Source organism: Quercus lobata, chromosome 6 (genome assembly GCF_001633185.2).
Source record: "Quercus lobata isolate SW786 chromosome 6, ValleyOak3.0 Primary Assembly, whole genome shotgun sequence".
Lineage (NCBI taxonomy): Eukaryota > Viridiplantae > Streptophyta > Magnoliopsida > Fagales > Fagaceae > Quercus > Quercus lobata.
This window is the reverse complement of record NC_044909.1, coordinates 26,289,439-26,433,617: the sequence shown is the minus strand read 5'-3', so window position 1 is coordinate 26,433,617 and position 144,179 is coordinate 26,289,439. Positions and strand designations below refer to the sequence as shown.

General features: G+C 37.1%; 3 protein-coding genes across 6 annotated transcripts; 1 reads left to right on the top strand and 2 right to left on the bottom strand.

The window, feature by feature from the left end:
* Positions 1-14,652: 14,652 nt before the first annotated feature.
* Positions 14,653-21,509, bottom strand: LOC115995034 (O-fucosyltransferase 1). 2 transcript variants are annotated; one of them, XM_031119443.1, is made up of 10 exons: positions 21,313-21,509; positions 21,028-21,214; positions 20,866-20,944; positions 20,680-20,756; positions 20,341-20,429; positions 18,664-18,787; positions 18,265-18,548; positions 17,238-17,367; positions 16,307-17,019; positions 14,653-14,969 (listed from the first exon to the last, which is right to left on the bottom strand). In XM_031119443.1, the coding sequence occupies exons 1-9, from the start codon at positions 21,318-21,320 to the stop codon at positions 16,399-16,401; spliced, it is 1,599 nt and encodes a 532-aa protein (XP_030975303.1). In that variant the 5' UTR covers positions 21,321-21,509; the 3' UTR covers positions 14,653-14,969; positions 16,307-16,398. The 2 variants fall into 2 exon arrangements, with proteins under 2 accessions (XP_030975303.1, XP_030975302.1); XM_031119442.1 differs by lacking the exon at positions 21,313-21,509 and having other exon boundaries at positions 21,028-21,225.
* Positions 21,510-44,098: 22,589 nt separating this feature from the next.
* Positions 44,099-90,258, top strand: LOC115994786 (actin-related protein 2/3 complex subunit 4). Of its 2 annotated transcripts, XM_031119048.1 has the most exons (8): positions 44,102-44,486; positions 44,597-44,662; positions 56,424-56,476; positions 67,058-67,085; positions 76,119-76,193; positions 84,448-84,552; positions 87,218-87,307; positions 89,804-90,258. In XM_031119048.1, exons 1-8 carry the CDS (start codon positions 44,484-44,486, stop codon positions 89,891-89,893), a joined length of 510 nt encoding a protein of 169 aa, XP_030974908.1. In that variant the 5' UTR covers positions 44,102-44,483; the 3' UTR covers positions 89,894-90,258. The 2 variants fall into 2 exon arrangements, with proteins under 2 accessions (XP_030974909.1, XP_030974908.1); XM_031119049.1 differs by lacking the exon at positions 87,218-87,307 and having other exon boundaries at positions 44,099-44,486.
* Positions 90,259-94,081: 3,823 nt separating this feature from the next.
* On the bottom strand, positions 94,082-105,695 carry LOC115950768 (probable magnesium transporter NIPA2). 2 transcript variants are annotated; one of them, XM_031068008.1, is made up of 9 exons: positions 105,348-105,695; positions 104,942-105,141; positions 104,680-104,736; positions 99,799-99,889; positions 99,490-99,650; positions 98,850-98,977; positions 98,625-98,762; positions 95,776-95,868; positions 94,082-94,449 (listed from the first exon to the last, which is right to left on the bottom strand). In XM_031068008.1, exons 2-9 carry the CDS (start codon positions 105,066-105,068, stop codon positions 94,282-94,284), a joined length of 963 nt encoding a protein of 320 aa, XP_030923868.1. In that variant the 5' UTR covers positions 105,069-105,141; positions 105,348-105,695; the 3' UTR covers positions 94,082-94,281. The 2 variants fall into 2 exon arrangements, with proteins under 2 accessions (XP_030923868.1, XP_030923867.1); XM_031068007.1 differs by having other exon boundaries at positions 94,088-94,449; positions 95,776-95,883.
* Positions 105,696-144,179: the final 38,484 nt, after the last annotated feature.

Genomic DNA, 144,179 nt, shown 5'->3' with positions numbered 1-144,179 from the left:
GAGGCGACCCCGAGTTCTCGGCCAAGGAAGAGGCATTACTAGCAATGATCCCTATAGTAGACACAGACAAACAAACAAACATAAACATATAGCTAGTTTCTTTTCTTTTTCCTTTTCCTTTTCCTTTTTAGCATATCTTCTGCACTTACATTTTATTTGAGACATTGGGTTGTATTTAAGAACATCTTTACATTTCTACTTTTAATTTAGGATATGTACTTATTCACAACTCATGGGATGTGCATGCATTTTATATTTATCTTGCTTTTTTTCTTTGCTTTGAATGAAATTTTGAGTTTGAATTCTGTCTTGAGCAATCCCTTAAGCCATAGGAATCATGAGAGAAGCTTTGGTGTGGAAATCACATTCCAAATAGGAAAGGGAATCTAAAACCCCAGTGAACATGAGTATGCCTACAAGTGTATGTGTGTGTGGGCTTTGACAATGTGTATGCATCTAGGACCATGCACATGCATGCCGCCAAGCAAAAAACTCTAGCTAACTTTTTCCATTATAAAACAGCCATGAGAGGTTTCCAAACCTTCATAAAACATGTTTTAAGCTTAGGAACCAGTTTACGAGATTCCCAAGGGTAGAATTCACTTATTTGGAGGTCTCTATATGGATTAACAAGCTTAATCTCAATTTCAAGGATGCTCTCATCCCTCTTGGTCTCTCTTGTATTTCTTTCTTTCAACAAATCAAAGCGGATGAGCCTCTTCTGTGTGCAGCTACTGAGTTTTGGATTCCTACTTGGCATGTTTTCCAATTCAATGGTGTGAAATTATGCCCCACTCTTAAGTAATTTGGTGCAATCTTGGGTGAGCACAACTTTAGTGCTATCATTCTTCCTACTCTCGAGGAAGATCTTTCTGACCAAACTAATCAACTTTTGAGGATTCCTCTAGCTATGACAAAGAGATGGTGTAAGTCTAATAAGATGAATGTCTTCATGGTTTTCAAGTATTTCTCTAAGAAAGAGGTTCCATTGGCTAGAATGAAATGTTCCCATCATCTCAAAGTTTTTTTTCCTTTTCATTCTTGCAAGGTTCTTCTTGGTGCATGAAACACCTCATGTGGATCCTGAAATTCTTTATGTAGTTAAACATCTAGGGAGTGGGAGCCCACTAGCCATTATCTTGGTTGAAACCCTTAATGGTTTGGATGTTGTTCATAGGGAGGAAGCAACACTCTTTGTGGGAAGTCCTCTTCTTCTTTAGGTATAATCCCTAATTCTTTCCTAGGTTTCCTTAACCTAGAGGGATTCCTCTAATTTTTGCATGGATCACCTTTAGGTTTTCGACCCATCGAGGCTCTTTATATCGTCTTTGAATATTTCTCACTTTTTGATCTTTTTCTTTTATCTCTCCTTTTTCCATTCACACTCATGCTCTCTTTTTCTCTCCCTGAGATATGGTTGTATGAGAAGCTCAAATTGACTCATCCTCCCCTTATTCATCTAATCGGTATCAACCAAAGCATTATCGTGATCGCAAGATTAAAGACAAAGAGATGGATCTTGTCAAGCTTAGTGAACTATTGAAGCATCTTACTTCTGTGGACATCCAATGGGCGATAGAATGGTGACGCATCGAGGCCATGACTAGCTTTGGTTTCAAGGAAAACTGTGTACTTTTGGTTGGGCTTTGCCCTTGTTCTTCCTGTCTCTCTCTCTTTCTTTTGTGATACTATGTGATGTTTTAGTGGCTTAAATGCGACAAACTTTAGCTACAAAATTTGTTGTAGCTGTTGGAAAAATACATGTTTGTATTGCATACAAGACATACGCAGTGGAAAAATTAATGGATCTATTTCATTCGCAATTGATAACATGTACTATGCAAATTTCAAAATTCAAGAACAAATGAGCGTACCTTGGTGCAGTGAAATTCAAAACCAAAAATTAGAAGTTTTAATCTTCACTCCAATTCCACTTTATGCCCAAGAAGTGTGGTCTCTCAATCAGTTTCCAAAGAGAGAATAAGAGAGTGGCTTACACTCACATACACACCATTTCATTCCTTATAAAAAACTCTTATGAAATTCTGTATGTTTCTCTCCTTATATTTGACTGATTATCTAATTGGACTAGGCTTTTGGGCCATTCCAATTGGGCTTTAGTATGTGGCTTGGAGTGGGACTAAAAGGGAACAAATAAGACTCTAGCTCCAATGGGCCTTGGACTTTTCTGTTAACTCTTGACAAGTCCAAAGTTACCATTAATTATATTTATATAGTGATATTAAATATAATTGCACTTTAGGCCTTATTAATAAATTATATCCTAAGACTTTATTATACATGCAACCCCTTCATAAAATATTCGTAGTAATACAAAATTATGAATGTAGATTACCACTTTGAAGATTACTATATCTTAATCCTTGAGTACCCGATTTAATCTTTTAAGTTATTCATCATATATTTAGGCCATGGAAACCCTAGGGCATGGAAAATAAAGGAAAATAAAGGCCATGGAAACCCTAGGGCGTATGCACATGCATGCTCAAGATTTGAGTGCATATGCTTCATGCATGCATACACATACACGGGCATGCGTATGCATGCTAGTGTTCCAAAAACTATGAAAGACAAGTTTTTTTGCATTAAAGTTTGGTTTTGGAATGAATCCCACATCGTTTGAGAGACGTTCTAAACCCTCATTTTTTTTTTTACTATAAAAAACCATACATGGTACCTTTTCAACACACACAGAAAATCATAAAGAAAAACACAAGATTCACCAGAAATAGTGAATCTAAGAGGGAGTTTTTCACAAAACATTCTCAAGTCAATATTTTTCTGATTGAGGTCTTTTTTAGCCTTGATCTTTGAGTTTCGAGTTTAATAATCACTTTTTTGTTTGATTGCGAATAGATTGACTGAAGTAATGGTCAAAATCAAGCTAAGGAGCTTTGTGTTTTGCATGCAAAGTTCAGTAACCTAACTGAATAAGAACATAACACATGCATATAGGGAAATGATCCAAACTCTTTAATATAGGCCTAAACCATGGGATCTAGATCTACACCCTACCAATAAGGGCCAAAACACAAGAAAGAAAGACATCAAGGAGCAAAAGGGCTATAGAAGCACATGGCATAGCAACCAACATATAGATCTAAGCACATAAGTATGGCACGGAGCACATAAACACATAAATCTAAGCATAGGCAGGATATGGGGCCTAAAGAGACATAGATCTAAACATAAACATGGCATAGAAAGCAAAAGCTATGTAGATCTAAGCGTAAACATGTAGATCTAAGCGTAAACATGTAGATCTAAGCATAAACATGGCAAGGAGCCTAAAAGCATGTGGATCTAAGCACAAATATTAAATTTAGATATATCCTAGCCCAAGAAGGCTAGGCCAACAACATTAAAGTGATAAATCATGGCAAAAAGAAAGAAAACATGCTAGAAAAACCATAGAACATTCTAGAAAGTAAGATAAAGCTAAAAACATGCAAGATAAAGCATGAACATTCTAGGAAAAGAAATGGGAGTGGACTGTAGCTAAAAAGCTACATCCACACCCCTAAGCCTCAAGTCCAAGGTATAGAACCAAGGAGAGAGATTAAGAGTGAGAACATTACCTTGTGATTGTGGAGAAAAGATAAGAATCAAATATGTTTGGATATGTTTGAGAGAGAAATTAAAGAGAAGAAAGAGAGAATCTGCCTAGAAAACTGCCCAAAATCTTCTTCTTCTTTTTATTATTATTATTTTTTTTGGCAAAATAAGGGGCTTGGAAGCAATTATAGTGGAATTATGACCCTTCAACTTCCATCGGCCCTTGAGTGGCCACTGGCCACCACCAGCGGCCACACAAGGGCCATCGACCACCCCTGATGACATCAGCAATTTTAGCTTTTTCTGGTTCAGTTTTGGACGCATATTTGAAGGTCTTCCTCGACTTGAATTGACCTGATCTTGGTGTCCCTGGAAAGCTCTGGATGTCTAGTTTCCATAAAAATAAAGAAATTGGAAATACAATGGTTGGATCAAAAGTTATGGCCTTAGGAAGCATGCTGACGCGCTTTGCATAGTTTTATAGATATCTCAACCATTTTAACTCCGATTTTGACCCATGAATAGTCATTGGAAGGGAATTGATAATCTTCACAATGGTTGGTCCTAACCTATTTTGACGATCAGATCAAAATTAGGGTTTCTGGTGCCCTTAGGAGTCAACGTCGGGTCAAACTTGGTCAAATTTGACAAAAATCTCTAAGTGACTCGAGTTTGATGTAAAATCATGAAAAATGTTGTTTCGGGTGGACTTTGACCTTGTTTGACTTTTGGTCAACCCGAGGTTGACTAGGGACATTTTGGTCAATTTGACTAAAAAATGCACTTTGAGTACTCCGATTCTCGAACAGGTTGTGCCACATCAATCTAGATGTTTCCATGGCCCCATGGAGAAAAGATAATATTTTTGAAATTTTCAGGGTCTGGCACACAAATCGTGGGCAGACAAAATACGGTATCTACACACACATATACACATCCTAAACTAACATGTGGAAGGGAAGAAGGAGCATACCTGAGCCTTCCGAGCTTGAGCTAAAGGATGCGTCTTGAAGTCATGTTGTAGATGAGTGTTGTCAATGCCCTCATCAATCTCTCCAATGTAGGTCTCTCATCCAGCCTAACATGATGAAAACCTCAGTCTACGAGTATTGTGCCTAGAAGTGCCAGGGCTTAGCCCATTTGCATCGTCAGACTATAAGTATACGTCTACATCGAACATGAGCTCATCCTCAAGCTCGTCACCCTTTGGGCCTCCTCCCTCCTTGGTATGGGGAAATAGTGAAGAACCCCTGCCAGAAACAATGTGGTACTAAGATGAAGAACTAGTTGTCTCCATTGAACATTGGCTCCTAATGTGATGTGCTACGTGCATAACCCCAGAGGGCATAATATCATTACCTCCTCAATCCAAATGTCGTTGGAGAAATCGAGCCACTTGCTTACTAGCCGAAATAGTATCCTCGTCATTACTGGATGAGTCTTTGTGGACACAAGGGGTCTTTTTGGAGCCCCCACCTAGTTTTTGCAATGATCTAGGAATCATATATATAGCGTCCTTTTCGAGGAAGGACCTTTGATCTTACTACCAAAGTATGAGTTCGAAAATTAGGTACATTCTTGGGAAGGTGGTAAGCACCTAAGATCACCCAAATCTAAGGTTGGCCTCCCATCGTTATGTCTTATGTCCTAACCTTATAAAAAAGCAAATTCAACACTTGTATTCTAACTCACACACACGTTAGCATGCATCTAACATACAACATGACATCATTCATCCCCAAAACACATATTTATCCATAAAGCAATAGAGAGCTAAACACATATAAGAAACCTTAGCATGTGAAACCCTATCATACATTTCAAGGCAAGGCAGCAACCCCAAACATGACAGCGAAGCAATGACCATCAATATGGCAACAAGCAAGCCATATGATGAATAAAAAATGAGGCATCAACTTTGTACACATATATCAAGAGATGATTAAACAAACAACATGCATGTACATATGAATGAATGACCTGCCTTACTTACCTTGCAACATCTCTGCACCTATGGCATGGTGCATGTACATGTGAATGAATGATCATGGTATTTAATCAAGACATAAATATAAAACCCTAATCTAAACATATTAAAGATGAACAAGCATACAGGACAAAGACTCAAGTATGTATAAATATAAGAAAATGGTTTAAACATAGACAAAACATGTGAAGCAAACAAACCAAACAACATAAGAAATTTGAATTAAGGTGTCTATGCTAGTACTTGCGTATGCAGCTAGAGGCCTGTGTACTCAAGATTTAACCTACGTACGCATGCTTATGGCATGTGTGCGTGGGACTTGTTCAAAATGCTAAACCAGAAATACGAAACAGAAAAACAAAGCATAAAAGAAAACCCTAATTCTAACAATCTAACATGCTCAGAACATGCAAAAAAGACATAAACCTACTTTAAACAAACAAGTTATAACACAAACAAAGCAAGAAAAACAGATTAAACAGTAAAAGAAAAAAGAAAGGTTGAAGCTTGATACCTCAAAAAGGAATTCCCAAGTTTTGATTTTAACCGTTCCCCTGAGTCAAATCTATCACAAGTCATTAAATAAACGATTAGCAATGTTAAACTAAAAAGATTGGGGCCAGAAAAGGTCCCAATCAAATAAAATTGACTTGAGGATGTTTTGTAAAAAACTTCCTTTTTGATTAACTATTTTCTAGTAAATTTTAGGTTTTTCCCATGGGATTTCTGTGTGTTTTGAAAATGTACCATATAAGGCTTTTTATAGTGGAAAAAATAGGGTTTGGAACGACTCCTAGACGATGCAGGATTCATTCCAAACCTCAGCCATTATTGTAGAAAACTTTCATTTTTCATGCTTCTGAAACCCTAGTTGCGTACACAGGCTGCTACCCACGTACATGGGTCGAGGGCTACTTTGGTCTTTTATTTCCAAAAATAGAATTTTACTTAGCTAATAGATTATATTTTCTATTTTAACACTTCTCAAATCAATTTGATATCTGATTGGGCTCTAAACTAGCCTTAGGTTTTAGAGTTTGAGCATTATTGGGGAATGAGGGCCCGAGTCATAAGGGGTACAAAATGCGGTGTCTATAGATGCCCCTTTTTGATTTATGAGCTTTGCTAATGGAATCAAAAGAATAAGAGACAAAACATTTTGTTTCGACATACAGCTCGGGCCCAACCCACGCACACAACACATATCACACATAAATGGGGTAAGATGCAACTCCAAAGAGTTGCATGGGATTCGTATGTCTAAAGTCCCACCTTTGTTGCTCAGAAAATGAGCAACGACAAGTACACTATCCTAGAACCTGTTTTGCTACTTGCAAGCAAATGGCAAGTGACTCGTTATCCTAGAGTCACTAAAAAAAAAAAAAAAAAATACAAACAAGGGTGCTCTTATGAGCTAACCCAACAAACAACAAAAGGATATAGTCTCTATAGTTTCCATCCGAGGCTCTTGCCTCAAACTTTTCCAAGTGACTTGTTCCTCTTGTCTTCTTCACTTATTTCTCTACCTTTTCTAGTGAGGCTCTTGCCTCGGATTGACCTTGGTCTTTTTCTCCATCACTATCCCTACCATTTTCTACTATGCCTGCATGTTCAACTCCCGGAGGATATGTGCACGAGCAGTTTTGATTGTTGGATCCACTAGAAATGGTGAAAACTCACTAAGGAGTAGATGTGCATAGGGAGGAATCTTCTACGTCTTATAACTTGCTTGGGGATGAGAAACTCACTGAGGAGTAGTAGGAATGGACTCCCTGAGGAGTAGTGCAGATGTGTGATCCCCTAAGGAAGAATCTTCTGCTTCCTTCATGGTTTGTGGAGGACTTTGAGGAAGAATCTTATGCTTCCTCATTGGGGATTTTTTTAAGGTGAATTGGACTCACTTGGGGGGAGGGGCGAGGGGGGAAAAAGGGGCGGGGGGGGGGGAGGAGAAGAAGTTTTCTCTATCCTTCTCTACATCACATGGTTAAGGTTTGGATTCTCAACAATAAGCTCTCACACTCTTGGCCAAGTAGATATTCATTAAGGTGAAGATCAAGGAGGTTTCAAGAGGATCAAGTTGTTGGATTTTTTCAAGAAGTAATTTGAAACCAAAATGTTAGATATAGGGTATCAAGGTAAGTTTTCTTTTGAACCGTAAATTTTAAATTCATAAGAAGCATGTGTTTATACACCATATGGATTATATTTGTACTATTTTTTGGTGTATATCATGTATGAAATGCATGTGTTTTCCCAACACTTAAAGTCCAAAAAACTCCAACTACAACAGTTGACACTCCCTATCTTCATTTGGTTCATTCACCCTCGTGAATGCCCATTCGAAGTGGTCAACCACATTTTTAAATCTAGAAGGAACTAAAAGCTACCCATCTACCTCCTTCACTTTCTCCACTTCCCTTTTGTCCCACATCAGTAGAATATCACCAAAGCACCAACAAACCCTAAATAGAGCCAATCCACATAAAGCCAATGATGGAAGAAAAAATGGTGAAAATGAAAGATGTTTTAGAAAGCTAAGTTACGTAGAGAAAAGAAAGAATGAACTAGCCCTTCAAGAGACACTCTTGGAATAATACCTCATAGGTAGGTTTCTTGGATTCAAATTCAACTAGTTACAATGAGGGCAACCTTGCTTATTTTAGATACATAAGCAAGCTATTGATTGGCCAGAAAGTTAGTAACAAGAACCTACCATGTGATTGGCCAAAGCCTACCAAACATCTCTAACTAATTGCTAAGCTATTGCTTTTATCACTAACAATTTATCAATTAACTAACTTTCTGTTACAAGTGAAAGGATCTACTTATCATACAACATAAGCACTAGTAAACAACTAGCTTTGAAAATGAACTTCATCAAGATTGTCCCTCTTTGGAACACACTTATCCTCAAGTGTGGCTAGTTGTGAGATGATCTGGTGCATGACAAGGCAGCATGAGATACACATTGAAACTGTTGGAGAAATGCATATAATCTGGTAGTTTCATTAATCTGCACTCTCATTAGTTGTTGTATTAAGCTACTACATCATGCTAGAGATTAAGGTATGTAGTTGCTTTGTGTCAAGGCTGCAAGTGCAAGTAGCCATGTAGATGCTCTTGCATCCAACCTTCTTCATTTTGACCATTGGTTTGGGACTAGCTTTCCCCTTCTTTGGTTGCAATGTGTAATGATTTCTTTTCTTGTATAAGTTGGATGTGTTGCTCCTTCCACCCTAAATGGTTTAATATGGACATAGTCTTTCACACCCAAGTAAGAGATGGCACACATCCATGGTTGTCACATCACAAAAAACATAATCTTGAACGTCATTAATTAAGAACACTAAGCACTTTCTAAAATCTCCAACTTCACCTCCTTTCTTGAAGCAAGATAGCTTTTGTGGTTGGGGCTAGTCTTGATTCTTTGATTTAAGATTGTAAAAAACTTCTTGTGGCACCATATCCTCGTAACTACTTATTCTAAGCCACTTGTCATCCTCCATTTCTTTCTTTGGAACTTGTAAGACATTTGTTACTAATGATAAATCCTCTTCTTCCTTTATATAAGCATCTACTTCTTCTTCCACGAATTGATCATATACGGGTTCTTGAATGCATTCCCCTCCTCTATTGTCTTCAATTATCAATACACTATCACACATTTCTTCTTCTTCTTCTTCTTTTTCATATATTGGAAATTCTTCATCTTCCTGGTCTTCACAGCCTTCGATCATCAAAGTTTTACCCTTGCCTTGAGCATTAACTCCCACTTTCTTGCAATTTATGGCCTTGTGTCCAGCTTCTCCACACTTGTAGCACTTTAATGTAAAACTTTGTGCTGCTTTAGGGACTGGTTTGGCTGCACCAGAAGTTGAAGGCAGACATACACTGTCAATCTTGAAAGGCTATGCACTGTTAGTAGTTAGCCTTCCTTGAGTACTGACTTGGGTACTTCTGCTACCACCATAAGCTTGGAACTGCACAAAAGCTTTTCTTGCAAGTTGCTTCTCAAACATCAAGGCTCTACTGTAAGCTTCAGAAATAGACCACAGTTGGTGCAATGATAAGGCATCTTGAATTAATGTTTTAAGACTATTCAAGAACCTTGCAATCATCTGCTCTTCACTCTTATTCAGGTCTACTTGAGCTACCAGTTGATAAAGTGCCTCTATATACTCTTCCACATTACCATGCTACTTCAAATTATGCAGTTGTTTGTACAAGGACTGCATATAATTGAAAGGCAGAAACTAGTTTCTCATTTTCTGCTTCATCTTGCACCAATCTTGGATCTTTCTTTTACCCATCCTAACTCTTTGAACTTGGAGCTACTCCTACTAGGCTGAAGCTTTTCCTCTCAACTTGATAGAGATCAATTTCACCTTCTTAGAATCTGGCACCTCATGGAGATCAAAGATTCTTTCCACTCGGTTAAGCCAATTCATGAATTCTTCATGGTTCAAGCTACCATAGAACTCAAGTAACTCAATCTTAAAGTTTGATTCCCATTTTGGTTCTCCCCTTGGAGGACCAGAAACTTACCTTGAAACACCTCCTCTAAACTGACCAATTGGGTTACTAAAGTTGCTGTGACTACCAATTTCAGTATCTTCAGCAAGTTCATCATCATTTCTAGGATGATAATGTTAGGATATGTGCCCTTTAAATTCTATTGTATGATGCTATGTATAACATTATGTTGTGATTAATAAAGTTGTTTTATTATTATCTAAAATAATGGTAACATGAATATTTGGACATTATCATATAGTCCATGAGATACATAATATGTGATTTAGTCACAGAAGATATAAATCACAAGTTCTTTGTAAACTCATAATTTAAGTTCGTAGTTAATGATGAAATTGGGCATTTCATCTGCAAAGAATATAACATATCAATTAAGATGATTTGTCTTGATCATGGAAGTGAAAACTTCTAGTTGATATGTTTTAAGTGTTAAGACATATTAAATTGGATCGCTGTGAGATTTATTATTCTACTAACGACTGTCAAATGAATAATAAATTTCACGACTTCTATTTAGATCAACTCTTAATCTTGAGAGAATAATAAACCTGATCATGAAGTGTAGGTTGCTTTGATATATCAGGAGTAAAATCTAAATTCACGATCAAAATCTCAGTATGTTGGGCAACCACATTTAGTGTTAAAGGAACATATATTCTCAAGATGGAATTCATAATCTCTTAACGAATATATAAAATATTTCATTGAGATAAGTTTAATGGATTTGGTTATTCAAAGTGTTAAGTCTAACCACTTTAGTAAGGAGTTACTAAAGTATATATTTATGAAAATTTCATAAATATATGATTAATAATTTAAAGGATTAAACCAGATACTTAATGATTAAAATGTAGTAATCTTCAAAGTGGTAGTCAACATTCATGACTTAGTATTACTACGAATATTTTAATGAAGGGGTTGAATGTATAATAAAGTCTTGAAATATAATTTATTAATAAAGCTTAGAATGCAATTATATTTATATAGTAGTATTAAATATAATTAATGGTAATTTTGGATTTGTCAAGAATTAAAAGAAAAGCCCAAAACTCATTGGAGCTAGAGTCTTATTTGTCCCTTTTGGTCCCATTCCAAGCCACATATTAAAGCCCAATTGGAATGGCCCAAAAGGTTAGCCCAGTTAGATAATCAGTTATATATAAGGAGATAAACCTACAAAATTTTGTAATGAATGGAAATAGTGTGTATGTGAGTGCAAGCCACTCTCTTATTCTCCCTTGAACACATACATATAAACTGATTAAGAGACCACGCTTCTTGGGTAAAAGTGGAATTGGAGTGAAGATTAAAAGTGTTCCCAAGTACTTCTAGTCTTTGGTTTTGAATTTCACCACACCAAGGTACACTTTCTTGTTCTTAAACTCTGAAATTTACATAGTACATGTTATCAATTGCGAATGAAGTAAATCTGTTAATTTTTCGCTGCGTATGTTTTGTATGTGATACAAACATGTGTTTTTCCTATAGATAACGCCGATTTCTTCTCACTTCCTTAGTCAAGGTAGCAAGCTGCCCCCTTAGCAGCTCCACAGTTTGCTCCAATGTCACCTAGTCCTTCTTGGTGTGATTGCCGCTGTTGCCTAGGATGAACCTGCATCTCAGGTTCATGTGCTTCAAAAACTTTCTTGTTCCTTCTATTATAAACTATTGGTGTCATCTTCACAAAAGCTCACTAGTAGAGGATAAGAAAAAATAAAATCAAGATAGGATCTTGATAGGTTCTTGATGACAGAAAATGAAGAAACAAATTGCAAACCAAGTTGAATCCTAAGGATCTAGCTCTGATACCAAATTATGATGGAGGAAAAAATGGTGAAAATGAAAGATGTTTTAAAAACTAAGTTGCTTAGAGAAAAGAAAGAATGAACTAGCTCTTCAAGAGACACACTCTTGGAATAATACCTCATAGGTAGATTTCTTGGATTCAAATTCAACTAGTTACAATGAGGGTAACCTTGCTTATTTATAGATACATCAGCAAGCTGCTGACTGGCTAAAAAGTTAGTAACAAGAACCTACCATGTAATTGGCCAAAGCCTAACAAACATCTCTAACTACTAGGCTATTGCTCTTATCACTAACAATCTATCAACTAACTTTTTGATACAAGTGAAAGGATCTACTTATCATACAACATAAGCACTAGTAAACAACTAGCTTTGAAAATAAACTGCATCAGCCAACCCCACAAACTTCTTACCACCCTTCTAGTAATTAATTTCATCTTTGTATCTTGCAAACAAATAATGTTACCCTTCCCAAGTCTTGATCAAATTCCTAATGCGGAGCCTTTTATACCTCTAATTCAACCCCCTCACATTAAGCAATCTTAAGATTCCTCAAGACACTATCAAAGCCCACTACCTACTAACACCTATTTAGCTGATCCTGACTCATAATTAATAGAACTAAACAAATTCTTTAACTCCTAGCTACCCTTCATCCCTACTTTCATCAATTTCTTTTGAGCACTACCTTCTGCTACCCACTGTATTCTCTTAGCTTTTATGACCTTGAGTAAGCCCATAACATCCGTTTCGAATCTCGCATAAGAGGTACTTGAAAATTTTCAAATCCTTTAAACCTTCTCAATCAAGACCAAGCCGAGCTATGACTATTCTCCCCTGCATACTTACCAAAAATCCTTCCCTTACTCCCCCTAAAAACCCCATATCCTCCAAAGGGTTTGAATTGGCTAAAGACTACACAAATATCAAGTCTTTTCTTCTTCCCTAGAACAAATCATGTCCACGGACCTCCCCACTCCCTACGAACTCCCCTTCAACCCAAGGTACTCGGACCAAGTCACATTAATCTTCCTCGACCCATTCTTCCACCCTTTGCACAAGCTCTTTACCTTTCACGATCACTATACTCTCAAGACCTTTTATGTCAAACTTGCTTGTGGCTAACAGGTACTCTAAAGGCCTTGACGAGACACGATAGGTTCGTTGATGGCCAAAGCCTCAACTATTGGCCTAGAGATCTCCATCACAATTACAACTTGCCTACAACCACACAATTCGAGAACCCACTCTCTAGAATTCCACCATGACTTTTTCCATATTATTTTTGATATGTTGCGAGGGTGAGTGCCCTATCTTGTTTCTCATACGAATCGGTGAAAGAGGTATTAAATATTGATACCGGAAAAAGGGGGGCAGAAGAAAAACACGAAATAAAACTCACACGCTAATATAACAAGCTCACCACCAAGGGAAATACCCAAGAATACGGGACTGAATGCACTCACCACTCAATGGACTACCCAAAGAGAGAGAGAGTACAACATGAATAATTTTTGAATAATCACTCATAATCCACTCATTCCAATTACATTAACATCTATATATGGTGTTCAGATTAACCCTCTAAACATGGGAGAACTAAATAGAATTAAATGACTACAAAATTTCCAAGACAGAGAAAATAAGAATGCAATTAAATGATCTAGTATAACCATCTATGGATAAATTATTGATTTGGGCCTCCAAATCCAAACCGTAGGATTTTCCTAATTGGGCTTGTAAGACAAGGGTTGTTGGGTCTGGTGGCTCTTTATTGGACACTCCCGTGTCAAATATATCGAGTTTATGAGGCTCCAACTACATCACGTTTCTCAAGGCAGGTGGTGGTCAACTTGCATCTCACTCACCATGTTTGGTAGTTCTCTGTGACTTTTGGTACAACCCCTAAGATTTTAGCCTTTCATTTTGCATCACCATCCTCCACACTCCACCTTGTTCCTACAAGCACCGCCACTTAAGGCTTTCATTCCCCTTTTTCCGACCACACACTCATATTCTCCCTTTAGTTTTGATTGATCCAACCTTGTTTTTGTGGTAACATTTTGCTTAAGCTATTGTACTCTCCACAACTTGAATACAAAAGTCATGTCAACCACTACTTTGCTGACCTTCCGGATTTATGATATGATAAACCCCTACCGACGACCTATACGGATTTACATCACCGATTGGAATTGCCCTTTGGTGTTAGAACAACATTAGATAAAGAACACAGGATCTCGGTCTCTTAAAGTGAGCGTTCACCTTCCGGATTTATGATATGATAAACCCCTACCGACGACCTATACGGATTTACATCACCGATTGGAATTGCCCTTTGGTGTTAGAACAGCATTAGATAAAGAACACAGGATCTCGGTCTCTTAAAGTGAGCGTTCAGGGTAGTAGTTTAAGACCAAGTCCTAAATGTTTGACATCATCTTATTAGCACTCCCCTTAATCTCTCAATCTCAAAAATGAACGTCAACCCCCTTCTTCCACCGAAAGCTCAAGGAATTTTGATTAAATAAAAAAGAAATTAAATCAACCCATGATGAGAGATGGAACCGAGCTTCACACAATAGACCTCCAATTTTTTCTTTACATGACAGTAGTGAAAGTCCAGCTAGGTGGCTCCCTATGCAAGGGGAGCACTTTGCGTCGCTCGGGTTACTCCATTATCAACATCACGCATCTAATCATAAGTACCCTTTTTAATATAATATATATTAAACTAACTAATAAAGCTTTGACAAAATGTAACCTACGAGCATATTATTGATCAAACCAATCCTAAACATTGTTGGTAAATTATGGTCAGTGATATACAATTCTACACATTTGGGCAAGTCAACCAAATATCATCATTCATCATCAGTTAGTATTATATTTTATTATACAAATTGTAGAAATCTTTTGACAAAATCCAGCTAATGTGTGCTCCGACCAACACACCAGTTATCCGTATGATGTAATACTGTGGTCCAAACCTCAGGAAACATGAACCTCCAAAACCTAACAGATTTGCTAACCACATCCCTTAAGATGAATGCCAGCAAGAATAACTGAAAAACCAACAACTCAAATGATCAGATCAGATCAGATCAAAAGGACACCAGCTGAAATTGTAATCATCAATCGCATAGACTTTTGTTACAAAATGCAAAGGATTAAAATAAGACTGAAGAATAGGAAGAACAATGAAAGAGAAAGAAAAGCATGGTAATCTTACATAGATGCAACTTTTTGAGCATTCATCAAATAAAAAAAAGATACAATTTTTGGTCATTGGAAATTCTCATGAACTACAAACAAAAGAGACACCAACTAAAATCAAGTAGTGGAACTGAAATAATACAACATAGGAAACTTTATAAGAGACCTGAAAGCCAAAGTCTTAGGTTAGGACCAAGTTACATTTGTTAATGTTACATGACTTAAGAACTCTTAATGGATTATTCTTTTGAAACTCCCATCAATAAATTAAATATTCTCTTTGTTCTTAAGATGCATGTCAAATTTTGTGTTGATTGAATTTCATATTTGATCTATAAACTCATATTTTATGTATAATTTCGAAGTTCAAAACTTGAAATTTAACATTTTGCAGGCATAGAAGGTATAAAGAGACAAGATAATCCAACAATGGATTTATAAAATAAGACTACCAATAAAACATTATTTAATAATAGTATAATATTGATAAAAGTAAACTAGGTATAACTTGAAGCTGACCATATATATATTTGGAGGAAGCAGTAAAAAAATGCCAACATAAAATTTATCATCCATAATATGACTCTCTAGGTGTGTAATTTAAAATAACGATATGCATAATTGAAAATATTCAAACAAAGGATTGTCCATATTTATCTTGAGAACCAGAACTAGTGAATGACAATATGACCAGTCATTCCATGGACAATTTTCATTGGACCAAATCTTTTCCTGCAACAGTATCGATATCAAATCATTTTTATTTTCTTTCTCTTCTTTTTTTTTTTCTTTTAACTTTTCTCGCCAGTAAGAATACTGATAAACTGTGCTCACTATTGTTTCTTTTCTCTTATTAACTTTGTACTTTGCTTTATAAACCCTTACCATGAAAGATGAAACTACACTGCATAAGTCTTCTTCCCATAAACAATCCGTACACCACCATTATGATTAATAAAATTTTCCATATTAACTTTGCAAATCTAAAGCATCTGTTCCCCCCACCCCCCAAGTTTATCTTTATCAACTTCCTTTTTCAGTTTTCTCTATCCCATTCTTAGCAAACATATTTATGCCTCGTTATATCAATAGAAAATATAAGGCATATTTACAAATCTGCAAGTTTAGCATTCAAGAATGATGATCCAGCTCTACACAATAGACATTTCTCAGATATGAAGATTACCTGAAAGGCTGATACCGTCGAAAAAAACCCATTCTTTCCAATCTGATTTATCACTGAGGATGTAGAATAACACCAGCTAGAAGTCAAAATTCTTATCTTTCTGCCTCAGATACTGTCAAGTTTAATGGGGTCAATGGTTTCAAGTCATCGGTTGTTTCACTCTTCAACCGGTCACTTAGAATTTGCAGAACATCATCTGGGGGACATTTGTCTGCAGGATTCTGTGGTGAAGTTTGACAGAAACATTCAGGCCAAGAATTTGTATAGAGAGACTCTGGTGGGACCCGCTTGTGGGGTCCACCAAAGTTTGTTTTGAGCATGACACGCCTAACAGCTTCATCAAAACCTGCTTTCCGCCCATTCTCCCAATCAATGAAGATAGGAGCAAGAGCTTTCCTGTCAGGTCTGATTGTAGTCCGGAAGCCATAGTAGAGGCGGTGTCCGAGGAGATTGTTTGCAAAGTTGCTTGGACCATCATATGTTGGCATGAAAATGTCAGACAGGAGACAAACCATGTAATCAACAGCAGACCCTAACAGCCCCCTGGTGTTCTCAACAAGCTCATCTGTATGTTCCACAGAGCTATGGTTCTCAAGGTGAGGAAAAAGCATCCGAAATGGTTTCATGAATCGATCCCCACCAAAAAGTTCCCCTGCTGCCAGGTATATTCGAGTAGAATTGTCAAACCCCATAGCACGTAGAATAAGCCCAACCTGCAGCAAAAAGAGAAATGACAAAATTAACATATGGCCAGTCTATGGCCTATTACCCAAAATCATCAGGAAAATACCACAAGACACCACAATGAAGTCAGTCATTTCATGTAACATATTAATCTTCTAAGCCTGACAAGCTTTAGTCTGGCAGTGTAAGGAAAAAAATATATATTTCCAGCAACAAATTGAAGAGAAGTGACAAGCAAGAAGATCACCTCTTCTGGAGTTAATGGGCATTTTCCAATGGCTCTCCTTTCACCGTAATTGAGTACTTTTGGAGCAAAATTTTCCTTTCGATACTTCTTTAATATCTCTTGCTCTTTAGGGGTAAATATATCCAAGCACCTATTAATCACAATACCCAATGTTTGAGGTTAACAGTATTCTCATTCAAAATTTTGTAAATTCAGAATTCATTTACTACTCAATATAAATTTATTGTTTGTTATACATGCAATAAAAAGGGTGCCATCTAAGCTAGAGCTCATTAGCTATAAATTTAATCCAATCCCCAATCATCAATGGTGAAGCATAGTAAAGGCAAATCTTTAAAGACCAGAGGATGTTATCCAGTAGATCTACAAGAGAGTAATCATGAAATTGTGCGTGAATGGGGGGCTCACCGAGAGCTTTCGACTGAAACTACCTTTCAAGTTTCAACACTTCTAGAAGGCTCATTTATGCAACTTTTTATGTAAGCCCTACTCCCCCATAACTCCAGCATTTTTGTTTCCTCCACATGGCAATACTTAAAGGGTCCAGAAAGTGCCAAAAGTACAGTCTAAACCTCAAATCGCTCCAGTTACAATCTTTAGCAAACAAGTAACTAAGTAGAAGCAGCAGTTAGTCTCTTTGGACTCATGTGATTGCTAAAAATGAAATACAGTGGTGTTAAACTGGGGAAAAGGAATATGTATCAAGATATATTTCTTTATCAAATTCTCATAAATATAGTTAAACCCTACTACAGATAGATAGGATAGTTGATATAGCCCCACAGATAAATGAGCAACACTTGTGCAACTCTTTAAGGTTGAGAAATATAACAAACATATTAGGTCATTTTACCACTTACAGCTTACCATAAACACCTTTTCCTATAACCAAATAAAATATGCAAACACAGCCCTTACAGTAAGCAACAAAATCAATCAATTAGTAAGTATCCAATCCTCAACCCCCTTTCAAATGCACAGGCAAATATAAGTCTAAGCAAACATTATAAATAAATTAAATACATACCCAGCAAATGCCAGCATATCCATCTCGAAACGAAGATGTATAGACATGAAGTGACCTTGTGACCGGAGCTTATCAACTATTGATTGACTTAACTTCATAATATGTGGCTTAAATCTTAGAGCATGATAGTTAACTCTGCACCTCAATCTTTGGTACTCAGGGTTGTCAATTTCTTCTGCCAAACGGTGAGAAAAGGGGGTAAGATAAATAGCACCATGTTTCTTCATCTTCTCTAGAGCATCTGTAGTATACCAACTGATAGGAGCATCTCTAGGGGGACGAATCTAAGTCAAGTCAAAGGGGAATAAATGTGAAAAAGAACAATGTTAACATTTCAAGTACACTGAAGAACTTTAAATATTTCTGCTAATGGTTGTGAAGAAAACGTTAACGTTCAACCTGGAAAGCTTTAATCTTCTTGGTTTTCCCATTTTTGCGAATTTCTGGTATATGTTCAACAATCCGAACATCAAACCTCAATGTACTGATAAAATGTTCAACATCATAGATACCATAGAAACCACTGCATAGAGTGAAAATATATGAGTTATTAAATCAAAATCAGAACGCCAGATTTGATAAAAATAAATAAATAACAATGTATCATGTATTCTCAGGACAGAAGCTTCTTTCTAATTGATGCTCAGTATCATATCAAATAAAACACAACAAATTGCCGAATTTAGACAACAACATTACCCGACTGCTTCATTCAAATTCCAGGGAAAACCAATTGAAAAATACCTTGCCCTCAACTACAAGCATATCACATAAATTTGAAAAAAAAAATGATATTTAAAAGAAATGTCGAACATTATAAATTTCTCATCTGCTTTTTGCAGATGATACTCTGATCATTTGTAGGGTGGAACCTGAACAATTTTGGGACTTGAAGGCTATATTTGTGCGGTTTCAGTTTATTTCTGGATTGAAGATTAATCTAGGGAAATCTGAATTGGTCCCGGTGGGCAATGTACAGTTCTGGCAAGTATTCTGAGATAAGGTTTCTCAATTACCCATGACATACCTGGGCCTTCCTTTGGGTTCCACCTTCAAAGTAACAACTGTGTGGAATGTTGTGTTGGCTGATTGGAAGAGGATGTATCTTTCTTTCTTTTTTTGATACGTAATAAGACTTTTATTGAATGGAATGAACATCGTGTTCACAATGATGAACATTATAGACGTGAAACAAATACAAAAAGCTCAAGAGCTAAAACTAATAGATTGTAAGAAATCAGAAATGGAAGAGGATGTATCTTTCAAAGGGGGGATGTATAACGTTGATTAAGAGCACTTAATCTAGCTTGCCCACCTACTTCTTATCATTGTTACCTCTCCCTGTGGTTGTGAGTGTTGCTAGGCGTATAGAAAAATTGCAGAGGGACTTTTTGTGGGGAAGGATGGGGGATGAATTTAAGTATCGCTTGGTTGGTTGGAGGAATCTTTGTGAACCACTCCAAAGTTGGGGGGGTTAGGTATATGTAATTTGATTAGTTTTAATCAGGCTTTGTTGGGGAAGTGGTTGTGGCAATATACTTCGGGGAGAGATGCTTTGTGGAGAATTGTTATTGACACAAAATATGGTAGTATGTGGGGGGGCTGGTGCTCCAATATAGTAAAGGGGCCTTTGGGGTTTGCCCATGGAAGAGCTTAAGGACGGGTTGGGATGTTTTTCATCGCTTTGTTAACTTTAAGGTGGGATGGTTATTCTATTAAATTTTCGTATGACCCCTTGCCCTTTGCGTGGAGGACCTCCTCTAAAGGAGAACTACCCAGAATTGTATGGTATCACACATAACAAAGATGCTTCAATGGCAAAGCTTCTAGCTTTCTCAGGGGATAGCTACCATTGGAATATCAATTTTATCTGATCGGTTCAAGATTGGGAGTTAGAATTGGTTCACTTCGTATTGACATATTCAGATTTCAGAGGGGCAAAAAACACAAAATTCTCTGAAGTATGGACTCAAAGAATAGGTGAATAGTACAGCAATGATAAGAAGAAATAAATCAGACCAAACAGATTGCATCAATTTGAAGCAATACTAGATACAAGTATTTGAAAATAGATACCTATCATCATGCCAAAAGGAGTTTGCGTCCAACTCAGGTAGCACTAGTGTAGCATTCATGATTCGTGCAGCAAGGACCGCATTACAAATCTAACAACATCCAAAAAAGAGTACACATTAATTTACATGATTAAATAAACACCCCCATATTAATGCTAACTTCATTTAGGATACATAAAATGGAATCTTAAAATTCTAGCTTGGGAGTAGCCTCACTAATCATCTAAAAAGGCATTTAGTTCACTTTTTTTGTTTGACACCAAAAAAAACACAGAGCTATTATATTTGTCCCAATACAAGAAAATTATAAGGATCCAACAGCAGGGAAAAGGATACCAACCGCACTACGTTGCTGGTTCAGACCACCATTACAGCGCACACGTAGATAGCCATTACTCTCACTTGGAGCTGGAGGAGCTGCCACAATGTACAAAAATTCAAAATCTTAAGCCTAAAAAGGTTTAGCACCAAAAAAAAATCACAAAATTGAGGCGGAATATTGTTTGAGAAAATGAAAAGTAAGTACGAGGCCAATCAGATCGTGGAGCAGAAGATGGCCTCCAACCACCAAAATCAGCGCTTCTCCAAAGTTCTTCTACATTAATCTGATTGAAACAGGAATACAAAAAGAGCAAATTCTTAACAAGTCATAATCAACTATTAGAGTAGGAAGAAAACCGATCTAAACCTGGGAGCGATAGGCAGCGGATCGAGAATCGGCTTTGGTGGAGGTGGAGGTGGAGGAAAATGAAAGTAGCAAGGAAACGGTGCAGATCAAGAGAACCACCACCGCGATGGATAACCTCCCCATCATGTTCTTCAATCCTCCTCCTCCTCCTCCTTGCTTCGGGTGCTGCAGCCGATGATGCCCTAGCCTGCCAATCATCATTATGATCATAAAAATCTCACTATTATATATTATTGGAGAGATTGATTGTGAGTGTCGTTGTAGAAGCAGCAGTAGTAGTAGTACCTTCTCATTATTGTTGGATTTTGAAATTGAAATTTGTGTTTTTCAAAGCTTCCTCTCTTCTTGACTGCTACCGCTTATCAGTGACTGGCAGCGACAGGAGCGAGAGAGTACACTAGACAATTTCAGACAGTAACTTGGGTTGTTTGAGGCTGGGTCTGGGTCTGGGTCGCATATCCGAGACTCACTCAACCCAAAAATAAAAAAGCCTCGTTCCTAACGCTTGTATTCCATAAATATTATCCATTTTTTACCGTGTTCCTTCTGATGTAGTAATTTTTAAATTGACTAGATTTTGAAAATTTAAAGTGTGATTAGATACTGTTTATTTTGTTAAAAATTGAAAATTGAAAATATTGTAATAAAATAATTTTTAAATATGTGAATAGTGCCGTGAGATCTATTTTTAATAAAAGTTTTGTTGAAAAAAATGAGATTTATAAGTTCCGTGAACAATGCACGGGACCCACTGAAAAAGTACCATAGCCACAAAACGCGCTTAAAAAAAAAACGCAGATGCAAACACATGATAATCAGTATCCAAACGGTTACTTAATAATAATTTGAATTAGAATTAGAAATTGTACAACCTAAGTCAAACTAAATGGTTCTACACTATCGTAGACACCCTATTTTGCAACTCTTATTTAACCTTACTTGTGTATTGTGCTGTGCATCTCATTATGCTGCACGTCATAGTGAAAAAATATAATTTTTTATCATATGTTTGTAATTTCATTGCATAATATAAATTTAGAAGTCATAACGATCAGAATGACAATTCATGAGCCTTAATCAAACAAACTGGATTGAAATATTTTTAAGAAACAGGTTTTAATAGTAAAGTGCACTAGCATAAATTAGGTTCTGACCATATGTGATTATGATATCTTAATTCTAATTGGTCTATTTCCAATCCAATTTAACTTAAATGATATGTCATAATAATATTGGTTAAGGATATAGTTTATGGTAAGATTGCATGTACCTGATTTAATCTGGAGACAAAGCATTTATTGATTTCTTGCAAAATTGTTTAAAAAAAATTGATGAATTAATTAATTAAACATATTTAGAAATAATTTGTTGAGCTTGTGGACCAAGAACGTCTAAAAAAATGGTTGAAATCCAGAAGGAATCCTATCAAAATTGAAATGAAAACTGAAAAATAGAAAAAGGAAAAGATTTGGGAACAAGTGTCAATTAGCACTTGGACCTAAAACCCATATTCATTTCCTTCTTTGCTCCAGCTTGCTCCCCACTCAATTTGACTTTACCCCTATGTTTTTCACTCAAAAAACCTAATTTTTCTAAATCCCACATTGCCTAGAGACTCATCCCTAACCCCTCAACATCCAGTTTAAATACCCCTTTCCATTAACAGTTCAAAGAACCCCAAATTTCAAAGAAAAATATGAAATTTCTCTATCCCTCTATCTCTATTCTAAAGAGTTGGTAGTAAGAAGATGCACTTGGTGCCTTGGACCTCTTGGTCTCAGTTCACTAGAAAGGATAGCTTAGAACTCTTGGTCTTGAGCTACCAACTTCCTATTCACGAATCCCCCTCTAGAGGAGCTTTATTGCTTAGGGTGTGATGAGCATAAAATATATACAATAAAGTACTCTTATATTTGCATATTTAGCCTCACATTTGAGTTCATTTCTAACTAATTTCGAATTATCTATGTTTTATAGGTAATTGAGAATTTACACACTAATGGGCTTTATTTAAGGCATAAGGATGGACTCTAACTTAAGTGGGTTGAACCCAGCTCAAACTCAAAGACCTACATGATGTGAGAACCCTAATCAATTAAGGAAAGAAGCCAATTGGAGAAAAAGAGTCCAAAAAATGTCAAAATTTGGAATCATTATTTTTATGCGTACATCTTAAAATTTTGGGCATAACTGGCAACGATTCAAGTTGGGCCGGAGAGCTAAAGCAAAAGGCTATAACTTTGTAGTTTACGGCAAGCCCAGATTCTCACTTATACTTATAACAAGGTGATGACTCTGACACTTTTTTCCTTTGCACCCACAGCACCTATGCATCAATGGATGGCCATGTGAATGCATGTTCATGGCATTAAAGAAAGAAATAAAAAGCAACCCTAATCTAGCATGCCAAAGGCAAACAAGTAATTAAATAGAGGAATAGAGACTTAAAAGACATAAAAATGAATTAAACAAAGGCATATTATATAAAAGAAATGAAGAAACAGAAGTAGAATACCTGTATTAGGGTTTCTTGGCACGAGTATGTGTGTGTATACATAGGCCTGTGTACGCAGGCCAGCTATATGCATACGTATACTTTGAGCTGCGTACGCAGACACGCCCTAAAGAACCCTAACCCAGAAAACAAGAATACACAACAGAGCAAAACTTAAAACAACAAATCTAACAACCTAACATGCTTTAAAACATAAAAGCTAAATAAAACTAAACTAAGCAAGCATATTCAAACACAAGCAAAGCAAGAAAACAACTAGAAAACATAATTAAAATAAAGAAATGAAAAGAAAAGCTCAGAACTCGATACCTCAAAACAAAAACTTCTAGGCTTGATTTTGACTGTTCCCTTTAGTCAAATCTATTCACAATCAAATAAGGAAATGATTAGTAATCTTAAAACTCAACGATCAAGGCCAGAAAATGCCCCAAACAGAAAATATTGACTTGAGGATATTTTATGGAAAAAAAAAAAAAAAACCTTCTTTTTTTGATTCATTATTTCTAGTGAATCTTGTATTTTTCCTTAGGATTTTTTTGTTGTGTTTTGAAATATTCCACGTAAGGCTTTATATAGTTGAAAAATGGGAGTTTGGAACGGCTCCCAAATGATGTGGAATTCATTATAAACCTCATTTTTAATGCAAAAAACTTGTCTTTCATAGCTCTCTGGAACCTTAGTTGCTTACGCAGGTCTGTGCTTGCATACGCATGCAACAGAACTACATACGCATATGTGTGCATGAGCACGCAGGCCAAGGGTTTCCTTGGCCTTTATTTGCCAAAAATATATTTATTTGCTCATAAAAAGTTATATTTTCCATTTAAACATCTCTCAAGTCAATTTAGAATCTGATTGGGCCCTAAACTAACATTGGGCCTTAGAATTTCAATATTATTGGGGAACGAAGACCTGAGTTGTAAAGAGTACAAAATGCGGTATTTACACGCATGCCCTAAAAATGTGCTTGCATCTAAGGTTTCAGAATACCTATAAGGAAAGTTTTTAAACATAAATTCGTGTAGAATGAATCCCACATCGTCTAAGAGTTGCCTTACACCCCTCTATGATCATGATAAAAAGCCCTAAAAGGCTCTTTTACAGAGAGACATAGAAATACACCAAATTCACTAGGAAAATAGTGAATCAAAGAGAGAGTTTTTATACTAAAACATCCTCAAGTTAAAGTTTACTTATTTGGGATCTATTTTGGCCTTGGCCTTCAAATTCTAAAGTATACTAACTGTAGGGGCAAAGGCCCTAAATCATATAATGGGCCTTGGGCCCCATAAGGGAAGATTAGTCGTGTCCGAGGAGAGGAAGTGGATGCCAAAAGGGCTCCCAGCCCAGCTCTCTTGGATAGGGAGACATTTAAAGGGCGGTCTGAGGAGAAATGCCTCCTCGGACGTGATGAGTATGGCTCAAACACGCACTTTGTTTATTAGAAGGACCCACCCCAACAGACATTAGTAGCAAGGATGAGTCCCACAGACCCGTAGGAAAGAAGGAAATGTAAGGTGTTCAAGGAGAGGCTGCTGTTGCCGCATTAAATGCGTTGCAGCTACTTTTCTGGTAGCATTAATGTGAAGAGGACCTGTGAACAATACTACCTTGGCTACTACAACTCACAGAAGGCTGAAAGGGGGTGTCCAATGGGATAAGCACTCAAGTAAGGGTCCAGATGATCAACAAATGTAAGGCCACGATGGTTTCAAGAAGACTATATAAGAAAGGAGTCCCCATGAGGAAAAAAAAAGGGAAAAAAGAAAAAAGAAGAACAGAAGAACAGTATAAACAACCGTAATCTTCGAACAAGGACCAGCATACGTTCATTTCATCTCCTCGGACTGAGGATCTATGGATACTAACATGCTTCACCTGTGTTCAATTGTAGTATAGCCCAATATTAACCACTGCCCACTTTGCTAAAACCTAGTTCTATAGCTTACTCTCTACAAATTCATTGCTTCTGAGCTCCTTGGACCAAGACCCCATACCTGTTGGGCTTGGGTCCCAAATTGTGACCCTACAATTGGCACCGTCCGTGGGAAGAACTTATGCCCCAGCAAGTGCAACGGTTAAATATGGAGGGATCAGGTTCAGGTTCGCGCCAACGGGGCCCGCAGACTCCCAACGACAGGATAACTTTCTTAACCTCGAACAGGAAAGAGATCAAGACAAGCGACGAAAGGGTAGTGTACACACCTCCCATACAAGCAAAAGCCGTTCAAAAGGGAAAGGTTATGCATCCTAAAAGCGGGACGATAATAGGGCTCTACAGCAAGAAATCGATGACCTGAAGAGGAAGTTGCGTCGAGCGCAGCAAAGGCGTCCATTCTCCAGCCCAAACATCAGCAATGAAAAGGACAATGAATATAGGCGAAGGTCGAGAACTCCACCAAGTGAAACATTTTCTTATGAGGAGGAGCAACCTCACAAACGCAGCCATAAAAGTCCGTCCTACAAGGGCCTAGTAAACGACGCTATGAGCAAGGCCCTAGATCGAATCTCCCAGTCACCCTTCACACGCAAGATAGAGGGGGCTGAACTTCCTCGGCGGTTCCACCAACCCACCTTCACCATATATAACGGTCGAACGGACCCCGTAGAGCACGTAAGTCAGTTTAACCAGAGGATGGCCATCCATTCCAAAGACGAAACTTTGATGTGCAAAGTATTTCCATCCAATTTGGGACCCATAGCGATGAGATGGTTTGACGGCCTCAAGCCGAACTCCATAAGTTCCTTTAAGCAGCTAACCCAGGTCCTACGTGGCTCCTCGGACCACAGGCTTGGGGGAAATTAATCACCACGCATTTTTATCGAAGTGTTAAACAGAACCCAGGTCCTGCGTGGCTCCTTGAACTACAGGCTTGAGGGAAATTAACCACTACGCATTTTTATCTCAGTGTTAAACAGAACTCAGGTCCTACGTGGCTCTTTGGACCACAGGCTTGGGGGAAATTAATCACTATGCATTTTTATTGAAGTGTTGAATAGAACCCAGGTCCTGCGAGGCTTCTCGGACCACAAGCTTGGGGAAAATTAACCACTACGCATTTTTATCTCAGTGTTAAACAGAACCCAGGTTCTACGTGGCTCCTCGGACCACAGGCCTGAGGGAAATTAATCACTACGCATTTTTATCGAAGTGTTGAACAGAACTCAGGTCCTGCGAGACTCCTCGAACCACAGGCTTGGGGGAAATTAACCACTACGCATTTTTATCGAAGTGTTGAACAGAACTCAGGTCTGCGAGGCTCTTCGAACCACAGGCTTGGAGGAAATTAACCACTACGCATTTTTATCGAAGTGTTGAACAGAACTCAGGTCCTGCGAGGCTTCTCGGACCACAGGCTTGGGGGAAATTAACCACTACGCATTTTTATCGAAGTGTTGAACAGAACCCAAGTCCTGCGTGGCTCCTCAGACCACAGGCTTGGGGGAAATTAATCATCACACGTTTTTATTGAAGTGTTAAACAAAACCCAGGTCATGCATGGCTCCTCGGACCATAGGCTTGGGGGAAATTAGCCACTACGCATTTTTATCTCAGTGTTAAACAGAACCCAGGTCTTGCGTGGCTCCTCGGACCACAGGTTTGGGGGAAATTAATCACCACGCGTTTTTATCCAAGTGTTAAACAGAACCCAGGTCCTGCATGGCCCTTCGGACTACAAGCTTGAGGGAAATTAATCACTCAGAAAGGATGCAAAGTCATGAGGGAAGAGTCTTTTTCTCTTATTCGTACTTAGCCGTATTACTAAAACTGCGAATAATGAATTATCATTGGAAATCTAGCAACATAGTCAAAATTCATTCACAATGAAAGTAAAAGTTAAAGCAGTAAAAATAAAAGTTCAAAGAAGAAGAGATTATATCATTCATTAAGCTCCAAAAGAAGTTATCTTACAAACATTAACAAAAGCCAAGGAAATGGAAAGCAGAACAAAATAACTATAAAAGAAACCCTACACTAAAGTCCTAGGCTTTATCTTAGGCTGGACTTTTTGCAGGGCCATCAGCCTCGAGACGATCATCTCCTACTTTGGGTTAAGGTCCGGCATCCTTGGCCCGCGAGACAACGTCTCTAATTGTGAGGGCGTCCTCAGGTGACTTGTCTTTGGCTAGTGGCTGTGCCTCCTCGTCCACCCTTTTCCCCTCAGGAACGATGGAATTGGGAACGGTGGTTGGGGCAGAAGGGATCTCCTAAGGAGGATCCGAACCAGGAATTTCACAAATATCCTCAGGGAAGAAGATATTCTCAATCCTCCTAAGTTCGAAGTCCGCAGGAACTGTCGCCCGGTCCATGGCTACTCCCCAAGACTCGGTAACGTAGTCCCTACAAACCACAGCCACCTCCTCGGTCAGCCTGGCTTCAGTGTCCTTCACCCCGCGCTCATAAGAGGCTGCCACCGCAGCCTCAGCCGCCTCCCTAGCCAAACGGGCCGCCTCCTTCGCCTGTTGCAGCTGTGCCTTAAGGTCCGAGACCATTTGCTTCTCGGTCGGGAGGTTTATTTCTGTTAAATGAAGCTGCTGGCGCATGTCCTCAACCTACCTCGTTGTGGTCTTAAGGCCCGCCTCAGCGCTGTCCCGGGCCTTAATAGCCTCTTTAATCTTCTCACTTAGGTGGTCTTTTTCCAGCCTAAGGACACCCATAGCTTTCTCTGCGGCGAGGAGGGATTGAACCTCAGCGTTCACCTCCTCCCGGGAATTCTTCACCCACTCTTCGGCCACGAAGATTTATGGGTGACCTACATAGAAGTAATGGAAGAATCATCAAAACGAGAACGACAAGTAGACGAGCATAGAATAAGGAACCTGAACAAGGGAGAATCTTCGTTTTACCATAGCAAGGTCTCTCTTCAATGACATGAAGAGGTCCGGTTGCTTAGTAGTTGGAGCCCGTCCATGTTACGAGGCAAGAGGGCCTCGGCGAGATACGACACATGTCCCTGCTAGGACTCCCAAAAGGTTGCATCCCATGGGATGGATGCGCCGTCTAATTCCAGTCAGGGAGACCAGGTGCGCTGCTCCCTCCTAAGTGCAGCCTCATCTCGGCTGTTAACGGACTTCGTCCTCTTATTTTTTGGCTCTTTACCTTTTTTCTACTGTTTGGCCTTTTGGGGGCCGACCTCGCCCTCCTCCAGTTCTTCGACTGGCCTTTTCCGCCTCAAGTTAGGAATGGGTTGTAGTACGAGGTCAGTGGAAGGAGGAGGAGGAGGAGAAAGGCTGGCAGGAACTTGCTCTTTAAGGGCATCCTTGGAGGATTGCCCTTTGTTCCTGTTGGACATGAGTCCCCTCAGACCAGATCTCAGCTTTAGGTCCATGCCTTCCTCTTCGATTTCTTGGCTCGTGTCAATCCAAGCAACTATCAGTTCAGAGGAGTGAGCCGCCGAGAAGCGGTCAAAATCCGAGCCGAAATCTGAAAGCTCTACGGGCCTTGTTGATACCTCGCCCTCTTCGTTGAAGTGGAAATGATCGATTTCGGCTTCGAGGGACGAGTGCGTAGAGTCAATTCCCTCCCTTAGAACGGCTACCTCCTGGGGAACGCGTTGAGTAGGCGGCTGAACTGGTGGTAAGTCTCTCCGAGCTAAGAAGCCCAGCTTAGAAACGTCAATGCGGGCTAACCGGGGACTCCCAGCCCTTATCGCCTGACCCATATCCACAAAGGCACGAGAAAAGGGCTCTAGTCCAAGATGAGGTGAGCGGCCCGCAACTGCCCGTCCTCGCTCACAAAAATCTTGAACCTTAAGAGGTAGTTAAGAGCTTGGACGTTAACCAGACTGATCCTAGGAGTAGTGTGTACTTTATCTACAAAATATCCAAAGAAAGGGTTATGTCAGTCCGAGAAAGCAAGCAACCAAAACTGAGACCAAAACAAGTGAAAGGAAAACTTAAAACTAAGATCCCTGCCAAGGGACCTATTCTTAGAGTGTCTCACCTAGTGCTCCCGCCCTAACTGGGCAGCGAAGACCGTCGTGCCATGCTCCGGAGACAATCAAATAATCGTCCTTCAACCCTTTGTTGGACTTGGAAAGGCAAGATATCAGCCTCACCTCGTCGGACCTAGATTTCAGGTAATACGACTCGGAAAGGCAATGACACTCGTACAAGTGAACAACATCGTGCCATGAGAGACCGAGGTTCATTTGTTCATTCAGAGCGTCTACGCACCCTAGAATCCAGAACATGTTAGCGGCGCACTGGTGGGGGGCCAACCTATAGCCGCGCAAGTAATCCCTAGTTATCCTACCCATGGGAATCCTCATCCCTCCTTCTATGAAAGCGATTATAAGAATGACGACCTGCCTCGTTTCTCTCTTGGTTAGGATTTGGTCCGAGGAGCAATACTCCAGACCTACTCCTTGCGGGATACGATACTTGGCCCTAATGCCTTCCATGTCGGCCGGAGAATTTACTAGGCTCTTAAACTTACCCATCCTGTTAACCCTAGAGGGCATGAAGAAAGGTTTACCAACGAAAGGAGGCCGAGGAGAACAACAAAGAAGGAGAGTTAGGGAATATGGGGAAAAGAACACTTATGGGAAGCGCGAGTTCTAAATCTCTCAAGCTTTCAAAGGATCCGTCGGGAATCCTTACAGAAATGGCTATGGACTCTTGAGTATTTTGCGAGAGAAAATGCTGAAGTGCTCTAGAACGCTTAAATGTCTTTTCTAAAAAAGGGGAAGTAATCTCCGTCAGAAGCCTTATATAGCAAGAAAAAAATGAACGGGATTACTCCCGCCCAAAGTCAAGAGGAATATCTACCGTTGATTAAGCGCCCCACTGTTGGATGCGAGGGGACATAGAGCCGCCTAGTGCAATTAATGGCGCCTCATGGAGTACGAAACACCAGTAGCAATAATGAGACACGTGAGATGGTACTCCCACACGTGTGAATCAAGGAGTTGTGATGATCTACCCATTAAATATCAAAATTCCACCTTTTTCTCCTCGGGTAAGAGGGAAAAACCGGAATTTTGAGGGGCTATTGTAGGGGCAAAGACCCTAAATCATATAATGGGCCTTGGGCCCTGGGCCCTATACGGGAAGATTAGCCGTATCTGAGGAGAGGAAATGGATGCCAAAAGGGCTCCCAACCCAACTCTCGTGGATAGGGAGACATTTAAAAGGCGGTTCGAGGAGAAATGTCTCCTCGAACGTGATGAGTATGGCTTAAACACGCACTCTGTCTATTAGAAGGACCCACCCCAACAGACATTAGTAGCAGGGATGAGTCCCACAGACCCGTAGGAAAGAAGGAAACGTAAGGTGTCCAAGGAGAGGCCAATGCTGCCATATTAAATGCGTTGCAGCTACTTTTCTGACCACATTAATGTGGAGAGGACCTATGAACAGTGCTGCCTTAGCTACCACAACTCACAAAAAGCTGAAGGGGGTGTTCGATGGGACAAGCATTCAAGTAAGGGTTCAAATGATCAACAAGTGTAAGGCCACGATGGCTTCAAGAAGACTATATAAAAAATGGAGTCCCCATGAGGGGAAAATGGGGGAAAAAAGAAAAAAAGAAGAACAGAGGAATAGTACAAACAACCGTAATCTTCAAACAGGGACCAACATACATTCATTTCATCTCCTCGGACTAAGGATTTATGGATACTAACATGCTTCACTTGTGTTCAATTGTAGTATAACCCAATATTAACCACTATCCACTTCGCTAAGACTTAGTTCTATAGCCCACTCTCTACAAATTCATTACTTCTGGGCTCCTTAGACTAAGACCCCATACCTGTTGGGCTTGGGCTCCAAATTGTGACCCTACACTAACCTTCTTGGTTTTGTCCTTGATTAGATTGACTAAAAAGAACTGTAATACCCAAAAAAAAAGAGAGATTAAAAGGAAGGGTATTTAAGTAAATCTTTTGTGGGGTTAATTTTATAATTTATAATTATAAGGGAGTTTTTAGAAAATAAGGTTGAAACCCTTACTATATATAAGCTTATTAAGTCAACCTATATAGAGAGATATATTTTGAGAAAGGAGACTACCCAAAAGACTGAAGTAGAGAAGGATTAACTACACCTTTGAGGTAAGAGCCTAAGAATCTCTTTCTTGTCAAATCTAAGGTTTATTTAGAATTAGAGTATTTTTTTTTATGTGGGTATTTTGGCCAATAGTGAAACTATTTAATTATTCAAGAGTTTTAATGATGCAAACGAAGAAAAGTTTGGACTTATTTTCGATAAACTAGACGCTGTTACTGCAGATTCTTCTGTGTTTAGTAAATTAATCTTTATTTATGCCTTTTGTTGCGTTGAACGGAGATGGAATTTGTAGATTTTTAGACTTCGTGATACAAGTTTCTACACGACCCTTTATTAAAGGAATAGTACCGAATTAATGGAGTTAAGGTTTGACAAGTTAAAAAAAAAAAAAAAAGTTGTGTATCCGTAAAAGCCCAAGTGCTTTGATTTAGATGATATAGTCATGTATCTAGTTTTGTCCTTATCTCAAAAGTGAACTAAAGGTGGCAGGCGGTAGAAAGTAAAGGAAATATATATTATGAATATGTGGATTTTTGTGTGTTAATAATGAGAAATTATTAGTTTTTTTTAGTAGTTTCTCTTTTGGTCGGGTACCATTATAAGTTCTTCTTAAATTATTTGATTATTGAGTAAATGGTACTTATAAAATTGTTTTAAGTGAAATCTAAGTATTTTTAGAGGAAGTGTTAGGGAAAAGTTCATTTTGGAATAGCTTTTGGAGGCAAGTAACTTTATCCTAATTGGGTTTTATTTTGCTTATATTAATGTATTTTTAACTACTGAAAATTGTTTATAATTGTTAAAAAATTTATTTCTATTGTATTAGTGATTTTAAGTAAAAGATTATTATAAATATATTTAAATACTGAGTATATGATTTTTATATACATGCTTGAATAAGATATATTTTTATTAGAAACTATGATTTCATATATATGATTATGAACAATCTGACTATGAATTGATTCTGATACCCAGCCAATGTGGGTTATTTATTAGTACTCTGATACCCAGCCAATGGGGGTTATTCATTGGTACTCTGATATCCAAACCAATGGGGTTTATTCATTAGTACTCTGATACCCAACCAATGGGGGTTATTCATTGGTACTCTGTTACCCAGCCAATAAGGGTTATTCATTAGTATTTTGATGCCCAATCATGGGGATATAGTGTGACCATAATCATAAGATTGTTAAGAATATGAATTACGGTTGAATATTTGAACTATTTTGAGCCCTTAAAACTACATATGTGATTTTGGAAATATTTGAGTATTTGAACCATTTTGAGTCCTTAAAACTATATATGTGATTTTGGAAATGTTTGAGTATTTGAACTATTTTGAGTCACTTAAACTGCTTATGTGTTTTGGAACCTATTGTTAGTTATAACTTTTGATATATGGAAAACTGACTATTTTCTAAACTATCTATGATATATTTGTAAGATTAAAGTATGTGATCTATGTGTAACTTATTATTTTAAGACTATGAAATTTCTTTAGTTATTTTGAAAACTCATAGTATATTATAAGAGCATCCACACTAGCTCGTGGATACTCATCTAAAATACAAAAAGTGCTCCAATTTACACATTTTATCCCAAAATTCTTCCATATCAGTTTTTGTAAAAATGTCTAAATATACATGATATCTTGTAAAATGAATAGTAACCGTGCATATATACACGGTTACTGTTCACCGTGTAAGCTATTTTTATTTTATTTTATTTTCTCTCTCTTCTATCAAACTACTTCTCTTTCCCAACCACTACAACAACCCAGTGCACCAGAATAACCACCCAACCACCAAACCCAGCGCCACCACCAAACACTGCAATCTAGCACAGAGTATTAACCAAACTTAACTGAAAATTAACCTAAAATCAACTGAAAATTAACTCAAACACATCTACACAGACAAATCAACATAGAGATACACTTGCTCAAAAGTAAAAAAAAAAAAAAAAAAAAAACACAGAGATACACAAACACACCCACACACAAACAAACCCAAACGAACAAACAACAAAGAGAGATCGGTGCTTATCGAAATGATCGGTGCTTGACTGGAACTATCGGAGCTCGTGGGTCTTGCTTGATCAAAGCTCATGGGTATGGGTCTTGCCTGATCAGAGCTAGGGAGATACACTAACTGATCGGTGCTTGTGGATCGGAGCTAGGGAGATCTCGGTCAAATCTGATCTAGTCGAATCTAATCGGTACTTGTGGATCAAAGCTAGGGAGATCGGTGCTTGCCTGATCGGAGCTGTGGATCGGAGCTAGGGAGATCGGTATAGAGATGATTCAAAAAATTGATTCAAAAAGGGAGATCGATATAGAGATGATCGGAGCTAAGGAGCTAGGGAGCTGTGGATTGGTATAGACCGAGAGGGAGAGTTGATTCAAAAATGGGAATACAGATGGGTTATGGGTAGAGAGATGGGTATAGAGAGAGAGAGAGAGAGAGAGAGAGAGCTGTATTAGAAAAAATGGGTTGAGAGAGAGAGCGCGTATAATAAGGGGTTAGTTGAGGAAATAATTAAAAAAATTGAGAAAATTGATTATTTAAATAAAAGAGGTGATAAAATAGATAAACTGATGTGGGTGTTTTGTAAAAGTGGATGTGTAAAATACACGAACTGATGTGGTTGCTCTAACTTTTGAAAATATATACTACATCTTATACTTTACATCTATTACTTGATAGAACTTATTAGGATTTTGGTTACTTATTGAGTTGTCAACTCACCATTTTTCCCCTCCAATTTCAGATTGTGAAGAATAGCAAGTTTTGGGAGTTGTGATATTGTGTTGTGAGCAGAAAAAGAAGTTTAGTGATTTTGGAATTTGATGGTCTTCTAATAGTTTTATATTCATTGGCCAATTGGCATTATGTACATGAGGTTTGGATTTTGTTCCTATTAAATTATTGGAGATCTATTCATAAAGAAATTATTGAGGTATTTTGGATTTATTTGATTTAATTTTTTATGATAAATTTTAGTTGCTAAAAAGGCTTTGCACACTTGTAGGGAGTTTACTTTATAAGCATGTGGCGGTTGTCACGTGCCTATCTTTATAGTTGGGTTCGGGGCATGACAAGAACGGTCAAATCAAATCTCTAAAGAGTTATAGCATTTGAGGTAAAGGTCTAACTTTGTCTCCTTCATTTTTGTTTGCTCATTTGTTCATTTTTGTATTTTGATGGCTTTATTACCTCTGTTGTTATTTTAGGTTTAGTTCTTGTGCATATAAAAAGCATAATTGGTTGCTAGATTTCTTATTTTATTTTGTCTGTTTTGTGCTTCTGGGTTTGTGTTTCTAGGTGTGTATGTGTGCGTATGGTTCATGCATGCATACGCATACACGTGGGATATACACGCATTCCTTATGTATGTGTACACACATTCATACCCAGAAACCCAAATTCAGGTTTCTTCAAGTTCTTTTGCTTTCGTTCATATGTTTAGGTCCTGTTTGGTTCAATTTCACATGTTTTGAGTCCTAGAGTCAATAAAATAACATGCTTCCTTCCTTTATTAGATGAACAATTAGGGTCTCATGCTTTATTGAATAACATGAACATGCATATGAACATGAACATGCATTGATGCATAGGTGCTATGATGCAATAAGGTTTGGGGACGATATGCCATGTTATTTGCTTTAGATGCATATTAGAATGTGTGTGAATCTAGAATAACATATTAGAAGACCTTTTGATGGGATTAGAATTTGGAACATAATGAGTGAAGGCTGACCTACCGGTTGGGTAGGGTTAGGTGCCTAACACCTTTTCATCCCCGTACCCAAACTCTGGATACGTGCTTTGGTAAAGATCAATCATTTCACAAGGGCACCAAATACATGGTTCCTTTACCTAATCTAGGTGGCGACTTCATTTACACCCTCCGCCCAGTCCACAGTAGGTCAAGGCGTACTTCCCACGAGGAAACCACTCACCGCGGGTGCTTGTGCCCATAATAAGGTATTATTTATCGGATCCAATTTAGTTTATGTACTTATTTCATCACACCCACTTGTCTGCTTAAAGTCACTACCTCAATGATAGTAAATCATCCTATCGTATAGTAACACAACAAGTGTAGGTTCTAGTGGTCATATTTAATTAATATCCATAGTTTAGAACAATTTAATAATCTATGGAAAAATTATTTCCTATCTTTGGTTCCTTAACCATGAACGTGCCCATAATAAGGTATTATTTATCGGATCCAATTTAGTTTATGTACTTATTTCATCACACCCACTTGTCTGCTTAAAGTCACTACCTCAATGATAGTAAATCATCCTATCGTATAGTAACACAACAAGTGTAGGTTCTAGTGGTCATATTTAATTAATATCCATAGTTTAGAACAATTTAATAATCTATGGAAAAATTATTTCCTATCTTTGGTTCCTTAACCATGAACATGATTTTTCTAAAGAAATGACATTACATACCACATTTAAGCAATAAAAGATACCCATAATCTATATATATTATAAAATTGAAGTCTTTGACTATTTGTTGACCTTTTGAGAGTGTGCCACCTCAGCTTTGCAGCCTCCATAATTTTGCACTTTATTTTAATTTTAAAAATTATTTAATTTGTTGAATAAAAATAGCAAAGATCACCTATGAAAACCTGACTACATGTTTTGATATTTTATTTCATAAAATCCCCACATTGGAAACCCGAGACCCACATGGCCACATGTATAAAAATTGAATACTTGGCCGCCCTTGCGAATTGGACCTTACTCACAAGCCATAGCTCCCACCATTCGATCTTCCATGTTTATCAATGGTCTTGGTTCTGTTTTTTGAGGTACTCTTGCTTTTCCTCTATCTTTTCTCTAAATTTAAGGTTTTTTTTTTTTTTTTTTTTTTTTTTTTGTCTTTCTTCTACCTTTTCAGTTTGTCTATTGATTTTCACGAGGTTTCAATCTTTCTATAGTTCTGTTTTTTTTTTTTTTTCAAAATAAATATTTTTGCAAATTGGGATTGGAATCTCTTCAAAAGCACGCTCTTTTTATTGCTATTACATTGTCATTTGGGATTCCAACAAACATATGCACCAAGTGTTTGATAAAATGTGGGTAAGTACCATTTCTTGTTGTTAGTCTATGTGGGAAACTTTTTTTCTCTTTTTATTTTATGTTTTTATGTTGTAGTTGAATTGCAATAGTAAATATGAATTTTGATAGTTTATTTATATAAATAATAAAAAAAATTTCCACCTTTTGAAAGGAATGAAAAGAGTGGGCAGTTTTTTATTTCTATTATTATTTTTTTATTTTATGGGTTTTCCAACTCTTTCATATTAGAGTTTATTGCATTGATTTTAGCAATGTTCAAGAATTTTATTAGGGGAGGTTTTTCTATAAGTTTATAACATGATTGATAAAATTCCTCAATGAAGAAGTGGTACTGGTATATATATATATATATATATATATAGATTAAAAGTGATTTTTTCCCTTTCTTTCTGGTGGCAAACAAAATGAGAGAGTAGAAGGAAAGAAAATCTTTTGAATTTCTTTTGTTAGTTTATTTGCATTTGAAGATTTCAAATCCTGTTGATAGTTGTTGATGACAAATTTTTCATACCACATGGTGTCATTTCATTGGCGACCCGCACCACGTCAACATTATCATGGATTTTAGGAAAACCTCTTTTAAAGCCCAAAAGAGCCCATATTTACACAAAAATGCGTTGAAGCCCATGGTTCAAGCTCATGGTACATCATCTCATTTTTGGCTCATGATCCAAGCTCATGAGTCTCATTGGGGGAATTTTGAGAGTTGTGGTTTGGAGGGCTAAGAAGTATGTTCAGTAAAACTCCAGTGGTTCAAAGTTGATAAAGGAAAGTATGTTGCTTGGCGTGTCTTCCCCAATTCCCTGAACTCTGACGGGTCAGTGTGTAATAGGTAACATTTGGATAAGCCTCTCATATCACATAACACTTAAAATGATAAAACTCTCCATACTCTTTACATAAAAATTAATGTTCATCATATAATATAAGTTTAAAAATGTAATTATAGTATTTCATATCAATTATATTATTACCATCTAAATCAATTTCAAGCACATGGCTAAATATATATTAATATCTCATATCTAGCATTAAATGCTCTCCTTACTCTCAAAAATTTGGTTAAAATACAAAAAGATTATAATTACATCTCTAAAACTTCATCAACTATCAACCAACTAGTCTGTTACTTACCAAAATTATATATGGACTAAATATATAATTTTTTCCAAGAGAGGAAACTTAGCTAAAAAATATGAACAGCAGCTCCAGCGAAAGCTGCAAACAGCCCAACGGAAGCTGTTTTGCAGAAACAGTTCCAGCGGAAGCTACAGACAACTCCAGCAGAAGCTGAAACAGCTTCTGCAGAAGCTGAAACAGTTCCAGCACATTTTGTAGTGGCTCCAACTGTGGTACCAGAAAAATCTCATAAAACTTATCTCACAATTTTTAGTCAAATCATGAATTTAATACCAAATACTTTCCTCCAATAAAATGATGTTATTCGGATGACATCATCCAACTGTAACAGCTGTGATTGACAGCTGTTACAGCTATAACTTCAGTCTTAAAGTCTCAAACTTTCTTCTTTTGGTAAAAAAAAAAAACAAAAGACTACTTATTTTGTCAAAATTTTTTCTTAATTTGCTAAGTTTCCCTTCAACTAGTTCTGATTTAGTTACATAGCTTGACTCTATATAAAAAGAACTAAGCTACACACTAACGGGGCTCTCTCTTTGCTCTCTTCCTCTGATCCCTCTCTCACCCTCTTATGCATAAATTTCACTCATTTTGCTGCAAAATACACATTTTCACATTTCCCCATCTCTCTTACAAAGTCCCTCTTCATAGGCAACAACATAACACACATGTTACAACATATCATTATCCATTACCCATCTTTCCTACACTCCATTATTCTGAAACTTCACCATTTTTGCTACCCAAAACACATCTCCATCTCATTCTTTATTTCTCATACAAAATCTTTCTTTTTAGAAAGCAACATAACCAATGTCATAATACAAAAAAAATCCTAGCAGCAGCCTTTACTACATTTAACCTTTATTTATCTATCTCATATTTTTATTTATTTTACAAAACACATTCCTCACAAAATACTCATACATACTTCTCATATATCTCTAAATTTCATGTCTCACAAAGTATACATATACAAGATTCATGTCCAATAAAGTATCTACATATAATTCTCATACATATTACAAACATCATATCTCACAATATATACATATTTCTTACCATCTCCACACATCTTAAAATATATCAAACACTCTTTCAAGAACTTATTACTAAAAGCCTTTTCTTATGAAAGACAAAAACTTATAAAATCAAAAGCCCTTCTTATGGAATGCAATATCACTCATATTTGACTAAAAACTAAAATGGTATTACATGGGGAAAGTCATTTAAGTTTATGATGAAAGTGGATAAACTTAACCAACTTATGCACACGGCTGGACTTACTCTCCCTCCCTCCAGTTGCACCCATTTTTCCACTTCAATCATGAAGTCGCCATGGAATGACTCATAATATCATATTGTACCGCTGGACTCATTCTATCACGCTATTGAAATGTCTAAAGTCCACTGCTGTCCTACAGTTGGAGCCCCAAACTATGAAGATAAATCATTATATTTTACCTTCAAACTTATATTATCAAGTATATTTTGTTTATTATTATTATACCACTTAACTAATGACATTATACTGTTGGAATCTTATTAGCTCATTAACACTATAAGGCTAAGCCACAAACTATGAAACTCACCAACATTAGTTGGAGCCACAAATCACATGAAGAACAAAGTAATGCTACACGGCTGGAGTCAGAAATATAAAAGATAAGTCAATATTTTCTTCATCTTTAAAATTACATTATTGAGTATATGTTAACTCATTATCATTTTACCATTATCTCACCATTTAATAAACATGGTCTCACTAATAATAAACATATATATATATATATTAATAAATTGATATACCATCAATGGACATATACCACCAATGAACATATTATTTGGACATGAACCACCCTTGGACATATATTATTTGGACATGGACCATTACTAGACATACCTTATTATGATGAACATGAATCATGAACCGCAACTAGACATGAACTATTGGACTCATCCCATTGTTGGACATTTGACACCTAATTAATTATTTTCTAATATTGGACATCACTCAATATACATAATAATAACGTATCAACTCACCATTTAATCAAAACTATCATGCTAAACATATTATTTATTTATTTTAACCATTATCATGATTCTAAGACTTTGAGTTTTATCTATTTTGTAGGCTTAAAAATACACCGGTAGCCATTGGTCTACGCGGCCCAATGTCGAGTTCCAGGTTGACCTCCCCAAAACAAATTTGGGCCTAGCAAAGTCACACCTCCTGTAAGGACGCGATTTGTAACGACCAGTAACAGCAACATAAAAAGACCCAAACAATATCATTTGTAGAGCGTGAGTTTGAAAGGTTAGGCCTTAGTCACAAGACGATGATTTTTTTTGTGGTGGGCATACGTAATTAAATCGTGTTCGCCCTAGGAGTCTTTCTACTGGAGGCGGGCTGGGTGGCTCTGGTTTTTGGCTATTTTTCTCAGCCTTTCTTTTGGTGCACTAACTTTTACATTATATAGTCCTTCCTGGTTGATCTTAGCCCTCCACTTGTTGGTCAGGCAGGTGCTTACTTCTGTACCCGTCCCATCAGCTGTCCCCTCTTACTTTCTGTTAGTTGCGATGATCGAAATTACACTGTCCAAGCGTCTTTTCTCATTAACATGATTAGGACGCTGGCGGGTGCATTTAATGCAGAGATGACGTATTTTCCTTGAACCAATTTTGCACCGTACCTCCACGTGAGCCCCATTCCACTCACATCCCCTTTAGGGGGCTGTTTGGGGATAGCCTTCATCGAGACGTTGCCCTTCCCATTGAAGTCATGGAGTGCCGAGGATAGGGTCGTCCTCAGTTGTTCCCCTTTGACACCTCGGCCTTTGATCATTCGTCCTCGGCACACGACCTTTTCGGCACGGGTCCTGAGCCTAGATAGAGCGTGGGCTGGATCATTAGCTCCCCGGCCCCACAATAGCCCCTCAAAATCCTGCTATCCGACTCCTCGGACAGATAGGAGAGTTTTGATGATATCAGATATCTGCCAATGCCTGTTAATCCTTGTCACCTATCGGTTCCTGAGACTTTTCATCTGCCCAAGACACGTTCCTAGAGCCCTTGGAAGGCGAAACATGGCCTCATTAAATACGGGCGATTTTGTGTTTCCCACGTTCTACGGCATGATGAAGATCGAACGGTGGTGATCCCTTGGTCTTTATGGGCGGGAAAATTTATGCAGTTACCCTAGAAAGTATAAAAGATTTTTTGGAACGGATCTGTCTCTTCAGTTTTGCACTTAAGAGTTCTAGCGTGTATATTCTGGGTTCATCTGAACTTTCTCCTAAACTCAAGTCTATCTCCAGCACAAAAAGCCTGTTCGAAGCGTCTTTCTTCTTTTATGTAAGTTTCCTACCTCCATTAACTCGTGTTTTTTCTTTTCTGGGTTTATTTTTCTTTAGTTCCCTTTCTTCTCCCGTCGCGGGTTGGGTTTGTTTAGTAAATCATAAAGATGGCTAAATTGAGACTGAGGAAATTAGTCGATACTGAAGAGGCGATGAATAAGTTCATCGTCGATTACAGGATTCCTCCCAACGTAAGTCTGAGACACTATAAGATGGGGGAGTGGCACTATAAGAGGGAAACGGGCGCGGTAGTAATTCCCATCCTTGCCTTTGTAGAGGGGGGTATGAGAATCCCTATGGGGCCGGTGACGAGGGGTTACCTCAGGCACTTCCGATTAGCCCCCACCCAGTGCGCCGACAACATGTTTAGGATTCTGGGTTACGTGGACGCTTTAAACGAAAAGATGGGGTTAAGACTGACCCACCATGACGTGAACTGCTGCTATAATCTCCAAATTTTGAAGGAGAAATCCTACTACATGAAGATGTGGGACGAAAGGGTTCGATTAATCAAATGCCTCCCTGATTCCAACAAGGGATTAAATAAGGATTTCCTTATCGTCTCCGGCGAATGGTATGATGGCAATCCATGCCCCATAGTAGAAGGAGAACCAGGTGGATTATAGGGAATGGAAAGGTGCTGAACCTTTGAGCCATTTCTAATCTGATGTGGTTCGGTAACTAACCATGCATATGTGTTTTTCTTTTGTAGATCCACACGCCTATCAACGGCATTTTCACTTAGTTAACCAGGTGGACTTGGAGACTGTTCTACAAGCAGCAGTTTTTGTAAATAACGGAGATGGTTAAGTCCGAGCCGCTCACAAAATATTAGGGTACCCTCCCGTCCAAAAGTCATTTGTCGACGCTAGGCACGTGATCAGTGCCATCCGTCCTTGGCTACCAAAAATTACCATGGTCGAGACAGGATTTCTAATCTCCGAAGTACCATCTGTCCCGGAGAGCATCCCACTAGTGGGCCCCTCCTCGTCTCATCAAATAGCGGAGGACGAAGGCAAGTTAGATTAGGCCAAGGAAGGGTTTGGGGTGTTTGACCTAGCCAACCAATCCGAGGATCCTTCTGGTGATAGAGGTGACCCAGCCTTGTCCGAGGCAGAAGTGTCGTCAGTAGGCACATCTTCCCAAGCCGAGATGAGACTCAAGAGAAAGCCCCCGACCACCCTGCTCGAACTCCTCGAGGGTCAAACAGGGAAGGATGCGCAGGGGACGACACAACCCAATGCTCCCTCCCCACCACCTTCGTCCCATGCTATCCAGACTAGGTCATCCTCCTCAAAGTCACAGCCACAATCCCCTCGCCCCAAACTTTCTGCTTCTCCCCCACCAGCTCTGCCTCCTCGGCCGGAGAGCACTGATTCAAAGAGGAAGAGGAGTCCCAAGGGTAAGGAAACCGTGGATGGGGGAAAGTCCCAACCTTCTAAGGAGAGGGAGGAAACCCACGTGCGAAGCAGTTAAAGACGCCAATTGTAAAGACGCGATTTGTAACGACCCGTAACAGCGTTGGATTCGTACATAAAAAGGCCCAAACAATATCATTTGTAGAGCGTGGGTTTGAAAGGCTAGGCCTTATTCACAAGACGGTGGTTTTTTTGTGGTGGGCATACATAATTAAATCGTGTTCGCCCGAAGAATCTTTCTCCTGGAGGCGGGCTGGGTGGCTTTGGTTTTTGGCCATTTTTCCCAGCCTTTCTTTTGGTGCACTAACTTTTACATTATATAGTCTTTCTTGGTTGATCTTAGCCCTCCACTTGTTAGTCAGGCAGGTGCTTACTTCTGTACCCGTCCCATCAGCTGTCCCCTCTTACTTTCTGTTAGTTGCGATGATCGAAGTTACATTGTTCAAGCGTCTTTTCTCATTAACATGATCAGGACGCTGGCGGGTGCATTTAATGCGGAGGGGACGTATTTTCCTTGAACCAATTTTGCACCGTACCTCCACGTGGGCCCTATTCCACTCACATCCCCTTCAGGGGGCTGTTTGGGGATAGCCTTTATCGAGACGTTGCCCTTCCCATTGAAGTCCTGGAGTGCCGAGGATAGGGTCGTCCTCAGCTGTTCCCCCTTGACACCTCGGCCTTTGATCATTCGTCCTCGACACACGACCTCCTCGGCACGGGCCCTGAGCCTGGATAGAGCGTGGGCCGGACCATAAGCTCCCCGGCCCCACACCTCCAAAGGCACATGGTTGCGTAAAAAAAAACTGCCCCCGACAATAGTCACTTTTGCTATGAAATACCAAACATACTTCACCACTAATTTGTTATGAACATATTTGTGGTTTAATGTTTATACTTTATATATTTGGTCAGATTTCAAAACCGAGATATTAGAGCTATTAATGTTCCATTTAGGGCTTGTGCTGCTATACAGAGTATTGCCTTCGGATTTCATGGAGCATAGTTATGTGCCATTTCATTTGCAGGTTCACTTTGGTTTCCTTTATGTCTCTAAAACCAAACACAATAAAAACCCTAGAACCATCCCAAAACCAAATTCAACATTTTTTAAAAAACTTTTTGTTTCCAATTTGTTTATCATGTTTTCTTTATTTCTTTACTTATTTCTTTTTTGGTTTTTAGGAACATAGCTCTCTTCTCATGAAAGTAACAAAGAGTCCTTGCACAGATTTTGATATATATATATATATATATCTCTCTCTTTTTTTTTTTTTTTTTAATTTTCATTTTGGATTTTGTTTTCTTAAGTAATCCAATTTATTATCGGTTATCATTTTCAACTTTATTCCTATCATTTACAATGGTTTTTGGTTTTAACTATCTTATGATTGTACGAATTAGCGGCCAGTAATTATTATGAATTATTATGAATGTGAAAATGTAACTTAATATTGTTTTTGGGGGCCTTGTGGATAAATAAAGAGTAGGAAGTGGAACAAAAAATTAAAATAATTATATAATTAAGTTTTGGGTTTCACGAAAGCCAACGGCAGCAACCCCATTCCCTATTAAAACCGGTTTTCCTCTCTCTCTTCCCTTCTTTTTGCAGCGGAACCTCCATAACCACAGGCTCCAAGTTCCATTTCGGCCTTGGAGGGAGACCCAAGCCTCCGATTGCCCAACAGAGACCCGATTCGGGTCCCTTGAGGTGAAGGTTTTATTAGCTTACAGAATCAACGGTCCGACCTTAGCTCAGTTGGTAGAGCGGAGGGCTGTAGTCGGGTCAGCCCACAGCCAATCCATAGGTTGTTCCTATTTCCATTTCCTCTTCAAGATCACAGCTCAAAACCCATAGCCAAGCCAGAAATAGCTTCTAAACGGTATTAGAAGCATTTTACAAAATGGTAAAAGCCCAAATATTTTTGTTGTTAAAAATTTAACATTCCTTTCCGAAAATTTCAATATTATTCCTCTGTTATCTGAGCTTGAATTAAGCTAATTGTTGATGATGTAGGCGAACACGCTGCGGTTGTACTTGACGTGCATAAGGAATACTCTCGAGGCTGCCATGTGTCTCCAGGTTACAGCTAATAATCTTCTAGCTTTATACAAAAATTTATCGTTTTAAATTCTGAACTTTGGTCTGTCTTGTGTTATCTATGTATTACATAAATTGTGCGGATTTAATTTGATTGATTTTTTTTAGCTTGTGTTGTGCGGGCTGTGTCGAGTCCCACATTGTGTGTTTACTAGGTGGATCTTGGGTTTATAAGTGATTACGAGGAATCTCAATTGCAACTTAACTAGTCCTTTTGGAGAATAAGCGTAGTAGATGTGGTTAGCGTGTTCCTCGGGTTGTTATAGTTGCTTTATTTTATAAGCTTATCGCTAGAAAACATCACTAGAAAACAAACGTTTGTGTTCATTTCCTTCACTTATGTTGAATGCATGATAGAAAAACATTTCTGCCCTCTTTTATTTTTTAAATTATCCTAGTTTGTTCCTTCCATTTGTGCAGACAAGGTTCTTCAAAAAGTTAGGCGTTCTATAAGTTCCACCAACATTAGAAGAAACCTTTGGTGTGATGGTCACTCCACAAGTATATAAGTGTCTGTGGGGTGTGAGTGGCAAAGTCTGGGGTTCAAGTCTTAAATTAGTCTAGTGATATTATTGTTTTGGAGGTGAAGAAGACTTGTTGACTTACATCTTATGGAACCTGCAATACTTATCATGGAGTGAAACAAGATTTTCCTTGTGACTCGTTTGTAAGTTTTGTGTGTCTAGAATTTTGGTGGTGATGGTCAGGTAGCTGGTGGTCGCCAGAGTGGGAAAAATTTACTTGTAACCAGCAAAAGTCAAGGATTTTTGAAAATATGGGAGTTGTGTTTGGAAGTAACATGATTCATGGAGATATTACAATAAATGTTTCAGTTATAAATGGCAGACCCACACGGGTATTTAATTTTAAGTTGACCCCTGCAAATTTGGCTTTAAGAATTTGCAAGCCTGAGGGTGGGAGACGTGTGGTGTCTTGTTTGGATAATAAGGCTCTTAGTTGACCCAATGTTTTAAGTGGTGGACTTGAATTCTTTAAACCAACAGTTGGGCATGCAAAAGCTCAACCTGTGGCTTCAGCTAGCCCAAAAGGCAAGGGCTAATTAGACCAGCCCAACTCAATACTTCTAAGTGTTGAGAATACACTTTCTGCGTATACGAAGGTGTTAGGCGAGTGTTCGAGAGGTAGTGGACTACCAACAAGTGGTGATTCCGAGTCATTGGTGAGCAAGGTAGCGTCGGATCGAGGTAAAAGCTCCTCTACCTTCACCGATGCACTATCTTTCAAGGTGGAGGCAGGTATCCTTGACAGAGCGGCGAAAGTGTTGGAGGTTAGCTATTCTGGGTTCATCGGCGAGGCGGTGGGTTGTATGGGTATGGGGGCTGATATATCGGATCCAATGACTATGGGCTTGGGTCCAGCGGTAGCGAAGGAGATGTCGATTGAGTCTAAGGCTGTTGATTCTCTTCGTCTGAGTCAATGGGTTGATTAGAATCAGTTTTTTCCTCTTTCGAATTTGGTTAATGAGATGATCTTTTGTTCTGGAGAAAGGGATGCTTTCACGGAAGTATCAAGTGAAGGCGGAGATCAACAGTCCAATCCCTAAGCTGATTTTGTGTCGTTGAGGTCCTTGAATGGGGCTGAGTTGCTACAAGATGGTTCAAAGCCTTTGCTACTTCAGCGGAAACACAATGGGGTGGATAAACTCATCTCTGAATCGCAAAATTCTTTTGTTGGTGGAAGACAGATTTTGGATTCAGTGCTTATTGCTAACGAATGCCTTGATAGCAGATTGAAGTTTCGTACTCTAGGAGTGGTTTGTAAGTTAGATATTGAAAAAACTTATGATCATGTGAATTGGGATGCTTTATTCTATTTGTTGGAGAGGATGGGTTTTGGGGTTCAATGGAGGAAATGGATAAAGGCCTGTGTCTCTACTGTTCGTTTTTCAGTTTTGGTTAATGGATCTCCTGCTGGTTTCTTTGGAAGTTCTCGAGGTTTAAGACAAGGTAATTCGTTGTCTTCTCTTCTTTTTCTTTTGATCATGGAGGTTCTTAGTAGGATTCTGAAGAAAACTAAGGAAGATGGTTTTCTTCGGGGTTTTTATGTGGGACTTGTTAATTCTACTGGTATTTGTATTTCACATCTGTTTTTTGCTAATGATACCATTCTATTCTGTGATGCTTCTAGGGAGCAATTGCTTTCAATTAGGTTGACTTTGACTTGTTTTCAATCCTTTACCGGTTTGAAGGTGAATGTGGGGAAAAGTGAGATTGTCCCTATTGGGGAGGTGAGTAACATTCAATCTTTGGCTAGCATTCTTCAATGTAGGGTGGGTAGTTTACCTATGACATATTTGGGTATGCCCCTGGGTACCTCGTATAAGACAGCCTCTATTTGGAACCTTATTTTGGAAAGGATGGAGAAGAAGTTGTCGTGCTGGAAGCGTCTTTATTTATCAAAGGGTGGTAGGCTCACCTTGTTGAAAAGTACCCTCTCAGGTCTTCCAACTTATTATCTCTCTATTTACTGTTCCTAAAGCCGTGGCTATTAGATTCGAACATATTCTGAGGAATTTTTTGTGGGGTTCCTTAGAGGAGTGTTTCAAATACCCCTTAGTGGCTTGGGAGAAGGTGTGTTTCCCACTTGAGCAGCGTGGTTTGGGAATTCGGAAACTTGTGCCTTTTAATCAGGCTTTGTTAGGGAAATGGATTTTGAGATATGGCCATGAACCTACTCATCTTTGGCGGAGGGTTATTGCAATAAAATATGGGGAGGGGAAAGTGGGGTGGAGCACTAGAGTTTGTAGGAGGGCTTATAGGTGTGGGTTATGGCGAAGTATTAGTGAAGGGTGGGAGAGCTTTTCTAAGCATTTCACTTTTGTGATGAGAGATGGTTCTCATATTCTTTTTTGGCATGATAAGTGGATTGGGGATAACTCTTTAAAAACTCTTTATCCTCAGTTATTTTTGTGTTCAGCTAATAAAGAAGCTTCTATTTCTGATGTTTTGAGTCCTCAAGTGACTGGAAATGATAGAGTGTGGAACTTAAGATTTTATAGGGAATTCAACGAATGGGAGTTAGCAGCTTCTTACTCCTTTCTTCACTTGATCCAATCTCGAGTTTCTAGGGGTGGTGGAGGTTACAGTCTTTGTTGGAGCCTTAATGGAAGTGGGAAATTTGACACTCGGTCTTTTTATCATAAGATTCGAAATGTTACTCCTTCTAGTTTCTCTTGGAAGGGCATTTGGAAAGTAAAGGTTCCTAAAAGGGTGGCATTTTTTATGTGGACAGCAACCTATGGCCAGATTCTCACTTTGGATAATCTTATGCTTCGTGGTCGCCCCTTGGCAAATCGTTGTTGTATGTGCTTTTGTATCGAGAAATCTGTGGATCATCTTCTTATTTTTTGTTCGTTAGCTCATTCTATGTGGATGCATATGATTCAGCTATTTGGGATTGATTGGGTCATGCTAGGTTCGGTTGTAGACTTACTTTATTGTTGGCACCATTGGCTTGGGAAATATAATTCCAATATTTGGAATTTAGTACCAGGCTGTTTGATGTGGACTATTTGGACTGAACGTAATCGGCGTTCTTTTGAGGATTTTGAGAAATCAATGGCTCAATTGTTAGATTTGTGCCAGCAAACTCTCTTTGATTGATCTCGGTGTTGGGGTCTTTCAAATTGTTCTACTATTACTAATTTTCTTTTGTCTCTTAGAATAGGATGTTGATTCCTTTATTTCTTTTTGTCACTGTGGTTCTTTGTTCACTACCGTGAACTCTTTGTATCTTTTTTTCTCTTCTAGTAATAATATTTCTTTCTTACCTATAAAAAAAAAACTAAAACCATTCAAACTAGTTCTTGGAATTCATAAATCATAATGTGATCCTACAATGAAGTAAAAGCGACATAGAACATATTGTCCCATCTCAACACCATGGGGGATTATGTGCTCTTTTCTAGAAAGGCACCCTACATTACCAGGAAAAAAAAGGGGACCATGCAGATTATCTCTGGAGCCAAGCCCTATAATAATGTTTTTTTCCCCTTCCTTTTGAAAGTGCAATGAGTCCTAAAGCTGTCAAAAATTCAAAAGTTGAAATCACCTTGAAGGCAGATTCAGTTTTATTGATATGTTGGTAAAGCGTTGGCCGCGCTCTTAAGTGCAAAAGCCTCTTGGAGCTTTGGCACAAAGTGCAAGTATGTGTCTAATTGAAGTGAAGCGCACATTTTGAAAAAAATGTAATAAATTTGAAATTAATTATTAATTAAAAAATGTATCAATAAAGTGATAAATTAATCATATAAAATTGCAAGATAACATATTATATTATTCTCTTGTCCACCAAAATATACACGTATGATATTTGATAGCCATGATCAAAATGAAGACTCAATTTTGGTTGGTGGGGTTGTGAATTTGTGGTTTACTCCTCATGGGTGGGTCCAAAGGCTCCTGCTGATGCAGGAGGCAATGAGAAGATAGATTTATTATATTTTATTTGATTTTAAGTACCAAGGGCAATTTTATAATTTCATAATACTCTGGAATGGGCTATGCCAACTGTCTGTTAGATCTTCTTTTGGGTGTTATTTAAGTTTGGTTATTTAGTTGGGCTTAGTAGTAAAAGCCTAAGGAGTCCAAGTCCAAGTCTTATTAAGGTTTTAAGAAATCCTAGTTCAATAAGAATTAGGTATTAGTCTTTTATTTAAAGAGTTGTAGTACTTTCTATTGAGCTGATTGTTAATGAATGTTTTCAGAATTTAAGAGCTATGCTTTCTTTTATGGTTTGTGTGATGCAACCTTCTCCAAGGTGTGAAGCCAAAGAACCTTAGGTGTGGTGCTTAGGAAGTCTAGGTGTGATTCCTAGAATTTATGTATTTTCTTTAATTTTACCATTCACGGTTACTATTCACATCACTGTTCACAGCAATCTAAATCTTGTTTTCCACCTTTGTTTCATTCCGAAACCCTATTAATCCTTGTCTCCTTTGAAACCCCGATAGTCCCTATTATTTTCTAGCCTATTCCCCACCAAAACCTAACCCTAATTCTTCAAAACCCGAGCTATACCAGATTTGCCCCTAGTGTTCTAAATTAGATTTTGTAATTCCCCCTTGTCCTACGTCACCTGCCTTGGTGAGGTTTCACGTCATTAAAAAAAAAAGATCAAAATGAATACATGAAATACATAATTGAATCACAATATACCCCAAAATGCAAAGGCTAAAAAGCTCTAGACTATTAAGCAATCATTTCTATGCCTTACAAAAGCAATGCATTGCAATCCTAAAAGTATATAACCATCATCCTCACTAAGCACAAGGTCATTATCATTGTCATCACAAGATTTGTAACCCTCATCATCTTCCTCATCTACTTCATTTAAATTAATAGTCTCTCTCATGAAGAGTATGTTGTGAACTAGAACTTTAATTTTTTTGCCCTCCCTAGTGATCTCATTCTTGCTTGATGAGGATGAGTTGTATGTGGAGAAGGGTTCTGAGTGAGTTTTCTACTTCCTAGAATTTGTAAAAAGGTGGACAGGTGTACTTAGGTGCATGATATCATACCATAAAATTGACTTTTGTATAAAAAATCGATGGGGTATATTAACAAGATTAAGATATGAAGGCTAAATTTCACATTTACTTTAATTTTTTTTTCATTTGAGATCATTTGTACCAAAACTCATAGGCACTAGTATCCCAAATTAGCCATAATTGATGGCTGCTGTGATAGTTTGATGTCTTTATTGCTGGTAGTAACAGAACATTTGTTTACACAAGGTATTCTAGGAATGTCTTTTGAGGTTTAACCTTGTTTTTTCACTGATTTTGGCTCTTTATATCCTTGCCTCCGTTAAACAGATAGTGATAGTTTTGCTATAGAGTGGTGTTATATGTGTAAAAACTTTGGAGAGTCTGTGGATCACCTTTTGCTTCACTACAAACTTGTGGAATATGGTTTTCATCTTGTTTGGTGTTCAGTTGGTTATGCCTTTAGGAATATTGGATATGCTAGCTTCTTGGCAAGGTTGGTTTGGGTGCCATTGGAATAGAAGGATTTGGGAAGCAGTTCCTCATTGTTTTGTGTTGCTTATGGTGAGAGTGGAATGCTTGAAGTGATGGAGGAAATTGGTGAAAAGGAAGGTTTTTTTTAAAAAGCTAAGTTGCTTAGAGAAAAGAGAGAATGTACTAGCTCTACAAGAGACACTTTGGAATAATACCCCATAGGTAGAGATTTCTTGGATTCAAATTCAACTAGTTACAATGAGGGCAGCCTTGCTTATTTATAGTTTATATAAGCAAGCTATTGAGTTGGTTACAAGAACCTACCATGTGGCTGCCATGTGATGGCCATAGCTTAACAAAATTCTGGAACCAATTGATAAGCTATTGCACTTATCACTAACAATTTTATCAACTAACTTTCGTTTATAAGTGAATGGAACTACTTATCATACAACATAAGCCTTAGCAAATAGCTAGCTTTAAAAATGAATTGCATCAGGATTGTCTCTCTTTGGGACACACTTGTCCTCAAATGTGGCTAGTTGTAAGCTGATCTGGTGCATGATAGGGCAGCGCTAACAAGTGATGCACATTGAAATTTTTGGAGATGTGCATATGATCTGGTAGTTCCACTGATTTGCATTCTCATTAGTTGCTGTATCAAGCGATGCAGCCAGAGATTAAGGATTGTTGTTGCTTTGTGTCAAGGCTACAAGTGTAAGCAGCCATGTAAATGCTCTTGCATCCAACCTTCTTCATTTTGACCATTGGTTTGGGGCTAGCTTTCCCCTTCTTTGGTTGCAATGTGTAACAATCTCAAGGCTGCAAGTGTAAGCAGCCATGTAGATGTTCTTGCATCCAACCTTCTTCATTTTGACCATTGGTTTGGGGCTAACTTTCCCCTTCTTTGGTTGCAATGTGTAACAATCTCCTTTCTTGTATAAGTTGAATGTGTTGCTCCTTCCACCCGGAATGGTTTGATATGGACATGATCTTTCACACCCAAGTAAGAGATGGCAAGCATCCATGGTTGTCACATCACAAGAACATAATCTTGAAAGTGATTAATTAAGAACACTAAGCACTTTCTTGAATCTCTAATTTCACCTCCTTTCTTGAAGCAAAATAGTTTTTGTGGTTGGGGCTGGTCTTGATTCTTCGATTCAAGATTGTTAAAAACTTCTTGTGACACCATATCCTCGTAACTACTACTTCTAAGCCACTCGTCATTCTCCATTTCTTTATTTGGAACTTGCAAGACATTTGTTAATAATGATAAATCCTCTTCTTTCTTTATATGAGCATCTACTTCTTCCATGTACAAGGATTCTAATGTGGTTGTTGTTTAGGCTTAGAATTGATTAAGGGAAATGAGAGTTGCTTAGAACAAGGAACAAGGTGTGACAAAACCTTCTTAAGAGAAATCCATCTCTTGAAAATAGCACTAAGCTAATCTATGTAATTGCATTCAAAACGAATCACAAAGCAACTACAATCTGGTACTTATACTAGTTGTTTGGCATTGGCAGCCTCTAGATGCTTGACAAGTGTCTAAATCCTATTGGTTAATGCTTAAGCAATCATCTAACTAACTAACTAACTAACTAGTAACAAGAGGATTAGGATGCAACAGGGCATCAGGACTCCTCCCTCTTAAGAGGCAATTGACCTTAAGTGCTCTTGGTTGCCACAAGTTTTGTATAAATTTCTAGCTTCCTAGGATGATGCAATTGCCATTTATAATGAGTTTGCTGCTGTTGGTAGTGCACCAAAGGCTGCTACTTCTACACAGCGAAGTCCCACACAATTGAACCAACCTTCATCTTGACCGTTGGCTTGGGGTTTACTTTCCTCTTCTTTGGTAGCAAGTAGTAGGGCTGTACCGTCTTGTAGATAATATGTGTGCTACACCTTCTACCATGGATAGTTTGCCTATCACGTTGACATGGTCTTCCACTTGCAAGTAAGAGATGACAAACATTCATGGTCTTCTTATCATAAAGAACACAATCTTGAAAGCTATTGATTGATAAGAACCCTGAGCACCTTCTTGAAACTCTAACTGATCATACACGGACAGGTTCTTGATTGCATTCCGTCTCTTTATTGCTTTCAATTGGCAATATGCTATCCCTCACTTCTTCTTCTTCTTCTTCTTCATATTGATCATACATAGATGCATTCATTAGCATATCTTCCTTGGGTGCTTGCAAGGTATTATCAAAGATCACAGTTATACCTTCTTCTTCAATCCCTTCCATCATCAAGGATTTTCCTTTTGAGTGCATGGCTGACTTCCACTAGTTAGGGGCTTCATAGACTTGTCCCCCACAATTGTAACATTTGAAAATTCCATTGCTTGTGCTTTTTTTGCATGTAATGGCTGCATTTGATAAACCGGGTACTACATTAACAGAATAACACTTTGATGCATTTACTTTGTCCTTCTTGGTCTGCCAATAATCATTCTTATTTGGCCAAGATTGTTGCCAAGGACATGCACTTGCTGGTACATGGTTTCTTGAGGCTTCATATGGCAATGACTTCCTATGCAAGTTTGCATGTAGTTAAAAGGTGGGAATTTCTTTTGTAATTGTCTCTACATTTTGAACCATTCTTGTATGTTCCCTTTTTCCATTATCACTCTTTGGACATGCAATTGCTTCCACCAAACAAATGCCCTGCTCTTGAGTTTGTTTGCTACCAATTTCACCTTCTTGTAGTTTGGTACCTCATGGAAATCAAAGATTCTTTCCACTTGGTTAAGCTAGTCCGCAAATTCTTCTCGATTCAAGCTACCATAGAACTCAGGTAAGGTAACTCAACCTTGAAGTTGGATTCCCACTTTTGCTCATGATCCCTTGGTTCCAGAATAGGAATTTTCCTTCCATGTCTTATCCTTGGGTTATAAGCAAAAGGGTCCTCATAGTCAGTGTGTTTTTGAGAAGTGTCTCAATGCCACTTTTCTATGTTTGATCTCCAAGAAGGTCATTGCAATCAATATTACAGACTTTCGTACCATAAGTCTAATGGGTAGTCTTGATAAACTTTTGACTAAGGTGTTGTCACATAGACTTCACGGGGTTTTGGATTAGTTGATATCTTTTGGATAAGTTGATATTTGCTTCATAGAATTCTTTTGTTGGAGGGAGACAAATCCTAGATTAGGTTCTAATTGCCAATGAATGCTTGGATAGTAGATTGAAGAGTGGCATCCCCGATGTTATTGTTAAGCTGGACATTGAGAAGGCTTATGACCATGTGAACTGGAATGCCTTATTTTATCTTATGGAGATGATGGGTTTTGGGGCGAGGTGGAGGAGATGGATAAGGGCTTGTATTTCTACAGTTAGATTCTCAAGTCTTGTGAATGGATCTCCTGTGGGTTTTTTTTGGTAGTTTTTGTTGTATTTGCCAAGGGGATCCCTTGTTTCCATTGTTATTTTTCTTGGTTATGGAGGTGTTAAGCAGTTTGTTGAAGAGAACAGAAGATGGTGGTTTTCTTTATGGTTTTCAGGTAGGGTCTCATAGACATGGAGGTTTGAAAATTTCTCATCCTTTTGCTGATGACACTATTTTGTTTTGTGATGCTTTTAGAGAACAGTTATTGTACATACGGATGGTATTGTTTTCTTCGAAGCTATTACGGGCTTAAGAGTCAATGTTGGTAAGAGTGAGATTTTGCTGGTGGGTGAGCTTGGGAATTTGAATGTCTTGGCTTGTGCTTTATGTTGCAAGGTGGGTAACTTGCCCATGACTTATTGGGGCATGTTGCTTGGGGCCTATTATAAGGATTCATCAATATGGAACCCTATCATAGAAAGATGGAGAGGCAGCTATTTGGTTGGAAACGCCTATATCTGTTGAAATGTGGCAGACTTACTTTATTAAAGAGTACTATCTCTAGTCTTCTCACCTATTTTTTATCCCTGTTTACTATTCCCCAAGTAGTGGCAGCTAGACTAGAAAGGATTCAGAGGAATTTCCTTTGGTTGCTTGGGAGAAGGTTTGTTTGCTGTTGGAGGATGGTGGTTCAGGGATCCAGAGGGTTAGTTTGTTTAACCAAGCTTTACATGGGAAGTGAATATGGAGTTTTGGGAAGGAAAGTAATAGGTTATGGCATCAGGTTATAACAAACAAGTATGGTGAGGCTAGAGGAGGCTGGTGCACTAGAATTGTAAGAGGTGCTCATGGGTGTGGGTTGTGGAAGGGCATTAGATGAGCAGAGAAGTTCTTTGGACAAATAGTGTATAATGTGGGGGAGGGTCATTGTATTAGTTTCTGGCATGATCCTTGGTGCAGGCTTACTCCTTTAAAGGAGCTTTTTCTTGATCTGTTTGCTTGTTCTTTGTCTGAAGAAGCTTGGATTTCTGACCTCATTGTATCTACTTCAGAAGGGGGAAGTAGGAGCTGGAATTTTCAATTCTGTCGAGCTCCTTAGGATTGGGAGCGGGAAAATGTTTGTTCTTTAATTGAATCTCTTTATTCCTTTATGCCAAGGGGTGAGGGGGATGATAATTTAACGTTGAAGTTGACTAAGACGGGGGTGTTTGATGTGCGTTTTTACTATTAGTTGTTGTCTGGTCCTCTCATTGAGGTTTTTCCTTGGGAGTGTATTTGGTGTGCAAAGACCTAAACGAGTGTCTTTCTTTTTTATGGACAATAGTTAGGGATGAGATACTCACCATTGATAATCTAGTTAAGAGAGGTCAATTCTTGGTTAATAGGTGTTGTTTATGTTGTTGTGATGGGGAATCTGTGGATTATCTTTTACTCCACCACATGTTTTTTCATGCATTACGGAGTGCAATTTTTGAGGTATTCAAAATTCAGTGGGTAATGCCGAAGACAGTTAGCTCTCTCCTTTTTGCTTGGAGAAACTAGTTTGGAAAGCACTTGTCAACCATATGGAATATGGTCATGTTTAATGTTGTTTGTTTGGAAGGAATGTAGTACATGCATTTTTGAAGACAATGAGAGACCCTTAGATCTCTTAAAATCTCTTCTCCTCGGTACTTTGTTTCAGTGGGCTCATGTTTGGGGTTTTACGAATTGTATTTCCATTTCTGAATTCTTGTACTCTATTAGATTAAGTTTTTGAACTTGTTGTATCTTTTCTTGATCAGAATGTTCACCATTGTGAACGTGATGTTCAACATTTTTGAATTAAAATTTTATTACCTATAAAAAAAGGAAAATAGGACTAGGCTAATCTATATTCAAAACTAATCACAAAGTAACTACAATCTAGTACTTATACTAGTTGTTAGGCATTGGCAGCCTTCTAGATGCTTGACAAGTGTCTAAATCCTATTGGCTAATGCTTAAGCAATCATCGGACTAACTAACTAACCAACTAGTTACAAGAGGATTTGGATGCAACAACTTGAAATGCCCTGCATCACAAATTTTTGAAGACCGTGAAAGAATTATCCTAGAACTGAAGATGTCTTTTGTTACTTCCTTGTTTGGTGGCTGCCTTCGTTGGTTTTCTTTTCTTTTTCGTCTCTTTTAGATTTTATTGAACGTTGTACTCTATAAACATGATTGGTGGTCTCTGGTATACTCCACTCTTTTTCAATAAATTACTGTATTAAAAAAAAAAAAAAAAAACAGATAGTGATAGTTTTCCTTGATTCATGGGAACATGCTTTCTTGAATTTAATGCTTTGGGCCTTTGTAAACCTTTTTCTTTAACCCAATTCTCTTTAACATGAATTTAATGTCTGATTGATCTTAACTTTGTCTAAATGGTGGTTGCAGAACTTCCCTTGTCAAGAAGTTGAAAGGCATAACAAGCCAGAGGTTGAACTAAAGTATGTTCTCTTGTTTCCATTTAATCTTAAATACTCTTTCTTGTTTTGCTCCTTTTAGAATAGGTTATGTTTGTAATAAGGAAATGTTTAGCTATTGGCAAGTTGACGACAGATGAAAAATACATAGAAAGTAAACACCATGTAAACATTGCCTAGACGGTTGCAAATCTTTTTAGCATTCTATTTGCCTTTACAGAACCATGGAAGCATTGCTTACCTTAAGCTAATTATTTGAGTTAACTGGAAAACTTTGAGTTTCTGAAGCAAATTATTCAGGACTTGGGACATTTCTCTAGTTCAAATTTGACTCCTTTTACTATTTGCTTCAGAAGTTGGTCCTGCCTTGTGAGTTGAAGCCATATTGTTGGTATAATAGAAAATACTTTTTTCAATAGGTTACAAACACACCAGGTGGGTCTTGAACCCATGTCCTCACCTTCCACCTTGCACTTACAAGGAGTAGAGGTGCCATTTCAATTAGAGCTCTTTGGGATATATAATAAAATACATCACTTCAGAATCTCAAAAGCAAAGCCCCAGGCCCATCCACATTCAAGAGGACTTTCTAATCTAAGAAAGTGTTCATAGTAACCATTTGGGTCCTTTAGTAACTTGATTTTAAGTCTTATTATATTTAGTAGGAATTGTGGTCCACAAATTTCAAAATTTTGAAACTAGTAATGTGCTTACCATAGGACCAACCAGTCAATTTCAAAGAAATTTGGGTGGTGGAAAGGTTTTGCAGCAATATATAATGATTGGAATTTCTTATAAATAAGGTTCTACAATGATATTTACTTATAAAAAAAAAGAAGGTTCTACAACGATATTTTTTATTTATCTTATTCAGCAGTGTTTATCTAAATCTGAATTTGACAGCTTTACTGGCTTTATTTTGAATTATGGTTCATAAAATCCCTTTCTATAGTTCTTATTTTCTTTGATTCTTGTTTTTCCCCTTTTTTCTTTTCCTTTAATGTCTCCACTATTACTTACACTTTTGATGGTTTACTCAATAACCACATTTCAAAACACCAAAACAGGGTTTGAAACCACCTGTGTATTTGACCTGTCCCCACTTTTAAAAGAAGATGACTTATTAAATAAAGGTTTAATATTATTCTATTGATTTCTTGGTCCAAAATCTAATCTGGTCCAAAACTACCCTGAGATATTATTAGAGTCTAATTGGAACCCTGCTTGCTGATTGGCATCACACACCACACACACCCACACATATTACAGCCATCCACATGCATATAAAAATTCATTCTATTGTATCTACATGTACTGATGGGGTTTGTTTAGTTCTGGTCCCTTAGTTTTGAAAAGTTCTAATTTAATCCTCTGTCTATTTTCTGTCCATTTCTCTTGCGTTTTTGCTGTCTTAAAATATGGGGTACCTCACCATTCTATTAATCACATGAGCAATCTAGGAATGGAGAAATAGACAAAAGGACTACATTGTTACATTTAAAAAAATTTGAGGGACGACCAAGATCCTTGTAGCTCAGTGAGATCAGAGTTATTGTAACAATTGAGAAATTGAAAAAAAGAAAAATTGAGGGATCAAAAATGCAATTCATAATATAGGACAAACTAGAACAATGCTACAATAAAATTGGAGAATGGAAAAATAAAAGATCGAGAACCTAGGGGGTGACTGGGTTTTGGGGTGAAATGGAGGGGGTGGATTAAGGCTTGTGTCACTTCTGTTCGTTTTTCAGTTCTAGTAAATGGATCCCTTGAAGGTTTTTTTTGGAAGCTCTCGTGGTTTGAGACAAGGTGATTTTTCTTGCTCTTGTTTCTTTTGATAATGGAGGTTTTAAGCAGAATTTTGAGGAAGACAGAGAGTAATCTTATTCGGGATTTTCATGTGGGAGCAGTGAATTCTGTTGGTGTGCATGTTTCCCATTTGTTGTTTGCTGATGACACTATTTTATTTTGTGATACTTCTAGGGAACAACTGTTGTCCACAAGGTTGGCTTTGTCTTGTTTCCAAGCTTTTACGGGGTTGAAGGTTAATGTTGGGAAAAATGAGATTGTCCCTATTGGGGATGTTAATAATCTAGAAGTTCTGTCTAATATTCTTCATTGTAGAGTGGGCAGTTTGCCTATGAAATATTTGGGGATACCATAGGGAACTTCGTTTAAGATAGCTTCGATTTGGAATCCTATTTTGGAGAAAATGGAGAAGAAATTATCGAAGGTGGAAGCATCTCTATTTATCTGGGGGTGGTAGGCTCACATTATTGAAAAGTACTCTCTCAAGTCTCCCAATGTATTTTTTTATGTCTTTTTACTATTCCTAAAGTTGTGGCTACTAGATTGGAAAGTATTTAGAGGAATTTTCTTTGGGGGTCTTCCAAGGGGAGTTTCAAGTATCCTTTGGTGGTTTGGGAAAAGGTGTGTTTACCCATTGAGTTGGGCGGTTTGGGGATAAAAAGTGTGGTGTCTTTTAATCAAGCTTTATTAGGAAAATGGCTGTGGAGGTATGGTCATGAAGTTACCCATCTTTGGCGGAGGGTTATCTCCACAAAACATGGCGAGGGTCAAGGGGGGTGGAGTACTAAAGCATGCAGGAGAGCTCATGGATGTGGTCTTTGGCGAAGCATTCATGAAGGGTGGGAGAGCTTTTCTAAGCATTTGTCTTTTGTAGTGGGTGAAGGTACTCGTATCCGTTTTTGGCATCGTATCCGTTTTTGGCATGATAGGTGGATTGGTGATAATACCCTAAAATTTCACTATCTTGACCTCTACTTGTGTTCAGCTAACAAGGATGCTTGTATTTCTAAGGTGTTGTGGCTTTCGGAGTCGAGTACTGTTAGAGTTTGGGATATAAGGTTTTATAGAGAATTTGAAGATTGGGAGCTAGTTGCATCTTATACTCTCCTTGAGTTTGTCCAATCTCGTATTCCTCGGGGTGAAAGGAGTGATAATCTTTGTTGGCGGCTCAAAGGAGATGGTAAGTTTGACACCCGGTCTTTCTATCATGCGATTCAGGGAACTCAGGATTCTTTGTTTCCTTGGAAGGGTATGTGGAAGCCAAAGGTTCCTAAGCGAGTGGCCTTTTTGTGGACAGCTGTTCATGGTTGGATTCTTACTTTGGATAATCTCATGATTAGGGGCCGCTCTTTTGCAAATCGGTGTTGTATGTGTCATTGTGATGGGGAGTTGATGGATCACCTTCTTCTCCATTGTCCTGTTACATATACCATATAGACTTTAATGCTTCAAGCTTTTGGTATTCATTGGGTTATGCCAGGAACAGTGGCTGGATTGTTATTTTGTTGGCATCAATGGCTTGGGAATAATACTTCAAATATTTGGAATTTGATTCTAGGTTGCTTGATGTGGATTGCTTTGTTGGAATGAAATCGTCGTTCCTTTGAGGACACTAAGAAGACTTTGGAAAAGTTAAAGGTTTTATGTCAGCGTAGTCTATTTGAGTGGTCTCGTTGTTGGGGTTATATTGATTGTTCTTCTCTCTCTCAGTTTATGTTTTCTCTTAGATTAGTTTTTTGATTTCTCTCTTCTTTGTTTTTTGATTTATCCTTCTCTTGTTGTTCATCATCATGAACAATTTGTATTTTTACTTTCTATTTTCATTAATAATATTTCTTTGATTACCTATAAAAAAGAAAAAAAGAAAAAAAAAGAGAACCTAGGAGTCATCACCTATGCATGCAAAAACCTTTAGGAGTCAGCACCAGACAATTGGGACAATTTCAAGAGAAATCTTATTCATCATCAAAATAATTCCTCCTCCATAGAAGTACTATACTTTGCTTATATACACTACTAAACTCTCATTTTAACTAACATTTTTTTTTTTTTTTTGATAAGTAATAAAAATATATTAAAAAAGAAGAAGGGTGTCACCTGATTATACATGAAGTAAGTGCATAAAGTACAAAAGTCCATGAAACCATGGATTGAAAAAAAAGAACAAAAGCCTAAAAGTGCAACCCAGTCCATTAGAGTCTTAAGAAAGAATAGTTTAAGATCTGAAATTGATCTCTCTAAATCCTCAAAATGCCAGTTATTCCTCTCCTGCCAAATGCACCACATCAAACAATGGGGCACAGCCATCCAAATAGCACCATTCTGATGCCTCCCAAACTTTCCTTGCTAACAAGCCACTAGCTCCACCACCATTTTCGGCAGAATCTAATGAATGCCAAACAAAGTAAACATCATAGACTACAAATCAAAAGCAAGAGGGCAATGGATAAGGAGGTGGTCTACTAATTCTCCATTTCTTTCACACATATAACACCAATCCAAAGTCAAAATCTTCCGTTTCCTAAGATTATTAATAGTAAAAATATTCCCTAAAGTTGCAGCCCAAACAAAAAAAGCAACTCTAGAAGGGACCTTAGGCTTCCAAACAGTCTTTCAAGGGAAAGACTGATCGATGCTTTTTGTCAGAACATGGTAATAAGAACAAACCACAAAACCTCTTTGCATAGTAGGTTCCCAACACATCTTATAGTCTCCAATTCCTCTCAAAGAGGCTCCATAAATTCTAGACATGAAATTGTAAAAGGATTCCAATTCCCAATCTTCACTGTCTCTTCTAAAGTTTAAATCCCAGAAAAGAACACCATTTGGGAACTTCATCAAATCAGCCACATAGGCCTCCTTATTTCAACTTAAAGCAAAAAGTTCTGGATAGCGCACACTCACGCTCTGTTTGTTTCGATGGAAAACTTTGTGTAAAGATAGTTTTCTGTATTTTCCAATGTTTAGTAGTATTAGAAAAAATGAATCAAAGGAAAACTATTTTTGGTCAATAGAAAAAGTGTGGCCTATTTTTAGAGATTGTTTTCCACTAAAAGTTTTTGGAAAACAAGTCTATCTTAGAGCAAGCTAAATAAGGGAAGTTAGAAGACTGTTTTTCATGTCATTTAGGTTGTTACTAAATATAGGAAAATGTGATATTATAGAAAACGCTTTTTGGAAAATGGCTCATTTTATAAAAAAAATTATCGCTCAAACAAATAGAGCGTCAAAGAAGTGTCCCCACACCAAATGTCCTGCCAAAATCTAATAGTAAACCTGGTCCCAACCTCAAATTGGATGTGACAAACAAAAGAAGGCCAACCACGGCTAATAGACTTCCACAAACTCACTCCATGAGGGCTAGTAACGGGAAGAGAGCACCAACCTCCCCCTTCACAACCGTATTTTACCCCTATTACTCTCCTCCACAAGGCTTGTCGCTCATTCCTAGATCTCCATAACCATTTTCCAAACAATGCTTTGTTAAAACTTCTCAAACTTCTAATAGCTAAACCTCTAGAATGAAGAGGAGCGCAAATTGTAGCCCATACCACCTCTGAGAAAATTTCGTTGAAGTTGTTCAATATGGTTTGCAACATCCATTGGGATAGGAAAAAGAGAGAAAATAAGTTGGAAGATTGGACAAAGTACTCTTAATAAGAGCAGCTTTACCTCCTTTTGAGAGATACAACCATTTCCAACCCGCTAATCTCCTCTCCATCTTGTCAATAATTGGATTCCAAATAAAACTATCTTTGACATTAGCACCCAACAGAAGACCTAAATATTTCATCGGGAAGGAGCCTTGCTTGCACCCTAGCACATCCACCATATCTGCTTTATTTGGAACCACACCCACAGGGACCAATTTAGACTTTACCTCCTTTTGAGAGATACAACCATTTCCAACCCGCTAAACTCCTCTCCATCTTCTTAATAATTGGATTCCAAATAAAACTATCTCTGACATTAGCACTTAGCAAAAGACCTAAATATTTCATCGGGAAGGAGCCTTGCTTGCACCCTAGCACATTCACCATATCTGCTTTATTTGGAACCACACCCATAGGGATTCAGCCCAGACCAGAAACAACTTCAAACCAAAACAACACCAGCCGGAGAAATAGAATCTGACCAAGATCAGCATCACATAAGACCAAGGTATCATCAACGAAGAGAAGATGGATCACTTGCAAAGAGTTATGCGTGGGACCCAACCTAATACCAGACATGAGCCTGTCCCTCACTGCCTTATCCAACATTTTACTAAAAGCATACATAACAATGATAAACAATATAGGGGATAATGAATCGCCTTGTATTATACCTCTAGAACTTTCAAAGAAACCACACGGAGTTCCATTAATAAGAATGATGAATTTAACAATAAAGATGCAGAAGAAAACCCACCTTCTCCATTTTTTAGGAAAACCACAACAATCCAATATATAAATGAGGAAACCCTAATTCACATGGTCATATACCTTCTCTACATCCATCTTACACAACACCCTAGGAACTCTTGATTTCAGCCTAGTAGCGAAGCATTCATTGGCAATAAGCATTTTGAGATTCGTAAACAATATCCCCAAGCACCATTTTCAACTTGTTAGCTAAAACTTTAGCAATAATTTTGTAACCCCCCCCCCCCCCCCTAATTATAATAGGCCGAAAATCCCGTACCTCCTTACCTCCATTGCATCAGATTTTTTAGGAATTAAGGAGATGAAAGTAGCATTCAAAATTTTCTCAAACTTAGATTATCAAAAAAATACTAAAAAACCTCCAAAAGATCGGTTTTGATAATGTCCCAACAAGTTTGAAAAAATGCCATAGGGAATCCATTAGGTCCAGGAGCTTTATCACCATCAAAATCCATGACCACCCCAAAAATCTTTGGCTTCCTCAAAAGGTTGTTCCAACCAGGCAGCCTTATCCTCAAAAATCCTAGAAAAATTCAGCACATCTGGATGAGGGTGAATGTGCTTATCTTTCGAGTAAAGACTTTTATAGAACCGAACATTACCCCCTTCAATAACTTCCTGATTTGATGTCAACACTCCATCAATATTTAAACTGCCAATACTGTTACTCCTATTAGAATTAGCCATTTGGTGAAAGAATTTCGTATTGTTGTCCCCCTCCCTTAACCTTAGCACCCTTGATTTTTGTTTCCAGCTAATCTCTTCCAACAATGCAGTCTTCTCAATTTCCAAGCTAATTATCTCCTTTTCAAGCTTCTCATCAACAGAAAGAGAAAACCTCTCCTATTTAGAATTCAGGGCATTTCAAATCATTCCATAGTTTCATTCTCTTAATGGTTACATTTCCAAACTCAATTTCATTCCACTTTATTAAGTCTCCATTTAAAGCTTTCAATTTCATTGCTAACCTGTAACTGTTCCATAGAAATGATAAGATTCCCACCAAATTTTCACCTTTCTCCACAAAATCATCCACCTGAAGTCACATGTTCTTAAAACGAAAAGGCTTTTGTCCCTTACGAATATCACCGCCCTTCAAAAAAATTGGGAAGTGGTCTGATAAAACTCCAACCAAGCGTTTTTTATGAATGTTTGTATAATTTTCCTCCCATTTTGAAGAAAAGAGGAAACGATCTATCTTAGAGCCAAACAAAGAGTTTGACCAAGTGTAGCTACCACCCTCCAAAGGCATATCCATAACCCATTAATAGAGATGAAATTAGAGAAATTATACATACCCTGAAAGAAGTGTTCCGCCCCTAAATATTCAGAAGGAAAACGAATAGCATTGAAATCACCACCCACACACCATGGCAAATTCCACAAACTATAAAGACTCGCCAACTCCTCCCACATCAGCCTTTTCTCCCTATCCACATTAGGACCATACACACCAGTGAATGCCCATTCAAAATTGTCTCCCACATTCCTAAATCTACAAGACACCAAAAATTCACCCAGAGCTTCTTCCAACTTCTCCACCACTATCCTATCCCACATTTTACCAAAATCCCACCCGATGCGCCTATTGAACTCAAGTATACCCAATTTACATGTAGACAACCCCAAAGACTTTTAATGAATCCCCGAGTGATAAGCTCCTCCTGCAACCAAATGACATTTGCCTGCCAAATTCTAATAAGGTTCCTTATTTGGAGTCTTTTATCCTTCTCATTCATTCCCCTTACATTCCAAGAGATTATCTTCAAATTCATTGGGACACAATCACAACCCTTTCCCTATTGGAACCTCTTGCTTTACTAGATGCGGAAAGCCCTTTCCCTATTGGAACCTCTTGCTTTACTAGATGTGGAATCATAATTAATAGAGCTCACCAAGCTCCTTAACTCCCTTAAACCCTTACCTCCTTCCTTTGTTATTTTTCTCAAAGCATTCTCTATAGCCCTTTGTCTAATTTTCTCCTCAACATCCAAGAGGAAATTAGATGCAACTTCTTCCAAACCTTCAACTGGAGTCTCCAAAATAGAGTCCAAATTCCTGAAACTTGCTCTGAAACCATGGTGACATACCCAAATGATTTTTGGACTGACCATCTTCCAAAAAGACAGATAGGTTATTGACTTTTGGGGTCTCAATAGACTTAAAATATAGCTAGCAGAGTCACATTCAAGGGTTCTGAACAATCCGAACCTCGTCGATCAAATTCAACCATCTTGCCACCTTCTTTGGACCAAATCTCAGAATCTACATACTCCACCACCACTATATCCTACTCGGATTGTACCTTTAAAGGCCTCAAAGAATTTCCCAAATAATCCATGGAATTAAGCTTATCCAAAACAGAGCCCCTAAAAAAGCCTGAAAGCTATCTCTCAGTCTCCATCGGCACCACCACTCTCCTCCTATCATCGAGCTCTAAAACCCACTTGCCTAGAAAGACCCTTGATTTATTCAAGTCCACAGCATTATCAAATAAGAGTTGCTTGATCTGTTGATGTACCAGCTCACTATCAACATTGGAATTAAACTTCGTAACCACCATATCGGTGCATGTGGGGGCCGATATATGTGGAGTGGAGACTCAATCAGCATGTGTATTCTCAAGTTTCTCGTAGTTAAGCACCTTGTTGACCAAATTGGTTTTGCAGGAGGGGTTGGAGTAGAACTTTTGGGTCCAGAAAATCAAAACTAACCTTTGGTTTTTGGATCACATGTTTGCTGACACCACCTCGGTAGGAATATGAGACTTGTGGTCAGCTTGGGAAAGAGATGAGACACTCGGCACATTTGGGAGCATTACCAAAGGACTTCTCACGTGATTGGGGTGTAAAGAAGAGGCTGGAAACTGGGCTTTTGAATAGACCCACTATGGCCCAAGAAGGTGCCCCGAGGCATCCAAGCAGGTTTTATTATGGGCTTGTTCTCTTTAGCAGAAGCTGGCTTTTTAGCAGGAGCTGGCTGGCCACTGGGCTTTAAACCCACTTCCTTGAACTCAGAAAAAACAATAGCCCACTTCCCTTCAGGCCCATGTTCCACACGGAAACAAATATCCAAGGTCAACTTCCCTTTAATACGATTAGTAAAAATTCCATTTATCATCGACGTAACTTTCGCCCCAAACTCATCTGTTTCTTTTCCAGTAAAATCATTGCTGAAATCACGTTGATTTCTGCTAGAATTTGAAATTTTCAAAATTTGAAATTCCCAAATTTTCTCATTCCCTTTATTCACAATTCCATTGTTTTTTGGCTGCCCCTATCGCACCGCCACAGCAGGATGCTTGGGTTCACCCTTTCCAATTCCGGAATGTCCCTGTCGGAGAAGAGAATATTTTAATTTCTCCTTAGGTAAAGACCAAATCTGCACCATCCTCTCCCCAATTTTCCTTCTGCTATCACTATGGATCCTTTACGTTGTCCATGAATGAGTTCAGAAATAAGCAAAAAATTTCCATGAGCATTGGACCCCAACTAAATAATAAAAATCTTATTTCCTTCCTTAGACGATCTGGAAAACAGCACAGATGATTGTTTAGATGCCAACTCTTCCACTTTAAACAACAGCCTCTTGGCACTCTTCTTCCCCAAAGTGACAAAGCGTGAAGAATCTCAGACTTTTTGAGAATACGTAATAGATAAAAAGTACCTCCTTCGACAAAGAAAAACATGGAACCTCCCATAATATTAGAATCAAAAACAAAAACAATGAGAAGGAGAGAAAATCTGTGACTAATCTGAGGTAGCCAAGCCTCCTTCCATCCTAGTATGAGGTTTTAGCTCCAATGTTTTGTACTAACTCTGTCCCAAATTGTTGGTATGTATTGCTTACTAGAGGAACATTTTCAGCATATTTAAAGTTTTTCAATTAGCTCGGGAATCCTAATTCCAATTAGCTCGGTAATCCTAATTATTGTTTCACAAAAATACCCTTGAATTTATAAAAATACTAATAAACCTAATTAAATACTAGGGCTTAAAATAAAATGTAATTGACCAATAAAAATTACAATTGACTTCAAAATTGAATAAGACCAAAATTAAAATAAAAATTTCTTTGTGCTTCTTGCATCAATTTACCATTTGGGTGTATGTGCGCCCTAAATATGGGGCACCTCACCATTATGTTTGTCGCATAAGCAAGACGTGAATGGAAAAATAGATAGAGTGTCTAAGTTGTTAAACTTTAAATATTGGAGGGTATAAAAAATGCAAATTTACTATATATGTGCGTGAGGGCATGCTGTGTGCCTATATATGTATTTGCCCTGCATTGATTGATTTGGTTTGGTTTGCTCTTCCTGTTTATTATGGTATGTTACATCTAAGGTTTTTAATCTTCTCTATGTTTGCAGGACCAGTCCGGAACTTCTCCTAAATCCTGTAAGAACAATGTTGTTGACATTAAATTTTTTGCGTCTTTTTCCCTCTTTCCTTCTTAATTCTTGTTTTTATGTTGAATTGATGGAATGTTTTAAGTGATTAGCACTGCTGTCAGCAGTCCAAAGATTTTGTTGAAACTGTTACATTGATCTCTGTGTAACCCTTCATGTTGGAGGAACTTAAATAAGTTTTAACTCTAACCTCCTTTGCTAGTAAACTTTAAGATGTGGTTTTTTGTTGTTGGTTCTTGCATTGAAAAGAATTAATGTTGAGGAGAATTATTTTTGTGTGATATTTTCATCTTTTATTCTTTGGCAGTAGGGAAGGCAATAGAAGGTGATGATTCTCTAATCATAGATTTCTCTTATCTGAAGTCATTATTTTCTGCTTCATCTCACAGTTGCCTGTTCTTGGTTCACCATATAACTCTCCTACCTAATGTCATGTCACATTCATAAAAGTGTAATCTGTTTGGGCTACCTTATTGAAAGGAATTCTCCCCATTGATCAATGATCTTAAATAGGTTCACATATGAAAGAAAGTTAGGCACCTACTCTTGCATAAACTCTTATCTTTTGTAAGTTTCTGTTATTGTGGCCTAGCCTTTGTATGTGCTGGGGTCTCAAGTTTAGAAGCCTATAGAGAATCAGCTGGGCAAGAGTGAGTCTCAGGGTTTGACGCCGTTAGTGAGATAGGTAGGTGAGAGTTCAAGTGGTGATGGGAAGTTGCTGATGAGAGCTTTTGGTGCTCTAGAGACCGGAAAAGACTCGGTGTCAAGGTGTAGCTCCGCCGCAATTAATCTCGATTCCGTCAAGGCTGATTTTTCAATGGTCACGGGCTCTGACGCTGAGGTAACCCATGGAATAGTTAACTGAAACTCTGGGTTCACCAGAGAGGTGGTGGTTAGCTCGGCAACGGCAGCGATTGAATCTCCGATTCTAAAAGATTTGTTGCCAATCCTTTGTCGGCATCCATGGGTGGTTCAAAATCGATTTTCTCCTCTTTCAGACTTGGGTAATGGGGTGGAAGTTGAGTTTGGGGAAAGGGAAGATCATGAAGAAGCTTTTGGTGTGAGTAGTGAATAGAGGTGTAGCCACCATGATGATACGACGCAGTAGAGGTCAGTGGATTCTGTTGGGGAATTTCAGACAGATTCTGGGCTTCTCCTGCTACTGTGGGAGGCCAGTGGGGTTGATGACCATGGTTGTGGTAGTGGAGAGAGATAATTGTGTGTTGGAGTGTGACCCTCTGTCTCGGTGGGAACCCAATGATCTTAGAGAGTTGTTGCTGGTTAAGATATTGTAGAGGGAACTTAGGTGACAGAAATTGGGCCACATTCGAATTGGGTGTCCCAATTGATGAAGAATTTTTGTAATATGGTGGGTTTTCCGATTGTGAAACATGAAGCTCAATGTTTGGCTCTATTTCGTCTTCTTGAACTAGAATGTCTCAAGGTGACCAAAGATGAGGTGGCAAAGCAAACTGTTAACCCAAGGACATGAGGTCTCAGAGAGCTTAAGGGGCTGATTTCTTCTGTTAATTATGATGGTTTATCCTCTAAGAGCAAGAACAGAGTTTCTTCTAATGTTGTGGGGGGTGTTGGTAATTTTAAATGAATTTGCATCTATTGTCTTGGAATGTAAGGGTGCTCAACAATCCCCGGAGGAGAGAGGTTTGTAAGAATCTTCTTAAAGAGTGGAAGTGTGATATTGTTTGTTTCCAGGAAACAAAAGTATCTTCTATTGATGCTTCTTTTGTTTAGAGTTTATGGGGTAGTCCTTTCATTGATTGGGTGGTGTTGGATGTGGTCCAGTCTTCAGGAGGGGTCTTGCTGATTTGGGATAAAAGGGTTTTTGATCAATGGATGTTATGGTTGGATAGTTTTATGTCAATGTCTTTTTGAGAGGGGTGGTGAATGGTTTTGTTTGGGCTTGTACAGGTGTGTATGGCCCTAATGATGATGGTTAGAGGGCTGTTTTGTGGGAGGAGTTGTCAAGGGTGCGTGATAGGTGGACCATGGCATGGTGCTTGGTAGGTAACTTCAACATTATTAGATACCCGAGTGAGAGACTTGGTTGTGAGTCTTTTAGCCCAGCTATGTTTGCTTTTTCGGACTTTATAGAGAGCAATTACTTAGTTGATCTACCGTTAGAGGGTGCTTCTTTCACTTGGTTTAGAGATTCTGGAATATCCTCTATGTCGAGAATAGACAGGGCTTTGGTATCTTTTGATTAGGAGGATCACTTTGGGAATGTCTCTCAAAGGGTGCTTCCTCAGGTTATTTTGGATCATTGTCTGCTTTTGTTGGAAGCTGGTAGGATTCGTCGAGGTCGTTGTGCCTTTAAATTTGAGAATATGTGGCTAAAAGTTGAGGGTTTAGTTGAAAGAGTTCAGCAATGGTGGACTAGGTACTGTTTTGTGGGCTCTCCAAGTTTTGTTTTGGCCCAAAAATTAAACGCTCTGAAAGTTGATCTGAAAAAATGGAATAGGGAGGAGTTTGGGGATTTGGCCTTTGGAAAGAAGAGCTTACTGTTTGAATTATTGAGTTTAGATGCTAGAGAAGAGTTGTTGGGTCTTTCGAATGAGGATCAGAATCGTCGTATTTAGATCAAAGGTGACAAAACATTTGGCTTCTATGGAGGAGACTTTCTAGAGACAAAAGTCTCATGTCTTGTATGTGAAGGAGGGTGACAACAATAATCGTTTCTTTCATAGGTTAGCAAACTCCCATAGAAGAGCTAACCAAATTAAGAGGATTGAGGTGGATGGTATTCTATATGAGGATAAGTCTGATGTGCGATCTCAAGTAGTTCATTTCCATCAGAAGTTTTATGAGGAAACCGAAGTGGGGCGCCCTACTATGGATGGATTAGATTTTGCTTGTATTGAGGAGGAAGAGAGGTTGTCCTTAGAGAGAGAATTCACGAAGGAGGAAGTCATACAGGTCCCAAGGGAGATGGAGGGGGATAAAGCCCTTGGTCCAGAGGGGTTCACCATGGCTTTTTTTCACAAATGCTAGAGTGTTGTGGAAAAGGATGTTATGGATTTTTTTGAACACTTTCATCAACACTCTGTGTTTGAGCGGTGTATGAATGCTTCTTTTCTCACTTTAATCCCTAAGAAGAGTAATGCCGTTAATATTAAAGATTTTCGTCTTATTAGTTTGGTGGGCAGTGTGTATAAGCTGCTGTCAAAGGTTTTGGCTAACACAATGAGGGCAGTGTTGGACAATCTCTTTTCTGAGTCTCAAAATTCATTTGTTGGTGGAAGGCAAATTCTAGATTCAATGCTCATTGCTAATGAGTGCCTGGATAATAGGTTGAAGAGTCATTTGGAAGCTCTCGTGGTTTGCGACAAGGTGATCCTCTATCCCCTCTTCTGTTTCTTTTGATAATGGAAGCCTTGAGCAGAATTTTGAGGAAGACAGAGGAGAGCAATCTTATTCAGGGTTTTCTAGTGGGGGCAGTGAATTCTGTCGGTATGCGTATTTCCCATTTATTGTTTGTGGATGACACTATTTTATTTTGTGATGCTTCTAGGGTATAACTACTCTCCATAAGGCCTTTATCTTGTTTTCAAGCTTTTACGAGGTTGAAGGTTAGTGTTGGGAAAAGTGAGATCGTACCTGTTAGGGAGGTGAATAATCTAGATGTCTTTGCTAATATTCTTCGGTGTAGAGTGGGTAGTTTGTTTATTATGAAATATTTGGGGATGCCTTTGGGTACTTTGTTTAAGACAGCTTCTATTTGGAACCCTATTTTGGAGATGGAGAAGAAACTATCAGTATGGAAGCGGCTCTATTTATCTAAGGGCTGCTCATGTTATTAAAGAGTACTCTCCCAAGTCTCCCAACATACTATTTATCTCTGTTCACTATTCCTAAGGCTGTGGCTGCAAGATTGGAAAGTATCCAGAGGAATTTTCTTTGGGGGTCTTCACAAGGGTGTTTCAAATACCCTTTGGTTGCTTGGGAAAAGGTGTGTTCACCCATTGAGGTGGGCGGTTTGGGGATAAGAAATGTGGTGTCTTTTAACCAAGCCTTATTAGGGAAATGATTGTGGAGATATGGTTATGAAGTTACTCATCTTTGGCGGAGAGTTATCTCCACTATATATGGAAAGGGTCAAGGGGGGTGGAGCACTAAAGTTTGCAGGAGGGCTCATGGATGCAGCCTTCGGCGTAGTATTCATGAAGGGTGGGAGAACTTTTCTAAGCATCTGTTGTTTGTAGTGGGTGATGGTACTCGTATCCGTTTTTGGCATGATAAGTTGATTGGTGATAACACCCTTAAATCCCTATATCCTGAACTCTATGTGTGTTGAGCTAACAAGGAAGCTTGTATTTCTCAGGTTTTATGGCTTCTGGAGGGGGGAAATGTTAGAGTTTTGAATTTGAGATTTTATAGGGAATTTCAAGATTAGGAGCTAGCTGCATCTTATTTTCTTGCGTTTATTCGACCTCACATCCCCCGGGGTACTAGAAATGATGCTCTTTGTTGGCGTCTCAAAGGTAATGGCAGGTTTGATATCTGGTCTTTCTACCATGGGATTCGGGATGCTCAATGTTCTATGTTGCGTTGGAAGGGTATTTGGAAATCTAAGGTTTCCAAGCGAGTGACTTTCTTTTTGTAGATGGTTGCTCATGGTTGGATTCTTACTTTGGATAATCTCATGCTTAGGGGATGTTCTTTGGCGAAGTGGTGTTGTTTGTGTCGTTGTGATGGGGAGTCAGTGGACCACTTACTTCTTCATTGTCCTATTACACATACATTATGGATTTATATGCTTCAGGTTTTCAACATTTATTGGGTCATGCTAGACTCGGTGGCAGGTTTACTTTTGTGCTGGCATCAATGGCTTGGGAATCATACTTCGAATGTTTGGAATTTGATCTTAGGTTGTTTGATGTGGATTGTTTGGTTGGAATGGAACCGCTGCTCTTTTGAGGACACTAAGAAGATGTTGGAAGAGTTAATTGTTCTCTACTAGCGTAATCTTTTTGATTGGTCTCATTGTTGGGGTTTTACTGTTTATTCCTCTCTACCTGAGTTTATGCTTTCTCTTAGAATAACTTCTTGATTTCTTTCTTCTTCTTGTTGGTTTTTTTTCCGTTTCTTGTTGTTCATCATCATGAACAACTTGTGTTTTTTTTCTCCTACTTATTTCATTAATAATTATTCTTCTGATTTCCTAAAAAAAAAAATAGCAAAAGCTAGGGGCAGAACTAGAATTTTATTTGGGGGGGGGGGGGAATAATAGCAAATATAAAATTGAACTAATTTAATAGTGTCATACAAGAAATATGAAGAGTTTGGGGTGAAAGCTCAAATAGTGTGAGTACATTATTTGCTTGTTTAGACCCCAATTTAAAAAAAAAAACGGCTTAATTGCTTTTAATCAACTAAGTGTGCAATTAATCGGGACTACTTCCTAGTGCATAAGCATACATAATCAACAATTGAAAGTAAAGCACAAGGAGTAAGGGAAGAGAGATGCAAACACAAGATAACACCGAGACATGTTATCGAAGAGGAAACTAAAGAACTCAGCGAAAAACCTCTCTGTGACTCTTTAAGTCGAAATGATCCACTAGTGAATAAGTTGGAGTACAAGGATACCAAAAAGACTCTCCAAATCTAATCTACCTAAAGTACTTGAGCACTCCAAGCTCTAGCTACCAGTAGACTTCTCAGGGTCTTGTCTTCACTAGCTTTTCGGATCCCGCAATACCGCCTATTTGCATCCACCAAGCCTTATCGGCTTATTTTGGCAAATTCCCAATGCTTCTTAAGCTCCAAATCACTCTTTACACTCTGAATAGGCATGAGTTTTGTTTGGGTACAAATCTCCTCTCAAGGTATAATAATGAGAGAGGGAAAAGAGAAGAGACTACAATGATTTCTCTATTGAGGATGTGTAGCTCTCTCTAACAAGGTGGGTGTGTTGTAGAAACCTTTCTAGGGTTTTCTTCTGTATAGCCTCCCTATAATTTTGTGGGTAATAAGGGTGTATATAGTATGGGTGAAGGGTATAAGAGTCACACTTAAAATCCTAGCTGTCAGTGCATTTTGCGAGTCATCTCGCGAGTTGGCCAAGTTTCGAGATGAGTCGCAAAACACACCAACTCTTCATCTTTTGGCATGTGCTCATGTGATCTTCGCGGGTTGCACCACTCGCAAGATCAACTTCTTGAGCAAATCTTCACAACTTAAGTCTAAACCCATTACAATTAAATCCCACAAAATACAAGGAAAAAAATTAATGAAATTACAACACTTTTTGTCATGAATTAAAGCCAACATAAATGTTATTTGAAAAACCATAACTTAATATTGGGCTAACTATATTTCTTTTGAATGTTTTAGGTAAATTTAAAGGGTAAAAATCTAATATTTGAAAAGTTTAGGGGGGCCAACCATATTTTTTTTGAAAAATTTAGGGGTAATTTTATAAAATTGGAAAACTTTGGACCATAGCCCCCCCCCCAACCCCAACCCCTTTTAGTGGGTCCACCCCTGGTGGAAGTGATTACCTGCTAGTTTTGTAGCTAGTTGTAAAAAATAATTGATGCCGGACCTTACCAAATTTGGAATAAAGAGGAAATTGGACAAAAGGAAAAGGATAAACCCAAAGAATTAGCCGTTAGGGGTTTGGTTGGAATCAACAGCCAATTCCAAATCTCATTTCATCAAAGTTTGATCTTGAAAATCAACATTATGAGATTAGGATGGATAATTCTATTGCTCACACTGTGATGCATATATTTTCATAAGATCAGCTTTATTTTTTCTCAAGTATTACATGACTATATCATTTGAAGTAAAAAACCCGACAATCATTAAAATGCTCTAAAGCTTTACTAATAACAAACTTTCTAGAAAGACCAACTTTCTCAAGTTCATTTGATAAACCCAAAAGTTCAAAGAGTCGGTCCATCTCAAATACCCAATTGGTGAAATTCCATCAGTCTAGCTTTTGACAACAATAAAAAAATAGTTGGCTCGAGTTTTACCATGGCTAATTGGAATTATAAGTCTCAACAAATAATTGGAACAAATACTTGGATTGCTGACTGGTCCTTAAGTTTAGATTGATCATATTGTAGGCCTTGCTGGATATATAGCGAGTGTACAACTTCTAGTTAACGCAATTTTCCTATGTGCTACAGGTTGATAAATGGACTTTTTTTTTTTGGTTTTGGTTGAAGGCTTGGGTTTAAAACTAAATCGGGTTGGAAGAGTTGTTTGGATTGGGTCAGCCTAGGTCTATTTGGGTCGGGGCGGGTAAAGGCTATTTGCCCAAAAATTGGTTGGGTTGGGTATTTGTAGAGCTTGGGTTGATGGGTTTAGTGAGGCTGACGGCTTTCAAGATTGAGGCTCTCTGATGAGTGGTGATGTGTCATGGGACAAGAGAGTGCCAATGTGGCGTTGATGAGGAGGAGATGGTGATTGAGTTTGGGCAAGGTGGATGCTATTATGGCCTTAGTGGACGATGCAATATAATTGAAGTGGGGTGGTTGAGATTCAGTCGACTATTGGTGGCTAATTGAGGGCAGCGGCTATTCGATGGGGTGGAGTACTCGGCAGCGATGAGGTTGTTATCTGGGGTCTTGGGATGTTTGGTGATGGTGGCAGGATGGCTTGTGGGTGGTTCACAGCTGCAAAATGGGTCAGTTGTGGTGGATTTCCAGCAGGTGATGGTTTTGGCTTAGAAAACTGGGTTTCTAGTGGCTGGTAAGAATACAATGGTTGTTGGGATTTTTGATGGGTTGATTCATAGTGACTTGGCAATGACGGTTCAATGGATTAACAAAAAAAAAAAAAAACTGTTTTGTTTATTTAGTATCTTCCCAAGTGTATAAGGAAGATGTTAAAAATTTCCAGAAGAAATGATTAAACCCATGTCCTCCCCACCCATCTCTCTCCCACCCACCACATACACCACCACAACCTTATTTACCACTGCCACTTTTACAACCTGTATCCTCCTTTTCACATACCTCCATACCTTCATCTTTCCCAGCCCAGTAACCTCTTTTTCCTTCTTATGCCCCTTTTTTATTCCCCCAATCTTTCTTCTTTCCTAATCAGCTTGGCCAGTTCTTCCAGCAACCACACTTTTTCCCCACCAGCCAAAAACACCTCTACACAACCTACCTACCAATTTTTTATCCCCCTCCCTCTACAAAGCCATCCAAAATTTCTCCACCCCCCTCTTCTTTACCACAACCTATTCTGCAAACCAAGCTTGTTCTTAAAGGTGGTGGAGGGGAAATCAGGTTCTTTTTTTTTTTTTTTTTTCCCAAATAGATTCAAAAGCCTGTTCTTTGGTTTTTGATGGTGGCAGGATGGACTCTTTCCATTACTGAATGCCGGGGGTAAGTTTCATGGCTCTATTCTAGTGTGTCGATTGGGTTTGGACTGGATCATTGCTTGCTTATCTGAATTAAGCCGTTGGGATTTTAGGAAACAACATTTGTACAAACGTTATTGGGAGAGCTTTAAATGTTTAGAGATTACCAGCAGATCAAATAATGGGGCATTTGTGGAAATTTCTGAATACCATAATGGGGCAGGAAGGGGTTGCTTGTGTGTTCCGGAGGGAGTTAAAAAGTTGGCTGGGCTCTCCTTGAACTGAAACTATGTGATTATTTTTTGGGAAAATTTGCATCTAGGCTAGGGAAAGAGGCGGTGGTAGGTGGCAGTAACTCCACTGGTGCTTAGGGGCCTAAAGTTTGGCAAAATATTAATATGCACGACAAGAAATCAGGAAGGGATTTACGTTTTGAGGAGAAATTTTCAAAACTTACTGGCAATTTTAAACAGGAGGAGAGATTTGGACTTAAGTAAAATCCAATTGACTTCCTAAATTAAAATAAAATTTTCTTTGCACTTACCACATCAGTCACAAATGACCTTTATAGTTTTTCTATGCCTTTACTAACCCATAGTGTTGAACTTTTGTTATTTGTTATTGCTTCACTTTTTTGATTTCTGCCCAAGGATTATATTTTATGTGTGATTGCTATTGCAGGTTTTGATATGTCGAAATGAGGCTGAGAAATGCTTGATAGAAACATCTATCAATTCACTGCGGATAAGCCTCAAGGTGAATCCAAGTTATATTTTTGATGTTTTCTTGTGCTTACAGAATGAAATGGTGGCTTGACATCATCTGTTGTTTTCTTATGCTTGAATAGAACAAATACACAACATTATGAAAGTATATCTTTCCTCCCATAGTGGTGATCTACATTTTCTAGGATAAGCTTAACTTTTGATAGTGGTCTTTTATGTGTAGATTTCTATTTAAATTATTTTTCCTTCTGTTGGCTGTAGGGATTTGTTGTTTCTATGAGTTGTTTGAATATTCAACTTTCACTTGGTTCAATCAATACCCTAGGGTGCTTAATCGAAAGTCTTTAGATAATCATTCTGGAGATAAAATTTAAGGATCGAGGAATAATATATTATCAAAAAGACCATTTCCGACATACCATTATCTCTTAAAATTTATAGTTTTACAAAAGCATTGCACTTAAATAGACTCCGTTGTATATACAGGTATATACAAGATAGATTGTAATATATATCAAGTTAAAAGTGGTGAGAATTTCAAGTTCTGTTGAAGAGGCTGTTAAAGAGATAATTTTAAAGTATTTTGATTGATCGAGTAATGGCTTGATTTCTGGTGATCGATCAAAGCAGATAGATTAATTGAGTTTTAAAGTTTGATCTCTTGGAGTGCAAATTTTGATCGATTGATTTCTTGGGAAAAACAGTCTTCTGCAAAAAATTTAGATAATGGTGTTGAGTGTCTAGTATGCTTTGTGAACATTAAAATCAATCCAAGTGACTTTCCAATGGTGCCTTTTGAAGGGCGATAACCCCCTGGCTGTAAATAGTAATCCATATTCATTTTATGGGTGCCTTTTCTCCATTTTCATTGAAATTCACTAGAATTCTTTGAGATTGCTTCATGTAGAATTCTTGATTTAGTTATCTTAGGGACAAGTTTGCAATAAATCCTTAGCAATATTAGTGTGGGGGCAAATAATGTCCAAAGAAAGCGATTAATCGTGCCTCTAAGCCCTTGTTTTTTGATTAATTCTTGCTCTTTTCATAGTTCATTGAAGAAAATTTTCCAACATACTCACAATTATAGTCTGATACTCCCCTCAAGAAAACATCTTTGAGATGTTGAGAAAAGGACTAATACCCATGATTTGTTTGAGAAGTAAAATTTTATTAATAACAGAAAAATCGAGTCACCCAAGTATACAAGAAGAATATGACTGGGGACCATACAATCCATTATGCAAATTACTTAAATCTATCAAATCTGTAATCAAACAAAGAGGTTGACTACATAAAATAGACATTTAATCCAACAAAGTTCTAAAGAAAAGAAAGTTGTAGATCAGGAATAGCTCTTTCTATATCTTCAAAGCATCAGTTATTCCGCTCTCTCTAGAGACACCCATAAAGCAATGGGGTGTGGCAATCCACATAGACCCAGTCCTATGATGCCCAAAACAACCTTGCCAACTAGCTAATAATTCAACCAGACTTTGGCATCACCCAACAAACTCCAAATAAACCGAATACCATCGACCATAACTCTTAAGCAATGGGGCAATGGAGTAATAAATGATCTACTGATTCCCCGTTACATTTGCATTTGCACATATAGCACCAATCCAAAGTTCACACGTCTTCTTCTTAAATTGTCATTAGGGCTCTCTCCCAATGAAATATCTAGGTCTTCCTTTGGGTGCTAAATTCAAGGATAAGACTATATGGAATCCTATTCTAGAGAAAATGGAGAGGAGATTGACGGGTTGGAAATGCTTATACTTATCCAAGGGAGGTAGAGTCACCCTAATGAAAAACACCCTATCTAATTTACCCACTTATTTTCTTTCTTTATTTCCTATTCCTGCTAGTGTGGCTAACCGAATTGAGAAGCTTCAGCGGAATTTCTTATGGGGCAGTTTTGGAGATGATCCTAAAATTCATTTGGTTAAATGGGCTACTGTTTGTTCTCCTATTTCTTCGGGTGGCTTAGGGATAAGGAAGATTAGACTTTTCAATGAAGCTTTACTTGGGAAGTGGCTTTGGAGATTTGGGGTTGAGGAAGATGCCCTTTGGAGGCAAGTGATAGAGATGAAGTATGGATGTGTGTGGGGGGGCTGGTTTACCAGAGCTGTGATTGGCCCTTATGGTGTTGGTTTATGGAAAAATATCAGTCAGGGATGGCCTTCTTTCTCTCGCCATATTCTGTATGATATTGGTGATGGGTCTAGAGTGAAGTTTTGGCAAGACCGGTGGTGTGGAGAGACTTCTCTTGCTGATAGATATCCAGACTTGTTCAAATTTTGCAGGAATAAGGATGCCAGTGTGGTTGAGCTTATGATGTCCACTAATGGTGTCCTCTTTTGGGATGTGAGATTCGTTAGGAGTGTGCATGCTCGGGATCTAGAGGCTATGTCCGACTTCATGGTATCTATTTATGGTTCGCCTATAAGGGGGCGAGGTGAGGATAAAATGTGTTGGATTCCTAGCAAAGTTAAGGGTTTCTTGGTTAGTGATTATTATAGAATTTTAGCTGGCACCGCTTTCTTTGGGTTTCCTTGGAAAAGTATTTGGAAGCAGAAGATTCCCTTTAGAGTAGCTTTCTTTGTTTGGACTGCTCTTTAGGGAAATGCTTGACGATTGATAATTTACGTAAAAGGAAGGTGTGGATTCTGGATTGGTGCTACATGTGTAAGAGAAATGGTGAATCGGTTGACCATTTATTTCTTCATTGTCCTTTTGCTTCAGATCTATGGTCTATGGTTTTGGGCCTTTTTGGAGTTTCTTAGGTTATGCTGCACACTGTTTTGGGGCTGTTATGGTGTTGGCAAGGCAGCTTTGGTCGTCATCGAAATGGTTATATTTGGTCCATCATTCCTCATTGCATATTGTGGTGTCTTTGGAGGGAGAGGAATAGTAGATGTTTTGAAGATACTGAGAAATCTATTCCAGACCTCAAGCTTCTCTTTTTTAGAACTTTAAGGGATTGGTTGTTTGCTTTGCAAGATAAATCTTTCCCCTCTTTTATTGATTTCCTAGACTCTTGCAATTTTTGTATTTGATTTCTTTTCCCTTGTACACTCCCTGTGCACTAGGGTGTCCCCTTTATATCAATATATCTTATTACTTATCAAAAAAAAATTGTCATTACTCAAGATTTTCCCTAGGGCTGCAGTCCACACAAAGAAAGTAACTCTAGAAGGGACCTTCGGTTTCCATATGCTTTTCCAAGGAGAAGATTTGACATTAGAATGAAGCAAAACCTGATCGAAACCACTAACTTGGAATCCTTTTCCCTAATCTGGTGCCCAACACCATATTTAGTATCATGAGCTTTTCCAAGGAAAAGATTGGACATTAGAATGAACCAAAACCTGATCGAAACCACTAACTTGGAATCCTTTTCCCTTATCTGGTGCCCAACACCATACATAGTATCATGAAGTTCGCAAAAGGCTCCAATTCTCAATCTTGCATAGCCCTTACAAAACTAACATCCTATTAGAGAACTCCATTAATAAACCTTAATAAATCAGCTACATTTGCAATAAATCAGCTACACTCGCCTCCTTTGCTTGGCTAATTGTAAATGAATCTGGAAAACATATGGCAAGAGCATTCTCTCCACACCATCGATCATGCCAAAACCTCACCTTAGATCCGTCCCCAGCCCCAAAATGAATGCAACAAGAGAAAGTGGGCCAACCCCATCTAATATTCTTCCATAAACTTACTCCATAAGGACTAGGAACTGGATTGGAGCACCAGTATACTTCACCTCTATTACTCTCCTCTAAAGTGCATCCTCTCAATACCAAACCTCCACAATCATTTTCCTAACAAAACTTAATTAGAACATCTCAAATTTCTAATAGCCAATCCACCAGCTGAAAGAGGAGACCAAACCTGATTCCAATTAACCAATGAAATTTTGACTAATCCCCTAACTTACTCCATAAGAAATCTTGTTGAAGCTGTTCAATACTGTTTGCCACCTCAATAGGAATGGGAAATAAAGAGAGGAAATATGTCAGTAAGTTAGATAGAGTACTTTTAATTAAAGTAACCTGATGCACATGTCTGTACTTATGGTTGTGTTTAGAAAAGACATGATTATTGATGATTTGTACATCCAACCCTAAGTTATTTGGATGGAGGTGTCAAGAACCTTGTAGCGTAACTGGCACTTCCTAATGTTTCAAACGGAGATGTCTAAGGTTGAAATCCCCCCTCCCCAACTATTGAATTATAAGCAAAAAGTTATTAGGATACAAGGTTTTGTTGAGTACTATTGTAGTAACTGAAAAGAACTTGTTATTCAGGTTACATACATGGTTTTTAAAACTCGACCAGACCACCTGGTCAGACTAGGTTAATGGGGAACTGGCCATCAGTCCTGTTTTTAAAAATCAAAATTCCGGAAATCTCTTTTTTGGCTATGAACATTCAAACCTTGGTCAAACTGTTCAGTTTGCGAAACCAGACACAGGTTTGAAAATTTTCTACCCATAAAATTTCGTAAAAAATGGCCAGTGTTGATCTTTTTTGACACCATCTGAAGCTCCACCATCTCTAGATCTCATCATTTAATTCCTGTTAGAAGGGTCTGATATGTTTATTTTTTGGGGAAGAGAGATTGAGAGGGGAATGGGATAGAGATGAGAGTAGCGTAGTGAAGAGAGACTGGGGGATTTGTTATGATGTGTTTGGTGAAAGAAAAACTAAGAGGCAGGGAGTGAGAAAGAAGAGGCAGAGTGAACGAGAGGGGAAGTAAAAAAAGAGGGGGGGGGGGGTCATGATCTGTTATTGGGAACTGTGAATGAATTTTTTTTATTAAAAAAAACTTTAAAAGTGATGCTCATGATGACGTGACCTTTTATTTTATTGCCCCCTGTTTTCTTATAAACTTGAATTGCCAGCTGTTTAAGTTTTGATGTATTATTTTTGTATAATTACATTAGTATATTAGTTTATGAGATGTTATCATGTTGTACAAATTTACTAAAATATTTTAAATAATAAGGAAATATTTTTCATAAATTATGAAAAATAGTCTTAGTTTTAATCAAGATATATTTTGACCTCTATAAAAACTATTTTAGTTAAAATTGCTAAAATTTTCACATTTAATTTTTTAATTTCATATTAATTATTATAATAATAATTAATATGTCATCACTGTTTGACCTCCGGTTGAACCCCGGTCCAACCTTAAAACCTTGTACTGGTTTAGTTTTTAATACCATGCTTACATATATAGATAGTTCTAGTGGAACTTTTAGATTCTGCTATAGTGCTATTTGAGTCAACTTTGATTTTTGTATGCACACAATGCTATATTGGTTTATGATATTCAGTTAATATAAATAATTTTGATGTTAAATGATAACATAAAGATCTTGGAAAGGTATAAACCTAAAATATGCGGAGAGGATTCCTACTTACATAAACAGCCAAAGCAGACATAATCTGAAAAGGGCCTGAAGTGCATCTCTTTTTTTGATAGGTAATAAGAGTAATATTATTAAAAAGAAAAAGAAAGAAAAATACAGGGTGTTCAAGATGGTGAAAAAAAAAAAAAAACAAAGAAAGAAACAAAGAAATCACGATTCTACTCTAACAGAAGAAGTAAACTCCATGATAGAAGAACAATCCAAGAGGCCCCAACACTTAGACCAATAGAAAAGAGTCTGTTGGCACAAATCTTGCAACTGAATCAATGATTTCTCAGTATTCTCGAAAGAATGACAATTCCATTACATCCAAATGATCCACATCAAACATCTTGGGACCAAATTCTAGATATATGAATTATGCTTCCCAACCCATTGCCACCAACAAAATAATAAACTAGCTATGGAAACTGGCATGACCCAATGAATCCCAAAAATTTGAAGCATATGCACCCACAAAGAATGAGCTATAGGACAAAGAAGAAGGAGATGGTCCACAGTTTCCTCATTGCAACAACACATACAACACCAATTTGCTAAAGAGAGACCCCTAAACATAAGATTGTCCAAAGTAAGAATCTGAGCATGAGTTATTGTCCACATAAAGAAAGCCACCCATTTAGGTACCTTGACTTTCCAAATGCCCTTCCAAGGAAATAAGGACGTAGGACCATCCCGAATCTCCTAATAAAAAGATGAGTATCAAACTTCCCACTTCCATTAAGGTACCAACGTACCAACATAGACTGTCACTCCTAACATCCCTAGGAATACAAGATTGAATAAAATCAAGAAAAGAGAAAGCATCGTCTAACTCTCAATCATGAAAATCCCTATAAAATCTCAAGTTCCAAACACTTTCAGTCCCATTTACCTGATGACACAAAACCTCAGAAAATAAAAGCTTATTTTCAGAATACTCAAATAACTCAGGATAGAGGATATTAAGTGGATTATCTCCAACCCACCTATCATGCCAAAACAGAATGCAAGTACCATCACCCACCATGAAAGCCATATGCTTAGAAAAACTCTCCCATCCTTCACTAATACGTTGCCATAGACCACAACTATGATCTCTTGAATACTTTAGTACTCCACCCTCCTTTGCCCACTCCATATGTAGTGGCAATAAACCTCCGCCCCAGATGAGTACCTTCATTACCAAACCTCCATAACTATTTCCCTAATAATGCTTGATTAAAAGACACCAACTTCCTAATCCTCAATCCGCCCAACTCATAAGGTAAGAAGGCCTTTTCCCAAGCCACCAAAGAGTACTTGAAACTCTCCTATGATGACCCTTATAAAATATTTCTTTGAATCCTTTTTATTCTAGCTACCATAGCTTTTGGAACGGTAAACAACGAAAGATAGTATGTTGGAAGACTTGAAAGGGTACTCTTCAACAAAGTAAGTCTTCCGCCCTTTGATAAATAGAGTCGTTCCAACTCGATACTTTCTTCTCCATCCTTTCCAAAATAGGATTCCAAATATAGGTTGTTTTATACGGAGTAACTAAAGGCATTCCCAAATATTTCATAGGCAAACTGCCCACCCTACAACAAAGGATATTGGTCAAAGCATCTAGATTACTTACCTCCCCAAAAGGAACAATCTCACTGGGCATTAACTTTCAAGCTTGTAAAAGCTTGAAAACAAGACAAAGCCAATCTAATAGACGACAATTACTCCCTAGAAGCATCACAAAATAAAATGGTGTCATCAACAAGTAGAAGATGAGAAATACGAACACCAAAAAAGTTGGCTGGTCCTACATTAAAGCCACGAATAAGACCGCTGTCCTCAGTTTTTTTATTTTTTTTATTTTTTAATTTTTTAAAATTTTTAAAATTTTATTTTATTTCAGAATCCTGTTTAAGACCTCTTTAATCAAAAGGAAAAGAAGAGGGGACATGGATCACCTTGTCTCAAACCTCGAGAGCTTCCAAAAAAACTAGCAGGAGATCCATTAACTAAAATAGAGAAGCGAATCGCAGTAATACACGCCTTAATCCACTGCCTCCATCTCACTCCAAAACCCATCCTATCCAAAAGATAGAACAATGCATTCCAATTCACATGATTGTAGGATTTTTCTATGTCTAGATTACAAACCACACTTGGTGTATGACTCTTGAATCTACTATCAAGGCATTCATTAGCAATAAGCACTGAATCCAAAATTTGCCTACCACCAACAAAAGAATTTTGAGACTCAAAAATGAGTTTGTCTAACACCACCCCTCAATCTAGTAGCCAACACCTTAGACAACAATGAAACATAGTATATGAGTTCATTCGACAAAACATAAAGAAACATGTAATTGTGCCCAAAGTAAATCTTTGTTCTTGTTTATGTATTAGTGCTTGCCTCAGTAACGGAAGCATCAGGTCATCAGGTGTATACCTCATGATCTTTACACTTCGATGCAATTTTTGAGAGATTTAAACTTGCAAAGAACATTGGATGTATTTTCCACTTGTCTGTATAGAAGACTCTTGAACTTCATATAACATTTGCCTGTGATGCAGTGGTTAACGTAACTCAGAAGTAAGTTTGTATACAGTTTCTTCCAAACCAAGAGCAACTTATATTTGTTTGAATTTGCTCAGAGTTTCCTCATGTCATATAATTCAACTTACACTTCGCTCATGAAAAGCATCATTGATTGCTCCAGGAATAGCGTAATTGTTGTCTTGTTCCTTTCTTTTCCGGGATAGGTTACCGGTTTTTTTTCTGAATTTGGACATGTGTATAGGATCATAAATGTATAGTTTGCAATCTTTGGTCTTTCTCTCATTTTCTGAATTTTCTTCTTTTCCTGTTTATAGGTAAAGCAGGCAGATGAACTCGAAAACATACTAACTAAAAAATTTCTTAGATTTTTATCAATGAGGGCAGAAGCATTTCAAGTATTGAGGAGAAAGCCAGTACAGGTATGTATGCACCCCTCTCATTGACTCAACGTTACACTTTACTTTGCATATACTGTTTCTTGACTAGATAAAGGAATTTTCTTAATGGGTCTTTGTATTGGGTTATACTGTCATAATGACAGCACGCTTGTCGACTGGGGTGATGTAGGTCAGATGCTTTCGAGGGCTCTGATATCAATTTGATTGATCATATAAAAACCTTTATAGGCTACTGCTAATCTTTTTCCTAGAAAGACTAGGGCTCATAAATGACAGAATAATATTTAAAGGGCTTCTAAACCAAGGAGGAAACTACTAATGCAAAATAGAAAGAGTACTCAAAACATTAAATAATATTCATGGTATTAATGCAGGACAATCAAGAGAAAAATAAAAGAACAAGGAAATTAAAAGATAAACCCTAAGAATCAGCACCTAGGTGTTGCCTGGAAACAACACTAGGCGAGAAACTTAGGCATCCGCACCTAAGGTGTTAGGAATCAACACCCAACGTATACGAAAATCTATAATTTGAAATTTGATTAATCATTCATCGCTTCTCCAAAATATAACCATCTAGAACCCTTTCCTAGAGCTTTTTGGAATAAAAGATAATCATTTCTAAAACTGAAAATAATACTGAAACTAATCCCTATCTAAACTCAAATCTAATCCCTATCCATATTCACTCCCAGTGCACTAGGGTGTTCCTTTTTATCAATATATCTTATTACTTATCAAAAAAAAAAAAAAATCCCTGTCCATATTCAAAAATAAAAAGTCTACAATTATCCAACTTCCTATGAGATAAAGACAAAAATCTGAAAATATTAATTCTAAAATAATTTTGGTTTTGCTCCTGCATCAATGGGCCTCTGTTGCAGACCATTTTAGCCCAATCTAGAAAATCTGGAAACTACCCAGCTATGCCTACACTGGTAAAAAACTTAATACTAAGACTCAACAAATATTAAAGTAGCCTAGGAAGGTGCTAATAATTCCCCACATCAAAACTAACACGATTGTTGTATATTTTGGTGTTTGATGTTGCTTTTCCTCAAACTCTGTTTGCTGTATCCTATGGGCATGGGAATGTGTTTGCTCAGATCTAAATTATTTCTTTGTGTATGTTAAGCTGGTTCAAATCTGTGTTCCAGAATAGCCTACTTTTCCTTATTGAATAATTTTTGCTATTTTTTTTTTCTCTATTGGTTCATTATGCTGGGTCCAATGAAACCTTTTTCTAACCTTGGAAATGGAGAACTTCAGCATTACTGGGCTTTGAAATATCTTAAAATTCTTGTTTCCATACTTTGCTGAAGATTCACGGTCCTCTTTATATTCAGGCAGTGAACGTTGGACATAATTGTGTTATCATGTTGATTGTCTTGCTTATTTAGTCCCTGTGCTAGTCCATAGTCTGTATTTGCTTATTTCAGCATATGAATAATGTCCACCATATACTACATGAAGAAACACCAGTTACTCTTGGTCATTGTTTATCCTATTTTAATGCTTATGTATATAAAGGTGTAGACACTGGTTGTAGCCAATGAGCTCTAGCTCAACTGGTATCTCCTCCCCATATGAGGTCTAGGTGGGGGGTGAGACTGTGAATTCCAGACCTATTGGATGTGTCACTTACCAATTTAAAAAGCATAGACACTGGCTGTAGTTTTTTTTGTAGAATGAAGTATTCAAACTCAAATTAGATGTAATTTGTAACCCCCTGAAAAAATCTGCATGTATTGAATTTTAATTAATGCTCCTTTTATCAATTCTACTGTTTGGATAGAACTCTGAGATCTAGTTAGAATTCAGAACCCTACGTCTCAGTTTGTATGTGCAACAGAATTTTTATATTGAAACTGCATTAATTTCAATCATATCTTTTAGAAATTAAGTGGAGGTCTTGTTGGAAGAAGGCAAGTTTGTATAACCTTTTTCATGAAGAAAATGTGATGCTTGGTGGAGACTTTGAGCATGTTCTATATTGCACCTAAAGGAGATCAACTTAAATCCTTTAAAATTGATTTTCAGCTGAAAAATATGAAACCAACTATAGAAATGTTAATTTATAATCTTCTGCAAAAGTAATAAACTACTTGTTGCTGGCCCCTTCAGTCAACCAGCATAATCACTGCTTCATACATTTGAGATTGTGGGAGCAAGTTAGGTTTGAAGCTGTTCCGTGAGAGGATGGTGTAAATACCCTATAGGTAATGTTTATGTTTTTTTTAGTGTGTGCGTACACAGTTGAGCTTCACTTCACCTTGAATAGATGCAGTATATTTGCAATAGATACATTTGTTTATGGCCCAATAAATTGCAATCTCCTTGAGGCTCTTGGGAATGTGAAATTCTCAACAAACTGAGGTTGCTCTGTGGAAAATTTGATGTTGTAGATGTGTTTCTGCAAATGATGTATCAATTTACATCACTTATTGCTGAATCGAAGAGCATTTGAACAAAAATTGGCTTTGATTTGCTATGTGTGCACTCGCCTAAAGGTCTTTATAACTATACTTCAAATGACTAAATGCGAAATTATCAGTCTCAAATATTTTTTTCTGTTGTTTTTACTAATTAATAGTATTCCAAAGCACTATTTTTGCAATATGTTTTTCAGATGACATTCAAATTATTTATTTTTCTTAATTATACGTGTTGATGCTTCGATTTACAGGGTTATGACATTAGTTTTCTGATAACAAACTACCATTGTGAGGAGATGCAGAAACACAAACTCATAGACTTTATCGTGCAATTCATGGAGGCAAGAATTTGTTTTACCCTATAACTTGCCTTTTCAATTTTCACTTGATTTCCTTCTAGGAGATGGCTGTTGAATGCATTCCTCTGAATTATTTCTTGTTAATTGACTAAGCGCATAGCACTTGAACTCTCCAAGTTTATCATAATGATTTAATGAAGTTCTTTGTTTAGGATATGCAGCCATATAACTTGTGTTTAATTCAAATTTGTTTTTCTATATTCTTCATATATACTTGTGTGAAAATAGAAAACTATTCCAGACATGTTCTGATTGGGTAATAAATTCTTTTTCCATTTTGACTGTTGTTTAAATGGATGGAGTCACCTGCCAAGAAACCTCTACTGAATGGAATTCAATGGATTGGCCAGATGATTCTACAGTCTGCCAATAAATATGCTGAACTCCATCTAACAAAGACTTGATTTTGTAACTACTTTCTGCTGTGCATATGAAGCCATTCAGCTGTTTTGACTGACATATTGATTAATAGCTTTAATATGAATTAACTCTACTGTTCTCATTGTTTAAACAAGGGTTTTAATATGGTACATTGTTGTTAGCCTTGGGTTGCTGGCCTCAACAAGAAAACAACGAAAAACCTAAAGTTCAAAGCCAAGCAATTTTTTTCCCATACTTGAGTTACTCTCTGAGCTTTGGTTCTTTAATGTAATTCCAGCCATTCCTTTGTATGTAGTATACATATTGTACAAACTACTAACTATTAAATTACACCATATTTGAGCCTTTGATACTACCTCCTATTAAGAGCAAGCTACAGTTGTTCTTTATTGTTTCTTGAAAGCATATCTGTATTGCGGCAGTAGTGTTTGTTGTTATTGTCAAAGCACTTCTTACCGTAGTTTTAAAACCCGCACCAGACCGCCCAGTCAGACCAAGTTAAAAAGGAAACGGCTCAAGGGCTGGTTTTTTAATCATAGAGAACTGGATATCATACATTTATTGTTTAGACCGATTTGAGCCTGAGAAGAGCTCATTAATATGTCCAGCTAGACAACCCCTGGACTATGCACTTTATGATGAACTAGAATGGAAACTAATAAATTTAAAGTGAATAAGAATGAATTACATACATTAAAAACTCAAATGACATGTAAACAATAAAATAAATAAAAAATTCATATTATTTTTTATTTTAATTAATATATTTATTATATTCCATCATGTTATTTCATTGTAATTAGGCCTCTTTAGAAAGAAAATGTATAATTAAACTCATAAATGTTGATTTTGATTTAATGTACTTAAAATTATTGTGTGACACCAAAATTATTTGTTTGTTCACGTAACTATTATTATTCTCTAATATAATAGTTGGGAAAATATACTTGAAAATTATTTATATTCTCTAGATTTTTTAATCAAGATTTTTCATTTTTTAATTTGTCCTATTTTTATATTATTTAATTACTAAATTATTTATGACGTTATCACAATCTGAGCTTCTGTTGAACCCTATTTGTTCATCCTCAAAACCTTGAACCTTTTTATTTTCCGGTTCTTTTAATGGTTCGGTTTTTAAAACCATGCTTCTTACCTGCAGAAATGTGCAACTATATGAGGAGGTTTGCAAGGCCCAATCTTGGACTTATATTAGCTAAGTTATTAGATAGCCTAGTTATTTGGATCCTGAAATTTCTGTTTTGGTTTGTTGGTGGTGCTAGTGGGTGCTTTTGGTGGGTGGGTGGGGTGTGTGCCGGGGTTGTTACAAAAGACAATCGCTTGCCTGTGTTGCAATTTACTCATTATGTTATTGTGTTGGAGGATGGTTTGCAATCTATCCTCAGTAATTGTACCTGAAGCGTTGTGCTTAAGACATTAGACCTCAGCATCATACTTAAAGTCCAATCATGTCTGATACATGGTGCAAAACTTTTCATAATTAGCTGATTTGGGCTACCTGCTATGGACCAATTATAATATCTGATAATCACTTATCTTGTTGCCATTAGGAGTGTCGAGCATATATTGGTGTCTAAATCCATCTTTCAAGATGTGATACTTAAAAGTACTGTTACCAGGGTGTTGGTTGTTTTGCTTATACAACAATGTATTGGACCTGAATATTCCAGGCCCTTAGGAGTTTCAAGCTCTAGCAGATGGGACAAAATTACTTTTCAAAGAAAATCTTCTTCCATCTAAAGGAGATACTCGGTTATTCAGTATTGGACCATCCATAGCAGTTATAGCAATTCTAAAGTTATTCAGTAATTCCTTTTGACTATCACCCTGTTTTAGCTGATCTCAATATCGGGGTTTTATTGTGAATTGTGGTTTCAAGTATTGCTCCCATTGGACTGCTTATCTCAGGATATGGGTCAAACAATAAATATTCCTTTTTGTTCTGTTTTTGTTATTTTCTTTGATGCTGTTTTACTCTTGTTATACAACTCACATGTGCATACGTGTATGTTATATCAAATATGTTTTCTTGTTATATTTAGGTTGATAGCTTTCCAAATTCTTTCTTCTCCACAGGATATTGATAAGGAGATAAGCGAACTTAAAATGTCAGTGAACACAAGGGGGAGGCTGGTGGCTACAGAGTTTCTGAAGCAATTCCTATGATACTTTCAGGAGTGCACCCATCTTTCTTAGAGTCCTCATGATATAATGACAACTATGAAACAATTCATCTGATATTTTCAGTAATGCACCCACCTTTCTTAGAGTCCTCATGACATAATAACAAGCTATGCATGTGTTGAGAGAAATGCGATCCTATACTTCATGTTTGTTATCGTACCTACAAGATGTATTATTTCTTAATTTTTTTTTTTTTGGGACTTTGATTGGAAGAGTATATTGACTGGGGATGAAAGTTTGTCGTGAGGTTTCTTGTGAAGGTCCATATATATGCCGAACCCACTAAAGATTAAATTGTGCTTCACCCTCTTTAAATATTGTCTCAATTTTATCCCTCCTTTCCCTAAGTTATAAAATCTACCAATGTACTTAGGAATATACAAATTATCTCTTGCCATTAATAAATGGACGGAGTTTAGTTATAAAATTGATTGTAACCGAAGGTTACAACCATACAAATTTTTTTATTTTTTTATTTGAGGTGCATTTGGATTACATCTTTTTCTATATCTTCCATGCTTGCAAAATTTTTAAAAAAAATTAAAGATTAATAGCTATATCATCAATAGATTGTTTAAATTGCAAATTTTTGTAGTTTAAAATTATGTATAATATATCAGTTTATAGATTATACTCTAAATAATATCCGATTGATGCAAAATTTGACGTGTGTATTAAGAGCGTAAAGAACATGCAATTTAACAGTTAAATTTTCAAAATATACAGTAATATTTATTTTATTAAGTAATGTTGCAGCCTTAGGTTACAATAATTTTTGTAGCTAAATTTTGTCCTTAATAAGTTCCATTAAATTAAAATGTTTTAGTGGAAAATGTAAAATTTTAAATTTGTGTTACACTAAAAACATGTAATTTAATGATTAGATTTTCAAAATATGCAGTAATGTTTATTTTATTGAATAATATTATAGTTTTAGGTTACAATTAGTTTTGTAGTTAAATTTTGTCCTTAATAAATTTCATTAAATTAAAAATTTTTAATGAAAAATGTAAAATTTTAAATTTTAAATGTGTCCTATCCACGCTGGAATTTCTATTATGCCCTTAATAACACAATTTTTTTTTAAAAAAAAAAAAAAAAAAATTGAAGAAAAAGAGAACAAAAGAAAACACTTCAGAAAAAATTATTAAGATAATGGCAGATGACATCTTTTAACGTAAGGACTTGTATAGTTTCTATAGAGGTTAGTTGTGTCAAGTCAAGCAATATGTTTCATAAAGAGTGGGAGAAGATGCATAGAAAAACAATGGGATATATCAGGCAATGCATCGACTTTAGCGTGTTTTGTTATCTATCTTAGGAGACGGGTAGTTTTTGCTGTTAAGCTAATTTTGTAAATATATTAGTTGTGTCCAAAAATAAAATATATTAGTTACCTGGCAACTTTTGGAACTCGGGTTTCGTAAAGAAGATCACGAGATGATATATGTATTTTTAATTTTCTAGTGGAACTTGGGTTCTTTACATTGGACTCGACTGTGGTTACATATCTAATATGTTAGCAAAAAATTAGCTTAACGAACAAACCCTTAGGAGACTGATGCAAAGGTGTAAACATTCTTTTAAACTAAACAATATACAAACATTGCAAATTAAATGTTTGATAATTTTCAATGTTTGATATTGTTTTCACTACGTAAGTCCTCACTCTGAAACCAAACCCAAGATATCAAAGACAAACCTCAACAGCAAGGTATTCGAGCACAATTTGGCTTACCCATTATCAAATCCCCACAGCTAGGTATATCTACCCTTCAGTTTCAAAGTCTCACCCATCTTGTCCATGATCTAATTCTTTCTTTCAATGATTCTAGAAACCCTTGGATTTTGATTTTGAGCTTAGAGCTCGAAGAAAGAAAGAAATGGCTTTGAATGTTAGATGGGTGTTAATTGTCATTTTTAAAACATTTTTTACAAGTCCGATTCAACTGAGCCTGACCTCATTTATGGGCCAATTCATGTATTATATTATATTTTATTATTTTAAGCATGGCTTAAGCCCATGTTACATATTATAGTGGACAAGTTTATTAGATAAATGAATGTGACTATTGATAGGCTTTATACAAATGTATAAATTTTAATTTAGAGGGACCATAAGCCCGACTACTAGAAACCTCCTTGAATACATGTAGTATACACCAATGGACTTTTTCAACCCTTGTTTTTTAAAGGGTTTTGATTGGAAGTGTTTCTTGGTCAAGTCAGGTGGGTCGAGTTTTAAAAGAGGGAACTCGCCACTCAACCTGTTGAATTCGGTTTCTGAGGGCTAAGACCTAGCGCTGACTATTAGAGGCGTTGGATTGGGCCGCAACAGGTCAATTCCGGTTAGTTTGGTTGGTTGGGTTGAATGGCTAGGTTGCTTGGACAACTCCACTTGGAACCACCAAAATAGCTAAACATACACCTTAATTTCCAAAATATTCACAAAGCCTCTTGAGGTAAAATACTCTCAAATCTTCTAAAATAACCAAAACACCACAAAAACTAAATAACCAAAATATTTTGGCAATTCCAAGGTATTTTATTCATTTTAGTGGTTCTAAAGGTCATTATGGTGGTTTTAAGGATATTTTGGATGTTCTAGAGTATTTTGGTATATTGGTGGTTCTAAAGGAATATTCATCATTTTGGTGATTCTAGAGTATTTCTTTCATATTAGATGTTTTTGGGTAATTTGATCATTTTAGTGATTGGTCATTCTGATGGTTTCTAGGGTATTTTTGTCATTTTTGTGTAGATTAGGAGGTATTTGGATTACTTTGGGAGGCCCATAACATATTTTGGTCATTTGTCAAGTTATAAGGACATTTTGATAATTTATTTATTACCCATTTTACATTTATTTTAAATGGATGATAAATTCATGAATACCCATTAAACCCATCTATTAGACGGGCAACTTATAACCTACTTATAGTAGGCAAGTTGGGACATTTTGATAATTTTATTCATTACCCATTTAATATTTATTTTAAATGGATGATAAATCCATGAATACCTATTAAACCATCTATTAAACAGGCTAACTTATAACCTACTTATAGTGGGCAAGTTTATTAGATAAATGAATTTGACTATTGATAGGCTTTATATAAATGTATAAATTTTAATTTAGAGGGGACCATAAGCCTGACTACTAGAAACCTCCCTGAATACATGCAGTATACACCAATGGACTTCTCAACCCTTGTTTTTTAAAGGGTTTTGATTCTCACACATCCACTATTTCACATTTCTTTTTTCACTACCTCTTTTTGATGTTGAAATGATGACATTCTTGCATCCATTATGGATACTAATGTGTAGCATCATGCATATGCATGGGAACAATTAAAAATAATTACAATTATATATATATATTTTTAGAAGAGGTTCAACTTATATATGGTATTAGTTTATACTTTTTTAAGCCATACATTTCTAAAATATTTAATGATTTTTTTATATTATATTATGTTATATATATATATATATAACTTAGAGTTTTTTTTTTTTTTTTAAAGTCTTCGATTTTTATACCTAATAATTCAATTGCCACAAAAATTAAAAACTTAGATGGACACAGTAGAAAATTGGACTTCAATTGAAATCTAATTTTGAATCTAATTAAATTTGGATTCTTCAATTTGTACAGTCAATAATTCACTTGGTAGAAAATTAAAAATTATGTGGGACACGTGGCGCAAAATTGAGAATCCAATTAAAATCTAATTGAATTTTCTCTAAGATTTGACTATATATGTGTGTGTGTGTGTGAGAGAGAGAGAGAGAAATAGTGGATGTGAAAAAGTGTGAAAGAATATTTCTTGTTACTGAGAATCGTATAACATACCTACATGTACAGACATGCACAAACACATACGCACATATAGTCAAGTAAAATGGAAAAGACAATTGCATTCTAAGTTTCCAATGATCTACCTGTATAATTTTGTAAAAGCTCACCCCAGAACAATTATAATCTTTGGTGAACATTTTTCACATGCTAAAAGTCTATTCAGAGAAAGTAAAGAAAAATGATTTTTTTTTTTTTTTCCTCTCTTAAGTGTAACTATGGTAGAATCCCTAAAATTTTTAAGAAAACATGCAAATCTTCACAAAAATTATATTTTCCTTTTCCTTCCCCCCCCCCCCCTCTCTTTTTCCCTCCCCTCATTTCCCCCCAAAAACCAACGTTGCCATGTCACAAGCTTTACAACTAAGAAGTATCTTCTACTAAAAGCTTGTCCCCTGATTTTCCCTTCTCTGCATGACATCAAGCTTCTTTCAATTTCAAATACCTTTTGCCAAGGGGATACAGCCGAAAGATGTCCGTGGGCTGCTTGAATTGAAAACAAAAAATGTTTTTATCCAGAATTTGAACTGCGGTGGCTTGGGCTTGAAAAAACAGGGGGTTCCATAGGTGTAATATTACCCATATCCTTGGTTTTATGAAGGAGAAATGTCCCTGATAATATTGTGACAAAGCCACACAACTCAGTTGCAATTTGTGATGCATTTTGTGAGTCCCAATCCTGTAATCGTAACAAAACAGAGGAGAAATCAGAGTAATAACAATTTTTTTTTTTTTTTTTAAATTATTGGTAAGTTACACACCTGGCACTTACAAGGTGAGGAGGTGCTAGTTGAGCAAGAGTTCATTGGCCAAAGTAAGAATAGTAAAATATTATTTATATGTGTGTCTGTGTGCGAGTGCACACGCTTGCGTGTCCAACTATTGATCAACTTCACATTGAGTGAAAGAAAAATCCATTACCATCAATACTCTAAATATTGCAAAATCATTGACAAAAACTTCCAAACTTTTTCAAATGTTTCTATATATTTTTTTTTATTAGTCCATGTCACACAAACCCAATAGGTTTTTAACTTATAATCTCACTTTCCACTCATTCTTATAGAAGAAGGAACCTCCATTTGAGCATGAATTACAGTATAACCTTCTTTTCCCCTAACACATCTGCATTAAAGTTTCTCCAATGTAAATTTTTTTTTATCAATAAATAAAAAAGAGATACAGAAAAAGAAAACAGTTACCCAGGTACACAGGGAGCAGAAAAAGTATTAGAAATGAAGTTTTAATCATGCATGCTTAAATAAAGACAGATAGAAACTCTCATTTTTTTGCTAACAAGGTTATCTAGAACTTTTCGAGCACCTGACTATTCCCCCAAGTGTGTGAGCGCCCACCCCCCCCCCCCCCCCCCCCCCAAGTCCCACAAACACTATGTAATTACATGGAGGAATCCTTGAGGTGGCTCCAAGATTCTGGTTAGGGGTTTTGAACCCAGGACCTTGTGGGTTTCATGAGGCCTTATAAACCATTAGATCAACCCCTTGGGGTTCAAAGATTGAATAACTTGCATGACAGTAATTGGCAACAACAATTTGGCAGAATACAAGAATGTTGCATTTTAAGGGTTCCCTGTGCTTGGATGTAATCATGTAAAGTGAATACAGGAATGTCGTTCTTCTTTTTCTTATTTTGGGTATTATCTGTATGACTTATTATATTTACATGTAATCATTGACCAAATCTAAAGCCAGAGAAATTTTATATGATTAGTACTAATTATGGTTATAAATCATGAGGACCACTATCTGGATAATAAATTTTGACCATCATACATCGAACAAAACCATAGTGGCACCAGTTTTTTTCTACAAAATTACCAGATGCATTCTGAGATTTTATATCATCTAAGGACAACAGGATTCTTTTGAGGTAAAGAAGCATAAAGTTCAAAACATAAATGAATGGAATGTATTGAATCGCCATAAACATGATCAATTCTTTTTTTTATTTATTTTAATTTATTAATTTATTTTTTTAAAATCACCTTAAACATAATCATGCTGGCAAGAATGGTGAGAGATGTAAACATGACATAGTAAACTGGAGATACGACAGCAGTGTTGAAGGTATCCAGGGCCTGCAAAGATGGCATCTGATTAAGATTAAACATTCTCCTGATTCAGAATTAGAGAAGCTTTAAATAGACTAAAGATTGAACATCAGGCACAAAATAATAAATTTTCCAATTTTTGCGTACTTAGTAATGTAAAATTTCATTTAGAAGAGTGACAACCTGAGAATAATCCCAGCCAACATATAATTGGGACAAAAACAAATTAACCAAGTTAGAACCATATCAAATTAAACCCTAGAAGGATATCTTTGAACATGAACCATAAGCAAGTTACACAGCTTACCCAGTACACCAAATGCATGATAGACTCACAATGCCTTTGTTCAGAAAATATTAAAATTCCTGATCCTTTAAGCAAGTTACACAACTTACCCAGTCCTTTGTCCTGCCTAACAGCCAAATACAAAAACCCCACCCAACCATACAACACAAAATGGAATGATAAAAAATGCGTAGTTCAGTGTTAAATATTTCTATTTAAAATGGTTTACAACATATGTACTTAACATGTAAATAAGATATCTTCAAATTCCTGATCTCAGCAACTATCATGAAATTTGGGTCAGCTTAGCTATACCAAATCACAAAACATGAAGGAAGGCATTTATGCCATACAACTTATAGGAGTTGATTACTAAGAATCTAGGACAAAATAATGGAATTGAACATAACACTGATCTCCATCTCATTTGGAAAAAGATAAACATCATCACATGTAATCAAGTGCTGCTTTATTTTGGGAAGAACCATTGCTATAAACTTGATCATAGAGTGAAGAATTTTTTTTTTTTTTTGATAAATCATGCAGCAATTCAAAACTAATCTCTCTCTCTCATCAATGATTTATTTATTTTTGTAATACAAGTACTGAAAGAATTTATTTAAAAACAAAGCAATCCCAAGTAAACTGGGGATGTACCATGGGCACAAAACAATCAAGATCCCAAATTACAATGATCAAACAAATTAGGAAGGGAAAAACATGAATATGTTTGTAAATTTAAACTCCACTTGAGGAAATTATAAAAGAAAAAAGACTTAATCTCGAGAATAGACCGTTCACATCCATCAAAGCTTCTAGCATCATGCTCTTGCCAAATACACTAGATTATGCAATGTGACACAAAGCTCCAAATAGCTATATTGCCCTCAAATTGTGCCAAAAACTATTTATCATACTATCAAGCTATTAATTCACTACTATTGTACACTAGGAAAATGGAATACAAGGTCAGAATTAAAGAAAAGAGGGGGGGGGGGGGAATCTAAAACAAAAGATTATCTTTCTTATTTGCCAAAGAGCCCTAGCTTAAATGGAACCTCCTCCCATTGTGTGAGTAAGGTGGAGGGTGTAAAGTCATGGGTTCAAAACCTAGTGGGTGGGTGTGTGTAATTACCTATAAAAATAAATCTTTCTGATTCTCCTATGCAGGGTGCAGGTCCTTCATACACTACAATATGTTTTAGCATTTTGGTCTAGAGAGAGAGAGAGATAAGGAATCCTAAGGTGTGATGTCCTTAATTGACAGTTGTTTAGCTGTTTTATCTGAAAGTAGATTCTAAAGTATCTAGTTGGGAACAACAGGGACACATAAATCCACCCACCACATTTTTCAGAAAAAAGATACCTGAAAATGGCATTAAGAAAACCCAATAAGTAAATTCTTAAACCAAGAGCATTGAACACCATTCAAAGTTTCAAACAAAAATTGATTTTATTTTATTTTATTTTTTTCAATATGTGGGATGCAACTTTGAGGAAAGGGTGGATAAAGTGGGCTTATTTAATGTGATAAAAAATCTCAACGATGGCTAACAAATCGCTAAGATATGCAACTGCATCCATGGGAGCATATTCATTGCAGATTCCATATCCCATAGAGACATATGGATGATTTCCAGATATCCTGAGCATAGATGCAGATGGTGTACAATAACAACAAAACCTTAGTCCCAAATTTTTGGGACCGGCTATGGGACCTCAATAGATTAGTTATAGTTGGCTTACATGTATTCGTTTCCTTCTTTCTACTTTACCTGAAGTTAAACTCTCTTTTACTTCCCTAATTGATATGTCATTTTTTTATTACTTCTACTAATGTTATTTTTAGTCTTTCTATTCATTTTTTCATTCCCTCAACTTGGATAACTCACTCTTTCTTACAGGTGCATTAATCACTCTCCTCTAATAATGACCAAGTCAACTCAAGTGACTCTCCCTCATCTTTTCATCAATAGGGGCTACCTCTATCTTTAAGGATATTTCCTCATGAACCCGGCTATATTTTTTATGATTTGGATAGTGCACAACTCAGCAGTTTTCCATACGAGGGGAGGAGTTGCCATTTGAGGTAGAGTTCATTGACTACAAATTTGCAAGTTGAATGTCTTTTAGGCTACTCAGGAAAAAAAAAGTCTTTTAGGCTATGTTGACCTATGAAAAAAAAAAAGTAAAAGGGAAAAATGGTGTTTGACTAACCATTTCTTGCAGAGAAATCTTGGTGTTTCATAACTTATACACCAAACACACAAAAAAGACTTTTACCTGACTTGCATGTTTCATATATTAGTATAATTCACAATATCAGAAGTATCAAAAGAAAGCAAATGGGAGGAGCAGACAGATGACAGCTAATATCAGGTTTTGGCAATCAGGCATTATTTCTTAATAAAACAAAGAGAGTGTTATATAATATATAGCCAAGACAACATCAAGATCAGTTGTATATGCTTCGAAATTAAAAAGGTTGAAAGTTTACCTTGTTTAAGTAGTTGATCTGCAGAAGACAACACACTGCTACAACCACCGTGAAAAACCATGTCTGGAAGTAAATAAATTGATTCATTCCAGAAAATGTAAGCTTCAAACCAATCCCTAGTGCTTTCACACTCATAACCTATGGATGAAAAGTAAGAACATTAGAACTACAGGAAGTAGAATCAATGTTATAGCATGTAAAAACTTCAAAAGAGAATAAACAGACCGTAAGAGAGCCCATGAGAGAACAAATTCCAATGTAGACCACCATATGGGTTTGCCCATAGCGCGGTACATACCGAAACATGAGGACAGCAGCCAGAAGCACAACTATGCAAGCATAGACAATGAATCCTGTTGATAACAAAAAATTATTGTTTGTTTAGTCAATCCACAGCTGTCATACATCAGATGATACACATTCTCCAAATTATTACGTAATACCATTTTATTTGAGCTAGACTCATCAACTGAATAACATTTTACATCTAGCAATACCATATACATACTAGTAACACAGAATTTTATTCCAATGTAGTTTATTATAAATCAACATCTCCAACATTAATCAATAAAAAAATATTGATTTTCAAGGCTCGTATACATAGGTCCTACCACTTTTTAATAAATACAAGTCAGACTGATTTCCTGGTCCATTAAATCAAGAATAGCAAAAAGAAGCTTAAGATCTTCCTTTTGATTAAAAAGCCACCACCAGAAACCAAGCAGAAATATGAATATTTATATACTTCCTAAAAGTCATTTAGGGTTTTTTTTTTTTTTTGGGTGGGGTGGTGGGGTGGGGAGGGAGGAGGGGAATCAGACAATATAGAAACTGGGCAACTAAATTATAACTTCTCAAATACCTGGCTCTGTAGCTAGTTGCCACACTTCCTTAACAGAATGTATATTTCTCTCTTGAGGAGCATGCAAAACAATAGTTGTCGAGCCAACCACACAGAGAACACATCCAAGCACACCAAAGATATGCAATTTCTCCTCCAAAATAAAATGAGCTAGCACTGCACTGATTAGAGACATTTTCTTAGTTATATGCATGCACAGACCCACAAAGAATGGGCGGTTGCACAGAAAACAGACACATAATATAATAAGATATAAAAAGAATCAAAAGGCTGTTGAATTCACTGAATACAATGCTATCATAAACATACCTGAAGATAATACTTAAAGCTCCCAAGGGAGTTACAAGAATTGCAGGAGCATATGCATAAGCAGCGAAATTTGCTATCTCCCCAACAATCACTGTAAAAGAATAACAAATCATCACTAAAATGCATCAAATCTAAAGAAATAATTTCCTCAAGGACCCAAACACTAAAATGTAACAGGAAAAACATTACTTGAACCCAAATTATATGATTTTGTAGTGTCATTCAAAAGAAGATCCTAATGTTGTGGACTGTAGTACAGACATACAAACCCTGGGTGATGGCTTTTTCATAGCCAGCATCATTTTAGATAGCATACCAGAACCTTATAATAAAAGAGCTATTATATCACCTAAGCCAGTGCACTTTTACAGTCTATTACAATCCTATAGTAAACATTTTCTTTTAATTGAAAAAATCTTATTAAAGAAATAAGAAAGAATCAGGTATACCATAGTGTATTACTACATTATAATTTGTAATCTAAAGTTCATAAGGTAAGAAAATACAACAAAAAGGAAGAAGATTGAGACTTCCTAAAGCAGTATCCAATCATACAAGACCAAACCTACACTCAAACCTTTTATGCAACGCTAGTCCAGCTGGTTCAATAATACTCGTCAGCTCACAGTAAGAGCACGTAATGTCTATCTTTAATTTTTCCTCGTTCCCTTACACTGCCCTTGCACTTCAGGGTAACATACTGCACCTGTATTCTTAGGGTATTTTTGGTACATTAGAATGGTGATTATGAAAGGACTATGAATCAGTATTACTAGAATATAAGGAATTTTCCATGGAGTAACTATTCCTATCATCTTTTTGGTGGTGGTAACATTCAAATAGAACACTGAACATGTACAAGGAATGAATGACTTTTTCAATTTTCAGTTATGGGGAGGCAGAGAAGAAGCTAAAAGGCATGTGTCAAATGTAAAGTAGAGTGAGAGAGAGAGAGAGGTTCTGAATAGAACTACCATGAAAGGAGACTCAAATAAAATAAACTATTATAGCTATATGTTGGTTGAGGAAGAGGTGATTTTGGTAAATTGGAAAAGATATTATGAAATAAGTGAGTAGCTATTCAAAAGGAATAATAGCTCTTCCATTATGGAAAAAAAAAATCCTTTCCATTCACTTTGAAATAGATAGCAGCCATTGCATGATGAAGATTTACATTTTAGAAATCTAAAGTTTTACATGGTTCTATGTCATTTAAAATCTTTATGAAATACGGAATGGTAACTGATTCTAAATGAAATGGCACCATATTCTCTAGATTCCTGAAATTAATACCAATCTTCACAATGGTCCATTTCAAAGCAAAAAAAATGATCCTGATCTAGGTTGTATTCCTGAGTTCTGAAACCCCCCCCCCCCCCCTACCAAAAGTCAATTTCAAATATTAGAGCTCATCAAGACTAACCCGCCCCCCCAAATTCATCGTAAAAGGAGGGGCAAAAGTAAAATAACCGTAAGTATACACAGCATCATAATGTCTATAGCAGATCATAAATTCCCTCACAAGTATCATTCTAATGCCAATCCAAACATTGGACATTGCAATTCTTCTCATTCAAAAGATAGAACAGGGTTTTATCAAAACCCTGTTTGCTATTTCTCTCTTATTCCACAAAATGAGGAATGGCCACTAGAAACAAATCCCTAACTGCCTTGCTGCAAAGTACACCATCAAAAGATCAAGGACAAAATGATTTAAAGCATATATTTGACTACAATATTTCTTCTTACCTTGAAACCTATTTTTCCTTATCCTTTTGATATTAAAGAAGGGTAAGAGATCATATGTGCCACCTTGACCTCTTATTCTTTTCTTTTTTTTGATAAGACCTTGACCTCTTATTCAATGCTTATGAAAATAAGATTTCAGAGGGAATTCAATGATTGGGAGTTGGCGGATTCCTATTCCTTTCCTCATTTCATCCAAACCCGAATTCCTAGGGGTGGAGGTTGTGACAGACTTTGTTGGGACCTTAATGGCAGTGGGAAGTTCGATACTCAGTCCTTTTATCTTAAGATTCGTAATGCAGATCCTTCCACCTTCCCTTGGAAAGGAATTTGGAAAGTTAAGGTTCCTAAAATGGTGGCTTTTTTTACATGGACTGCAGCCCATGGTCAGATTCTAACTTTGGATAATCTTATGCTCCGTGGTTGCCCTTTAGCAAATCGTTGTTGTTTGTGCTGTAGCAATGCGGAGTTTGTGGATCACCTGTTACTTTTCTGTCCGATAGCTCATTCTTTGTGGATGCATATGTTTCGGTTGTTTGGGATCGAATGGGTCATGCTAGGTTCAGTTGTGGACTTATTATTTTGTTGGTATCATTGGCTTGGGAAGCATAGCTCTGATATTTGGGATTTGGTTCTAGGTTGTTTAATGTGGACTATTTGGGCTGAACGGAATTGACGGTCTTTTGAGGATAAGGAGAAAACTGTTGTTCATTTATTAGAGTATTGCCAGCGGACACTCTTTGATTGGTCTAGATGTTGGGGTTATTTGGATTGTTCTACCCTTTTGGGTTTTCTTTCATCTATTAGAATAGATTAGGGGTTGCTCCTGTTTTTTTAGTTTTTTTTTCCTTTGTTCACTACCGTAAACCCTTTGTGTTTTTCTTGCTACTCTTTTATTAATAATATTCTCTTCTTACTTATCAAAAAATAAAAGAAAATAAGATCAGCAAGCTTCTATTCCTAAACCAAACTTCATAATCTACTCACCCCTCAAAGAGTTTCTTTCTGTGTGGCTTGGGGAAAAATTCTCACTTATGAATAGGGGAGTCCATGGGTTGGTTAGGGAAGCAGGCGGTTTGGATTCAAACAAATGTGGCGGGTGGGTCAGGTTTCTAGGTGGCTTGGACACCCCTACCTATGAGAATCTCATCAAGAAAGGATTTTCTATGGTGAGCTGCTGTTGTATGTGCTGTTGTAGATGGATCACCTCTTGATTCCCTGTAGCATGAATTTTGAGTTATGAAGCTTTCTTTTTAGGATGTTTGGGGTTCAGTTGGTTTTACTGGAGAAAGTTCTTGATTTATTATATAGGTGGCAATGTTGTGGACCAAATTTGGATATGTGGAATCTAATTCCTTCATCTTTGATGTGGACTATATGGAGGGAATGAAATTAGCATATTTTTGAAGATGTGGAGTGCACGTCATCTCAATTGCAAGCATCTTTCATTAGTTCTCTTTATGAGTGGTCTTTTGTATGTAGAAATTTTTCCCATTGAAATTCGTTAGGCCACTTTGTATTTATTTTCACAACATAGTCCCATTTCAATAATATTTTTTTTACCTTCAAAGAAAAAAATAATAATCTCTTCACATTGATCCTCAACAAAAAGGTTTCGAGCAAAGTTTCACTGTAGATTATTTATTTCTTGACTTCTGAATATGTCAATGTTGTATGGTCAGTGAAACAGACATCTAGTGTCAGGCAAAAAGAGTAACTAAAATGAATGAGCATATGTTGCAAACTTCAGTAAAATGTCACTACTACCCAACTGGGGAGAAATGTAGGAAAGTCTTTTAAGGTTCAACCGAAATACCTTATAAAACTTCAACGAGAATGTTTCAACTCTATTAATTGATATAATGAAGTTGCTCAAAAAGTACTAAATTACTTTTTGCATGAAAGCAAGCTCATTTCTTCCCAAAGCCTTTGCACAATTTTAAGACAAAAACTAACCTTGAATCAAAAGACTAAGCTTGAGTGTAGACTACAGCTTGAGTATCGCATCATACTATAGGCAATTCTAGTTCTTGGATTCAAAAGCTTGAGATGCTAACTAGGACTCAAAAGAGTATAAAATACTTACATCTTTGAAACTGTTGCAATAAAAAGGATGAAATAGCAAGATGAAACCTACATCTCAACCACTTGAGATCAGATACACTTAACTCTGTCTCTGTTCACCATTCAGCTCTTTCTAGCTTCATGTCCTAATGTTACATCATTAAGAATGCCTTCTAATATAAAATTGCAAATTTGTTTGGTATTCATATTCATACTAGTATAAAAGGTTTTAAAGATTACTAGCTTCCTTCATACTCTTAAAGTGCAAAAGGTTTTAATGATTACTAGTTTCCTTAAAAAATTAAAATTAAAATTACAAAATAATAATAAAAAAATCCTTACTCCGAGAGAGGGAAGAATTGATCAAATTTCAAACACTTTCATGAAATAAATTGGCTTGTAAGCTTCAACACAGAAGAGAAAAGATTACAGTGAATACTACAAAGAAGTGAAGAACCATGTGAATGGCTTATCCAAAATATGATATTTAATTAATCCCCCCATCCTATTTTATTTTGCTATCCTAGAGAATCTCTTCTCAAAGAAAAAGCATATGAATCGTCTTTGAAATAAAAGGTTACCATTTCCAAAATTATCCTTCTCAATTGAAATACAAATAAAACAAAAGGTAAATGAGTATAAACTTTCAAATAAAATAGATGGTAGGTTAGCTAGTTCCCAAAAAAGAAAAGAAAAAGGTAGGTCGATATATATTTTTTTAATTGGTAAATTAGTAAATTATTCATGCACTTGGTTCGTTTTAAACCCACAACCTCACTCTCCACCTTGCTCTAATTAGGGGATGAGGTGCAATTTGATCTAAAGCTCATTGGCTATGAATATTGTGTGCATTAACTTTTCAAAATGGACAAATATTTTAGGACATCCCGAAATGGAAGAGTGAATAGATAAAATGGGACTGAAGGAGCATAACTCAATAGTCAAAAATAACAACAGAATACCCAAGAAATAAATTTTAAAAAATAAAAAATAAAAACATAAACTTCATTTCTGTTCCAAAAGTGAAAATTACACAAGGTTCATTGAAATACAAGTATAAGAATTACTTACTAGTTAACATTCCAGCCCACCACCAAGGTTCAGACAAGTACGAATACCCTCCCGATCCTGATTATTTTAGAGCCAAGCATTCAGTAATACTTATCAACTAATAATCTAATTACTCTAAAACAACAACAGTATTGATTCAATAGTCAGTACAAATGGTAGTTATAAGTGAAAAAAATAGCAAAATTTACACATAAATATATATATATATATATATATTTAAATTTAATTTTTGGGGTAATAAAAATAAAAATAAAAGGAGAACCTGCTCTGGTTCCTGTAGTTCCTGCCTTTTTAAGACCTTTCTTCTTGATTATAAAACTAGTCCCAATGAAAACGCTTGATGAAACGGCCAAAACAAGTCCGTGAACATTGTCAGATGATATCCCCATTGAACAGAAAAGAGCAGCTAAATTATATGTATGTATTTAAACTTTGGAGGGCCAAGAAATCAAATCCAAGTTCCTACAATCATCAAATCCGATAAAAAGCCAATCACAAACTCAATTCTAAATACAAAAAAAAAGATAATGTTCATGTATAAATGTCATAGATTAATATGAAAAAAGTAATCAGATCAGACTTTTTTTTTTTTTTTTAATAATATATTTAGCCAAAAATAAAAATTAAAAGAAAAAAATTGTGAATCTAGATAGAAGAACCATACATACCTTCTTGGCCCACTGCTAAATGGGGATGGGGCTAAAATCTCACGAGACCATCATTTTAAGAAAATGTTAATTTAGTTGCTTTGATTCAAGAGAGAGAATTGTTTGTTTGATTTCTGGGACAAGGTGCAGATGATGATGATGTTAGGTAATATAATGTATGGTTTTAGGATGCGTTGATGTACAGACAGAAAGAGGTGTGTGTGTGTGTTCACTGTTTGGGGATTGGAGGCGCAGAGATGCAACGGTAAGTCCGTTACATTTACGTCTCAGAAACGAATGGAAAACAGCACCCACAATTTAAGATGGCCTCCGCATCCCGCGTTCACTCTTCATTCTTCCACCCTCAAAATAATTTAAATTTCATTACTGTTATGAGCAATGCTACGGACACAAACTAATTTATAATAGTTTTACAAATTACTGATATGACTTTAGTAATTTTCAAATAACTATTGGTAAACATAAATGTGATGTTAGTGGTGGACCCATATTAGAATTAATAAGAATTTGCCACGTCAATGATTTGTAAAAATATTGTAAAATAGGTTGTAATTGTAGCATTACTCTACTATTATAATGCCCGTTGCATTTTTACCCCTATTTCCCATTATGTCTATTTAAATTATCTCTCTCTTCAATTATTATTTTCTGTGTTGAAGTTATACAACTATTAAATTTAACACCTTACAATTTACACTTTCAAAAAGAATTTACGAAGTACTAATTTTTTTTAATAAATAACTTTTTTTATTTTATTTTTTTAAGTTTCAACCTATGATGTCTGCTCCTAATAATAACTCTTTATTATCAGACCAAGAGACCAATCAGTTTTTGGTATAAGCGAGAATTGAACCCCAGATTTCTTATTCAACTGCTCGTGACTTTACCAATTGGGCAAACTGGAACTCATTTTTAATAAATAACTTCATTGAAGAAGAAAGGGGGAATTTTTTATTTATTTTAAATTAAGTCCACAAAATTGTGGATTTGCCCCTATCTCATTCCTGAAGAAAAAAGCGAGAGTTCAAGACAAAAAAGGAAGGGGATCAAACCCTTCCACCATAACAATAGGGCCTAGCAATGTTGTGGATAACAAAATCAATTTCTCAAAATGTATGACCAACAAACCCTCAAAAAATGTATTAAGGATTGACACTGGAGTGTCTCCAGTGTTAGCAAGCCCAATCTAATGCTAAGTCAACCTAGATGTATTTTTTGAAGTCCAATAATAAGCCCATTATTTTTGAACGAATTTCAGAAGTTATTTAAGCTATTTTGTCTAAGAAGTCAAATAGTTTTTAATCAGTAATTCTATGGAATTTATCAGACTTTATGTTTTAGTTCACCTAGGCAAACCAGTCATTTATTTTGTTTCTGGTTCCCATGAGTCTTGTTTAAGTTTTGTCTAGAAATTTAAAGTTCTATTTGCTAATTTTGTTCTCCCACATTTAAAGGGTTGTTCTAAGCTTGTACAGTCACTATAGACACCTCATTTTGTACTTTTTACGACTCGAGCCCTCGTTCCCCAATGACAATTACACTAGAAGGTCTAAGGCTAGTTATGGAAACTCTTTAGTTGAAAGATGCTTTTGGAAGAAAGTAAAACCTGGCAAGAACCCTAAGGGTGCGTACGCGGCCTTGAGCCTGCGTACGCATCCTTAATCCCATGCGTAAGCAGCCACGAGCATGTGTACGTAGCTAGGGTTTAAGGATTTTTGTAAGGAAAGTTTTTTACTCAAAATTGTGGTAAAGGCAATCCCACATCGCTTGGAGTTGCCTCCACCCCTTCTTTTTGAACACTATAAAAAGGCCCCATGACCATTTTCCCAAAAACACACAGAATCAACTCCAAAAAAGTGATTCAAGAGAAGCTTTTTACTTTGAAAAGCATTATAAACTAAAAGTTTCTTGCCTTGGACTTATTTTAGTCCAAAGCCTTCTAGTTAAAATTACTAACCCTCTAGGTATTTTGTTTTGTAGATTGACTGAGGGGAACAATCAAAATCAAGCTTTAGAAGCTTTTATGTGAGGTACTTGTTCTTGCTTTTATCTCTTTCCATTATTGTTTTTATGTCTGTTTTTTTGCTTTAATCTTCTTCTGTGTAGTTTAGGTTTACAACTTTGATAAATAGAAAGCATGCTAGGTTGTTTAGGTTAGGTTTTGATTGGAGTTGCATGTTGCATTTCTGGGTAAGGATGCGTATGCAAGCTCGTGCGCATGTGTGCAACTTCATGACCCTGAATGCGTACACAAGCTTAACCCAGAAACTCAAATTTTTTTGTGTGGGTGCAAGCCTGTGCCAAGTTGGTCTCTAATCGTGGAAAGTATACCTTTGTCTAGGGTGCACCAGGTGGAGGGTGAAAATGGAGTCGCCACCTAGATTAGGTTTGGGAACCATATACATAGCACCCTTGTGGAAGGACTGATCTTTACTAGAGTGCATGTCTGGAGTTTAGGTATGGGATAAGAAGGAACCCAACCCCACCCCACCCGTAGGTCGGCCTCCACTCATTGTGTTCCAAATCCTAATCCCATCAAAGGGTCTTTTAATAGGCTATTCTAAACTCACATAGACACACACACTAACATGCATCTAAACACATAACACGACATATCATCCCAAAAACCTATCATTCATCTATCATAGAATCCTGTTTCAATTATCTAAAGGTAAAAAAACATATAAAGGCAGTAACATTGCATTAGACAAGCAAATGAGCATGGCATCATAACATCTTGTACATTACACCAGCTAAGGCATGTGAGAGAGCTGACGTGGCTGGATCCAGACCCTGCACGTGGGCTAGCTATGAGGGAAGGAAGGGAAACGTTGGCTGAAGAAGAGGATATTTGGCTTGTGCCAACGGCATGACTACCTTGGGGAAGAGTGAGATTTGCACCTGACATAGACACACAACACTTGCACAAAAGGGAGATAGCAACCCCTATGGTCAGATGCTATGGAGCACTTCTTATTGGTTGATTTTGTGTTAGACCACTGTTGAGGACACGTGCATCACTCCTAGCTTCCCTGATGTCCTTTTCCTTGTTTATGGCTTGCTCCTCATGTAGTAGCAGAGCCACCCTCTGTTCCACTTCCCTGACATTGGCGAGTTTTCTCTCCTCTAACCATAGTATAGTACAATAGATGTATTAGGAAATGGGCGAATAAGGGTTTGACATCTATCTTAATGTACCTCACAACATTCCTCGTACTATAAGAGGAACATGTTATTGAACAATTAGGCTAAGGACCTAGAGAAAACAAGAAAAGGAGCAGAAAATTTGGGTAGGAAAGTTAGGTAAAGAGAAAAAGGCTTTCTTTGGGAAGAACATCACCACTGTATAAAGACTTTTGATTTTCACATAATAGAGAGCTCTAAAGAGTGAAGGACATTCTTTCCATGCTCACTCGTGGTTTTTCATCCTTTCCAAAGGGTTTTCCACGTATTTTTCCACGTATTCTTTACTTTCCATGTTATGCTTTCCATTTCTCTCGATATTAAAGTGTTAAAGTTTTCATTTTCATTGTTCTTAAGCTTTTTCACTTAAATGTACTATTAGACGCATCACCCATTCTCTTACATAGTTTTGATAGTCTAACTTGCACGTACATTTTTGGCGACTCCGCTAGGGATAATCTCTAGTTATTTTCCCTTTAGTTATATTTTGGTTGTTCTCTCTTTGATCATATATTTGGTTGTCTTTCTCCCTGGCTATTCAATGCCTCCGAGAAAGAAGAACACAGCTGCTCAGGCTGGTTTAGGTGAAGACCAGCAAGTAAGTAAGCGTGGACCATGTTTCCATGCACACTAAGGGTATAGAATTGTTTGAGGAGGTCAAATACCCCAACAATAGGGACCTTGTGGCAGCCATTAAGGACTTTCAACGTGCTCAGGCCACTATGTGGGTAGAGTTACAGTTCTTACGCCAAAGGACATCCACCCCTCAGACCCCACAAGAAGTCCAAGCACCTCAAGGAAAGATCAAAAGGTTGAATCTTGTTCCACCTCAGAACCAAAATTCGTTTCTCAATTAGAGGGCACCCCCACAGCCCGAGGGATCTTAAGCATCTCCCTACCTAACTAAGGAGGATGTCACAACCATGTTACTTTCGAGGCTAGAAAGGCGGAGAGTTCTACTTACATTGACACGAGACCTCCTTATCCTAAGGAAATGTTTAGGAAACTCTATCCTATTAACTACACACATCCTATCATTAATAGTATGATGGTATGATTAGGAATGCTAGAGAGCATATTAGGAGGTATGTGGATGCTTTGACAGCTCACTCTCATGACCATGAGTTAAGACTCAGGGAGTTTTCCAAGTCCTTGGAAGGTCAAGCCTTTACTTGGTATACTAGCCTTTTACAAGAATCAGTCTTGAGTTAGAATGATATAGCTACCCAGTTCATGAAGAAATTCTTTGCTTTGGATGAAAAACTTACTCTGTTAGATTTGCGGCAAGAGAGGCAGAGGATCTCTGAGGGGTTACTGGACTACATCCATAGGTTTAGGGACCTTTCTTTGATATGATATGATCTCGTAGATGAGGAAAGATTGGTAGATATTTGCATTGTTGGTATGTTGTATGAGTACCACCCTTACTTGGAGAACTTGCAAATCCTAAGTTTCACAAGGCTAGTGGAAGCATCTAGGAGAACAAGCATGTTGGTGAGAAAACCTATCAAAAGCTCAACTGCATAAGCCATGAGCACTCCTAAACATTCTTGGAAGCAAGAAAGTAAAAATACAGAAGTAGTTGTGGTAGAAGAGACAAAGAAGGTTACCAAAGACAAGAAGAGTGAGAGAAATGGTATTCCTCCCCCTTTTTTTGTCTCAACAAAAGAGCTATACAACATCTTAGAGGCTTGGGTGAAGGATGGCGTGGTGGTCTTGCTAGAGTGCAAATGTAAGCCAACAGAGGAGGAAAAGCAAGGTGCGCTTTACTGTAGGTATCACAGAAGGAGTGACCACTACACCATGGATTGCTACGCTATGAGAAACATCTTCCATGAAAATGTGGCCAAGTGTGATTTGGTTATCAAGAATGGGAAGTGTACAGACCAAAGGATGCATAGACCTAAGGTAGCGATAACCTCTTTCATAGGTTGTGAGGACCCAATAGAAGAAGAGGCTGGGAGCTTAGCCAGAAATAGTGCTGCATTGCCGCCGTTACAAAATGAAGAGATGGCATTAAGAATCCAATAGGATGATAAGGTTCATTCGTTTCTTGAAGGAATAGGTCTCAGACCGTTGGCTAGAAGGGAGGTAGCACAGGTCTTGCCTTGAGTAGTGAAAAGAAGCTAGGGAGTGGCTGCTTCCGAGGAAAGCCTATTGCATGTAGCATATCAAGAAATTAGGGAATCAATGACTTTCTTTGCCAGGGACTTAGCCAACCGAGCAGTTGATGGTGAAAGAACCTTGTATGTCACCGCTTTCTTGGGAGCCTCTCAAATCAAGAGGGCTTTAGTGGATACTGGTGCTTCCACCAATATCTTGCCCCTCTCGACTTTGGATGCCTTAGGTATCCCACGAGAAAGGATCATTTGAGAACTGCTTCAAGTGGCAGGGATAGGGGCGTTGTAGCAATGCACTTTGGAACATATGTCCTTGGATTTGAGGGTAGGACCTATTAGGGCACGTACTCTTATGCATGTAATGGATGGTGATACTTCATACCACATTATTATAGGCCACCCATGACTCAAAGCACATAAAGTTATGGCTTCTACGTATCACCAATGCGTAAAGGCTGTTTGGGGAGGTAGACTTGTGACCATTGAGGCTACTGGAATGCCTTATGACAGAGTAGAACTCCACTATGCAGAGGCAGCTTTGTATAAAGAGTTTGAACTTGAGGGAGAAAACATGATCCCTCCTTTCAATGTCATTGTCTTAGAAAGGGAGGAAAAAGATTATGGAGAAGTTGTAGAGCCTGAGAGGCCCTTGAAGATGAAGAGGATCACCAAGCCTGATGGCAAGGTGGTATATGAGTTTTAATGGTCAAAAGAAGGGGGTCGGGAGAATGGCGGGCCTAACCCTTTTAGCCTTACTCAACAGCCAAAATGGGAGCATGTAGCTGAAGAACCGTTGAGAGAAACCCTTGATTGTATGAACAACGTTGTCAAGACTGTCCAAGAAGAACTTGTTAAGGTCAATCTCAGCGAGGGAGAAGAAGAAAGAATGGTCAAGATAAGCAAAGGTTTACTAGAAGAAGAAAAGAGAAGGTTGATATCTTTGTTAAGGGAATACAAAGATGTTGTCGCCTGGAAATATGAAGAAATGCCAGGCTTGGATCTTAAGTTGGTGACACACAAGTTGAGTGTTGATCCCAAGGCCAAGCCTATGAAGCAACCAACTAGGAAGTATCACTTGGATGTTAAAGAAAAGATCAAGGTCGAGGTGGACAAGCTTTTGAAAGTAGGGTCCATAGAGGAGATCAAGTGTCTAGAATGGTTAGCCAACCTAGTTCCCGTGAAGAAGAAAGGCGGGCAAATAAGGATATGTGTGGACTTCAAAGATCTTAACAAGACCTGTCCAAAAGATGAGTTCCTACTACCCAATGTTGACATCTTAGTGGATGTAGTTGCTGGTCATGAACACTTCTCCTTTAAGGATGGTTACAGTGGTTACAACCAGATCTTCATGGAGATAGCAGATGCTCAAAAAATCGCCTTCAAGACACCTTTCAGGAATTACTACTACAAGATGATGCCTTTCGAACTGAAGAATGCTGGTGCTACCTCTCAGAGAACCATAACCTTGATTTTTGGTGACATGTTACACAAGCAGGTGGAGGATTATGTCAATGATCTAGTGGTAAAAGCGAAGCACCTAGTTGAGCATTTATTACACTTAAGACAAGTTTTTGAAAGTTGTAGGGAGTATAACTTGAGGATGAACCCTTTAAAGTGTGCCTTTGGGGTATCCTTAGGGAAGTTCCTAGGGTTCCTTGTCCACCAAAGAGGGATTCATTTAGATCCCACTAAAGCTAAGGCAATAGATGCTCTCACCCAGCCAGCAACCCTAAAGGAGTTAAAGAGCTTCGTGGGAAAAGTGTCCTACCTGAGAAGGTTCATTCTAGGGATGGCTCATCTACATTCCAAGGATGGGGAATAGGAGTGGTGTTGAAGTCACCAGAGGAAGAACACGCTAATAAGTGCAATTTTTACATGATTTTTATTATCCTCTTATTTATTAAAATTGTTAGTTTTCCTTTATTTCTTTTGATTTGATTTGATTTTTATTTATATTTATCTATTCATTTGTGCTTTGAGGGAATGAGAAGATTTCAGATTAATCTACAAGGGCTTTACATACAAAGTGGGGCTAGGCCAATTGAATCAAGTCAACTTACATCCAGCCAGGCATGAATTCAAGAGAAGATGAACCCAATTAAATTTAAGTCCAACTGGAGCAAGGAATCAAAGGAAATTTGCACCAAATCCAAGTCCAATTCGGATTAGGATTCCAGCCTGCATATTAGTTAGTATTTTCAGCATAACTTTGGGCTCAGATGTCCAATCGAGATGATTCAAGTTGGGCTGGAAATTTAATTTAAAGGGCTACAACTTTGTAGTTTACCAAAAGCCTGAATTATGAAGTTAAATGGGCCAAAATAGTCGGTTAAGTGAAGCCTAAAAATCTGGGATTTTCTCCAAATGGGAATTCAACTTGTAATAGGATTCCTTTACCTATTTAAAGGCTCTTTAGGGCAAAAATTCAGTTTGCCGCATTGAAGTATTTTTTTTTTTGGGAGTCTTTCTGAAGAGGAGGATCTGAGGACAAAGGCGAGAGCTTCATGTTGATCAACCAATTCCCATGAAACACATAAGTTTTATTTGTTTTCTTTTCAATTTTATTATGAACTAAATTTTATTTTCTAGAGCATTGATGTAGTCTAGCAATGAATACACAATTTATATTCTGAGTTATTTTATTTTTAATATTTCCATGATTGAGTGTTTAATTCTTATACTTAATGCTTACTATTTATTTTACGAATTATTGTTTGATCAATTGAATTACAATGAAACTGAGAGGTGATTTGTTATTTTAGTTCTAGAATTAAACACCATTAGTTGAGCTAAAGTAGAGATGCTTTACTGTGATTTGTGTGATTTTTCAGAAAATTCAAACTACGTAATGAGTCTCCAGTTAATTAAATTCGCATAGAGATATGGAATTGTTAGTTGAAGATATTTTTGATATTATTTGAGAGAAGATATTGAATAGTTGAGGAATTTTTAATCATCAACTGGAGATTATTAGAATTTAATAATTAGGAAGAATAAATTGTGTGGGATTTGTTAGGTGAAATCAATTGCTTTAGATCTATTCTTATCATATTTTTTTTACACTTTTAGATTCTTACGCTTTGTTAATTTTTTTTTTCCGTAGATTTATTTTTATTAAATAGTTTAATTTAATTTAGATAGTAGAACGTTCCTTTTATTTTCGATTTTCCAAATAGTAATTAATTTAGTGAATTTTGGTATTCAATAACATAGTTAATCCCTGTGGGTTCGACATTTGTTTTCTAAAAACACTTTACTACTTGTTACGATTCTGTGCGCTTGCAGATTATTTTACGCGAACACATGCGTTTGCCTACAAGTTGTGTTTCCCTTGTTCAAATGATGAAGCAGAGTATGAAACTCTCGTAGTGGGATTGAAGGCTGCCAAGAGACTTGGCATAAAAAAGTTAAAAGTATTTGGGAACTCCGAGTTAGTCATTAAGCAGATCGAGGGAGCCTATGAGGTGAAGAATCCTAGCTTGGTTCTCTACAGGGCCACAACACAGGAACTCATGAAACACTTCACCTCCATAGTATGCAAAGTGATTAACTAAATGAGAACAAGTTAGCTGATTCACTGGCCACCCTAGACACCAAATCTGTGCTGAAGTCACTTTGGGTGGAGAAACAACCCGACCTAATCAAAAGCAGGTTGTGCTTCCCAAAAGATTGGCAAAAGCACTTATTGAAGGCAATGACCTAAGGTAGGGACATTGGGTCAAGTTTGCCATCAAATATAAAAGACTTTCTCAAGATCAATGGGGACTTGTTTTTCAGAGGAGCAAAAGGGTTGCTAATGAAGTATGTCTCAAGGAAAGAAGGTTAACACAACTGCATAGGTTACACCACGATATTTGTGGGGTAAATCTTGATGTCGGCCTATATAGAAGACTACAAAGGCTGGGGGTCTTTTGGCCAGAGATGGCCAGTGACACCAAGGAAGAGCAGAGAGATTGCAAGACTTGTTCTACGATACCCCCAAATCAAGCAGAAGTGTTAAATGGTGAAGTACAAAAAGAAGATTGGTAGGATTCGTACTTGTGGTGCCTTTTAGAAGGTGTACTACCTGCTGATCGGTTGAAAAAGGAAAAGCCGAAGAAATATGCAGTAAGATTCAAGGTGGTGGATGGGAAGTTGTTCAAGAGAAGCTTCCAAGGGAAATGATTGGTATGCATTTCCAACAAGGAGATAAAAGGTATTCTCTCGAATTTGCACAAGAGGGAGCTAGCAAGACACCCAGCAGTAGAAAGCTATGGAAAATGGCTTTGCACCAGGGATACTACTGGCCTACCATACAAAGAGATGCCTAGGATTTCGCCAAGAAGTGGCAAGAATGTCAAAGGTGAAGAGATGAGATATATACTAGCCACCAAAGCCTCCACCCAACTATGGTGCCATATCCTTTTCACAATTGGAAGCTGGATTTCATAGGTCCCATAAATCCTCCTTTTGAAGGAAGCATTTGGATCTTGGTAGCCATTGAGCTATTTACCAAGTGGGGTGGAAGCTATGGCCATGAAGAAAGCAACAGGTAGTTCAGTGGCTAATTTTTTGAGGGAAAATATAATATGTCATTTTGGGGTACTAAGTAGATTCATTTATGATAATGGCACACCATTCATGAATAAGGATATGCACCGTTTAACAAAATGGCACTCCATAACTCACACGACATCAACACCTAATTATCTCAAAGGAAATGGCTAGGCTAAGGCCTCCAACAAAAGGTTGCCAAAGATATTGGGAAAGATGGCTAAGGAGAATGAAAAAGGATGGAGAGAGGAACTTTCTACAGCTTTGTGGGCTCACAGAACAACCAAGTCACAAGAGCCTCACCCTTTTCCCTAGTCTATGGCACGGAGTCTATCATCCCAATAGATTTAGTGAAGCTACTAGTGAAGCTAGTAGAGATAGTAGGGATACCCAGAGAAGACCTCTTGGAGATTGTTGAAGAAAAGCGTGACAACACTACCTCTCATAACCGCCTTTACTAGGCAAGTATGAAGGCGAGGCATAAGGGCCAAGTTAAAGAAAGAAAGTTTCAAGTGGGAGAACTTGTTTGGAAAATAGCCCCTCATGTACGAGGTGTGGCTAGAGCCATCAGACACAAGTTTTCACCAAAATGGGAAGGACCTTACATTGTGAAAGAAGCACACCAGACCAGACATTATTGGTTGAAAGATCAGGTAGGTACAAAGGCGTATAGCCCCATTAGCGGAGCTCACCTTAAGAAGTACTATGCTTAATTTTGTAACCTGATACTTTCTATTCCACAATATTTATACTACTATAAATAAGACCCTTTCCATTCAGATACTTCATCTATTCATGATATGCATGTAAAGTTCAATATCCTAACTAAATAAAAACATAATAGAGTTCATAATAATTGGGTCTCCTATGACCATAAAATATTACAAACTTGAAAATTAAATAATGTCTGCAAGAGCACTAATATTTTCAAGAGAAAAATCTGGATGGCTTAGAGCACCTAGCTCGCCTTCCAATTTTTCAATTTCTTTGTCCAAAGAACTTTGTTCTGCTGTAACACCTTCTAGCTGAGTCTGAATGGCAGAACTAGCTTCCTGCTTGGATAACAAATCCTTTTGAAGCTTGGTTATGGATTCTTGAAGCTGGGTGATTGAAGTGCTGTGCGCCTTTATTGCCAAATTTGTCTCCTTTACTTTGTTGATACAAGAGGTTCTTTTAGCTCTTAACTATTGAAGCAAGGACAAAGAAGCATAAATAGAAGGTTGTGCCATTTTTAGGTCCCTCAATGCGATGACACGGCTCTTCAGCCATTCGACATTGAAACCCATGCTCTTCGCATCACCTAGTGTGGAAAGAAATTCATCAAAGGAAGAAGTCATACTGTCCTCTTTATCTTTGGACTGCAATTGGGATATGACAAACCCAATTCGCTCCAACATAAAGCTCCTAAGAGGCAGTGTCCACTTGTCAGTATCCCCCATCATCTCAAGATACTTTGAAAGTAGTTTGGAATACACTACTTTCAAAGGGGGAGAAAGCAATGAGAATAATGGATTGAAAATTGCCTAGGTGCTTTCACTTTCTCAATCTTTGGAAGTGACTTCTGTGAAATCCTCTTTCTTTTAAGGATTATTGATGTACATCCAGTTAGAATCTCCCCTTTCAACATCAAATTCTGTTTCCTCCTAAAAAAACCACTTCCTATACAAAGGCACCTTGTGCCAAAGGAGTGGCTTTCGGTTTGGTTTGAGTCTAAGGAGTAGCTTCTGTAACCTGTCAAAGGTCAAAAGAGAGAAAGAGGAAAAGAAAGTCACACACATCATTGATCAAGAAAAACATTACAAAAAGAATAAATAGGGGAGGAAGGTATATACTCTTGGTTTCTTCACAGTGGGAACCTTTATGTTTTTCCCTTTCCTTTTACTGGTTGAAGGTTTGGCTTTGATAGAGAGTTTCAAAGTCAGATCACCCTGGAAAATGGGTGGAATATCCACATGTTGGGACCCACTTTCTTTAAAGTTCCTGACACACTCCCTAATCCTAGACTACCATGTTTTGAACCTGGGTGAAGGTAATCCAACTCTGGATGGGGAGGCGAAAGGAACTTCAGAACTAGGCACTAACACCTTGATGAGATTCCCACTCTTAAAGGCTAATGATGCCACTGTAGTAGGTGGGGCTGGAGTGGAGAAGTGCCCCAGAACGCCTTGGTCGAAACCAAATTGGCTGGCAAATCTTTGAGGGTTGTAGGCTTAGGTTTCAAAGTCATCTTGAAAACATGCTTGAAGATGGGAAGTAAAGGCATATGCCATAAAAGAAAGATCCTCCTTAGACCAAGGATCATCTCTATAGCGAAAAACAGTTTCATTTTTTAAGGAATGGAACAAGGGAATGCCATTCCTCCATAACTGAGTGTTATTGAATTCCTCATAGTCTAACTCATTTGAAACCCATTGGGCATAAGGAATGCCATTCCTCCATAATTGATACTTCGGGGCAAGCATGAACACCAAAGGGTCCATTAGAATCTGTGGGGCATCCTCACCCACCAACTGGCAACGTACCCTCTCCGCCAAGTAAAGCACCCTCAAGCTAGCACCCTTAAAGGGCTGAGTGATCTTGGAAGTGACAAAAGCAGTTGCCTTCACGTCTTGGGCCGCAACAGGAGGGAGGCCAGCCCATGGGCTTCAAACGAGATGTGATAACACATAGGGTTAGAGAAGAAAAAAAACCCTAAGAGATATGCAGGAGAAATAATGAGAGGCATTGAATTCCTAACTCACCTCATTAAAGGATAGCCCCTCGAAATGAGCCATAACCGAAGAGAAGCTCTTTAGATCTACATCCGTGCCACGAGCAATGAGACTGTATTGAATGGCCCAACATTGGAAAGGAAAAAGCAAGATGATATTTTGCAAAAAAAGCGGTTGCAAAAAATAGATATGACAATATGCAAGGTGACAGTTAGCAAGATGATAGTTTGTAAGAAAAGCAGTTGCAAGAAACAGATTTGACAGTTTGCAAGATGATAGTTTACAAGAATAATAGTTGCAAGATACAGATGTGAATAGTTGGCAAGATGATAGTTTGCAATATGAAGATATAGATACAGTTTATAAGAGCATGATGTGTGGTTTTTTTAAGCCTAAATAACACGTGGATGAAAATAATTGCAAGAATAAGAAGTACATGAGCTACAAAATAAAATAAAAGACAACTAACCTCAAGAAGCTTCCAAGACCCCACAAGTTGGTGCAAAGTCCCCTTAGTTGAGCGTGTCCAAGGAAGAGTATAAGTAGACAAGACACGCCTACCTCTAGTTGGCCTTTTGAGCCTCCTTGAAGTAGTGGAAGAGGGCTAGCCACCTCAGAGATACCGGCTGCCTTCCATTGGCAAAGAGAAATGCCCCTAGAAGGTATAGCAAGAAGGCACTAGCCATCTGGGCGCAGTCATCAGCCGCCACTTGTGGTAGAGGCCTGTAATTCGCCTCAATGTTGAAATAGTGGATCGTCTTAGTGGTGTACTTCTTTTCAAGGAAGTCTATGCCCAGCTGAGTGCTTGACTCATCCTTCAAGTTTATGAAAGCCCCATCGCATCAGTCATGCAGTGGAAGTCATGAGGAATCACAGTCATCTCCCTATTAGCAATGTGGAAGGTGTGGGTAGTGTCCCACCACCTCTTATTTAGAGATTGCTCCAAAATGGCATTGGCTGACCTCCCCGGTAGTAAGCGGATGATTCGCTCAAAGCCCACTGCATGAATGTGGGCCCTTATTTCCACAGTAAGGACCCTGTATTTGTTGGGATTAGTGCCCTTAAATCCTATTGTATGATGCTATGTATGACATTATGTATGACTTAATGTTGTGATTAATAAAGTTGTTTTATTATTCTAAAATAATGGTAACATGAATATTTGGATGTTATCATATAGTCCATGAGATGCATAGTATGTGATTTAGTCATAGAAGATATAAGTCACAAGTTCTTTGTAAATTTAGAATTTTAGTTCGTAGTCGGTAATGAAATTGGACATTTCATCTGCGAAGATTATAACATATCAACTAAGATGATTTGTCTTGATCATGGAAGTGGAGACTTCTAGTTGATATGTTGATATGTTTTAAGAGTTAAGACATATTAAACTGGACCGCTATGAGATTTATTATTCTCCTAACGAATGTCAAATGAATAATAAATCTCACGACTTCTATTTACATGAACTCTTAATCCTGAGAGAATAATGGACCTGATTATGAAGTGTAGGTTGCTTTGATATATCAGGAGTGAAATCTAAAATAATGATCAAAACCTCAGTATGTTGGGCAGCCACATTTAGTGTTGATGGAACATATATTCTCAAAATGGAATTCATAATCTCTTAACGGAGATATAAAATATTCTCTTGAGATAAGTTTAATGGGTTCGGTTATTCAGAGTGTTAGGCCTAACCACTTTAGTAAGGAGTTGCTAAAGTATTTATTTATGAAATTAGATTTCATAAATATATGATGAATAAGTTAAAGGATTAAACCGGGTACTCAAGGATTAAGATGTAGTAATCTTCAAAGTGGCAGTCTACATTCATGACTTTGTATTACTACAGATATTTTATGAAGGGTTTGTATGTACAATAAAGTCTTAGGATACAATTTATTAATAAGGCCTAGAGTGCAATTATATTTATATAGTGGTATTAAATATAATTAATGGTAACTTTGTACTTGTCAAGAGTTGACAGAAAAACCCAAGACCCATTGGAGTTAGAGTCTTATTTGTTCCCTTTTGGTCCCATTCCAAGCCACATACTAAAACCCAATTGGAATGACCCAAAAGGCTAGTCCAATTAGATAATCAGTTATAAGGAGAAAAACATACAAAATTTTGTAAGAGAATGAAATTGTGTGTATGTGAGTGTTAGACACTCCCTTATTCTCTCTTGAACACATACATATAAACTGATTAAGAGACCGCACTTCTTGGGCACAAGTGGAATTGGAGTGAAGATTAAAAGTGTTTCCAAGTATTTCTAGTCTTTGATTTTGAATTTCACCGCACCAAGGTACACTCTCTTGTTTTTATATTCTGAAATTTACATAGTATATGTTATCAATTGCGAATGAAGTAGATCCATTAATTTTTTGCTGCGTATATTTTGTATGCGATACAAACATGTGTTTTTCCAACAGTACTGTGCCGCCACACGGTTAGTTCTTCCCCTACCTGAAAAAGGGTATTAGACTTGCATTTGGATAAGAAACAGATGAAATAGGAGTTAAAATAGGGTTTTTGCCTGGCGACATGCGCACGTTGGCCTATGTTTATGCATGCAGGCCCATGTTTGCATACGCAGGCACTAGGTATGCGTACGAAGGTTGGAAACCACATGCGTAGAAACTCAAGAACAGACATGCGTACACGTGAACAAGCCCATGTACGAGTAATGATTGGTTGTGTACGCATGAATACAATCCGCATATGCAAGCTCGAATCCATGTATGCGTAAAAACAAACAGAGAGTTGTTCTTCGACAGTTTCAAGCACATTTTGATCAAAGCTCATCCTAAACATGTTCCTACCCCTCCTAAGGTGTCAGGTTTTCATCTAAACCCATCCCATAGCAAAACCCAAGCATTTGCATGTCCAAAATAGATTAAAATGGAAGATCAATCAAGAACTTGAAATGAGAAAAGTTTGAAAAACTTACCGATCTAGTCCTCGCACCCTCTAAGAGATGATCTTGTGGCCTATATGTCAGTGGAGAGGACTTGTTTAGCCTCACCGCTCCATTCCAATGTGTGAGGTTGAAGGCATCACTAGAGAGCATGTAGGAAGTTTTCCAGGACTTGGGTGCCACAGAGAAGATGAAAGAGTTTCAAATAAGAAATTTGAAAGAAGAATCAGATTATGAGAAGAAGTGAGAAAGGAGCAAGGTTTTTAAAGAGAAAGAGGGAAGTGAGGAGTTAGAGAGGATGTGAAGAGATGAGAGAGATAAAGATAATGAGAAGAAAAGAAGAAACTGTTGGTAACCATTGAAGAAAAATGAAGAGGCAGGAAGGCATTTGATGGTTGAACTATATGTAGTTTAAGCCCCCACGAAACTACGTGTAGTTTAGTAAAAAAAAAAAAAAACTCCAAGTACCCCTAGTGGGTTCCCGTATGGCTGGAAATGCAAAAAAAAAAAAAAAAAAAAAAAAAAAAAAAAAATTCAAGAATGCATAAAAAATGATAGAAATACCCTATGTTGGATAAAAGACACAAAGACCCTCAAAGCATCCCCAGTGGATTGAAAACATCAAGAATATCCCTTAGCAAATCAAAAGTCGCCAAGGAAGCTCCCCTTTGATTTCAGATCATTATCCAAATCCCCAGTAAAGTATAGTATCATGGAAGTACTTCCCCATGGGTCCAAGGCATAAAGGCAACCCCTCGTGAGTTATGAAGACAAACTTCCCCATGGAGTTGAGAAAACCCCCTCGTGGGTAGAATCATCACAAGTTCCCTAGTAAGCCATGAAGAAAAAGAAAAATCTTCCCTAGTGAACTACATACCAAGAAGACTCCCTCGTGAGTCACCAACATATTTCTTAGTAGATCATACTCCTTAGTGCCTCAACCCTAGTGGATCTTTCACCAAAGTCTCCCTTGTGAGTTAGAACACCAAAGGCCACTCATGCACATATCCTTTGAGAATTAAATATGCAAGCACAAACCCATACAAGTTAGAAGAAAATAATACAGAACTTGTGCACATATCCTAAAGGAATTGAACATGTAGGTACAATGGAAGAGGTAGAGATAGAGACAGAGACCAAGGTCACCTTGAGGTAAGAGCCTCATCAGAATAGGTAGAGATAGAGATGGAGAAGACGAGTATTACCCAGAGGCATAAGCCACCCGAAGAAATTTAAGGCAAGAGCCCCAGATGGACACTATAGAGATGTATCCTTTTAAGCTCGTAAGAGCACCTTATTTGTTGGTTGATTGTTGTGGTCGTTGGCCTTGTTTGTTTTTCTTTTTAAGTGAATCTAAGATAGTGAGTCACTCGCCTTTTGCTTGCAATTGGCAAAGCAGGTTCTTGGATAGTGAGCCTATCATTACTCATTTCTCGAGCAATAAAGGTGGGAATTCAGACATACAAATCCCACACGACTCTACGGAGTTACACCCCACCCCATGTATGTGTGTTGTGTGCCGTGTGTGTGGGTTGGGCTCGAGCCTTACCTCAAAACAAAATGTTTCGTCTCTTATTCCTATGATTCCGTTAGCGGAGTTCACAAATCAAAAAAGGGGCATTGTAGAAACCGCATTTTGTACCCCTTACGACTCGAGCCCCCGTTCCCTAATGATGCTAAAATTCTAAAGCCCAAGGTTGGTGTAGGGCCAAATCAGATTCTAAATTGACTTGAGAAATGTTAAAATGGAAAATTTAACTTTTTATGAGCAAATAAATCTATTTTTGGAAAATAAAGGCCAAGGAAACCCTCAGTCTACGTAAGCAAGCAAGGACTTGCGTACGCAGGCTCGAAGTATGCATACGCATACAACTGACCTACGTACGTAGGCCTATGTACGTGCCTGCGTACTCGTGCCCAAAAACCCTAATCTAAGTTTTCTACTTTTTTTTTTCTTAATTTCTTTTACATAATATGCCTCTGTCTTCTTGTATGTTTTTGAGTTTCTGTTCCTCTGTTTAATTACTTGCTTGCCTTTAGTATGCTAGATTAGGGTTTCTTTTATTTCTTGCTTTAATGCCATGAATGTGCATTCACATGATCATGCATTGATGCCATATGTGTTATGATGCAGCACAATAAGTGAGGTAAGTCATGCACTCACATGAACATGCATATGGGTTTACCTTATAATGAGTATTAGTATGCTTTGTTGAATGATATGCTTTAAATGTTTTGATGATATCATATGTTTGTTTAAACATTGATATGCCTAAGTTTCTGTCAGATATACTTGTTGCTTCATTTATGAATGTTTGCTTGCCCGGATGAGATGGGATGATAAGCATGATAGATGTATGTTAGGGTTTGTGATGTGATAATAAGCATGATAGATGTATGCTAGGGTTTGTGATGTGATGAGAAGCCTGATAGATGTATGCTAGGGTTTGTGATGTGATGAGAAGCCTGATAGATGTATGTTAGGTTTGGGATGAAATGCCATGTTGTATGCTTAGAAGTATGCTAGTGTGTGTGTGAGAGTTTTAAGATGCAATATTGAACATGACTTTAATAAGATTAAGACCTAAGACATAATGAGTGGAAACCGACCTATGGTTCAGGTAGTTTTAGGTGCCTAATACTTTCCCAAAATCATACCTAAACTTCGAACTCATACTTTGGTAGTAAGATCAGTCCTTCCACGTAACAGCGCTATATACATGGTTCCTAAACCATAAAACTAGGTGGCGACTCCTTTTTCTTCACCTCGATTCACTCGGCTGAGGTGTACTCCCCAAGAGAAGCGACATCAACTGCGCATTGCACCCACACTGCTTAGATCGAGGGTTTTATACGAAGTTGCCACTTATTTAATTTAGATGGAAAAACAAGAAAACATTCTCTATAAAAAAAATGCTTTTGTTGTATTAATATATATGACAGTTTAAATCAATTCTGTAACAAAATGCTTTTTTTGTCCTAGATACAATCTAGGAATGTAAATTACATTTCTTTCCTAGTTACATTCTAAAAAAAGGCAAAATTGCATATACAAGAGCCTAGTCATAGAACCCTTAATCTTGGTTTGAAGGCTAATTTATGAGATGGGAAGGGATTAAGCACCCATCTCACCTGGTAAAACCAGTCTCCTAGGTTAAGGTGGCCAATATCATGTCATGTCAAACAAATGCAAATAATATATCATATAAACATGTTAATTTGCAAGAATTGTAAACAAACATGTTGTGAGAGATCGGGAAATTGGGTGCTCTTAAAAAAGAGATTTGGGTGCTTTTAAAGGCACCTCTCTTTTTGGGTAAGTGGTGTGGAGTCCCCACTTATTTTTTATACAAAAAAAAGAAAAGAAAAAATAACTACAAATTACATGATCAAAATACTTCATTGTCATTGATTGAATAAATAAAAGTACAAATTTGGTAAATTAACCTTTGGGTCCTAGTTACAATCTATGCAAAAGAATACAAAGCTTTGGTCCTAGTTACAATCTACCAAAATTAAAAGACAAAATGATAGGCCAAGAATGTATTGACTTCTTAGGTAAATTAACCAATTAATTAGCCAAGTGAATTAATTAAGTCAATTAACATGCGATACGCGTGATAGCACAAACAAATCACCAAATAACAAAATGCAGCGGAAATTAAATTTGACAAGGGTTATTTGTTTACGAATGGGGAAAACTACTGAGGCAAAACCCCACCGGGTGAATTTAAGGTTACCACTCTCGAGAATTCACAATTATCAAAACAAGCAATTACAAGTAAAGGAATCCCAGTACCTTATACTAACCTATAGTTGAACCCTTACCCCAATACACAATTGGACTTGTAATGTAATGACAATCTCTTCTTTCAATGCACGGCTCCGAGTACGTGACTAACCAATCGATGTGCGGATTCGAGTACGTGACTAACACACCAACTTGAGAAGGATGTTGGCTGCAAAGTTCTTCAGTTCATCCACACGATGAAGATCAAGAAGCTCCTTGGTTACAAAACCCTACAACATACAAATGCAGAAGGTTCTTCAAGAGAAAGATGAATTAGGGCAGATTGTCTCTGGTCACAATATGCATGTAACAATAAGTGCGACAACCTTTGCATCAACTGAGATGGCCCTTAAAATAATCCTTATATATGTCTAGGATTGTGAGAAAAGAAACCCTACACAAATAACTTGGATATGCGTGAAAAAAAAATTTGGAAATCTAAATTTCATTATTCTTGATAGATAAAGTTGTCGAGCTATTTGTCGAGTTTCAAATATTAAATCTTGATAGATACATTTGTCGAGATATCTGTCGAGCTTTAATGAACAACACTTCTTCACTTGATTTTTGGACAGATTTGCATGGCTTCAATACTTGGACTTGAACACTTGTTCATTGAAGTATTAAACACATCTTAGATCTACCCAATTACATTAGCCAATTCTAAATGACATATGTTCATAACATGTTCCACATATGTCCTAACACAAAACACTAATCTACCTATCCAAAAATCCTAATTTTAGGGGCTAGGTTACGAAATGGGAAGGTGTTAGACACCCATTCCGCCTAGACAGAGTCTGGTCTTCTAGAATCTAATGACCAATATACCCTTTTTGCATGATGTTGAATGATATGTTGAACACACACGACACACACTTAACAAAAATTAATTTAAATAAATTTGACTTATGAATAATGTCCTCTTTTAAAAAAGAATATTCAGATATGTTTTGTGATTAAAAAAAAAGGATTTGTAAAAAAAATTAGATCTGTTTTTGTGTAAAAGAAAGAATAAGATTTTTGTTAAAAAGTATCGGATTTGTTTTGTGAATAAAAAAATTGGATTTGTAAGGAAAATCAGATCTATTTTTATTTTTAAAAAAAGACTTTTTGAAAGAGGATCCACATTCATGAGATAAATTTATTATACATGCATCATATATTAAAAAAAAGACAAGACTTCAACCCAACTTTCAATTCCTTCTTTTAAATTTCAAACTCTGCAATTTTGTAACGAAGAAAACTTTTTTAAAAAAAAAAAAATCAAATTTGTATTTAATGAAAACACAAATCAGTTTTTGTGTTAAAAAAGTCAGATCTGTATTTAATGAAAATACAGATCAATTTTGTGATAAAAAAATAAGATCTGAAATATACAGATCAGTTTTGCACTAAAAAATCAAATATGGAAAATACAGATTAGTTTTTGAGTCTTTTTGAAAAAAAAAAATCAAATTGTAAAGTATAGATCAGTTTTTATGTTTAGAGAAAATCAAATTTGAAAATATAGATCAGTTTTTGTGTTTAGAGAAAATCAGATCTGAAAATATAGTCCAGTTTTCATGTTTAGAGAAAATCAGATTTGAAAATACAAATTAGTTTTTTAGTTTTCATAAAATAATTTTGTTAGCCATTGTAGATTTTGAAACTTAAGAAAAAGAGTTACAATAAACAATCACCTAAGCACATGTTAAAGAAAATTCTAGCAACGTATTTAAGCCTGGTAACCATATCAAGAACTGAACATAATAAAAATATGCTAAACATATTCATGCATCAAACAATAACCAAAATTAATGAAAGAAGAAATGAAAGAAGGAAAATAGAATACCTCTTACATGAGCATGCTCTTCTAATGAAAGAATATTTTAGGATTCAAAGAAATTTGTTCACCTCTTTGAAACCTAAAATACTCTACTTACAAAAAAGAAGTTCCTAAAGCAAAAGCCTCCAAAACGTCTTTAACGTAAGGGGAATTGAAAAGTCAGAAGAGAAGTTCCCTTAATTCTGATTTGTTTCCTCTATTTATAAATGTTGGGATGCTTGAAAAACGAGATCAGATATGAATTGGAACAGTCTTTATCTCTAAAAAATTGTAAAAGATAGGCCTTATCTCAATTAGAGAGTCCCCAGGCCGTGCCAACAATTTGGGCCAATTGACACTTTTCATGTGCCAATCAGCACTCCAAGAGTGCCGAATGGCCATTTGGCTGCTGAGTCCGCGTTTGAGTTTTGGTCCAATTTGGACTCCTTTTTTTGAGGATTTTTGAGTTGGGAATTGTACTTATACGCATTTTTAATCCGTATTTTAAATTAATACCTTTTTCTGGATATTCAGTTTTTTAAAGTGATAATTATCTTATAGATAAATATTCCAAAAAGTCTTGATTATCCACAACTTCTTTGTTATCTGATTATCCACTTTATTCCCATGCAAGCAAGTCTATTTTTGACACTGACCAACAACCAATCACAAAGTTATTTTATTAATTTTAATTGTTTAGCCAATTAGAATTAATTTAATCATGCGTGGTCGGTCCGATTTGAAAATCGGACGCACCGTCGTGACCATTAGAACCTCATGATCATTTTTATGATATGCAATGAATGAAATAATGCATGTAATGCAACTCTAAATTTTGGGTATATGAATGGTCACTCTAGCCATCTTCCAAGATTAAATTATGGGTGCACAATTGAGTGTCTACACATGTGTTGGGGAATTTAAAGTAAAGAGAAACAAAATGTGAAATTTGTTAGATAATAATGTAAATGTAAAGAAGTAATGAAAGTAATGGAATATTCATCCAAGAAATTAATGTAAACAAAAAATTCCTCGCTTAGACATGTTCATCCACGCTTGTTTAATAGATCAGACAATTAGATATGTTCATCCAATCATGTTAGAAGTGTTCATCCAAGCAAGTGAAGGAAAACAAAAAATTGTCATGTTATTTGTCATCCACACAATTGCAAAGAAAAAACAAAACATTTAAGCATATTGATCATCCAAGCAATTAAAAAAAACAAAAAAACAAAAAAAACAAAGAAAAATCACTTAGACATGTTTATCTAAGTATTATAGAGAAAATCAGAATATTTAGACATTTTCATCAAAGCATTTAAAAAAGTAAAACAACTACCTAGACATGTTCATCTAAACATTTAAGTGAAAGTTGTGCATTAGCCTAGAAGTGTTCATCTAATCAAGTAAAAGGAGCATCAATGAGATATCTAGACATGTCCATCCAAGTATATCACCGAAACTTTAGAAAATTTGATGTCATGTGTCATAGGATTAGGGAATGTTATTACATTAATTTCATGTGAAAACGTATCGTTATAAGAAACAATTCAATATGTACATTTGTTAAAAACAGAATCTATTATGAGAACAATTTCAACATATAAAGGAAAGATCAAGAATTGGCATGCAAAAGGAGTTCGAGTATTTAGCATGTGATGAAGAACTAACATGCAAGCATGTTGGGGGAAAAAAAGAAAATCAAGCATGTGACAGAAAACAAAACTTTAAACATGTTAGAAGAATATGAAAATCAAACATGTGATAGCAAACAAAAGTTTAAGCATGTTGGAGGAAAATGAAACTCAAGCGTAGGATAACAAACCAAATGTTTAAGCAAACTTAACATCTAAGCATGAATATCAAACAAACTGCCAAATAAAAAAAAAATGTGAGATCATAATCTCAAGCCAATGCAGTACATATAGTTTATTGTGTGTGTGTGTGTGTATATATATATATATATATATAAAGCTTATTAATATGATACATTATATAAACAAGATTGAAAGGAGAGAAACCAAGTAATGAAAAGAAAGCTTAATCAAAATCTACTTGTATTTTATGTGAACATAAAGGAAAGCAATTTAGCAATTTGAGATGAATTATAATGAATTTTAATATTCTTTGAAAGACTAGAGAGAGAGCAAGAAATATAAGGATTTTGATGGACCCTCGTGGCTACGTGAGCAACCCACTCTAACCATGAGTGCTCTTAACATTGTTGAATGAGTTCATGGAGATGAAGGGTTTTTTTTTTTTTTTTGGTTGATTAGGATATTGTTAGGATGTTGTAGAATTTAATTTTGTGAAATGGCATTTGGGCGTGGCTAATTTTTGTGAGGAGCATCTTTATTTGTTTGTTGGGATTTTAAGTAAGTATTTTTGGAATAAGGTATTTTTGTGGATATCATGATGATTGGCAAAGCTTTGTTGTTGTTGTTGTTGTTGTTGTTATTGTTGTTATTGTTATTTGTTTATATTTCATATTTCTCATGTGGGGTATTCATGTTAATTGTAGAATCTCAAGAGCCAAGGTAGTCTTCAATTATTGAGACAAAGGTGGGTGGCGCTATGCCTAGGCATTAGAAACGTCATCAATGAAGTTGGCTTCAAAACCTTTTTTCAAGCTCTTTTGGATTCCGACACCACTGAGTACAAGGATCTTCAACTACTTGTCGTGTTGTCTGAGCGATTCTGGGATACTAGTTGTACCTTTCATTTTCCAGGCATTGGTGAGATGATATTGACACTGTTGAAATATGAAAATTTCAACATAAAAAAAATAAAAATAAAAAAGTGGTTACTTAAAAATTTCCAAGCAAAATTTATCAAAAAAAGAAAAGTTTTGGACAAGTTTATGGGGTCAAAAATATATGTCCTCTTTAAAAAAAAATGACAAGATGTTGAAGGGTGGGATGTGTGGTTAAATAAAATGTCTTTGGCCACACGTACCACCACAATAGAAAATGGAAGGAAAGCAACGTGGAAATGGTTAGTTGCACTTGCAACACATCACCTAAAAATAAGAGGATTGATATATTTATTTAAAAAAAAGAAAAAAAAGAGATCACCCGAGTCCAAAAGAAAAAAAAAAAATATTAAAACCCCATTCCTCAAAAGAAGTGGAGTAGCCTGCCAAGTGCCCTAAAAAGAGAAATGCATAAAAAAAAAGAAATGTTGAAAAATAGGGATCTTAAAGAGATGGAACAAAAAAAAAAAGAGCAAAAAGTTGAAAAGTGGGGCATGGCTGAACATGAAATTAGAAATTGCTGAAGAAAAACTGACGTAAACTATTCCATGAATAGGACAGTTAATAGAAAAAATAAGGGAAAAAGGTTTCCCAATTCATCTATAAATTAAAGAGACTTCAGTAGGTTTCAAAAGAAGAAAGCGCGCACAAAAAAAAAAAAAAAAAAAAAAAGGCACAGCAAAACGCAAAGAGAAAAAAGGAAGAAGAGAGACACAGACTGAGATAGAGAGCAACAAGCAGTGGAGGAACACATAGCATCAGCATTAGGTTGATATTTTATCAGTCCCTTTCTTCTCTAAATCTCTCCCTCTCCCTCTTCTTCAAGTCTAAATTTTTGTTTGGTAAAACAAATAGGGCTGGGTTTCATGAGGAGTTCTTAACTCCATACATGAAGCTTTAGATACGAGTTAGAGACTCGTAAATCCTATTTGAAAATTATCAAATAAAAATTCTCTCAAGTTTTGGTTCAATGTTTTCTTCACTAGAGTTCTTGACTCTACCATGTCAATGGAGTCCTTGACTCTACCAAATTAATGGAGTTCTTAAATCTACCACATTTTAATGAAGTCCTTAACTTTACCCAATTAATGGAGTCCTTGACTCCACCAAATCAATGGAGTCTTGACTCTATCCAAAATTAACGGAGTCCTTTACTCTACCAAATTAATGGAGTTCTCGACTCCACCACATTTCAATGGAGTCCTTGACTCCCAAAATTATTTTAAATAAAGTTGGGTTCTAATTCCTTCAAATTCCAACATGACTAATTCTTTGGGATTCCTAGTTTCTTAATCATGATTGGAGTTAACAATCCTCAAAATAAAATGACCACAAAAATTGATTTGAGGAAATTTTCCAATTCCCAATTCCTAAAACATTTCCATAAAAAAAAAAAAAATTTGTTTCAAAGGAATTTTCTTTCCCATAATTTAATTTGGGAACCTCAATCAAAATATTTTAAAATTCCTACAAAGAAGCAAATGAAAGAAAAGGAAAATTGCTTGGACATTCAACTTCTTAAAGAGAGAATCCTTGGTTCAATTTCCATAAAAACATGGTCCTTGACTAATTCTAGAGATTAAAATCAATTATCTCACCCAAAAACAAAATTAAGTCAATGCTTAATTAAATACAAAGTATTTGACTTAAATGTCCTTCATTTAAATTTGGCAAAATTATATTTGAGGATTTTAAATCTAAAACCTCAAATTAAAAACTACAAATTGACTTGATCCCTGTCAAAGGTACATAGGCAACCTAAATAAATTATTAGGTGCAGCCACAAATAAATAAAAACACATATCTCCTTAAACATGAAATTAAATAAACTTATGTACAAAGACGATGTGGCTGGAATCAAAGGGTCTTCCCTTGAAACAAGGGATTGTAAATAAGGGATTGTAATTAAGAGATACAATATCTTGAATGGACACTACTCACATCAATAAAAATCATACGCCAAAAGGCCTATGAGTGAAATTATGTTTGATGAATTTGACTAATAACAATTCCTGTTGAAATTATGTTTGATGAATTTGACTAAATAACAATTCTTGTTAATCATAATTTGACAATGTTTGTTAAACATAATTTAACAATTCTTGTTAAACATAATTTGACAATATTTGTTAAATATACTTTAACAATTTTTGTTAAACATGAGTTAACAATTTTCGTCAACAAGCACCATATGGCCTCTTAGCCATTACTGGATTAAAATTGTGCGATGAGAGAATTGAGGGTAATGATTCCATTTCACCAGCGGAGATTAAGAGTTTTTTGGGTGTGATCCCTTCACGAGTCAGTGGTAAAAATGTGTCCTTGATGTGGCTGTATTCTAACATTGATAAGTGTAAGACTGTGGCAACCGGCACTCGGATGTTTATGCTTCTTTTCATTGGAACCCTTTTGTGTCCTGACTTAGGGAGTACGGTGAGTTTACGTTACTTGTGGAGTTTGAAGGACATCAATCAGATCAAAAATTATGACTAAGGCGGCATGGCTTATGTGACCCTTTTACACTTTATGACTCAGCTTTCTTGATGTAGTCTTTCAAGCTTAGAAGGTACACCTTTCGTTTGGCAGGTAAGATTTAAGTTCATGGTCAGGTGTATTTTGCAAAGGCTATTTGTGTTGTTGTTGATGTGTGCTGATTTTTATTTATTTTTTTAATTTTTTTTTTCAAGTTTGGATGTACGAATATTTTGGGGTTGGTCCACAACTTTTGGAAGATGTTGATGATATGTTTCCAATGTTTCTTTGCTAGATGCCTAAGTATCGTCTACCAATGCCCCCCAAGTGTTCTTCGCAGGCTTGGCGGATATTGATTGACAGCTTAGATGCCGAGGAGGTGAGTTTTTTTTTAGTTCCTTGGTGAGGTCTGGTTTGGTTAATTTTTTTTGGTGGGTATGGCTTCTCTTTTCATTTTGTGTTCTTTGTGATGTTCAGATGTCCTTAGACCCTTGGCTTGGCTGTGAGGAGCATGTTGAATGTGCATGGGCTCGGGAGTTGAATGAGCATTAGGTCTTGTTTTAATATGGCCATGGGAGGTACTGGTATATTGGAAACTAGGTTTTGGCTTAGGTTCAACACACGTACCCTCCTAAAACGATCCCTACCCATCCTTGTCCTTCTATTCAGTTGGCAAACCTTCTGGGACACCAGGAGACTATCTTGAATTTGTCAAGGCTCACTTACAGGGTTGTTTTGTTGATATCTCAAGAGCATTGGTGAACTTCTTTCTTTTCCAAACTCATTTGTATCATGATTTGCATCATTTCTTGTCATTTTGCCCTTTGTGAAAATGTCTGAATGTTGCATCTTTAGGCTTCGTCTTCTAGAGCTGAAAGTCCTCCTTCTAGCAATGCTGGTGGTCCTTTTGCTTCTTTCATGGAGACATATCCCAATTTTCTGGCACGAAAATATGAGATAATGAATTCTGATGGATATTACAGCTTTGTGGATCTAGACCGGCTAGAATATACCCTGAATGTCCCTTGGACTACTAGCCTGGTTCATTTCCAAACCTTTAGGTCTTTTGTCCCATTCTTTGTTTGTTTAGCTATTTCTGAACTTGTGGCCTTATGCTCCAGGTTGGTGTTGATCTTGTGGATGAAAGCATGCAAATGATTGGAGGCTTACAGCTGGTTGCACGCACACAATCTTCCCAATATGTGCTCAACGAAATAAATTGGGTAAAAGATGACACTCCCCTATCAACTTTTACTTGAGATTCATAGTAATGGACTTAATGCCTACCTTTGATGATTTTGTCGAGCAATTGAATGGCAAACCCTAAGGCCAACACAAGATCTTTGGAAGAAAGAATCAAAAACCTTTAATTTTAGAATAGGCAGTAGGAACCTCAGTTTTATACAAGTCAAGAGCAACAAGGGGACATAGAGGGTGGTTCTTCTAGAGGTGGGCCTAGAAGATCTTCCTATCGGCGAACTCAAAGTCCAAATGATGCTTGACTTGTATTTTGATTTTCTTGTAAGAGACAAAATATTCCCTCGTCAGAAAATTTCCATAAATTTCCACCTTTAGCTCCTTGTCCTTAGATGGCTCTAGTCTTTCAAGGATTTAAATAAGACAAGTTTGGAATTCACCTGCTGAAGCTTTGTAGTGTACAATTTGACCTTATCTGACCACTCTTGACATGATTGTGTTCACTTGAATGAGGCACAGCCGAATGCCCTAGTTTGGAAATTTATGCATGGTGATTTTTAGAAAAAAAAAAAAAAATTGGAAAAGGGATGATTGATTTGATTTGTTTCAGAAAGGGAGATAAGGCATGGCCGAATGCCACGTTTAGAAAATGAATGCCTGATTTTGAAAATTTTTGAGTTGGTTAATTTCCTCTTTTTAAAAAAAAACAAATGATGATGATGATGTTCTTTTGAAAAATGAATGAGGCATGGCCGAATGTCCCAGTTTGATAATCATTGTGAATTTTTGAGAAATTTTATTGCATAACCACTTTTATTGGAATGAAGACGGGACCAAAAGGAGCCAAAAACATGACCAAAAAGAAAAATAAGTCGAATTGCTCACAGCGGGGACTGGGTGCCAATCGGCACTTGGGGAGTGCCGATTGGCACTTTGGGGTGCCGATTGGCACACCCAATCTTGCTCCGACTTTTCGCGTTTTTTGACGTGTTTTCTTTGTTTTGTTTTTTTTTTTTTTTTTTGAAATTTTTTTTATTTGTTCTGGAATATGAAACACTTTCCCAGTCAACTTCAAAATCTCTAAACTTATTTAAGCATGGTTAGAGGTTAGAAGAACCTATCTTAGCATTAAACCTACAAACAAGTCTCTGCATCAAAACTATCAAGAAACAGAAATCATATACAAGAATTATTCATGGCCAACAATCAAAATCCTTCTCATTCAATCATACATGATATCAATAAATGGGTTCGTAGCTTTGACTTTGTTACCAAGACCAATTTCACTGCCTTCAAGCTAGAGGGGATCAAGGCTCTAAGGAATGTCAAGATCGAGTGGGATTTTCTTCGCGCCGTTGTGAAGTTCTAAGATACTGAAGATCATGTATTTCGGTTTAACACCACCGAAATTTGTCCTACTATTGAAGAATTTTCTGTCATTTTGGTTTATGAATTCAGCAAAAAATTTGTAGCAATTTCCTGTGATCCCAAGCACAGGGAGATTTTATCTGATGCCCTAAGCCTTTCTTCTTCAGTTACCAGTAGCATGATTGAAGGCCACATGGGGAATCTTCATGCAGTTGTTACAAGGCTTATTGATAAACGTATTCATGGTCTGTCTGACAACATGTAGAAAAATTGTGGTTTAGCTCTTTGCTTCATGGGAGAATTCTTGCTTTGCTTTGGAAGACTTGGCTTTGTAGATGCTTGAGCCATAGGAATTGTGAGTCAAGTTAGGGATGGTGATAATCTTGCTTCTTTGATCTTGGCAGGAACTCTTTTAAGGCTGGACTTTGTATTTCTTGGTGGAGAATCACAACAATTCATTGGGAGTCCCTTGACTTTGCAGATATGGTTGATGGAAAGACTGGACATGATAGCTACACTCACTTTGCAGCCTCAACTACTCCATTCGTCTGAGGGCGGTAAGGTGATTATTTGTAGTGTTGAATATTGAACTCTCGAAGTAACTTTTCTATTTCTCCTTTGAAATGCAGCCTGTTATCTAAGATAATTTCATGTGGTACCCCATATTGGCAGATGATATTAGTCTGAATAAATTGAACAACTCTCTTTAAGTTCAACACCCTATACGAGGCAACTTGCACCCATTTAGTGAAGTAATCAATAGCTACCAATATGAATTCATGACCATTTGATGTTGTTGGGTGAATCTTCCCAATAATATCTATTCCCCCATGAAGAGAATGGCCATGGTGAAGTCATGGTATGTAATGGCATTGGCGGCATGTGCTTCAATCTCCATGGACTTGGCACTGGTGACATTTCCGAACATGAGCTACACAATCTGCTTCCTTAGTAGTCCAATAATAACCCTGTCTCATTATCTTCCGTGACAACATGTGTGCATTCATATGTGGCCCATAACTTGACTCTTGGACCTCCTCAATTACTTGCTATGCTTCCTTGGTAGTCACATAAAGAAGATGAATTCCATCAGACGATCTTCGATACAGACTTTCACCACAAACAATGCAATTAGTGGATAACATCTAGATAGTCAATTGGTCACTCATATCTACAGATTTTGGGTATGTCCCCTCCTTGAGATACTGTAAAATGTCTGAATACCATTCACCCTCCCCGTTTATTTCTTCTTCTCCTTCTATCAACATGCAATAAGCCGGCTCTTCTTTTTGTTCCACCACTATCGGCCGAGCTTGGTCTTTCTTAGGCCCATCCATCATGGATGCCATTGTTGCTAAAGTATCTGCAATCTGATTCTACATTCGTGGCACATATTGGTATTGAATCTTTCTGAACTTTTATGCCAATTTCTAAAGACATTCATGATAAGGCACTAGCTTTTCTTCCTTAATCTTCCACTTGTTCTAAATCTGAGAAATTATTAAAGCTTAGTCACCATACACTTCCAACTCTTCCACCCCAAGACTAAGGGCTGCTTGTAATCCTATAATACAAGCTTCAAATTCAGTGGCGTTATTAGTGGCAGGAAAGTTGAGCCTACCAGAGAATGGGATATGTGTCCCTTTTGGAGAAATTAGGAGAACTCCAATGCCACTTCCATTCTAATTAGTTGCTCCATCAAATTACATCTTCCATGATTCTAACTCTATCACCATGATATCTTCATCCTAAAAGTCCCCTTGGATTTCTTCGACTTCTTCAGGTGAACAATAAGCTAAGTGATCGGCAATTGCTCTTCCCTTTACAGACTTCTGAGTCACATACTTGATATCAAATTCTGATAAAAGCAAAACCCATTTAGTTGTCTTCTCATCTTGCACCAACTTCTGCATCAAATATTTCAAAGGATCCATTCTAGCTATCAACAAGATCTTAAAAGCAAGCATGTAATGTCTAAGTTTTCGAGTAGCCCATATAAGTGCCACACACGTCTTCTTAAGTGTTGTATACTTCTCTTCATAAGCTATCATCTCTTGCTAATATAGTAAATTGCATTCTCTTTTCTACACTCCTCTAGATATTGAGCAAGCAAAGCCCCCATTGTTGTATTTGGGGTTGTAAGATATAGCAATAACGGCTTTTCAGGTACCAGTGGAACCAATATTGGTGGTTTCATCAAATAACTTTTAATCTTCTTAAAGGCTTCTTGGCACAGTTCATTCCACACCGTGGGAACTTCTTTCTTAAGTAATCGAAAAAGTGGTTCACATGTCATGGTGAGCAAGGCTATGAACCTACTTATGTATTGTATCCTTCCTAACCCTTGGATCTCCTTTTCAGTCCTTGGAGACTTCATTTCCACAATTGCCTTGATCTTCTCAGGATCCACCTCAATTCCTCTCTGACTTACCATAAACCCCAACAATTTTTCTAATGTCACATCGAAAGTGCACTTCTTCAAATTCAACCGTAACTTATAAAATTGGATTCTCTCAAAGAACTTCCATAAAGCCAATATGTGCCCTTCACGGTCTTTGGACTTCACTATCATGTCATCCACATAAACTTCTACTGCTTTGTGTATTAAATCATGCAACAGAGTAATGGCTACCATAAAGTAGTGGCTGCCCGCTTGTAAGTGGTACCAACATTCTTAAGACCAAATGGCATGACCAATAGGTCCCCCATGGAGTAATGAAGGATGCCTTCTTTATATCTTCTAGAGCCATCTCTATCTGATTGTATCTCGAAAAGCCATCCATGAATGACAACAATGCATGTCCTACCGTATTATCAACCAGAACATCAATATGAGGCAAGGGAAAATCATCATTTGGGTTAGCCTTATTAAGGTCTCTGAAGTCTACACACATTCTCACCTTCCCATCCTTCTTTGGTACTGGAACCATGTTAGCTAACCATTCGAGGTAGTTTACCACCTTTAAGATTCCCGCATTGTATTGTTTCTCAACTTCTTCCTTGATCTTGAGAGTCCACTTTGGCTTCATCCTTCTCAGCTTCTGCTGGACTAGCTTCATGGCTGGGTCTGTAGGAATGCAATGTTGCACTATATCTGTATCGATCCCAGACATATCCTCATATGACCATGCAAACATCTCCTTGAATTCCTTCAGTAGTCCTTCTCAACTTCTACTTGACTAGCTTCATGGCTGGGTCTGTAGGAATGCAATTTACTATAGGGATCGAAGTCCATAGGGATATTTTCAACCTCTTCTACCCTTTTCTCAAAACCAGGCTTCTCAATCTCAAAGCCATCCAGGGTTACTGCCTCCTTCTCAAACTCAATACCAAAAATGGGCTTTGGTATGGTTAAAGTGTCATCATATATGGTAACTATAGCTCTCTCGTGGGGAAATCGAACCTTTTGATACAGGGATGAAGGTACAGCCTCTATATCATGAATCCATGGTCACCCAAGAAGCATGTTAAAGAATGAAGCTATGTTTAGTACTTGAAATTCTACTTCTTTTTTTATCATGGGCCCTATAGTGAGCTCCAGTGTCACAATCCCCAAAACTTCCCTCATGCTGTCATTATATGCTCTCTCACATGCTGATCAAATGACAAAAAATCTTCAATATTCAAGCCTAGGCAACTTTTGGTTTTTAAAGGACACACATTTAGAGCACTTCCATCATCAATTAAGACCATTTGGTATCCTCTTTCCTTTGGCATCTATAGTAATGTGCAATGAGTCATTATGACGCTTCCCTTTTTAGTCAAATCTTTGTTGGAGTAGGGAATAGTTAGTTCCCTACTTATAGACCTGATCATAGCATTCAAATCTTGAGAAGTAGTGGTTGTAGGGACTTAGATTTGATTGAGAAGGTCCACCAGATCCGGCGATGTTTGTATGAGGCCATGAGTAAACCCCATAGGGATTTGTTGGCTTGGGTCTTCTGTAATTGCTTAAGGACCTCATCCTCTTCATTGGGTGTTTGTTGGGTTCCCTTGTTTAGGGCTTCTATCGGGTTGTCTGTCTTCAAATGTGGGGTTTTGAAGTGTCTCCCCCCCTTGTGATGTGGGCGATTTTTTATGGGTCATTTGATTCAATATCTTGGGGTTTAAAGTGTCTCCCCCTAAATGCAAGTGTTGGATTATCTAATTGGGGTTTGAAGTGTCTCCCTCCATACGTGGATGTTGGATTATCTGATTGGGGTTTGAAGTGTCTCCCCTCATATGTTGATGTTGGGTAGTCAAAGTGGGGTTTGAAGTGTCTCCCTCTATATATGGATGTTGGGTTATCTGATTGGGGTTTGAAGTGTCTCCCTCCATATGTGGATGTTGGGTAGTTTGGGATTTCTATAGTTTCCTCACCCCATATGTCGTATCCTATTGTAGAAGTCATACCTATTAGCTCTTCCCAAGTCATTATAAAGCATTCGGGTAGGTCATAGATCAACTCAGACGGGTCCTCCTCTCCTTCCTCCTTAGAAATCAAACAGTTGATCCTTGGTCCTCTCCCAAAAATGTGATTGGGCAAGGGATTGTTGGTGATATTAGGCCTTGTAGGTGGTGCAGTCACCTTGGTGTCTATAAAATCTTGAATTGCATGACGAAGATTCTAAAACATGTTAGTGTCACAGCCTAGGCCTTGATGGTGGCACGCCTTTTACTCACATCAAACTTTACAAGTAAGGGTTCGGGATTGGTTTTTGGTCTAAGGGTTTTAGTAACCCTTTTGCTTTTAGCTTTTCAAACATTTCACTCATTGGCATATAAATTTCATGAAATTCCCTCCTAGGCCTTGGAGGCGGTCCTTGTGATATTTGCACTGGGGCAATAAGTTGGTATGGATTAGTTTTATATATGTTAGATACTTCTATAGTTTTAGAGCTAGAAGGCCCAAAATTCCTTTTAAATTTAGGTGCATCCTCATTCTTTATGGTCCCATTATTTATTGCATCCACAATCTGAGTACCAGTAGCTATTAAAGATTTAAAGTTTGGAAAGTACTGAGCAAACAAATATTTATGGTATACAGGTAACAAGTTTCTTACAACCATGGTTAATTGCTCTTCTTCAATTGGCATATTCATCATCTGGGCGACTTTGGACCTCCATTTGGTTATGAAGGTGGAAAAGGACTCCTTCGGCTTTTGCTTGGTAGTCTCCAAGTCTCTTCTTGTCACGTCTACCTCTATATTGTACTTGTACTAGTTGTGGAACTCCCTACAAATGTCTTCCCAATTTCGAGCTCTATTATCTTACATGTTGAGGAACCATTTGAGGGCAACTCTAGTCAAGGTATTTTGGAACATTTGTGCCAACATCTCCTTAGTAGCTCCCAGAGGCTACATAGCCCTCACGTACATCTTTAGGTGGGATTTAGCGCAACCAGTGCCATCAAACTTGTCCAAGACTGGCATCTTGAACTTTGGAGGTAGTCTTATGTCTGGGAAAAGAGAGAGTGGTTGATAATCCAAAAGATCATCAATCCTACGTGCCTTTTTGATCATCTCCTTTATCTTACTCATCTTCTCATTAATCTTCTTCTCACTCTTCGAGATAGGGGACGTTTGATCAGTCTTGTTTTCCTTTTGACTACTCTTCAAATTATGGAACTTCTACACTATGAGGTTCATGTCTTCCCTTAACTGAATTGAGCTTGCCACCATGGTGTTTAGTAGTTCTTGAGTGCTCATTCATTCTTTAGTGTTTTGGTGTTCCTCTCCCTCTGCCATGGTGACAGAGTCTTCAGATCTCTTGTCACTTGGGCTGTCTTGCAAGTCGAACATAGGGTTGAGGTGCTGTAACTGTGGGGTGCCTTCTATACACAAGGGCTTTAGTATGGTGATAGGCTTGGAACTAGAATTGCTGGCTTGGTTGTCACTCTTGGATTCTCTTTGGAGTCTTCCCTTTGATCTTGACCAAATTCTCCCCTAAGAAAATGCTTGGTTGGGTCAAACAAAGCTAGTTCCCCATCTATGTCAATCTACTCAACCAAACAAACATACACATGATGCAATGCAATTTTAACATGAACTGGCCTAAGGACAGGTTCTAAGTCATTACATTGTAGGGTGGGTTTGTTGTGTTATTGTTTCCCATAGCTAGGATGTTACACCTCCCAACTTATAATGTAATGAACATTACATTGGTCCAAATGGCATGGTCCATCCTTTTTAGTCAATAAGAAATGATCCAGTGACTTTGGGCTATGAGCTGGTGAGTTCACCACTGGCTTCTCGAATCTAATGAAGACCAGTGATTTATGGTTACTACCACCATGTGTTGAGATGGGTACATGCATATTTTTTGTTTGATGGCACACACAATGAAAATTAGGGAAAGCTTTTAACAACCAACATGGCATTTCAAACAAAATGTTATGCAAAAAATATACAGACATAAGAAATATTAGACAAGCAACAAATATCATACAAACACCAGGGTATTTAATTGGTTATTTAAAGTCTAATGTGAAGCTTAGCCCTCGACATCTCCAGTGGAGTCGCCACTATGAGAGATCGGGGTAAAACCTATGGGTGCTCTCAAAAAAGGGTGTAGGCATCAACATCTTCACTTTTTAGGATTATATGGAGTCGCCACTTATTTTATAAGTAAAATAAGAAAACTATACAAATTACAGCATATCTTGAATAATACATATTCTCATTAATTGAAAACAATTACATCTTGGTAGAAAGAACTTTACATTGTTTTGATTCCTAGTTACAATCTAGTAAAGAAATACAATGCCTTGTTTCCTAGTTAAAAACTACCCAAAATAAAGTAGGACACTAAATCCACCAACCTAAGATTCTAATGTTCGGGGACTAGGTTACAAGATGGGAAGGTGTTAGGCACCCACCTGCCCAGACAGAGTCTAGTCTTTTAGACTTTAAATGACCTTTTAAATACCCATTAAATAAGTGACACGCAAATTTTTGTGTCAATATTCCTAGATCTAAAGTTTTTTAATGTGTAAAATCCAAAATCTTTGCATTTATGCAAGAAGAAATCACATTTGAATCTAATACTATATATAAAAGCAGAAGTCTTTCCTGCGACTAAGAAGGTGATGCCACATAGGAAAAAATACCCATCTAAAAATCTTCCACCTTCACAATTAAAAAACGATAAATTACATTGTTTCACCATGTAAAAAAAGGCCACTTTAAAAACTGCCATGTTCACACTTTGAAAGATACAAAATACCGCACGTTGCACTGTTTGAGGGCTTCAATTTAATCCTTTTACTGTGCTATCCATACGATTTAAAACAAAGCCAATTGAAAGGCAGATAGCCAGAGAGAGAATCTGAGAAACAGAGAGAGAGAGAGTGAGTCACCAACTGCATCAAGCCATAAGACAGTCTAGGCCCAATCTGAAAGACCGGCTTCAATCTTTTTTTTTTTAGAGATTCCAATCAAGGAAGAAGAGAACTGTCCCTCAGTTCCTTTCAAAAAATCTTTTTTCTAGTTACGCTAAAATGACCTTTTTGATTTTCGATTTTTCCAAAAAAGGAAGCAAAAGAAGGAGTATGCCAGACTTAGACCACCGAAATTGGTACTGGTAACCTAAAGGTGCACGCAGGATTTAAGGTATGGACATAGAGAGAGAAATACCAAGGGTAAGGTTTTTTTTTTTCTTAGATCTGGGTATGAAATATAATTTAGTTTTGAGAAATTTGGTTGGATTAATTTTTATTTAGGTATTTGGGTTGCATTAGGTTTTGATTTGATTTTTTTATTCGTTTTAGTTTCTCAGTATACTAAAAACTTTTGGGAGTATTTGGATTCAATTAATTTTGTGTTTGATTTTGGTTTAGTTTTAGGGTATTTATAATTGGTTTTGGATAATCAAGGTTGTTAGGACATATGTGATTCACTTGTTAGGAACATATGTCACTATTTTATGTAATTGGCTTATCTTTTGACAAAATGCACTTTACTCGTATTTGGGTAGATCTAGGATGTGTTTAATACTTCAAGAAACTGTGCTTCAAGATCAAGTGTTGAAGACATGCAAATCTGTCCAAGATTCAAGCTGAAGAAGTGTTGTTCATTAAAACTTGACAGCTAGTTATCCATCGAGCTTAAGAAGCTGTTCCAACCCTGTGGCTCGACAACTGCTCAACAACACCTCGACAGACAGCTATCTGTCGAGCTTTATGAAAAACAGAATTCCAGTTCTGTTTTGACTATAATCCGTGATTATGTGTTTGGGCCTTCTTTTCTTCTAACCCTAGACATATAAAAGGATTATTTTAAGGGCTGTCAAAGTGTACACAAGTTGCACAAGTGTTAAGCAAAGTTTGTTCAAACAATTTGTAACCGGAGACAAAGTTTTGCCCTAGTTCATCATTCTTGTGAAGAAGTTGCTGTGTATGTGCACCGTAGGGTTTTGTGACTAAGCATCTTCTTGATCTTCATTATTGGGATGAACTAAAGAACTTTGCAGCCAACAACCTTCTTTAGTTGGTGATTGAAGTCGCGTATTGGGATCCGTGCATTGGTTAGTCACGTACTTGGGAGCCGTGCATCGAAAAGGGAAATTGTCACTATAGAACAAGTCCAATTGGGTATTAGAGTAAGTGTTCAACTGTAGGTTGGTATAAGGTACTGGGATTCATTTACTTGTAACCACTTGTTGTGATAATAGTGGAATTTCGGGAGTGGTGACTTGAAAATCACCCGGTGGGGTTTTTGCCGTTAGGTTTTCCCCATTCGTAAACAATTCATCGTGTCATTTATTTTCCACTGCATATTTTGTTATTTGGTGATTTGTTTGTACTACCACGCGTTTGCATGTTAATTAACTTAATTACTTCACTTGGCTAAATTAATTGGTTAATTTATCACAAGGGGTCAATTTATTTTTGGCCTATCAAAGGTTTAGAAATCTTGAAAGCATTGGAATTAATGTGTCTGATGTTTGCTTCATCTTTATTTCCACAATTGTGCACTACTAGAGGGCTTTTTTTTTTTTTTTTTGGATAATCCACTTATAGAGGACTTTATAACAATTATTTTTCCACATAAATTTGAGAAGAGTTAGATGAATTTCTCAAAATTGGCTGTTTAAACGAAAGATGGTAGTGTATTGTGGCACAATTTTAAGCCAAAAGAAGAGTTAAACAGACCTGTTCTAATAGATGGGTTCGTGCTCTGCACCCATCTCCTCTCTCTGGTATATGTTGTTTGTATTTGTGCTCTTCATCTCCTCTCTGCAACATATATGGAAGGTCTGCATCATCTCACTGTTTCTTCTCCTATTTGAATTAGCATCTTCAATCTTCAATATATCTACGTTTTAACTTCAAATCTGATGCTTATACTTCAATTGTTTTTCTTCTTGAAATACTCTCTATGCAGTTTATGAAATACTCTTTATGCAATTTAGAGTTTATAATACAAAAACCCACAGAAAAAGTAATGAGAGAGAGAGAGAGAGAGAGAAATGGTAGTAAGGCACAAAGGGAATGACATAGATATAAAGCTTAGACCACCACCATAGTTGGTCTCCAACCATTGAAAATTGAGCATTAAGTATGATTTATGTTTGGGTACTTGGTTGGATTAGGCATTTGGGTTAGATTTGGTTTTGATTCAAGTATTTGGGTTCTCCATGCTTGGCATCGATTTCATTAGGTCACTAAATCTCTCTCTTTCTCTCTATTTCTCCAAAACTAAATTGTTATGTTCTTTCTCTTTCTCATTCTCCTTATTAGGGGAGAAAAAAGAACAAGATTATTAGCTTCTTTGAGAATCTCAGGGACTCCGCATGGGATGCTTTTTTAGTGCACGAGGTTTTGTTGAATTCTCTTTTTGTTTCCATAGAAAGTAGCATCTTAGAGATTTGAATATCATAATATTTTAATTATGAATTATTGTTTGTCGAAGTTACCTATACATGCTTCTACAAAAAACAAAGACCCCTATTATTTCTCTTGAATAATAAATTCTTGGAGTAAAATAACACTTTCTTTTTG

Bases quoted from the DNA above. Each gene is read 5' to 3' on its own strand.
- LOC115994786 (XM_031119048.1), top strand. The intron at 44,663-56,423 runs GTTACAGCTAAT...TGGTGGTTGCAG, and splicing joins AGGCTGCCATGTGTCTCCAG to AACTTCCCTTGTCAAGAAGT. The intron at 87,308-89,803 runs GCAAGAATTTGT...TCTTCTCCACAG, and splicing joins TTATCGTGCAATTCATGGAG to GATATTGATAAGGAGATAAG.
- LOC115995034 (XM_031119442.1), bottom strand. From the start codon at position 21,225: ATGATTGGCAGGCTAGGGCATCATCGGCTGCAGCACCCGAAGCAAGGA. The intron at 20,430-20,679 runs GTTGGTATCCTT...GGATGTTGTTAG, and splicing joins TGAACCAGCAACGTAGTGCG to ATTTGTAATGCGGTCCTTGC. The intron at 18,788-20,340 runs GTATCTATTTTC...CACTCTATGCAG, and splicing joins TCCTTTTGGCATGATGATAG to TGGTTTCTATGGTATCTATG.
- LOC115950768 (XM_031068007.1), bottom strand. From the start codon at position 105,068: ATGGGGATATCATCTGACAATGTTCACGGACTTGTTTTGGCCGTTTCA. The intron at 104,737-104,941 runs GTTCTCCTTTTA...TAAAATAATCAG, and splicing joins AACTACAGGAACCAGAGCAG to GATCGGGAGGGTATTCGTAC. The intron at 98,763-98,849 runs GTCTGTTTATTC...TTTCATCCATAG, and splicing joins CTCTCATGGGCTCTCTTACG to GTTATGAGTGTGAAAGCACT.